The sequence below is a fragment of the Canis lupus genome, chromosome 3, assembly GCF_011100685.1.
Source record: "Canis lupus familiaris isolate Mischka breed German Shepherd chromosome 3, alternate assembly UU_Cfam_GSD_1.0, whole genome shotgun sequence".
In the NCBI taxonomy this organism is placed as follows: domain Eukaryota; kingdom Metazoa; phylum Chordata; class Mammalia; order Carnivora; family Canidae; genus Canis; species Canis lupus.
In genome coordinates, this window is record NC_049224.1 from 40,201,370 (window position 1) to 40,341,048 (window position 139,679).

At 45.1% G+C, this 139,679-nt stretch overlaps 1 protein-coding gene, 2 long non-coding RNA genes and 1 pseudogene across 3 annotated transcripts; 1 reads left to right on the plus strand and 3 right to left on the minus strand.

Annotated features, from left to right (window-relative positions):
* Window positions 1-3,569: 3,569 nt before the first annotated feature.
* On the minus strand, window positions 3,570-4,587 carry LOC111095191. Its single transcript, XR_005356919.1, has 2 exons — window positions 4,374-4,587; window positions 3,570-4,258 (listed from the first exon to the last, which is right to left on the minus strand). It is a non-coding gene; the product is annotated as an uncharacterized LOC111095191 (long non-coding RNA).
* A 1,094-nt stretch (window positions 4,588-5,681) lies between these two features.
* Window positions 5,682-78,237, plus strand: CHSY1 (chondroitin sulfate synthase 1). The gene is given in 4 exon segments (XM_038532637.1): window positions 5,682-5,975; window positions 5,977-6,005; window positions 21,679-22,174; window positions 75,277-78,237. Coding segments are annotated over 4 exon segments (2,409 nt in total). The 3' UTR covers window positions 76,867-78,237.
* LOC100684046 lies at window positions 38,022-38,571 on the minus strand (annotated as a pseudogene).
* A 4,258-nt stretch (window positions 78,238-82,495) lies between the features above and the next one.
* On the minus strand, window positions 82,496-85,552 carry LOC119871194. The gene is made up of 2 exons (XR_005356920.1): window positions 85,481-85,552; window positions 82,496-84,030 (listed from the first exon to the last, which is right to left on the minus strand). It is a non-coding gene; the product is annotated as an uncharacterized LOC119871194 (long non-coding RNA).
* Window positions 85,553-139,679: the final 54,127 nt, after the last annotated feature.

The window sequence follows — 139,679 nt, forward strand, 5'->3', positions numbered from 1 at the left end:
AGACAAAGTCTTCAAAGTGGCTTTGTTGGGTCAAAAGTCAATGCACTCATCACTTGCAATTTTGACCATATCGCCCTCTAAGTGGGTTGTATGACTGCCCCCAGACTGCTGGAAAGCCTCTTTCTCCAGACTTGCCAACAGAGTGCATCATTGTGCCATTTTTCATTTTGAACTCTCTTGGAGGCTTTAATACCAGGTCTGGATAAATATCCTTGTAACTCACCAGATGGGTGACATGAGTGTTTATGACCATGGCATGGGCATCCCAGCACAACAGGGCATGTGAAATATCAATAACATGGGGTCATTTGAGCAGGTTTTATGTCATGGATGTTCCCTATTCTGGCTTTACGATTTCTGTTCATGCATCTGAATTTCTGCTGCCTCAATTCATAGCTCAAACCTTCCCCTACAACTTGAATTTCCCCAAGCAATTTCATGCTTCATTAGGCCATGAGTAAAACAGTCTTAGTTGCACATTGATCTGGAGATTTCCACAAGGTACCCAGGTCTGCCCACGGGATGTAGCTCAGGTGGCAATGCTGCTGACCAGCTAATCAGTGCTTGGGTTCTGATGGTGGTGGTGGTGGGAAGGGGCACTCCCTCCCTCCTGTGGAATGGAAGCTTTGTCTTTGTGCAAACTTTTCAGCTGGGGGAAACTCTGGCACTGCTCTAAAGATTAATGGCATTTCTTGGCAATGGATGGGAAAGGCAAACTTCTCTGCTATTCAAGGATTAAGTCTTAGCCTACAAGCAAACTGTCCCCAGCCTCTGCAGTGAGGTTATCTCCCAGAGAACATTCAGGCTCTTTCTCAATACCGCCTATGCCGGCGTCAGCCAATGTTTTCTAGTTAGTAAGATTACGTCCCATCCTGCCAGCACCCAGAGCAGTGCTGAATTTCTTCTGTCTCTCAAACACATGCATAATGACTCAGTATCTGACGGAAAGAATGGACAAAGCTGATAAGCAGACCAAGGAAGTATGAAGAACATTCTAGCACAACCAGTGTCAGATCCACTCATGTCTGGAAGCCAGAACATAAGCTCTAGTGGCTTGTCCTTTCCTGCATCTGCCTGGAAATGCTGCAAACAGAAGGAAATATAGAGCAAAAGTAATTAGCTAATGAGGACCTTAAAGGCCAGTTTAATGGCAGCATTAATAATAAAGCAAAGTTTTATTGGGTTAATAGAGGTTAAGTGGCAATCTTAGCAAAATGGTCATTATAGATTTTCTTCTTTGCAGGCAATGAACAGAACCTTCTGAAAAGACAGATTATTACAACTCTCTCCTCTGCATTTGCTGTTTCTCAAAAGAGGTATTTCTAAAGGTCTTAAATGATTACCACTTTTTTGCAGTGCTCCTTGTCTGCGGCAGGAGTCCAGGAGCTGCCTCTTTAAAGAAGCCCTTACAGGGAACTCTGTCAGTTGCTCAAGGCTTGCTGCCAACCAACAATTGAGGTATTTACCAAAGGTTTCCAAGAAATTGCTGCAAATTATATGAAATGTTATACCTGTTACAGGCATTCAATGTATTAGCAAGAGAAAAAAATGTAATGCATGTGGGAACAGTGTTGGAATTTGTGAGAAGGTGTTCAGTAACGTTGGTGGAGATGAATTTTAATTACATGTCATAGAGAATCACACTGCATAAAACAGAAAGTTAGATAATGTGGTATTTTTTGAACACATTTCTAAATGCCAGTCTAGACTCACTGAGAAGGAACTTTTAACACGATCTGTGAAAAGACCCGTTTGAACCCCAGAAAACTGAAACCTTGTGGAGAGGGACACAGCTTGTCGTGGTGGGATTTCATCATGTAGAAGGAAGACCTGAACCCCCACTCTGTATTTGGTACCTGATCCAGCCTGGACCCCCACTCACGTGGGGCGTGTGCCCTTAGGTGCCTTTATCCTTTTTTTTTTTTTTTTCCTTTAAAGATTTTATTTATTCATGAGAGACAGAGAGGCAGGGACACAGGTAGAGGGAGAAGCAGGCTCCTCACAGAGCAGGGAGCCTGATGTGGGACTTGATCTGAGGACCCCAGGATCACAACCTGAGCCAAACACAGATGCTCAACCATTGAGCCACTCAGGTGCCCCAGGAGCCTTCATCCTTGGATAACTCTCTAGTTTAGGGTTTCCCTTACAAGTTTTTCTGATTGTGGTTAACAGCACACTTTTAAAAAATTATTTGAGAGAGCACCAGTGAGGGGAGGGGCAGAGGGAGAAGCAGACTCCTCGTTGTGTAAGGGAGCCTGATGACTTGGGACTTGATCCCAGAACCCTGGGATCATGACCTGAGTCCAAGGCAGACACTTAACCAACTGAGCCCCCAGGTGCCCCAACATGTCTTTTAAAAAGTTATTTAAGAAAAAATGGTCAATGAGTGGTCTCTCAACTTGAGAGGGTTCCTAGTGCCACAAACTTGAGAAATAGTTCTTTCCTCAGTGTACTAAGGTGAAATGCCTTTTAAATCTGATGAATCTGACTTCTCACCTTTAAAGACAAAATTAGGAGAGGGAGACATAGGGCTCGAGTTGCTGCCTGGCCCAGAGGTTGTTTTGAGAAGGGTGCATATGTGTGCATGGGGAGGCAGGCGTCTCAGATACATGCCATCCTCCCTAGATCTTTGCTGGTAATGGCTGTTCAGGGGCCGATGGGGCTAGTGTCTATAGACAGGCAGGCCTCCATTCTGGGCTTACCAACTCTATTTGGCCCTTTGGGCCTTGGGCTGTCACTGAGGTCCTTGGTTGTAGGCCTTACCCTCCAGCTATGAAATCCCCAACCGGGACAGCTCTGCCTCCTGATTGAGGCCTCTGCAGGGACCGTCGGTGGGTCGGACACCTTTGGATCCCTCCCCAGGAGAATGGTCTCAGCTTGACCATCCAGCTGCTGCTTGCAGCTGTGCTGGAGTGTCCCCTCCCTATCTCCAGGCTGCACTTGGGAAGTGGCCCCTTCCCCAGTATGGAGGGTCCTGGATCCCCTGGCTGACTTCTACAGGACCTTGGCTCCCCTCCTGTTTCACCAGCCCCTGGACAGGCATTCTCCTGTGTTTCCTGTGAGGACTTCACCTATGTCATATTCTCCTGGTCCTGCCACTCTAAACCTTCAGGTTCAGGTTTTATGGACAATAGGGAATCCTCTGCATCATGAAGGAGACCGTTCCACTGAGTCTCCAGATGAGGTAGGTGAGGATATCAGTCTAGGGACATCAGGAACCAAGCAATTAAGGACAAAACATTTAATATCCTCATGACATTAAGTCCCATCACGTCTGTCTACTTTTCATCGGATTTCAATCTAGTAGAGGAAATATAGAGACGTTTAAAGGTTAGAAAATACTGAACTCATTAAGTATGTCACCAAATTGAACATCTGTGTCTTGCCAGATTCATGCTTTATGGAACTCATTGTGAATTATGGGACTGTTGCTGAATTTGGGGCATCTGGTGACTACTTGGCATTTGTGGCTTATGGTCTTACTGGAAACCCCTTTGGATGGTTTTCGAGCCTGTAATTCATGGTTATATGTTCTGTATTTTTCCCAAGACTACTGCTGGAGTCCTGTGTTCACTGTATAATGAGTATTTTATTTTTAGATGTGGATCACCTCTTAGGGAGGGAGTCTGTGGGGAAGGCGGGTAATGGACTATTTTCGACATAAATAATAAGTGCCAAAGAAAGTGGTTAATACCCAAAGAATAAAACAACAGTGACCGCCACTCAATTGCAGAGAATGTGTCTGTATCTCCCACAACTTGTCGCTTTCCATCGTGTAATATTTCAAACATTTGGTGTGAACAACGAAGAAAGATCCAAAGGATTATCTCAAACATGCTTACTCTCTAATTCTTGGGTTCATTTGATGAAATGAAGCAAACCTGTTAGGCCCAGGAAAACACTTTGCCCTCCAGGAGTTTCATTAGAAAAATCCCAACATATTGGCGACTAAGTAACAAGACTAATATTCACTCTATACAAACATTTGTTGTATGGACACTTTTTGTTGGCTTTTGTCACCTTAGCTGAGTCTTTCTTTCGTTTTTTTCCCCCGTTCCTTTCTTTCCTTTGTTTCTTCTTTTTTTCTTTCCGTTTTTTCTCCCTTCCTTCCTTTCCTTTCTTTCCTTTTTTTTTTTTTTTTCTTTTTTGAAGTCTCCTTCTTTTTTTGAAGAGGAAATGTATAGCATTTAAAATCCATCCCGGAGAATCCGTTATTCAAAACCTGTCTTTAGAACTCCACGGCACTTTTATGGATGAGCTATGTGGAAATATCGACAAGGATTCAGGTAGGCTGGGCTCCCAGCCGACTATCTGCCCACAAAAAAATGTAAATAAAAGTAGTGTTTACCATGCAGAGTATTAACATCACGTACCATTTCTCCAACGTCCATGAAATGCTAGCGCTGTTAGGAGCGTGGACGTTAAATATGGATTTTTTTTTTTTTTTTTTTTTTTAGCGCAGAGACCAGGGACTGGGAACCAGGTCCGCGAATTCACGGCTCACCCTGCCCGCAGGCACGTCTCAAACGGCTCCCGAGCCGTCGGCTCCCCACGCGCCCGCTCCTGCCCGCAGAGCGGCGGGAACAAAGGTACAGTGTGCGGCGCGGGGCGCGGGGAGGCCGCTGCGGGCGGCCGGCTGGAGGCAGGGCGTGCGCTCCGGGTTATCCCAGGACAGACTCCGCGGAGGCAACGAGCGCTTCGCGCACGGCTCGGGGACCCCGAAGCCCCCTCTTCCGACGCAGGCCCGCGGTGCGCCGTGCAGGACGCGGCCGCCGGCGCGCACGGTCCGGGAGGGGACGCCGTCGGGGCGCGGCCGGCCAGGGGCGTGGCCGCCGGGCGGATAACGGGCGGCGGGGCGCCGCGGTCCGGGCCCCCGCCGGCGCCGAGCCCGGGCCCACGCCCCCTCCGCCCCGGCGGCCCAGCCGCAGACCGCGCGGGCGGGGCGGGGCGGGGCGGGCGCCGCGAGCGCCGGGAGGGCTTTTTTTTTTTTTTTTTTTTCTGCCAAACTTTGGCCACGTGAACCGCCCCCCATTCACTTTTGCGCCAATCGGGCGGCGCGGACGGATCCCGAGAGGGGCCAGGCTCCGCTGCCGCCGGGCCCCTTCATAACGCGCCGTGCGTGACGTGAGGGGCTCCTGTTGCAATGGCGAGCTGAGCCGGAGGATGTGCAGCTGCTGCGGCTGCGGCGCCGGCCACGAAGAGGACGGGGGCGGGCGCAGCGCGAGCCGAGCCGAGCCAGCCGAGAGCCGCGGGCGGGGCGGGACGCGGGTGCGGGCTCCGTGGCCTCAGCCGTCGCTGTCGCCGTCGCGCTGGCCCCGCGCCCCCGCGCGCGAGCGGGAAGAGCCGCCGCCGCCGCTGCCGCCGCCGCCGCCGCCGCGTCGCGCTCGAGCCGCTGCCGGCGCGCGCCGGGCATGGTCCCGTCTTAAAGGCGCAGGCCGCGGCGGTGGGGGCGGGCGTGCGGAACAAAGCGGCGGCGCGGGGCCTACGGGCGGCTCGGGGGCCGCGATGGGCGCGGCGGGCCCGCGGCGGCCGCGGCGCTGCCCGGGCCGAGCCTCGCGGCGCTAGGGCGGGCTGGCCTCCGCGGGCGGGGGCGGCTGGCTGAGGGCGCGCGGAGCCTGCGGCGGCGGCGGCGGCGGCGGCGGCGGCGGCGGCGGCGGCCCGGCGGGCGGAGCGGCACGGGCATGGCCGCGCGCGGCCGGCGCGCCTGGCTCAGCGTGCTGCTCGGGCTCGTGCTGGGCTTCGTGCTGGCCTCGCGGCTCGTCCTGCCCCGCGCCTCCGAGCTGAAGCGAGCGGGCCCGCGGCGCCGCGCCAGCCCCGAGGGCTGCCGGCCGGGGCAGGCTGCGGCGGCTTCGCAGGCCGGCGGGGCGCGCGGCGATGCGCGCGGGGCGCAGCTCTGGCCGCACGGCCCGGCCTCGGATGGGGGCCCGCGCGACAAGAACTTTCTCTTCGTGGGAGTCATGACCGCCCAGAAATACCTTGCAGACCCGCGCCGTGGCCGCCTACAGGTGAGCCCCTGCTGCCGGGGCGCCGACTCCCGTGTCCGGCATCCCAGCGGGCGGCCCTACCGGGACTCCCGTGGCTTGAGCCGTTGTCCCGTTTTCCAGACCTGAAGCTCCCGGGGCTCCTGGGGGATCGGGGTGCCCTTGGGCTACGGATGTCGGACCCTGGAAGCAAAGGTCAGAGACAGATGGTGAATGCAGTGCCCAAGACCGTGGGCTTTGGGGTCAGGTGGATCAGCTTGGCCTCCGTGGGTGTGGTCCTCAGCCTGACTTTGCGTAGGGCACTTGAGCTTTCCACGTCCAAGCCCTCTTCTTTGTTAAATGGGTCTGACCGAACATCTATGTCCCTCGTAAGGTGGATGGGGGAAATTCTTAGCTAAGATACCTGTGACAGTAGTGGCAGTGATGGTTATCGTTTGATCCTCTGAAATACGCCCCTTTGCTGTTGCAGAGCCGAGTTTAGTTGATCTGGTCAGAGCCCTTCCGTAGCGTACTTGTAGAGTTCACTGGTGGAAGAAGCCCTCTTGTGCATGAAAGAGGCTGCCCGCTGTTCACTCGACCCCACCGGTCTGGGGAGTTCATGGAAAGAGAACCTCGGGGCAAGTATTTCCAGTGCAGCCCATGGTACATTCAGGGTTAACCAGCTCAGCAGTTTAGGGATGTGAGTGTGTTATCCAGTATCTGGGTCCTAGTTGGCCATATGAGTCATAAAAGTGGTTTGAATCATGTTCAGGATTAACTAAGGGATTAAAGTAATCTTTAGAAGGGCGATGATTTTGGAATGGCAGATTTGTATTGGAGTGAATTTGAGGTAGAAGTGTGGATTCGATAAAGGGATTTAATGGAGCCATATACACATGGAGTCCAGAAACGCCTACCGTGTGGATAAGATTTGAGATTCATCCAGCAACAGAGCAAACCAATGCAGGGAGGTCCTCCGATAAGGAACTTTTAAGAGCAGTCCGTGATGAGCAAGGCCAAGCTGGTTGCTGTTGATTCTTAATTTATAACCAATACCTTTGAAACTTCGGCTTTTATGTTTAGTCTTGGTCTGAATGTTCAGGCATTAGATAGGAGGGAAAAACACGTATGAATCCTTGTTCCTCTAAGGGAAGAAGTACAGGATTGAGAAACAAGATGAAAGAGCCACAGAGAATGTGAGCGCTTTCAGTTCATTGATCCTGCATTCACACGTTTCCATGAGGATCTTTTTTTTTTTTTTTTAATTTTTATTTATGATAGTCACAGAGAGAGAGAGAGAGAGAGGCTGAGGGAGAAGCAGGCTCCATGCACTGGGAGCCCGACGTGGGATTCGATCCCGAGGTCTCCAGGATCATGCCCTGGGCCAAAGGCAGGCACCAAACCGCTGCGCCACCCAGGGATCCCCATGAGGATCTTTTTTATTAAGTCCACAGCCCAGGTTCTGCCAGGAAGGATCCTGAGTGCCTGAAAAGCTTAGAATGTAGCCACTTAGTATACTTTTAGGCTGTAGTAGTGATTCAGGAATCCCCAGCTGAAGATTTTCTCCCAGATCTCTCATGAATTACCTGGAATTTTATGCAGATTGTGCTTTTTCCAAGAGAAATGGCCACATATGAAATTGAGGATGAGCTGTGTAAATTGTTTTCAGAATGGTTTTGAAACTAAGTCCACATGACTGCCACTGGGTGACAAGACCCGTGAAATCACAACTTTGGAGACAATTACCAAAGTATTTTGTTCAAATACTAGATTGCCCACCAAACAGATGTATTTTCGTGGATTCAGTATCAGTCTATGCTAACCAGTAGGGGTCCTGGGACACCAGCTGCAATCAGAAAATGTAATGCAAACTGGACCTACTCTTTTACGCTTGGAGATGATCTTTTTCCTAAGCCCATCCTTGACACTCTTACTTTTGGTCTCTTTTTCCAAATCTCCTGCCTCATCTGTCTTGGATGTAGGGTTTTTATCTCATTGTTTATTTTCTTTTAGACACTTCATGGAAGGTAGAAACGCAGTTTGCCCTCTGGCCTCAGTTCTTCTCTGTGACAACTCTGCCTTTCTGATAAAGGGAAAACCCTTACGTGGAAACTGTGTATTCCATTCAGGGATTCTGTCAGCTTTCCTGGAGCTCTTTTCCTTTTATTTCTTTGACCTTTTAAAAAAAATACTTATTTTGTGCTAGAGAGAGAGAGAACACACATCAGCGAGCATGGCGGGTGGGGGGGTGGTAGGGCAGAGGAAGAAGCAGACTCCCCGCTGAGCAGGCAGCCCGATATGGACTTGATCCCAGGACCCTGGGATCATGGTCCGAGCAGAAGGTAGATGCCTAACCGACTGAGCCTTTTATCTCCTTGATCTTAAGAAGTCCCATTGCTTGAAGTTGGGGATGAACTTCCGTTTTCCATTAAGTGGACTTAGCTTGTTCCATGAGCCTCTGTTTAGACCAGTTGCAGGAGATGATACAGGACGGTTTTAGTCTTGAGGAACTTTAGGGGAAGGCCTGAACTGGGATGGAGGTTACAGTGTGTAACTTATGATTATGGCCCTGCTGTGCTTTGCAGTCCCAGCTGAAACTCCACACTCAGCTCTTAAAATGGAAATTGCATGCCGTTTGGCCTACGAGTCGACTTGAATCTTACAGTGCTAGGTAGAACTCTATCTAGTTGGGCACTGGGTGTGCTCAGTTTTACTTCTCCTCTAAAAGACAAATAATTCTTTACCTTAAGAAAAACTTTTTTGTTTTTTGTTTTTTTTTTTAGTTGTTGTTTAAATGAAATTACTATTTGGCTTATGGGCTTAAGGAGATGCTAGCATTCCCCCCCCCCTTTTTTTTTAAATTGGAGTTCAATTTGCCAACATATAGCATTACACCCAGTGCTCATCCCGTCAGTTGCCCCCCCTCAGTGCCTGTCACCCAGTCACCCCCACTCCCCACCCACCTTCCCTTCCACTACGCCTTGTTCATTTCCCAGAGTTAAGTGTCTCTCATGTTCTGTCACCCTCACTGATATTTCCTACTCATTTTCTCTCCTTTCCCTTATAATCACTTTCACTACTACTTAAATTCCTCGTATGAGTGAAACTGTATGATGATTGTCCTCTGACTGACTACTTTACTCGGCATAATATCCTCCAGTTCCATCCACGTCGAAGCAAATGGTGGGTATTCGTTGTGTCTAATGGCTGAGTAATATTCCATTGTATACAAATACCACATCTTCTTTATCCATTCATCTGTCAATGGACACCGAGGCTCCTTCCACAGTTTGGAGATGCCAGCATTTTTAATAAGATGGCAGTACGGTGTACTTTTTTTTTTTTTTTTTTTTTTCTTAATACGGTGTACTTTTATGCTAAGATACTGAAATGTCAGAATTTAGGTCTGGGGACCAGGAATTGTCTGAGGTCTAGAAAGGAGCTAAGCCTTTGGGAAATGCAGTGAGATATGCCTGTCTGCACTAAAGTTAGTGCACTTTAATGATGGAACAGCCCCATTACAGATTTTTACTTTCCAGCCTGCCAAATGCATGAAGTGGGGGGGAGAGGGGCCACCAAGGAATGTTAGCAGTGCAGCAACAGCTAATAGCATGCAGGAAACAGATTTTAAGAAGCAGGCAAAATAAATCTCCAAGTGTAGCTGATAAGAGACCGACCAGGGCTAACTTCTTCCATGGGCCCCAAGCGACACCATAGCTGTTAGGTTCATAGGAGTGATCTTGGTTCATAAAAATACTCAGTTAAGATTCATCCCTTTTTTCAGCCAGTACATACATGGCTCCTGTGGGTCCAGACTCTGAGTGTGGAGGACTCAGAGTGAAGATGCTTGTTCTCATGGCTCTTCTCTTCTAGTGAGAGGCAAGGCACTGAAAAGAGTTAATGATGGGTACTATGGAGAAAATAGGGTAAGGAAAGGGTGGGGTGGTATTCTAGAGAACTTGGTATTTAGGCTGCAATGGGTTGGTGAGGAATTGGTTGGGTGAATATCATTGATGAGCAAGGGAGCAGAGGGAAGAGCTGGTAAGTTACAAGCAGAAACCAACTTGGAAGGGAATAAAAGAAGGCCAGTAAAAGAAACTGGACGAGGCCCGATAACGTCTGGTCTTGTGGAATTTTATTCTAGGTGAATTAGAAAGCCTTTGGAGGGTTTAGACAGGAAAGGGAGGTGATGGCATTATGTCCTAAAAGTTGATTCTGCCCATCGTGTGGAGAATGGATGGTAGGGAAGCAAGATTTTAGGAGGTGGTCTGGGCAGCGGGGACTGGTGCGGTAGCAGTGGTCATGGAGAGAAGTGGAGAGTTCTGGGGTAGGTGCTGCAGCTGAGGTATGCAGGTGAGTGGTAAGGCAAAGGAAAGTCAATAGTGCCTTCTAGGATCTTGCCTGGAAAGACAAGTGTGAGTGGTTGTATTCTTTATTGAGATATGGGGAAGGATGTGAGTCAACAGGTCTGGTTTTGTACAGGGCAAGTTTGAAGGTGGTGTTTAGACACACAGGTGGCTGTATCATTTAGCTTCATAAATGTAATGAACATACAAAGAAATTGAGAAAAGATTTACATCTGAGGTGGTTACAGTGCTGGAGCTCTGATGCTGTCTTAAACTAAATTGCCTGAGGGTTCTGGGTACCTGGGGTTCTACAAATATATAAAGAAATTTGTTTTGACTCCTCTAGAGTATTTGTATTCTTGGTAATTTCACTTCAAAATGGTCCCTTGATTCCTCCAAAGGGATTTATTATGCCAGTTAGTAACAGGTCATCAGAACCCCTGTGTTCCTTGTGTCTTTTGTTACTAGCTACAATTTGTATTATTTCCTTATTTTTTTTCTTTGTTTTTAGTTTGATATATAGAAGTTCCTGTAGTTCAGGCTTTTCTGATTTTAGGGTTGCCCCTGCCTCCTTATCCCAAGCTCAGAAAGTTACTGCCCTGGAGAGATTTTGAAAAGCAACTTTTAAAAAATTTTTAATCTAATTCTAGAAGGGGTAGAAATCATCTCAATCTCATCCCCCCCCCCGCCCCCAAATAGTATATTGTCTTAGCACCATCTGTTGAATAAGCTCCCATTTCCCTACCAATGTGAAATGCCATCTTCATTATACTCAAAATTCCTGGGTATGTTTTTGGACTTCTTATTCTGTTCCACTGATCTTTTTCTCTGTTCTTGTGCCAGTACCACCCATTGAAATTATTGGAAGTTGAATAATTTTTTAATATCCGGTAGACAAATTCCTCTGTGTTCCTCTTCTGTTTCAAACATTTCTTGGCTACACTTACCTGTTCATGCTGGGAGCATTTTGATACCGTTTGGATTTTCTTTTTAATAAATAGTTTGACAAAAACAAAAAACAAAACAAAACAAAAAACCATACATACTTGGCTTTTTAATCCTTTCTTATGCCCAGGATGCTCAGCTAATCCAACACTTTCTTTTTGTCTTGTTTCTTACCTCCCCTGGGTTGAAGATGGGGAACCGTTTTTGTTCTTTCTTTACTTTCTCAGAAGAAAGAGCTGGATGGTTTCCCTTCTTTGCCCCAGGAGTGATAAAGGGCACCATTAAAGATTAGCATCAGTCTGTAGGGAACTGTGGGAAGAAAGTTTCAGAAACACTAGCTGTAGATAGAGGAATCTTGTTGCAAGATGTTGTTGTAGCAGCTAATGGCCTCTTCCGAAAGCTTTCAGTGAAGGCACACTGCTCTTTTACCAGCCTTAATGAGCAAATCTCAGGGTTCCTTTCCTTATTCTTGAACTCAGTAAACCATACTTATCTTGAAACTGTTTAGAGCAGTACTTTCTTTCTCAATAGAATTCAGTTTGGCAAAAACTTACTGACTGCCTTCTATAATCTGGATAATTGACCTGTAAATTAACTTTTTGGAGCACAACCCGTTTCATGTTCTGAATTCCCTGTATAAGATGACTGGTGGAGTATGCAGTCCTCAATATGAGTTTAGTTTTCTGTGTCATGGTTCCGGATATTGATGCCCTCAAATAGTTAGAATATTCCAAGGATAGCTGTGGTTGTCAGCAGAAGTTTATACACAGTTTTGTTTTTCATCACATGGCTAGTTTCACTTCCCTGGTCTATTCATTAGGCTGCTCTCTATTGAAAACGGATTAATCTATCCTTGCAGGATTTGTCATCTAGGGAGGAAAAGAAATGGTAATACTGGTGATGAGGGCTCACAGGGTGCCTAGACTAACTGCTCTGGGACACAGGAAAAGGAGGCCTGTACTCATTTATGAAGAGGATCGGGAAAGGCCTCACCCACACCCCTGCCCCCTTTCCCTCACTTAGTCTCAAAGAATGAATAGGAATTTTGAGGCAGAGACAACACATTCGTAGAAACATGGGAAGTAGTGAAGGAACAATGGGATTGTGCATTTTGAGTCTGAGATCTGAAATCTAGCATTTCCTCTGGAATTTTTCAAAGGGATTTAAAGATGTGCTCAAAGATGTAGGTACAAAGTGGAAATTCCAAGTAGGTTATCTTTCATGTCCTGCTTTAGGAACTGTGGACCATAATTGATTTCACTGATTCGTCCATACTGCAGTCTGCTTCTCTAGACACGAAAAAATGATGCAACTGAAATATGTTTACTGAAATGAAGAGAGATTCACAATATATTTAAGTTAAGTAAAATTGTATGCCCGGTATGAGGTCACTTTTGTTTAAAGTGAACAAAATAATCTCATGTGTTTGTGTAGCAGAGAAAAGAAAGTGTGAAAGAATATACACACGATGCTGAATGATTTTTCATATTCTTGGCCCTTTTCTATACTTTTGAATTATTTTGTAGCGAACAATTGTTTTGTAATAAAGCTACAGAGCTACAGTTTAAAAAAAAAGGAGGAGAGGACAGCGCTTGGAAGGAAATGGGAGTGCAGTTTTGAGCACTTAGGGTCTTGCAACACTGCTGGGCACGGATGGCACCCTGGGGCTTGGGTCCCAGGTCATTCTTGTTTCAGTAAGTAACAGTTAATCCTGTCCTGATAAAGTATTTGGTTACTGTAAATGTATTTTCCTTAGTTACCTTAACTTCACAATTCCAGGTAGTACTTGGGAGAATTAGGTGACAGCATTTTTAATGTGAAGGCCCTAGCTTCCACATGCTAATGTAAATATTCAGTGTCTCCATCTGTTGCGCCTGTGGATGGAATTAGGGGAACAAGAAACTTGGTTACGATTTAAAAGTAGCAAAGGGGCAGCCCCTAAAAGTAGCAAAGGGGCAGCGGTTTAGCGCCGGTGGCGCAGCGGTTTAGCGCCGCCTGCAGCCCAGGGCGTGATCCTGGAGACCCTGGATCGAGTACCACGTCAGGCTCTCTGTATGATGCCTGCTTCTCCCTCGGCCTGTGTCTCTGCCTCTCTCTGTCTCTATGAATAAATAAATAAAATCTTAAAAAAAAAAAAAAAAGTTGCAAAGCTGTTCATCTGCTCACCTTACTTCAGTGTCCTTTCTGAAACATGTATAGCTATGGTTTTGGCTCTATAACTGATGACCTTGGTTTGTGGATGATTACAAAGAAGAAAGTGTTCGGGTGCCTGGGTGGCTCAGTCAGTTAAGCATCTGCCTTCGGCTCAAGTCATTGATCCCAGCTCCTGAGACCTACCCCTCCACCTCCCTGTGAAGCCTGCTTCTCTTTCTCTCTTTGCCCTTTCCCCTGCTCATGATCTCTCTCTCTTTCTCTCTCTCTCTCTCTCCTTTCTCTCTCTCTCTCTCTCTCTCAGGTAAATAAAATCTTGAAACAAAAGGTGTATTCTGCTCTGATTTGATAGCCACCCTGGGCTTGCAAAACCTGAGGATTATTGAAAATATAGTTAATTAGTGCCATTAAAACAATTGCTTTGTAAGTTGAGCCCAGGTGTGAAGGCTGCTTTTTTGTTGGGATTTTCTTCTGTGTATTTCCTAGCCTATTGCTGGAAAATAATCAGGCAGGATTTATAGAAACCAAAGGACCCAAAGGGAATGAGCGTTTCAGAAGCTACCTTTTAAATAGTCTTCTGACCTTCAATTAAATCCGGCTTTGACTCTAAAGAGGTGTCCTCAACAGGCAGGTTTCTGCCAGGCGAGACAGTGGAAGTGGCTGAAGTGGGTTGGGTGTAAGGCTACTCTCCTTTTCTGGGATCTATTTTCTCAGCTTTTTTAGTGGAGGAAGGACTGCAAAGGAAATGTGGGTGATAACCTAGAAATAAGTGTGCGGGATGGAGAAGCCAGTTAGCTGGCCAGCAGAAGCTTTAGAAGTCAGACCTCGTTTGCATTCTGACTTCTACGTTTATTAGCTTTATGACCTTGGGAAATTATTTATCTGGCCCGTGCCTCAGTCTCCTCATCTGTAAAATGTGGGTAACTATAATGTGGGTAACTATACTTCACGCACTGCATAGGACTGTCACAGGCTGAGTTTCTAATGCCCTCAGCCTAGTACTCCATACCGGGTAACTGCTTTATTGAAGGGTGGCTGTGGAGAGCTGCTAAGCGGGTCTGTACCAGGAAGTACCTTGACACAGGAAGACTGACTTTGCAAAAGGGGTCGGCCAGCATAGGCTCAGGGTGGTTTTATTGTTTGCATTAAACAACACTTTTTTGTTGCTGTGTGTGTGTGTGTGCGCACATGTGTTTTGTTTTGCTTAAAATTAAATTTGAAAACAAATTTTGTTTATGCACAATTAAGAATTAGTTGAATGTTTACACTTTTAGGTGTACAGCAGCAAAATAGAAACCATATGAGGTAGCTCTCCAAGATCTGAAGCTTCGGAAATGTATCACGAGACCAGAAATTGCCTTCTGTTTTTAACAGTCCAAATTTTAATTCTTAGGTTTCAAAAAGGGCGTTTTTGTGGTCTGTACTGATGAGTATTTCCATTGTTTGCTGTGAACCTGGGCTCAAAGGGCAAGTTGCTATTAGCCCTTAATACCTTGGAACTGCCTCCTGGGCTAGTGCCCAGGCCATTGTTGAGGTGGGAAGCTGTAATCCATCCACCAACAGCTTTATTCAGGAGAAAAAAAGTCTTAATGCTTGCTTTCACCTTAAGTCTACTTTTTAGGATTAATGGTAAGGAATATAATTTGATTTCTCTTGAAAAATTTTTCCCCCATGATTTGTGATTTCTGTTCTATTCCCCCCACCTACTTCCAGAAAGAATTGAGATTGCTCACGTCATAAGGTTACCCAGTAAGACAGTTAGACTTTAGAAGAGGAAACTGGTATCCGGAAACCACGTAAGGGGAAGGGTAACCAGCTAAGTACACTTGTTCCTCATACCCACACAGGACAGAGATAATGGATTGAATAATGCTTATAGCATCCTGACAAAGGGCATTCCTTCAGCTCCAGGAGAGGCCTTGAGTCATCATCACTTGAGAGCCTTGGAAGACCTTGGAGTTTTCCCAAGGCCTGATGAAGTTCCAGTGCATGGCTGCTCTGACTGGGAGCAAAGAACTGTCCTCTGTACTTTTTTGGGAGCATGAGCTAAGATTGCTGCTCCATCAGATTCCTATAAGGAAACTCACTGTATTTGCCCTGCTTTCCGTCCCATGGGCCCCAGGGGCAGAAATTTCTGTCAGGTCTTAGTATCTAGAATCCTCCTTTCACTTCACCCCGAGCAGTGGGAAACACAGTCCTGCAGCATCTTGTGGTTGCCTGCTGATCGGGTCTCACCGCTAGCAGACAGACAGACCACGTGATGGCGGTTGGTCTCACCATGTGGCTCCCTTGGTCAGGGTGGCGTCTTTGCAGAGATCTCTGGTTGGTTCCATGTTTCCTGTGAGCACAGAGCTGAGCAGGCAGCTCCTACCAGGATTTCACCTGCCCTGGTACAGGTACCACTGTCCTGCCTTGCTCTGACTTCCTTACTTTTGTTTTACTTTGGCCTAATTTTCTTGCTCACATTTTCATTCTATATGCCTTTTGGTTACATTATCTTAAATATTTTCTATTATAGGGAAGAATACAAATATATGTGCGTGTGTGTATATGTATATATATATGTATACACACACACACACACATTCTTATTACCTGTCAGTTCTACAAGGGGAAAAAATGATAGTCTCCCTTCCTTCCATGACTCCAAATTCTGAGGATATTGGATCCTATGAGTCCTTTCAGACTTCTCACTATAACTGTCTGACAATATATTTAACTGTGATTTTGGGGGAAAATCACAGAAGATCTCTCTCTCTTACTTATAAAAATCACTGTATTAAAAATCAGAAAATGTGAAAGAAAGTACTCAATCTTACTCTATTTTTCTTTAGTTTTTGTCCATTGGATAGAATAAAAATTATTACAGAAGTAGAATTTTCTGATGTCAAATCTTTTCATTTCTTTGGATCCTTTTTAGCTTAAAGTTTTTACTAGATTAAGAAAAAAATTTTTTTTTCAATTCTAAATATACCTATCTGTTGCAGAAAATTCAGAAAATGTAGAAAATATGAAGAAAATTAAATGTTTTCTGGTCCTCCATCCAAAAATAATCATAGTAAACACTTTTGGGTTAAAGTTGTACAATATTTTTGTATGTGTACTTTTGTTCCTTTAATAGTACACGTCACAAGGATGTACTCTTGCCTGCTTATTAAATTTGTCCATGTATTATGAATGTGTCCTTCAGACAGGAGTCATGCTATAGATGCACTTTTGTACAGAAGTGTATTTTACATAGTTTTTCTGAAAACAATAACCAGACAGAAAGGGAGACTATGAGAAGTCCTGAGTCAGCAAAGGCATTCCTTAGCAAAGCTAATATTGTCCAGCTGCATCACTTAACTGTGATTTAACTTGGTGTAGGGATAGCATTTAGAGGCCAGGAGGAAAAGATGATAGCTTGCTTGGCTCTCTCCAATTTCAATTGTCTTATCTGTGCTTTAGCAAGAGTTGGTTATCAGTGCATTGAAAATTGAGCTTGCTGGCAAGGGCCTCTGCAAATGTTCTGTGGTTTCAATTAAGGGAGAACTCTTTGCTCCCGGTAACAAATGTGTCGACGGCAAAGTTGACATTTGCTTATGAAAATAAGGAGCTTGACCTGTTTCTGTCACGGAAAGAAGGCCGGTCTTGCTTCTTCTGCAGTGTCTCCTTTACTTCTTTCCCATTATTAAGGCACGCCCCCAAGTCCCCCAGGATGGTGAATCATGATTTCTGTTCCAGAATACTCTAACTTTCCAGAGCTCCTGAAGCCAAAGGTACCGTAAATGAAAAGATCATAATTTCTTAAGATTGGAGGATTTGCAGAAACTTCATTTTGAGAGATTTCCCTCAAACTACCAGTCATTTAGAACAGAAGAGGCCAGCTTGAGGTTTTTCCCTGGGTTACCTAAAAAGGAAAAGATAATAATTGGGTGGAGTTACCATAAAACTGCAGAGAGGCTTTTAAGGATGATTTGAGGTTAGATTGTCTGTTTTTAAAATTAATTGGTTTCTCTTCTTAGACAAATTACATGATTTCAAGTCACAGTTAAGGCATTAATCGCTTCAGTGATGGTTGTTCTGTTAGCACTTCCTTTGAGTGTCTGCTGGGGCATGTCGGAATCCAGACGAAAATGCATTTTGATGCTCAGGCTGAGATGAAGGATTCCAGTGTTTAGAAGTGAAAACGGTTTTAAAAGTTAAGGTCTTACTAGACTTCCACCCTAACGTTGTCTAAGATTGACAGTAAATCGGAATTCTTGCAGATAGCTTGAGTGTCAGGTTTTTAGCCAGAAATGTGAGAAGTGACGTTTTCTGTAATGCCTCCACAGTGGTGTGTGATCCTGTGACCGATTGCTTCAGGTTCAGCCCACACTTTCTCTTTCACTGTCTTATTTGCACATTCCTGTCTTCCCTAATAAGTTACACTGACATAATGCTTACTGCGTGCTGGGCTGATGTCTGAGCACAGTAGATTTTGAATCCATCTGACCCGCCCAGCAACCTTGTAAGGCAGGTAGCATGATTGTCCCCAGCTGACAGACAAGGAGGGGGAGGCACACAGAGGCTTACCCCGAATGAAGCCAGGACTCTTACCCCAAAAGCCTGATTCCAGAACCCATGCTCTTAACCATCGTACTGTGCCGTCTCTTGAATAGGTGGTTCCTTTGAAGGCAGACATTGGCTTACCCACCTCACATCTCAGGGAATGTCATGGTGTTTTAGGATCTTAACAGCTTCTGGGGTTTGGCTACTTCCATAGTTACTGTTTTGAACTTAGTCTTTTGTATTAATCACATTTTAGTTCAGAAGCAATTGGGTAGAAGCTAAAGTTTAGTTGATTTTATTCACTATCCATGTGTAATCAGTTATGAGATAACACAGACTATTTAGCTTTAAATTACATTTCAGAAGTACTGTGAATGGTAGTATATTTTAACTCCATCAGGCCTGTGAATTTTACCTCTTAGTAATTGTTTTCTGGTTGTGGTTTGATTAAATCAGGTTCTTTCTGCATGTAGGAATGGTAGGAAATGGTAGTGTGTCTTATGGAAAGTGATAAACTCACTTGGAAATGTCTCAGAAATGATTTCTGCAGGTTTCCGTGCACACACACACAACACTTTAAGTCACTTTTTTCATTTAAGTGAGCAGGATGTCTTGACTTCACTTATGTGCCAACTACTGAAATTATTTACTTTTTCAAATAATTGTTGTGACCGCCAAACAAAAATTTCTACTGAAGGAAGGAATCGGGCTCCTTGACCTGAATGGGGGTCCTCTTAGTATGTCTTCAACACCTTTGTTGTCACCAAGTTCCTGGGGGTGGGAGGTTGTCTCCCCTCTAGATTAGCATGCTAGAAGGGGGTCTTTAGGTTATATTATATATTCTGTGTAGGTTGTGGTTCATTCTCATCTTTAAAAAGACTTGTCTCTTAATGGAAAGGGTGGTTTCTCTTTAATTGCCCTGTTCCTGCCACATTTACTTTTCAACCTTTTTCTTCAGGAGCTTATGCTTTCTGAAAATGAAGTATATAGTACCTGGTACAGCATCTGGAGTCCCATCAGGTTCCATATATACCGAATTCTTGGTTAAAAAGTTTTGTACATGGCATAAGACTCCATAGGCCCATTTTAAATCCATAGGTATTAAGGGGAAAACATTACTGCTGCTGTCTTCCATCATTTGAAGATGCACATTTCCGCCCCCACATTTTAACATCTCAAATCAGGATACATTTTACAGTTGCTGGCATCTTGTGGTTATGATTGGCACTTTTTTTTTCTATCTTATTGGTACAAAAAACAATGGTGTATCTTACAGTTAACATTCTAGTTTTGATGAAAAATGATGTATATTTAGTCCTTGGTTTTTCAAGAAGAAGCATGTTTGACAAAAAGTTCACTGAATTCTTCCTCTGCTTAATTAGAGTTTTTTTTTTTTTTTTTTTAAGATTTTTATGTATTTATTAGAGAGAGAGAGAGAGAGAACATGGAATGGAGGGGCAGAGAGAAAGAGGGAGAAGCAGACTCCCTGGCTGAGTAGGCAGGGGATGGATCCCAGGACCCTGAGATCATGACCTGTGCCCAAGGCAGACAGGCACATGCTTAACCAACAGAGCCACCCAGGCGCCCCATTGAATGAGAGAAGTTTGAAGTCATTTTGTATTCCTAATATTTGGGCTAGGAAGAGAATTAAAAGCCAATAATTGCTTTTTAAGTGCTTCATTGTAGATTGTTTATGGAATTAAAAAATAATGCCTTGCAGTAGAAATTTAGTTTTGCAGATGTAAAGGTTCTGGAGATGGAGGAAGGTGTTGATGTTGAAGAACAATGTGAATGTGCCTAATTGCACTGAACATTATGCTTAAAAACATGGTTAAGGATCGGATCCCTGGGTGGCGCAGCGGTTTAGCGCCTGCCTTTGGCCCAGGGCGAGATCCTGGAGACCGGGGATCAAATCCCACGTCGGGCTCCCCGTGCGTGGAGCCTGCTTCTCCCTCTGCCTATGTCTCTGCCTCTCTCTCTCTCTGTGACTATCATAAATAAATAAAAATTAAAAAAAATGGTTAAAATGATAAGTTTCACGTTAAATTTTCTTTTCCAAAAAAGTAATATATTGTGTTTATAAAAATTTTCTCAATTTAGAGACACTTAGAATAAAGAGATCAAGTTCTCTTTATCCCCTCCCCTGCCATTCTCATTTCCCTACTTCTGTACCCCTTCACCAGAGGTTTGGTTGTATCTTTTTCTCTTCCTAAGACTTTACATTTAAGATGTGTGTGGTTTTCATTCACACTTCAAGGTCACTTTTCACCACAATATGTATAATTGTGATAGATAAGTAAAACAAAAATATATTGGGGGAGAATAGCACCTGGGAAGGGTTCTTTTTTATAATATTAGGGCTGAATTAACTGCTTCATTTTATATTCTGTGATCAATTTATCCTAGAAGTCACCTGTGTAAATGCGTTTTTTAGATGAACTACTATGAGTATGAAGAAAGCATAAGAAAAGATAACCCGATGGCCTTCAATCAGGTGTTTGGCAGCAGGATTGCTTACTGTTTCTTTCTCATTCATCACCAGTTTCTCCTCCAGCAGTGGGAGGAGCAGCACCCCCTGAAGACACTTGTCACCTGGGCTGTCAAAGCAGTTCTCACCTGTGGCCTCAGGCCTCTCCTCCACGGCACCCCGGAGGACTGCAGAAAGCACCCCTCTCATCTACTTCTACCCCATTCCTTCCATAGCTTGTATAGCGCGAAGGGTGTCTGCTCCCCTCATGCAGCCTGACAGTCACCTCTGTCTCGGCGAAGCATTCTCTGTGCTATGTGTCTAGTTTGCGTTCTTTCTGTTTGCTCTTTAAGTCAGTCTGGGTGCCTTTCTTTCAGAGTGCATGTTTTAGTTCTACCATTATGTACACTTGCGTGTGACATGTGACTGCTTTGATAAACCTCTGTCTCTCCCAATGACAGCTCCATGAATCGGTGTCTGTGTTTTGCATGCATCCCCCTGGCCTTGCACATACTTGGCACTTGATGTGAAGTCAGAGAAACTTCATTGAAGAATTTGATTTTTTTAAAATAATTTTATTTTTTATTTGAATTCAGTTAGTTAACATATAGTGTATTACTAGTTTTCGAGGTAGAGTGCAGTGATTCATCAGTTGTGTATCACACTCAATGCTCATGACATCAAGTATCCTCCTTAATGCCCATCCCAGTTACCTGCCCTCCAGCAACCCTCAGTTTGTTTCCTAGAGTTAAGAGTCTCTTATGGTTTGTGTCTCTCTCTAATTTTGTCTTGTTTTATTATGCTGAGTGAAATCAGTCAATCAGAAAGACAATTATATGATTTTACTCATATGTGGAATTTAAGAAACAAAGCAGGATCATAGGGGAAGGGAGGCCAAAATAAAAGAATTTGATTTTTTAATTGTCTTATTGAGTGGAGGAGTTTGTGGGTAGGGACTTGATAGTATCAGAAAATTGACCTGGAGATCCAGACCTTGGTACCCTGCCAATTTGGTTTTCAGCCACAGCTGAAACTTAGTTATCCTGGAAAAATTTTAACACTTCATCATTCTTTTTTGTTGGGGTTCTTTTGAAAGTGAATTTGGGCTTTGCAATACCTCGTAGCCTGGGCTGCCGTTAAAGGAAAGGAAGCAGGTCAAGTAGCTTTTTTATCATTCCTGTTGAACACACAGTGATTTAACATGAGTAGATACATGAATTTCTGGAAATGAGAAGCTTGAAATAAACTGTTCTCTCACTGGTACTTATTTTAATTCCAGAACATGGTCCAAGACAATTCCTGGGAAAGTCGAATTCTTCTCTAGTGAGGGTTCAGACACATCGATACCAATTCCAATAGTGCCACTACGGGGCGTGGACGACTCCTACCCACCCCAGAAGAAGTCTTTCATGATGCTCAAGTACATGCATGACCACTACTTGGACAAGTATGAATGGTTTATGAGAGCAGACGATGACGTGTATATCAAAGGAGACCGTCTGGAGAATTTTCTGAGGAGTTTGAATAGCAGTGAGCCCCTCTTTCTTGGGCAGACAGGACTGGGCACTACGGAAGAAATGGGGAAACTGGCCCTGGAACCCGGTGAGAACTTCTGCATGGGGGGACCCGGTGTGATCATGAGCCGGGAGGTTCTCCGGAGAATGGTACCACACATTGGAAAGTGTCTCCGAGAAATGTACACTACTCATGAGGACGTGGAGGTGGGAAGATGTGTCCGGAGGTTTGCGGGGGTGCAGTGTGTCTGGTCTTATGAGGTAAGAACAGAAAAAAAAAATTTTGTTAATTTCATCATTAGTTGCTAACCAATCATAGGAAACCACTGATAATATAAGCCTTCTTTAAGGCTTGAAGTTGGTAATGAAGTTATTGCACATTTTTACCTTAGTTTTTATAATTTGAATTCCTTTAGCACCTTTTATCCTTCATTTTTAGGACATACCTTCTGTACTTTTGTCCTGAAAGCTTAGTTAGTAATGGCATTTGGAGCCCAAAGAAACGCTATAGTTCACTGTAGGTAACGGTGATATTTTCATGATTATCCAGAAAATTCATCTAATCTGACTTTTGCTGATTCTGCAGATGTGATTTCAAGTGTGTCAACATTCCCTGTCCCTCTTCTCCCAAAGGCCTGACTTTTCTTATCTGGTCATGTTGACCCACACAGTTTTAAAACTTGACATGTTTAGAATTCATAAAATGAGTAATGATATTTTTAAAAAAGCATTTGACTTTGCATATATTTTAAACCTTGACTTTTTAGACAGTTAATTTGTAATTGGTAAGTTGCAATATGGTTGTTCTTTATTGAATAGTTGGTAGGCAATCTGAGTTACCTTGACAGATGAGTGCAGTTTTTTGTAGGAAGTTGACTTGTAGATGCTTTCTCTTTAAATGTTCTCCAGAACATGAGTTAGCTTTTGACTTTTCTCTGTTTTTATTGGCAGATGTGCCTGCAGTTACAGGATCTGATACTAGTCAGAGTAGAAAACATTATTTAGGTTGTGTTGTGTTTAGATCGATAAACTACTGATAGTTATAAGGAACAGAGGGAATTTCTAGACCTTTGCCCGAGAAAAAGAAACATACTTTCTGATGTAAACTGTTAGCTTTTGTTGGGATTTAATTTTCTAAAGGGCCTGAGTGAAGAAAGAGTATTCTTGCCAGTACTTGCCCTCACCGCCCCCCCCCCCCCCCCAACTTGCTTTTAAAGGTTTCCTAATAACTGTTTTTTCGTTGGAACTCTTAGGGAACTGAACATTTTCAAGAATACAGGAAGTAGTTTTCATGTTCCTTTCTAATTATAAAAGAAACATTTTTAAATCCCAAATGTAATTTGAGTGAAACCTCTGATCTCTGTGGGTCTCTTCCCCCTCCACATCCCCACCCCTGCCCCTGCAGGGAAGATTGGTCACTGGATTGGGGGAGGGGGCATCGGGAGGATCTCTGTCGTCATGGATTTTTGCAGGGAGGAAAGCTCTTTGGGGATGTCATTAGGTTTCAAGCAGAATACAAAAGGCAGTGTTTCTGCATTTTCCCCATTTTTAATTTAGCAGTTACAACCTTAGTATGTTTCATTATGGTTAAAACATGTAGTGCCTTGTGTATTTTGGAATGTTTTATGCTACCTTTGATCTCTGAAGCTAGCCCTCCTGCTGGAATTGTAACAGATAGGCCAACCTTCTGAGATAATTTTTTTAAAAATTTTATTTATTTATGATAGTCATACAGAGAGAGAGAGAGAGAGAGAGGCAGAGACATAGGCAGAGGGAGAAGCAGGCTCCATGCACCGGGAGCCCGACGTGGGATTCGATCCCTGGTCTCCAGGATCGCACCCTGGGACAAAGGCAGGCGCTAAACCCCTGCGCCACCCAGGGATCCCTGAGAGAATTTTTAAAAATACGTGCCTCGGTGTTGTATCTTAAATACTGCTAGGTAGATAGCAATAGAGCCAATTTCTTGTTTATCAAGAACTCTGACCTAGCAGTAGTGCCAAGATGTTGTTAGAAAGTATTGTCCTGGGGCTGCAGGGGTTGGGAGATAGTTTTAGGGCTGTTTTCCCCCTGTTATTTTGTAATAGCCGAAATTCTCTAAGGCTTGAAGTTGGGATGCTGGAAATCATCCTTTCTGGACACCAGGAGCCATTTCTTTGACTAGAGGCACCTTGTAAATGACCTTATTAAATAAGTAAAGGGATCTGGTGGATGAGGAAGCTCCCTGGGTGGTTCCCTGTCCCTGCCTAGGCTCTCCCAAGAAGTGTGGGCAGTGTGGGGGTGGTCAGCTTTGGGTGGTGTCCCCACTGCTTTTCATGTGTGTAAATGCCTCACGGTGACAGCTTTTCCTAGGTACTGCCCTTTTGGGAGCTCCTTTTGTGAGAGATTATTTTCTCCCCAAAGTGGCTTGTCTTTTCATTTTAAATGTGGTATTCACATGCAAATTGTGAATTTTAAGTGTAGTTTTAAATTTCTTTCTTTTCCTCTCTGGTTTGTGCTTGTGAATTTAAAGTGTAGTCTTAAATTTCTTTCTTTTCCTCTCTGGTTTGTGCTTTGTGTGTCTTGGATAAGAAATTCTCCCCTCTCTTGGGTGACAGGAATGATCTTCCAGATATTTTTCTGCATATTTAAAATTTTGTCTTTCATACACAGTTCTTCATCTTTCTCATTTTTAAGAATTACCTCTATGGGGACATGTGCCATTTTATTAGACCTTTGATTTCTTTTGCTTCTTTTGGTAGGGCTTTCAGTGCTCTTAACCTAAGTTGTTATTAGGATTTATCATTGTGTTCACCACTCAGGCAAGATGAATCCCTCCAGTGGATGAGAACTTCCTGTAAATCTAGTTTCCCCATTAAAGCTCACATTATGAGAAATGATTGAGGTGGAGTCTTATGTTAAAGACACTTATGTTAATAAGCTTTGGGTCTCAGAAGGTGCTTATTTAGCTCTTATAAATCTAGCTGGAAGGTGTAAATTTTTTTTTTCAAGTTAAAATAATGCCTTGAGATTACACTTACATAATTAAAATGGCTCAAAAGAAACAACTGTCATAATCAAAATCCAGATTCATTTTTAAGCTTGACTTATTATTGGTGGCTATTTACTAATATATGGCTTTTAAAAAAGATTTTATTTATTTATTCATGAGAGACATACAGGGAGAGAGGCAGAGACAGGCAGAGGGAGAAGCAGACTCCATGCAGGGAGCCCGATGTGGGACTCGATCCCGGACCCCGGGATCACGCCCTGGGCCTGAAGGCTGGCGCTCAACTGCTGAGCCACCCAGGCATCCCAATATGTGGCTTTTAAAAAAACTTTATTTGGAAATAATTTTAATTTCACAGAAAAAAAAATTGCACAAAGGATCCATATACCCTATACTCAAATTAACCTGTTAACATTTTATACCATTATCTTTTTCCACTCTTCCTGAGTGTCTTCCCCCATCCCTGCGTACAGGGACATAGACCTGCCCCTCATTTAAGACCATCTTACCATTGTAGCCCTTTACTTTAACATCAATGTGTTTTGACTAAGAATAGGGAAATTCTCTTATATAAACACAGTAGAGTTTAAATTCAACATGGAAACTTTAACCTACCATTTATATTCTGATTTTCCCTGTTGACGCAGTCCAGTCCCATGTAACAGTGTTCCCTTCTCCCTTCTCCATCACAGGACCCAGCCTAGAGATTGCATTTGGTTGTCATGCCTCCAAAGCCACCTGCAGGCTGGACTGTTTGCGCAAGCCTCTTTGTCTTTTGTGACCTTGGCATTTTGGCTTTAAATACTTTAAATACTTCATTTTCATACTAAGAAGTTGTGGTTGCAATATAGAAGACTAAACTATAAGATGATTTTAGTAATGCTCCTCAATGCTTACTGAGACCTCCCAGCCCAGAGCAAGAATATGGGCCTTGAGGCTGTTAATACTGTTGGAAAGGTGGAGCATGCAAACCCGGCTCCCCCTTTTCACATGAGTTTGGCGTTATAAGTCAAAGGCACACAAGATTTTTTTGAGAAACATTATTGAAAAGTTTGAAACAATTTATTTAGGCAAACAAATGAAATACTATACCACTCTTTTAATAAGGGAACATAAAGACAGTTGACCTAATCTTTTCATTTTATTTTTGACTTTTTACTGAAGTATATTATACCTATGGAAAAGTGCACAGATTAGTCAGTCAGTGTAGAGCTCGGTGGATTTTCACAAACAGAACACAGCTGGGTGACCAGCAACCAGATCTTGCTTTTCTTATTTTAACTGAACATTTGACTAGTAATGAAGGCATTTCGAGTAGAAAATGATCATTACCAATGAAAGCGGGAAAGGTTTCTTTTTTTTTTTTTTTTAAGATTTTATTTGTTTATTCATAGAGACACAGAAAGAGAGAGAGAGAGAGAGAGAGAGGCAGAGACACAGGCAGAGGGAGAAGTGGGCTCCATGCAGGGAGCCTGACATGGCACTCGATCCTGGGTCTCCAGGATGACACCCCGGACTGCAGGCGGCGCTAAACTGCTGCACTACTGGGGCTGCCCTCGTGATAGTAATCTTAAAGATAAAACCGTACAGGGAAGGGGTAAGATCAGTGATGTTCTTTGTGAGGAAGGTATATCATCAAGGGAATTTGGGAAGTTAGAGCAAAATATGAAAAAAGAGAAGATTTTTCCTTGTTCGTCTGACTGGCTTATAAAGGAATGTGGAACATTTTTCTGTGAGAAGCCTGGGAATTTTTTTCTTTAATAATGGAAGACATAATGTTTCTTAATGCTGGTTGTCATAGAGCTGACTTGTGTCTAGGGGTTTCTTCCTCATGCCTTTGAGCTGTTAACCTTACCTGGCCGAGAACCAGGCAGGCCCCTAGTTGGCCAGAATAAGGTGCTCCAAACACTGATCACTAACGCTGTTTCTCCAAGGTAGAGCCCTGCGTGGTTTTCTATGGAGCTTTTTGTTCTGCTTTGATGGCTCAGTCTCCAAGCTCCTAACAGATCATAAGGGCAATGATCATCCACAAAAGGGCACTACTATATAAAGACTGTATCAACAGTGAGTGGGAAGGACACAAAGAAGTGAAAAATAAGATAAAATGAGACTGTGAACAGACAGAAGTCTAAGACCCACCACTGTGTTATTGATTTTTAATTTCATTCCATATGGTTGGAGAACATATTTTGTTTTATTTCAGTTCTTTTAAATTTGTTGAGACTTTTTTTTTATGACCTAACATATGGTTACGCTGGAGAGTGTTGTTTATGCACTTGAGAGGAACTTGTGTTCTGCTGTGGAGTGTTCTGTGGATCCCTTAGGTCTAGTTGATTTGTATGTTGACCATGGTCTTTTTCCGTGTTTGTCTGTCTAGTTGTTCTACCCATTATTGAAAGTGGGATATTGAAGTCTCTGATATTGTTGGGTTGTCAGTTTCTCCCTTTATTTGTGTTGGTTATTGCTTCATGTATTTTTGGGCTCTGTTAGATGCATTTATGCTTATAACTGTTATATCTGCACTCATGGATGGATGAACCCTTTTATCATAAATTTCCTTCTTTGTTTTTAGTGACCATTTTTGTCTTGAAATCTATTTTGTCTGATAGTATAACCATTCCAGGACTCTTGTGGTTACTGTCGCATGGTATATCTTTTTCATACATTTGCTTTCAGCCTGTTTTTTTTTTTTTTTTTTTAAGAATTTATTTCACTGAGAGAGGGGTGTGTGCACTGAGGGAGGGGTGGAGGGAGAGGGAGAGGGAGAAAGAAAATCCCAGGCAGAATCCACACTGAGCGAGGAGCCCAACATGGGGCTCTACCTCACAACCCTGAGATCATGACCTGAGCTGAAATCAAGAGTCAGATGCTTAACCTACTGAGCCACCCAGACACCCCTGTTTGTGTCTTTGAATCTAAAATGTCTCTTATAGATAGCATGTAGTTGGATCAGTTTTTAATTGGGATGTTTAATCCATTTACATTTAACGTCATTACTGATACTGTGTCTGTCATTTTGCTGTTTGTTTCCTAGATCATGTCTGTTTTGTTTCTTTGTTCTTGCAGTGCTACCTTCTTTTGTGTTACATAGTTTTTTTTTATACATTTTTACTCTCTTGTCACTTTTATTTTTTTTTTTTTTGAGTTATTTTTGAAGAAGCTACCCTGAGTGTTACAGTTAACACCTTAACTGATAACAACATAGGTTGCATTAATACCAACTTAATAATTAGAGCATACAAAAATCTTTGCTTTGATAAAAGCTCTATTTTCTTCTTATTCCTTCCTATTATTGTCACACAAATTATATCTTTATACAGGATAGGCCCATCAACACAGATTTATAATTATTGTTTTGCATAGTCTTTTAAATCAGATTAGAGAAAAAGTGTTACAAACAGTATATTTATATTGCCCCCCTCCCTTTTTTTAAGATTTTATTCATTTATTCGTGACAGAGAGAGAGAGAGGCAGAGACACAGGCAGAAGGAGAAGCAGGCTCCGTGCAGGGAGCCTGACGTGGGACTCGATGCCGTGGGACTCGATGCCGGGTCTCCAGGATCATACCCTGGGCTGAAGGCGGTGCCAAACTGCTGGGCCATCAGGGCTGCCCTCCTTTTATATTTACCTATGCAGTTACCCATATTCCCTTTATTCATGTATATTTGAGTTAATGTCTAGTGTCCTTTCCCTTCAGGCTGAAAGGCCTCCTTTTCTATTTCTCATAGGATATATTTGCTAGCAACAGATTCTCTCAGCTTTTGTGTATCTGTGAATGCCTGAATTTCTCCTTCACTCTTGAAAGATGGTTTTGTTGGTAGAGAATTCTTGGTTGACAGTCTTTTTCTTTGAGCACTTTGATTGGAGGCTTTCTGGCATCCATGGTTTCTGGTGAGAAACCCGTTGTTAATCTTTCCATGGATCCCTTATAGGCAATGAGTCTATTTTCTTGCTGCTTTTGAGGCTCTGGCTTTCAGTAGTTGGATGATGACATGTCTAGGTGTGGTTCTCTGAGTTTATTGTACTTGGAGTTCGTTGAGCTTCTTGGGTGTGTGGATTGTTTTTCATCAAACCTGGTAAGTTTTCAGCTGTTATTTCTTCAAATATTTTTGTTCTTTTTCTTGTTCTCCTTTTTTGCCTTGTGCATATGCTTAGGTTTTTTCTATTTTTCTTTATTCTTTTTCCTTTCTATTCCTCAGACTGGGTAATCTCAGTTGACCTGTCTTCAGGTTTACTGATCTTTTTTTCTATCTGTTCAAATTTGTTGTGATTTTTTGTTGTTGTTGTTGTTCCAGTTATCATGACTTTCAACTCCAGAATTTTCACATAGCTCTTTTTTTTTTTTTTTTTAAATAATTTCTATCTCCTTATTGGCTGCTACTACCCGCCCGCCCCCCCCCCGCCCCCCCCCCCCCCCCCCCCCCCCGCATTGTCTGATAGTTTCTTCTTGGAAATGGGATACTTAAAATAATATATCAACTCTGGTAGTCAGATTCTGTCCCCTCCCCAGGGTTTGATGATGTTGCTGCTGTTTGTTTAGTGACTTTTTGTAAAGTCTGTATTTTTTTTGTGTGTATAGCTACTAAAATCTGCTTGGTTTGCTTAGGGGTCAGCTAATGATTGGAAAATATTTCCTTTGATGCTTGGAACTGTGAAGTCTCCCAGTCTTGGCTTAGGGGCTCTGTGTACTCAACGTTTGCCTTCAACACTTACCATGTAGTTTTCAGCTCTTCCTTAGCCTCACTTCCTGCTTGTACAGAGCCTCAAGGTCAACCAGAGATGAAAGCTTAGGGCCTTCTCTGGTCTTCCCTGGACATGAGCACACTTCCATGCATGTTCATGGCCTTATAGGTTCCCACAAATACATTAAAATTTTTCAAAGCCCCTTATGGACAAATCATACCTCAACTTTTCTTTTTAAGCTTTTTGGTTAGCCTGTGTGTTTGCCCATGCTGTTAGCCACCTCCTCAGGCAACATGATATTCAACAATTGCCTGTGATTGTTGTTGACAAATATTTTCTCCCTTCCCTGCCAAGAGGCTTTTTGTAATAGGAGGGCTCTGAGTCAGGTCAAATAAATACAGCCTTACAAGTAGGGTCTTCTAGGAAACCACTAGGCAGGTCATATAATGACAGTTCTCTGGGAATGGGGCTTTGAAGGAGCTCCAGTCCTGCTCCGTCCCCTTCCAGTGGCTGCCAGGCTGCTGGTTTTCACCATGATTGTGGACTGTTGGTTTTCAAGGTTACCACATTGCTGGGGAAAGGGAGTAGGAATCGGCAAGTTAAAATGACACAAAATTCACTATTGCTACTAAAATTTCACTGTTTTTCTTATATAAATATTTCCTGGGCTATTCTAGGCCTTTGGCTAATATCCAGAGTCCTGAAAGGGTTGCCGGAAGCTGTTTTGTTCATGTTCTCTTTGCTTTTATGAAGGAGAGAATTTTTGGACATCTTTATCATTTTCCTTGATGTCAGCTAAGACTCTCAGTAATGGAACCTTAGCTTCACAGCTTAAAATTTTGCCTTTTCTAGTGATATAGATCACTCTGAATATCCTCTTATCCTCTGCTTAAGGAGTCAGGGAGTTGTGCTCTAAAAATTAGAAAAACTTTCAACCAATCGGTCAACAGTATTCATAAAAAAAAGTTATTTTTCAAATAACTTCTGGACATCTGCTATGATCAGGACACTGTTCTAGTTGGGGACACAGCAGTGTAGAAAGTAGAGGCCCTGCTCTCTCCTATTCTATTGGGGCTGGGCTGGGGTGCAGAGAGATGGATAGTAAAGAGTAACACATGAGATGTGTAAGATGTGGCAAGGGGACAAATGTTGGAATGGGGTGAGAAAAAGGGAGGCATAAGATGAGGCCAAATGGCACAAATGTCAAGGGAAGCAGGGGAATGAGTATTGAGGACATGCTCTAGGACACACTACGCCTGGGCTTGAATCTCTATAGTTCATTCTCCACTCTTTACCAGCTGTGTGATCCTCCTGGGCAGCAAGTTGCCTAACTTCTCTGGACCTTTATGTCCTTAAAAAATGGCATAAGAAATTGGCTACCTTGTAGGATTGTTTCAAGGATAAATTGAGATGCTGCATATTATACCTAGCTAGTGCTTGGCACAGAGCTAGGGCTTATGAAATATTTCAAGTATCTGAATGAAAAGCTAAGCCATGCAGAACTCATTCCCTAAGGACTTTGCATGGGTTTTGACCTGTATAAACAAGTACTTGAATATGACTTGTAGGAACACTGGTGTTGGACTCCTTCGTTTTTGCTTTTAAATATTAGAGAAAACTATTCTGACAGAACAAATCAAAGTTGACCTAAAATGGAGAGAAGTTAGTTGCTTTGGACCTGTAATTATTTTACTGGCACAACAGAACCTTCTATAAGTACATAAACATCTCTGAAATGATTTCACCACTTTGGTATATTGGAATCTTGTGCTTGTGAGGGAGGCAGTATGGATCTAAAAGCAAAGGGCTTTTGTCTTCACCATGTTCAAGTGTGGTTTGAATGTGTTAAAGATAGTTCTAGGCCTTCTTATTAATCACTTTTCTTATTATAAGGTCACTACTAGTCATACTTAACTTTGGTTGAGTTTACAGGAAAGGGCTCCTTAGCCACATAATCAGGAGGTGGAATCAGTATATCATTTTCTTTATCTTAAGCTATTAGCTGAATAGTATTTTCTTTGTAGTTGAAAAGATTGAGATCACACATGTCATCAACTCATTTCCTGTAATAAACTGACAGTCTACCTTTTAGATTACATTAGTATTCAAAGTGCTGTATGAGCCATTTTGAGGTAATAAGAGTAAAATGGGCTCTAAGGACTTACTATTAATATGTGAAAATGGGCAGATGTATATGAAGAATACCTCACTACCTAATAATAGTAAACCAGCAATAAACCAGGGCAAAATAGTGTGAGCAACACAGGAAAGTGTGTAGGGCTGTGGAACCACTACAATGGAGTGGGATAGATTGAGAGGACAGTACGGAAGAGGCTTGAATTATCTGGGTCACCCCTTCTCTAAAAGTGACTAGATTTTCGGACTGTTCTGCACAATAAGGATGGTATCCTTTCACATTTGTAAGAGGTCTAGGGATGGCAACAGCAAAGCTTTGTAAAGTTTGTAATTCCAATATTTAATGGTCTTTGTTGAACTGAACTGTTAAGACTGTGAAGGAACAGAGGCAAGAATGGACCTGATGGTAACGTAATGTTTGGGTCAGAAGAGACAGTCAGAGAGAGGTAAAGCTCTGTAAGGCAGAAGAAGACATGTTGTACATCAGTTTTCCAAACTCCGTGACATGGGGACCTTTTTCAGTGGGAATATTTGTGTGTGTGTGTGTGTGTGTGTGTGTGTGTACACATCATGTATTAGCATTGTCCATAGGTCTTTTTTTAAAATTTTTTTGTAAATTTTTATTTATTTATGATAGTCACACACACACACACAGAGAGAGAGAGAGAGAGGCAGAGACATAGGCAGAGGGAGAAGCAGGCTCCATGCAACCGGAGCCCGACGTGGGATTCGATCCCGGGTCTCCAGGATCGCACCCTGGGCCAAAGGCAGGCGCTAAACCGCTGCGCCACCCAGGGATCCCCTGTCCATAGGTCTTACACTAGATTGCTTTCTCAAAGAGAACCTGTTTATGAGAGAATCACTTGAGGTGTTTGTTTTAGAGCAAATTTCCAAGCCCAAACCCAGAACCAGACTCTTGGCAGGTGGAGTCCAGTGATCTGCAGTTTCTAGGCTTCTCTGATAGTTCTTCTTGCTTATGTGGTAAGAACCATCGATGCCATGAATACTTGGCCACATTTCTTATGATCCAGTGATATTTTGGAACTATATAGAGACCAAAGTTATGTTTTGGTTAATTGGCATTTCATTTGATTCCTGTTCTATGCAAAGCATTGTCCTGGTAGTAGAGAAGACAAAAGGGAGTTTGAACTTTGGTCTTTCCAGTAAGAGACTTAACAGTTCAGTTGTCAGGGAAGCGAACTTGGCATACAGGTGTCCGCTCGTCATATATGTTTGACAGACTAATGCTTTATAATCTTTTTTCCTTTCTTCTCTCCCCTAAGCCATGTTAATTGCAGTGAGTTGTGTAGCCGGATGAAAGTCAGTGAGGATGAGTGCTGGTCAGCAATAAATCTTGAGTAATGACAAGGAAAGAAGTCCTATTTGATGTGATGATGAAAAGAAAGAACTTTTGGCCAGAGATTAAACTGACAAACAGTTTAAAGCTAAAACCAAATGATATTTTTAAAGATCTATTTGTCTCTGCAATTGATGATTTTACAAATGTCTGTTTTTGTGTTCTGGTTATAAATCTGAGCCTTAGCTTGCCTTTTTTTCTTTTCCTTGCCTCAGCTTTTGTTGCCATGAATCATAACTTGAGATTTGTTTAATCAAACAAATTTCAGTTCAAAAAAAAAAAAAAAAGGAAAGAGGGAGTTATAAAGTCTTTATTAATTACTATGGTAATTCACAGATTTTTTTGAATAATTTTCTCTCCTGGTGATGGAGCTTAATTTCCCTCCCCTTAACTGTGGGCTACCATCATTTTTTGAATGGGGTAGGGAATAGGAAAAATAGTTATTTCACAGTGGAAAACTTGGCAGACACCCCCTTAACATTAGAAGTATTAAGCCGATATTTATATCATGTACTCAGATGTGATGGGATTAGATGGCTTTTCACCTGTGCCTTAGTCCTCCCAAAGCTGTAACTCCAGTCTGGTCCTGAGAAAACATATCCAAGTTGAAGGACATACAAAATATCTGACTATTGTCCTTCTAAGTTGCAAAATCATAAAAAGTGAGGAAAGCCTAAGGGACTTTCACAGATTGGCAGAGACTGAGGAGACATGACAGGCAAATGCATTAGGGTCCTGGATTGGAAGAGAAGAGATATTAGTGGAAAAACCAATGAAATTTGAATAAAGCCTATGGTTTCATTAATAGTGTTATGTGAATGTCAAGTTTTTAGTTTTATTATGTGTAGTGTAGAGTGGAATTACATAAGTTGTCGACATTAGAGGAAGCGGGGTCAGGAGATGGGATCTCTTTCTATTGTCTTTACAGCTCTGCTATAAACCTGAAATTATTTCAAAATAAAAAGTAGTTAAACCCCAGAGATGATCAAATTGGACACACAGAAGTGGAGTGTATGGTGCTGACCGCTCAGTGCCCTGGGGAACTGGGGTGAAGCCACAGAAGACTGGATCTTCTGTGAGTTTAAGTGGATATTGTGCAGGATGTGATTTTTAGCTTATTGACTTCTAGGAAATTGAACACAGAAAGGTCTTTGTTTGAGAGGGCTGCAGATTTCTAGCCCTCATAAAGAGCTTATCATTTGAGCAGGCTTATAATGCACCGTGTTATTACTGTAAGAAATTTGTAATGGTACCATTACAGCAAAACTTTTCCCTGGCTAAAAAGAATCTTTCAGCATTCACTTAGCAATTTAACGCTAGTGCTCTAACATCATCATGGTTAACCCTATAATGTTTTGTTCCTGGGTTTTCTCTCAGTAAGCCCTTGTGAGGATAAAGAAATTGGTCCAAAGTTATTTTCTTTCCTGTCTGGCACTAATTTTCAAGGATTTTTCTATTGAAAAATACTGTAGGTACTACTTTTCCTTTTGTATACGTTAATACCTGTGCATTCCCCTTCAACAGGAATATTCAATTTTAAGAAAGAAGACTTGTTTTTATTTATAATTATGTGGTTTACTTAAGGCAGAAAGAGGAGTTCATTCTTTTTTTTTTTTTTTTTAAACCACCTGAGGAATGCCTGTTGGCTTTTTATATTGTTATGAGTTGATTCTGCAATAATTTGGAATTCTAGTTGTTTCATTAGGAGAAGATGGGTATGGAAATTGAAATATCCCAGATGATATAAATACACTTATATTTTTTAAATGGTTAGCTCCTTAAATAAGTTATCCTGTATGCCTGCTCTCTGACAGGCCCTGTTCTAGACACTGTGGCTGCAGCAGTGAGCAGAGCAATGCTTGCTCTCATGATGCATTTACTTCTTTATGGAGACATCAGAGGAGACAAACATATACTGGCAGATGGTGCTAAACTCTCTGAGGAAATACAGCATGGTGAGGAGATAGAGTGATAGAGGGGTCAGGGAGTGCCAGCCCACCTGAGAAAGTGAACCTTGTTTATATCCAGAGAGGACCATCTCTAGGAGAGGGAATGGGGCATGCAAAGGCCTGGAGGCAGGAAGTGTATACATGATTAGGACAGCAAGGAATGTGGGTGGCTGGGGCACATGAGTAGAAGGGGCCAGATCCTATAAAGCCTGTCCCTGATAAAGACTGTGGACTCTATGCTAAGTGAGCTGGGCAGGCCACTGGGGGCTTGGGACAGAGGAGTATAGGGAGCTGTTTCAAAGCAACTCTGGTTGGTCTGTGGAGAAGAAACTGCTGGGAAGCAAGAAGGGGAACAGGGAGATTGGAGAGCAAGCACTTCTGGTAACTCAGAGGGAAACGTAGCTTAGTGCAGGTGGCAGCAGTGGGAGTGGTGAGAAGTGGGTAGCTTGTTGATGAATTTTGAAGGTAGAACTGATAGGACTTGCTGAGGTATGAGATGTGGGAGAGAGAAAAGTTGCCTGAGCAGTTGGAAGAAGAGGAAGACGAGGAAGTTCAGGCTATAGATACACGAGTGTGAGTCATCAACATTTCCAGTGTTTAAAGTCAGAGAACCAGTGACATCTATGAAGGAGTTAGTAGAGATAAAGTCTATGGCTGAGCTCAGGGGCTTCCAGGGGCTAGAAATCAGAGATGAGAAGGATCCAGCAAAGGAGACTGAGCTGGGAAGACCTCATCTTTGATTTGCATTTGCTCAGTGTGAACTTGAAGGATCTGAACACTCACTGTTTGGACTTTTAAATCTACTGATGACTGATGCACAGGATTACTTCTTAAAACTGATAAACCTCAGGAGGCAGCTGACGACTGGTGGACCAAGATGGCTGATAGTCAACCACCATCACCTTCTGGGCAGAAGCTAGAATATTGTTTGCTTGGTGTAAGAAGCGATGGGGCTTGTGTCCCTGTGATACAGAGATCTTATTTATCATGGAATTTGATATTCAGGTACATTTGTTTTTGCTTATTTTAAAAAAGATTGGCCACTCCATAGAGTTGCATGCACCATTATCAAGTTGCTTCACATCTTTAATTAATTGATACAGAAATGTACCAAGGGCGTAGCCTGTTATCATCTTTGGGCCTATAAAACTCCTAATGGACAAAGAGCTTGCTGATCACCAAGTGATCTACTTCACTTTGTAATGGTTGCAGTAAGTAGATCAATAAGGTTTCCAAGTGGGCACTTGCCATGGAAGGCAGAAATCACTATTAATTCCTGGAGAAAGTTATAATTGAGTATTGATTCAGTTAAGCCTTTATAGTAAATAATTTGTTTTTGAGAGGATGAGTTTTAAAGACATCCTACACTTTTGCTATGGTGAGAAAATGTGTTTAAACTATGCTCTCCCAAGCCTTGCTACCCTATTCTCTGAAATGGGGTTTTTGAACACATCCTGGATGTACAGATGGTAAAGTGCCCAATTCAGAATTTGAATCCAGGCATTCTAGCTGCAGAGCCTACAGTCTAACCTTAATGAAGTGGCATTTTCTGTATCATACTGTGCTGCACTCTACCTTTTTATTTTAACTGTTGCCAGTAGTCATTTGAAAAGAACCAGTAAAGTTCAGTTGTTGACAATTTTAGACAAAGGGAAAATTTTCATGCTTCATACATTTCTTTAGTGGGATATTTTCAGTATACTTATGTGTTTAAGGTGATATTCAGCTGGTAGCAGTTGGATCTCATAGTACTCTGTAAGTTTTGTTAGACGCTCATCAAGCTAGTGTAAATGTCTAGCTGAAAAAGTGGCTTAAAATGGGTTTAAAGTGGTGGACCTCAACCCAAGAACCAACAAGAAGTGTGTGATCAAATCCCTAAGTTTTTAATGCAAAAGAGAGCAGCAGAACAAATATTCCCGGATCAGTTTCTCAAGAAATCTTTAAGCTAGTCTTAAAATTTCTCAAAAGTCAATTGAAAGATGCTAGTTAGTCACCATCTTCTAAAAAAAGAGTCCTCTGAATTCTTGAATCTTGATGAAGGTATTTATTTACTGTATGATTGAATTTTAGGTAGTTTAGAAGATGATAATATTCTACACTCAGAGTTGATTTTCTGTGGTAGTCTATGGTCAACCCTGTAGGAAGAAAAAAACTTGCCAGATCCTTGTTCAGAAGTCTTCATTCTCTGCTATAATTTTATAGGAGAACTCCATTGATGTCATCTTGACTTATAGTATGTGTAATAAGTTGTTGTAATGACCACCCAAAGATATCAAGTCCTAATCCCTTAAATTGGTAAACATCATCTTATTTGGAAAAGAGGTCTTTGTGATGTATTTAAGAATTTTAAGATGAGATGACCCTGCATTATCCATTTGGGTCCTGAATGCCATGGCAAGAGTCCTTATGAGAGAGAAGCAAAGAGAAATAATACTGACACCAAGGAGAAGACAGGCAGAGACTAGAGCGATGTGGCCGCAAGCCCAGAATGCCAGCAGTCAGCCATCAGAAGCCAGAAGATGGGAGAGCAGAATCTTCTCTGGTGGGCCACTGGCCTGTTGGATTTCAGACTTCTGAGAGAGTAAATCCCTGTTGTTCTAAGCCACCCAGTTCGTGGTAGTTTGTTACACCTGCCTCAGGAGATGAATAGGGTCTGTTACCCAGAAATGCAGCCCCTCAAGAGAACAGGACACAGGCTCCACAGTCCCATCATGTGGCTGCGGCCTGAGAAAAACCACTCTCTTTTCTCTAACGTGGGAGTGTTTCTTATGGTCACGTTGTGGTAAGTACCTCACAGATGGTAAGCATTAGCTAATGGCTATTGTTAATGCTTGCTTGGTCTGAAGCAGTGATTCTCAAAAAGTGGTGCACAGACCAGCAGCTTGAGCATCACCTGGTTCCACAGTCCCACCCATGTCCCATATGAGGAATCAGGTCCTCTGTGCGTGTAAACGTTACCATGTGTCAGAGTCATCTGAGGGGCTTTTTATTTTTTCTCATGTGTCAGTGCTTTTAATGTTGTATACATCAAATTATAGTAAAAAGATGACTATAAACAACATGCAGCCCCTCTATTTTCATGAACAGCACAACAGATTACAGTAAACCGAGTTTATATTCCACCATCAAGTGTGGTTCTCTCATTAGTTCACTTTGTGACGGGTCATTAAGAATATCTTCAAATCCAATAGTCTCATCATTACCCCTTAAAATATCCAATGAAAGGTTTGAGCTTGGAAGAAATGGAAGACGCTGAACCTGCTGCACTGCCTTGAATTCCATTTGTAATTTTAGTGGAGCAAACAGACTCTGGATGTTTCTTAGTGTAGAAAAATTCATTTTATCTTGGTTGAACTGGAAATTTTTTTCTGATAATTCAGGAGGATGACTGGGCAAAAGTTCGTTTTTCACACAAGGCAGACCTTTTCGAAGAAGATCATGCTGTTCAAAAGGTCCACTTATTGAAAGTTCAGTAACTGGAATACTGTCCTTCAGCTGAGATCCAAGTCCTCTGGCATTCATCTTCACTTGCTCTGTGAACAGCCGCTTGACCCTCCTGAGGGGCTTTTTAAAACAGACTGCTGAACCCCATCCCTGGACCTGAAAATTGACATTTATAACAAGTTGCCAGGTGCTTCTGATGCTGCTGGTCTGGGGACCACACTTTAAGGATCACTGGTCTAAGGTTTGGTGGTTTACAGAACAGTGAGTAGAAACAGATTTTGATTTGCTTGTTTTTTTTTTTTTAAATAAACTTTTGGCTTTACAAGAGTTTTGGGTTTACAGAAAAATTACGAAGATAAAGGCCATATTCTACTCAGATGTTCTTAGTTTTTACCTACTGTCTTTTTTTTTTTATCATCATGTCTCTGTAGGCCCCTCTGGTCTGTGACAGTTTCTTTAGCTTTCCTTGTTTTTGATGGCCTTGATCGTTTTGAGAAATCCTGGTTAGGTATTTTGTAAAATGTCCCTCTTCAGGATTTTTCTGATGTTTTTCTCATGCTTAGACTGGGGTTATGGGATTTGAGAGGAAGACCACAGAAGTGAAGTGCTGTTCTTCATGTCATAATACTGTCAACATGATTTAGCACCATTGATGTTGGGACACCTAGTTGAGGGAGTGTTAGGTGTCTCCTCTGTGAAAACTCTTTCCTCTCCTTTCCAGAATATGCTTTTTGGAAGGTAGGCACAGTCCACACTTAAGGAGTGAGGAGTTATGCTCCCACAGCCTGACGTCAGACTGTCTATGTATATTATATAGAATTCCAAAGAGGAGATTTGTCTGTTCTCTCCCATTCATTTACTCAATTGTTAATTTATATCAGTATGGACTCGTAGGTATTTATTTTATATTTCAGTTCGTATGCTACTTTATTTGGTTGCTACAATTGTTCCAGCTCTGACCATTGGGAATTCATTCAGTTGGATTCCCCCCCTCCTTCCCCTTCTCTTCCCCCTCCCCTTCCTTTCTCTTGAGCACTTCCCTTACTTTTTGGCATCAGAAGATACTGCAGGCTTATCTTGTGAATTTTCTGCCAAAGTCCTATAATCAGCTGTATTTTCAAGGAGCCCACACTCCTATTGGAAAAGGGCATTTGGAGACCAAGATCTGGGTGCTAGGTGTGCTGGTTGCTATTGGGGTGTCCATTGCTTCTAGGTCCACTCAGATGACATAGAGCAAGGAAATCTATGTGTGTATGCTAGCTCACGTGTATACAAGATCTCTTAACTATTTGCGTATAACCACCTATATCTATAGGAGACTAGACATGCATTGGTAATGATGTCTCCAGGTCAGATCATCAGCACATGGGTCATTCGAGCCTCTTCCTTTTGTTGGATTGTACCTCCCACTTGAGCAGTGAGAAACCTGTTGCCATCCATCATCCCTTTAGTTAATTGTTCAGTTCCAGTGTCTGTGTGTAGCGGTTTCTGAATCTTGAGCATGTGAGTACAGTGCTCTTGTACAGTTTCATTTGGGTTTAATCTTAATTTTTCTTCATTTCCATACTTGGGTCAGCAACCTTCTCCCGCATTCTCCTTGGTGTGATTGTTTCATATATTTGTAAAACTGTTTGTTTTGTTATTGGCTACATTCCATCCTGGAGTCCCCTGAACTCTTAGGTGACTTAAAAAAAAATTGTATACGTTAAGGTTCACTCTTTGTGCTATAAAATTCCATGGGTTTTGATAAATATCTATCATTACAGTATCACACAACATCATTTTAATGCATACTGTATGTAGTATAATGTATCTATCACTGTATCCATACAATGTCATGTATCCATCATTTCAGTATCATACAGAATAGTTTCACTGCCCTAAAAAAATCCCTGTGTTCCACCTATTCAGTGCTCCTCCTGTACACCTCGCACCCTTTAAGTCCTTGGCAGCTGCTGATCTTTTTATTGTTTCTAGAGTTTTGCCTTTTCTAGAATGTCATAAAATTGAAATCAAACAGTATATAGTTTTTTCAGACTGGCTTCTTTAGTAAGGAACAGGCATTTAGGGTTTATCCTCATTTGTGGTTTGATAACTCATTTCTTTTCATTCCCAAATAATACTCCATTGTCTGGATGTCTATGGTCCATTCTTCTGTTGCAGGATGTTTTGATTGCTTCTAGTTTTTTTGTGATTATGAATAAAGCTGCTATAAAAACATTGGCATTCATGATTTTGTGTAGACATACGTTGTTAAGTCAGTTGGGTAAATATCTAGAAGGGTGATTGCTGGATGTATGGGAATAGTGTGTTTAGCTTTATAAGAAACCGCCAAGCTGTATTCCAGGGTGGTGGTAGCATGTTGTCTTCCCACCAGCAGTGAATGAGAGTTTCTATTGCTCTTATGCTCTTGAGCACTTGGTGTTGTCCACATTCGGCTGTTTTAATAGGTGTGTAGTGTATTTCTTTGTTGTTTGAAGGAGGAGGTTTTTCATATCCTATTTATGTTTTAGTCCAGGCTGATGTGCTTTTATTTGGTGCTGTTTTAACTGTTTATAATTTGGGCAAGTGGCTCTTTCAATTTTTGTATTTTAATATTAAGCTTGGACAGGTTTGTGCTTGACTATAATGAGGATGTGGAAAATTGTTGAATTGATCTCTGAGGTTAGGTTTGATTTTTTTTTCCCCCTCCCTCTTCTTTTTTTTTTGGTTGTTCATGTGCCTTAGGCATCTAGAATATTAATGCAGAGCACTTTAACGGTAATGGCAGAAGTTTTCTGAACAAGTCTGAACAACATACAGAAGATGATTACATTCAGTGTTTCATACTGAGGTAAATATTAACAAAAGCTGAGAGTGATTTTGAAGACAGGTACGTGAATTGTTCATTCACCGGTAGTTAATAAAATAAATTCCTTCCATGAGATGGTGATGTTGTATGGCAGGGGTATGAAGCTGAGTAAACTTGTACCCATCCTTGCCATTGTGGAACTTTTCTAAAGGGAGAGACATGACATATAAACTTCTGTGATTTATTCAATACTCAGCAAAATCAACACTCAGCAAAAAGTTGTGTGCTTGCTATGTGCTTGCTATGTGCCTGGCACTGAGGAGTCAGGGGTGAGCAATGGGGAAGCCCTGAGCTCTGGAGCATACATCTATGCAAAGGCACTATATCATTCTTTACAGCATGGGTTCTCCATCTTTCGAAGACAAAGTACAGAGAGCTGTTGGCATGTGGAGCAGGAATGCCTGACCTCAGCTGGTGAGCAGGACAGCCTCTGTGAGGGAGTGTGTAAAGGATGAGTTACGAATTCAGTAGGTTCAGGTGGGAAGGGGTGAGATGAGAAGGGTAAGGAGTAGATGGAGCCAAGTTGAGGGTAGTCAGATAGCAACACCTGGGAATATTTTAAAGTCAACTTTAAATATTTAAAGTCAACTTGCTTTCGTTCTGATGATTTCCCACAGCAAAGGCTGTTATAGTGCAAGCCATAACCCCTTCCCCTTTATAGGTAGATAAAGTGCCAGTGGTAGAATTCAAAATACTTCTTGCAAAGACTGGAATTTTTTTTTATAGGACCTTTTTACCATCTAACAGAAGTAGTACAGACTAATGTAAGAGTAAAAAGCATTCTTCTTCTTTCAGCCAGGCAGAAGATCAAAGATGGATAAGACAAGAACCTTACTTTCAAGGAGCTTGTAGTCCTACAGGCTATACACGTACAGAGATCATGTGTAATCACACATCTCAGAGAGAAATGGTACTAATAACAGAGCTAGGAATAGGATGTTCTAGGAAACCAGAAACAGACTGCTTGGGGTAGAGGAGTGGGTGGCAGGGAGAAGTCCACATGGACAGGACTCTTCCCAGAGCCTTGTTGACTGACCCAAGAAGATGTTCCCATTCTTACAAGGATGGGCATCCTGTCAAAGGGAACAGTAAGTATGAAGTCACAGGGATATGGTACAGTCCAACCTGCCGTGGAAACTACATGTGGCTTTAGTATAACTGGAGCAGTGAGAAATTAGACTGCAAAGATGGATGGACAAAAGTGGGTAGTTTTTACTTTAGGAGCTGAGGGCATCCACCATGCAGCCTGCTGTATGTGGACTTCCTTGATGTTTTAACAAAATTTTTTTCACCTAATTCCTCTAACACATAAACCAACAGGCCTTTGTATGGAAAAACTGTGGAAGAACTGAGCCTTCTGTAACCTGCAATAAGATCATTACAATGAAGACATTAAAGATTCCCACTGTTTATTTGTACAAGGGAGGTATATATACCCAGCTTACATTGCCTGATCCATCCAAGTGAACTTGTAATAAATATCATTCCTTGGTGTGATAGAAGAAATAGGGACTGTATATTTTCTTCAAGATCTCAAGTTACAAAACTAGGTGGAAAAAAGTGGATGCAGAATAAAGTATATTTTAGTGGAGTTGAAAAGCTATGTCAGTCATGCTCTTATGGAAGTTGCTACTTCTGCTGAAAGAGGACCCTAAAATCTACGTCTTATCTCCCTGAAATGCATGGTCACAGAATTATTGTTTCACCTGAACTCAAAATTTGAAAAAGCCATGGAAAGGAAGCAGACTTATGATTTGTTTAGCAAAGGACAAGAATTCAGATTTGGTCGGAGCAAATAAATCAAGCCTTTGGCACCTGAGAGTGGAACTTCGCCATATTTCATTGATGCCTTCCATCGTAGGACACACCACTGTTCTGTGGACCATTGGAAGGAAGACACTGCCACCTAATAACTGTGCCAGAGTGCTTTCTTACTAAGTCACACCCCAGCTTAAGAGGTGCCGAAATATGAGAAACTTGAGGTGGGGGAAGTTGTGGATTTCCTACTGCTTACCAACCTGTTGCATTGTGAGAGTGCTTGACTGTAGAATGAGAATAGTCTCTGAATACCAAGTTTTGTTCCCATGCTCTCAGTTCTTAGTACAGTCCCTGGCATGTAGCAGGCGTCCAATAACTGAGTAAATACAAATGGAGGGAAGGATAGATGGATGGACAGATAGATATACAAAGGTGAGGTAAGGGTTGAAGGTGGTTGTTAGCTAGGGAAGATATGTGAGGGAAGGGTTCCAGACAGTTTGAATTCTTAGAAAAATTAATAAAGTGGCAAATTTGACAGAGACTAGTGTTACTTATGTTATGGTATTAATAATCACAAGGATTTATTTAATACTTAAATGAGTGCTTGACCCCTATAACTTTACACATACAAATTCGTTTTGTCCTCATAATAATTCAAGGAGGTAGGTGCTGTTATCCCCATTTTACAGATAAGAAAACTGAGGTCCAAGGTCATAGAGCAGTGATTTAGAAGCATGTAGTAAGAATGCTGGCATGAGAATACTCTAAATCTGTTTACAGTTGGAGATTATTTTGATTTAAACAATTGTTTTGGAAGAATTTACTTATCTCTATATTTTAAAATTATGTGAGCGTCCATGCCCTTGCAGCTCCTTGAAGAGTTTACTCAGTAGCTTCTAAACATTGCATACTTTCCCCTCCATTTTTTAATGGCCTTTCAAACTGAAGTTTGCCCTGACATTGTAGGCTTATATTGATAGTATACTCCAGAAAACCTTAAATTACTGGCTCCATGAGTTATAGTCTTCTCCTAGGATTTTCAGCTCTTTGTACATCATCTAATGTACCAAAGTGTATAAAAATTTATTAAAATTACAGAGGATGTACCCGATTGCAAATCATTTTTTTTTTTTTTTTTTTTTTTTTTTTTTAAAGATTTTATTTATTTATTCATGATAGTCACAGAGAGAGAGAGAGGCAGAGACATAGGCAGAGGGAGAAGCAGGCTCCATGCAGGGAGCCCGATGTGGGATTCGATCCAGGGTCTCCAGGATCATGCCCTGGGCCAAAGGCAGGCACCAAACCGCTGCGCCACCCAGGGATCCCTCATTTTTTTTTTTAAAGATGTTGGAGGGAGACACAGTTTGTGGGGTGAGGCTGATGCAGACCTGGGCACGGTCTGTGTCTCCTGGAAAAGGGAAGGTAAAAACTATAGTGCTTATATGATGTGCACAGGCCCTGGTAAGTTTGTGTTGGATGCATGTGGGGATGGGAGAAATAGGAGGTGCTCAGTGACCTGAAGTCGCCACTCTCCACTACACCTCTGCGCTTGAGATGCAGTATTCGCTTGCCCCTCCCCTGCAGTCTTCTTAATTATTATATTATTACAACTTTGACCCCAGTTTCTCTTGACTGACAGAAACTATTTTTGATTTTAAAGATAACAGGACCTGAGATTCTAAGCAGTGCTTTTCCGACACCCATGTAGGTATCTTGGTATCAACTGCCGGATTGTTACTTACATCAGGGTGTATTTTTCTGTCAAATGCACTGTTGTTGTAGTGACAAGAGTATGGGCTGATATAAAGAGGCTGATGTTGAGATGTGCTAGAGCCTTCGGCCTTTTTTCCTTCTGAGTGGTTCTGCTGTGCGTGCTGTGCAAAATTACCGCTATAGTATGCCTGTAGCCACATGTTCAAAAGACCTGACCCATAAAAGGTACTGTCTAATCACAAACTGTTTAATGAGTAATTATAGTCAAATCTTATACCAACTTTAAAAACAGAGCTTGTATTTGAGCTTTTTTTTTCCCTCTCCTTTTTTTCCTTTCCATGCTTCTTACTAGAAGCCTTCAGAAAGTTTTACCAGGGCTAGTGGGTAGATGGGGGAAGAGAAATATTAGACTAGAAGTTAAAGGCAAGTACTTGGAGAAGCTTGATCAGTATTTTTAACAGCACTAACCTGTTAGGAATCTTAAAGAGTTGAAATTACAAAGCTGAAGGCACCTTTTATATTTTCTATCTTGGTCTTGCCATCTAAATTGTCTTTCAATGCAAATTAATCACATACCATTAGATTCATGTGTAACATAACCCTATATCTGCCCACACCTTCCAGTAAGCTGAAGTGTGCCACTGTGTACGTTCTAAACAAATCTGTCTGCATATTGGAGCCTTTTCTTATTTGTATATAGCTGATCCTGGAAATTTAGCCTAGAAAAGATTTCTTTTTCACTCCTTTTCTCCTTCTTTGTTGACTTCATGCAAACATATTTCATTATTGTTGCATAGCAACTGACTTTGTGTTTATGATTTTTGTTTAGCAGGTTTTTTTCCTATGGAACATTGAATTTGTATAACAATTTCCAGTCTTGAAACATCCGTGATGAAGATTCTTAACTTAACCCTTTTTCCTTATAAACAGAAAAAGCTACATGGCATTCCAGGTACATATCCCTTTGTCATTTTTCTAAAATCGTATGAATTGAAATTCTGTGAAAATGGATGGCATTTTCAATGCTCTGGGTGTTCTCTTTGATCACCTGCAATCTGAAATAGTTCCCCAGTCTTTCTTTCCTTGATTTTTAGACCTTGACACTTTGGGGGGATTACAGGCCTGTGGAGGGTTTAGCCATTTGGATTTGCTTATTGTTTCCCCATGATTAGATCCAAGTTGTGCATTTGGGGCAGGAATACTACCAAAGTGATGCTGTGTTCTTCTTTTATTCTAGCAATTTGTGATTTTGATTTGTTCTGTCATTGGTGCTGTTTTAACACTGACCTCTCGATTGAGGTGGTATCTGCTGGCTTTCTTCACTGTAAAGTAACTTTCTTTTTCTAATTAAGAAGCGTCATTGTGGAGAGATGCTTTAAGGCTGTGTAAAGATCCTGTTCCTCATCAAACTCACTGCTGCTAGTTTTAGCAACCATCAGTGTCTCTTGGCTGAATGCAGTATTACTGTAATGATTGCCAAATGGCGCTGTTCTAATTCCATTCTTTCTTTTATTAGTTGAAAGTAAGGAAAAGCTTATTTTTCCCATATATCTATTTGTGTGAGTGTATATTCTTGTGTTCCTATTTTACTCGATGGGTTATAATCCTTTTTTTTTTTTTTTTTTTCCTATTTTACCTCCCTTTTCACTCACCTCCCCTCTGGTAACCACCAATTTGATCTATTTAAGAATCTGATGTTTTATTTACCCCCTTTTTTTCTTTGTTTTCTTTTTCAGATGTCACATGAGTGAAATCATATGGTATTTGTCTTTCTCTGGCTAACTTATTTCTTTCAGTATAACTCTAGCTTCATCCATGTTGCAAATGGCAAGTTCTCATTCTTTTTTTATGGCTGAGTAATATTCCATTGGACATGTAAACCACATCTTTATCCATTCATCAAATCAGTGGACACTTGGGTTGCTTCCATATCTTGGCTATTGGGTTGTAATCTTTTACTCTTATTTTTCTATGTTTAAATCATCCCAAATTCATGAATGGCAGACTTTTTCATGCTGGTTTCTGTGGCTTTCTGACCTGTCTCTGTCATTCTTGGGACGATTTCTTGCTCTCTGGCACAACAGAATATTTCAGACTCTTATATTTTTCTCTGCCATAGATCTGCAGTCTGCCATTTCTCTAAGGCACCCTGGTTCCTCTTAAGGAAAAATATCTAGAAGCCAAGATCTAGGCTCTAGGTGTGTTCACTGCCGTTGGAGTATCACTGTTCCCAGCCCTGTTCAGTGAACTAGAGTGCCTGTGTGTGTGTCTATCTATATCAATGAGTTCACACTGATACCCCAAATCTCATTTCAACACTAAAAAAAATTATTCTTGTTACCTCCCTTTTCATATTTTCATCTCTTCTTTGACATTTGAGGCATCTAACTCTCATTATTCTCAGATATATTTACTCATTGGATAAATTTCCATTGTATGTAATCAGTCTGCTGTTTCTGTGACACCAGCGTACAGACAGGTGCCTTACCTTCAGGCTCCAACACCCTGTGTTGGGTGACTGCTCCTGGCAAGCCCCCCCCCCCCCCCCCCCCCGCCTTTTGGGCCCTGTCTTACTGGATCTTTTTACCTTTACTTCAAGGAAAAAGTGGAAGGAGGGCAGGATGCCTAATTCCATTTTGAAATAGGCTTGTATAACTGTACCTATAATTCTAGGTATCTGGCCATGTCACCTAGCAACATAGTCCCCTCTGTAAGAGGATTTCTACAATCAATTGGTAAATTCAGCAAAACGGTATTCTTGTTTTGATATATGTTCTCTGAAGATCGATTTTCTTTGAGTGTTTCTTTGCACCACATGTTTGACTTGGTTTTTTTCCTAGTTGATTGGGTCTTGCCTTAACCATTTCTGCCTTCCTCTTAGAGGCTTCTATATGACGCAGTTAATTGACAAATGAGCATAGACAGGGAAGATGATAGAAGTACTTTAAGGTTTAAGAAAAGTATTTTGTTAACATTCGAAATGAAATATTGTATAAAGTACTAATGGGTATAGCTGTTGACAGCCAGCCAGCATCATGAGTTGTACTCTCAAAATTGGAATGAATAATTTTTAAAATACTGTTGTTAGTTGGCAAAATTGAGAAGCACTTGGTACTAATTCTTCCCATTCTGAAGTTTTATGTGGGTGTAACTCTTTCCTCCTCTTTTAGCCAACGATTTTTTGTTTCCAAAAAATGAGGTATAGAAGAAAAACCTTTTATTCCCATTTTAGGTAGTGAGTGGTTTCTTTTTCTTTTTGACTGTAAATGCTATGTTAATATAAAAAACATTTGTCAGGAGTGGGCTGTTTCCAAGAAATGGACTAGATAAGATTTGTTTCAAATAGTCAATTAAGTCAATTAAGATTTCACCCCCCCCCCCCCCCCCGAATTTTGTCTCTTTGCTTTTGGTTTTGTTATGTCTGATCTTGTTGCTTTGTGCATAAGATTTTAATTTTCAAGCCAGGTTTCTCCAAAAGGGGATCTAGGTGTATGCTGATACGCTACAGTGGTAGTGAGTAGCCAGAGGATAAATGTGGCTTAAGTCCCCAGAACACTAATGGTACATCAAGTTTGGGAGATGGAGAGATGTTATAGTGACACAGACATGGATATCATAGAGTATAATGCAAACTTGTATGAATTTTTGTTTTAAAGATTTTATTTATTTATTAAAGAAAGAGAGAGGCAGAGGGAGAAGCAGGCTCCATGCAGGGAGCCCGATGTGGGACTCGATCTGGAGTCTCCAGGATCAGGCCCCGGGCTGAAGGTGACGCTAAACTGCTGAGCCACCGGGGCTGCCCTTGTATGAATTTTTAAGAGTAAAAATGAGAAATGTATTATTTATTGGAGGACTGCTTTAGGCTATGCTCCCGAACTGTGGTAATATTCATTCATTCTTCCTTGCTTTTAGGATCCTTCTGTGTGCAAAGAAAAATGAAAAAACTGTTTCTTTTCTCATAGGTTGTATAGTATATTTTAATCCTTGATGCTTTTCTGTAGCCAGTTTATTGATGTGGTCTAACATCACTCTCTTTCCTAGCTCCCATAGTACACTAACTTATATAGGGCACCATATTCTTTCAGTGAACAATGTGATCGCTATTGGTTTATTTTCTGAAGTGTTACTTGTATGTAGTTAGCGCACATAAATGCTTCTGTTCGAAACCATTTTCATAGGACACATCACAATTGTGACCACAGCACTTAATATCCCTCCATCATCAGGGCCCAGTGAATTAATAAACCAGCTGATGAAGAGCTGCTTACTCACTGTCCAGGATGTTGTGAGGTGCCCTCCACCCCACTCCCATCCGCCACTCTGTCTCCAAGGCTTAGTGGCTTCCTTTCATGGACCTTAAGACTTTTTAAAAACAAACACCCAGGAATTGGTGCTCTGCTGCTTTGAGATCTGTCAAGTGTTCCATGGTCTCGCTAATCTCATGCCCGGTACGTCAGCCTGACCATGCCTATGTGGCCCTAGTCTGTTTACTGGATTGTACCTCTTTCTTTGCTCAGAGACTGCCTGTAGACGAGAAAGGAGGGCACGTTGGATTTGAGTTTGAAATTAAACTTCTTGTTTAGTCATGCAAACACTACGTAACATCCATTAAGAATCAGTGCCCTTGAATACTGTTATTTTAAGAGTGGAACATATTAGCTGTTGGCACTTGAAATAGAAAACAGAACTGTACCAGGGGCATGGGAGATAGTGCAAATTATCATGGAACTATCTTCAAAATTAAACTTCGCCGCTTTGAGCAGAGTAAGTGTATGTGGATTTGTGTATCTGAGTATCAGAGTGGCGGATAACTAATAGTCTTCAGTAGAAATGCCAGATACTTAGCATTTTGTTATCACAGTTCCCTTTAAGTTTGAATATTTATCTTTCAGTGCGTAGCTAAAATAGTATTTGGTAGAGCTATATATAAATATATTTTTTAGTTATCAGGAAGCTCTGTAGAATCCATGTAGATTGATGGCTACTTTATATTAAGGGGAAATATAAGAACCAGTCTTTTTCTTGAACAGCTGCTGAGTATGCTGGTTCTAATAGTACATACTGAGTTTTTTCCCCTCCGAATCATCAGTATGTATGGTGGTAATTTGGTGACTAGGAGGCACTGTAAATTATTAGTTATAATAAATTGATGTCATGCTCACTACACAGCAGGCAAAAAAGGATGAATTAGAGACAGAGACAGAGATAGTAACAGGTTTTTGTCCAGGAAATCTCAAAGAATATAATGAAGTATTGCCATGTTGATTATTTAAAAAAAAAAAAAAAAAAAAAAAAGAAAGAAAGAAAAGACAAAGGGAAAAAAAATCCAAAAGATTAAATATTGAAACCTTAGGTTTAATAAAACAGATTATAGATCAAAAGCTTCTTGCTTTACACTGCTGAAAATTTCTTTGAACTGCTAAAGAATGTTTAAGATATCTCTTAACCATAGTGGATGATTTATTTGTAGGCGGATGGAGTATGTAGTATTGCAAAAAACCATCACTATCATTTTTGACCTCTCTTTTTGCTAATTATTTTAGATTTTGAAATAATTTTAGACTTAGATCAATTACAAGAATAGTACAAAGAGGGGGATCCCTGGGTGGCTGAGCGGTTTGGCGCCTGCCTTCGGCCCAGGGCGTGATCCTGGAGTTTCCGGATGGAGTCCCACATCGGGCTCCCTGCATGGAGCCTGCTTCTCCCTCTGCCTGTGTCTCTGCCTCTCTCTCTCTGTGTCTCTCATGAGTGAATAAATAAAATCTTAAAAAAAAATGTTTAAAAAAAATTAGCAAACTGGAGCTACAAGAAAGCATTCTTAAAAAAATAAATAAATAAATAAAGAATAGTACAAAGAACTCCCATATGCCCTTCACCCAGATTCTCTGATGGTTAACATTTTCTACATCAGCCTTACCATTTTTCATTTTTCTCTATTTGTATATATTATTCTTTCTTGAACCATTTGAAAGTAATTTGTAGACATAATACTCTTTTTTGCCCCTAAATACTTCATTGTGTATTTCTTAAGAAGAACATTTAATTATGTAAACACGGTGTAATCATCAAAACTGGGAAATTAACATCAACATAATATTGTTATATCACCAGTGTCCTAATAACATCTTTGATAGCAAAAACAAACAAACTAAAACCAAACAAAAAAATACCATCCAAAGTGCAGTTCAGGGTCACATGCAGCACTTACTCTTAAATGTCTTTTAATTTTGACCTTGTCTTTGCCATTCATGACCTTGACATTGTCAAAAAGTACTGGTCAATTATCCTGCAGCGTCCCTCAGTTTGGGTTTATTTGCTGGGTCCCTGGCTAAGTGACATGTGTCCCCCTTGGTGCGTCATGTCAGGAGGCACACCATGTCATTGTGACTCCAGCTGGCAAAATTAACTGATCTCTTGCTAAGTGTCTGTTGTAAGACTACTGTTTTCCCCTTTTAATTCGTATTTTATAGGGAGATCTTTTGAGACCTATCCTATTTCTCCTCTAGCTGCCATCCACTAATTTTAGCGTGCATTACCTGAATTGATTACTCTCTTTTTCTAGTGATGATATTCTTTACTCCACCAGGTGGTAGTTTTTATGCCCAGCCTCTCTATAGTGGGGGTTTGGGGAATTGTTTACTTTCTCAGCAGTCATTTGAGTGACTAGAAATTTGGGAAGCCTTTGTATTGAGATTAAGTGGTGTCTCCCTTGTGCTCTGTTGTCCTATTCTCTTGGGTGTATATCCTCCACCTGTGGAATGGGTGGAGGTGGTGTGTGGCTTGGGGGGACTGTGCACAGGATCTACCAAGTGCCCCCTGGGTGCCTGCCCTTCTGTATTCTTCACCCTGCCACTTCTCTCTTTCGGGGGCTTATGGCTCTGTGGAACCCAGCACATTCCATTGTCAAGCTTGGTTTTAGGTGTACAGTCCTCAGTAGAGTTGATCTGTAGTTGTTTCCTTGTTTCCTTGATCTGAAAATAGCTGTTACTGAATCCTATTATCACATTTTTTATTTTCATACGGTAGGTGATACTATTAATGGTTTTCTTCTGGAAACAAGTTGCCTTTCTATGTAGTGCAAAAATAGAGTTGGAGGAAAAAAAAGAGAAAGGAATCTAGGTCTATGTAGAAGATAAACCCAGACCATGGCACTTCCCAACGAATTATAGCTCCTTTGTGCTGGTAGGGGAAAAAACCATCTAAGATGCAAAAACAACCTGTTGTCTCATCAATACTGTGTATTTTTTTTTTCCTTATTTGATTTCTACTAAATAGCTTCCTTTTAAGTTTTGGTCCTCCTCTTATAATTTTTATCCTTAAGCCTTAAACCTCTCCAAAATTCCTAAACATGCAAAATACTATTTATGAATCAGCCTTTTTAAAGTAAAAAAAAAAAAAAAAAAAAAAAAAAAAGCCAACACCCTAGATTGGTGTCACCTTGTTCCATCTATACCAAGGAGTGCTGCCAGTGGTCACTGATGCCCTGGTCCTTCACTGCAGATTGAACCCCTAAGCCTCAGGCCTCACTGCCCCCTTTTAGATCTCTGCCTTCTTCCTCCCTGGCAGGCTGGGTAGGAGGAGAACTTTTCAGAAGCAGTGTCTGAAGTTGCTAAAGCTCATGGAATGCAGCCCGACCCATTGTATTAGCTCAGATTGAAAGCTCCAGTGTAAGCAGGGGGCTGAGCATTGTCCTCCCCTGTGGTGATGGCCCTGGTTGGCTTGCTGCTAACTTGAGATCATGTCTAAGCCCTCCTGTACACTGCCAGGCAGGCATAAAGACAGCCTCCTGTTCTCTCTTGGGCTCAGCTCAGGAAAGGTGGAAGGTGACAATCTTCCTTTCCTTCCTTTCCATCTCGTTAGCCTGTTCTCCGAGAATATCTCCCTCAAATGAAAAGGGCAGTCCCTACCAGCTCAGGGCCACCAGCGCTGCCAGGGAACGCCTGTCTGCATTTCTTCCTTGCTGTTGGTACTCTTAACCTCTTGTAATCACTCCATCTCGTGACTCACAGCTGTAACCTTCAGCTGAGATTTGCTTCCTTTGACTCAGTGCCTTCCTGCCTGCCCTCCCCACTTGCCCTGTCATCTGCTGGAAAGGAGCCCCACTTCTCCACTCATTAATTAAATGGAGCAGGCTGGCCCCAGAAGGACATTAAGAATTGAGGCTGGGATTGCTAGCCAACCTTGTACCCATTCTTAAGCATCTTTCTTATGTAGTGCTTTCCAGTCTATCCATTTGTCCCCTACTTTGTTACATAGGATCTGAGAGGTGGTCCTTCCCGCCAGAGTGCCTCCATGTTGATGTTCATGGAAGAGGTGAGGGGAGGAGTAGGCAACTCTGCCTGAGGTCCATTTGTCCAAACACCAGCCTCGTTATATTCTTTATATGGTGGCTTTTGCCAGGGATGTGCATCAGAATCCCAGATGGTGGAGAATTGGTGCTCTGTAAGAAGAATAAAGGAGATTGATCTTCTGTCTCTCCTTCATAGTCTCTCCCAAGACACACACACACACATACACCCTCATGGGCACACCTGGGGTATTATGTGACAAAGTACACAGTCCCTTTGGGGACTGAGTCCAGGAGGCTGACCATGCCTGCACATCGACATGTATGGAGAGTGAGAACCCGCTGGCTCAGCCATAGAGCTGCCATGGAATTGGGCCTGGTGGTGGTGGCTGGAATGTGAAGGGAACCTAGGGACCACACAGAGCAGTTCTTTCAGTGGATTGAAGTATTCCCAGCAAGCCAGCAACATGACCGGGGTTCTGTATTTGAGAGCACCCCAGCAGGCTTGGAGGAAGGTAAGGCTGGAGGTGGGGAAGACAAGCAGGTTTGTGCTGCAGCCAGGTGAGGAAGGAGGAGGACCTGAACGAACTAAGAGCCTGCCTGGTAGCTGTGGGAGGGTGGTTGCTTCGGAAAGACGCAGGGCTGCCTTGCCCAGAGTCTGGTCACTGACTAGGGTGCCGGTGGGAGGCAGAGAGCAGCCAGTTGTCCTTATCCATGCCTATTTTTTGTACTGCAGAATCCTCTTCAAATGATCCTTCAAGTTTTATCCATATTGTTAGTGTACCCTAGTTTGGAACCCTGAAAGGGACTTTCGTGTTTAGCTCCTTTATCTGACAGTTAAATTGAGACTTGCCTAAGGTCAGACAGCCTGTGACAGAGTGAGAGCAGGCTCTGGTTTCCCAGTGCCTTCCACATCATACTTACCAGGTGCATTCCATATTATAGCACAGCAGACCCTAATAATCTTATTTATAGCCAGTCTTCCTTTTTTGTTCAAATGTCTTATTTTGTTTTACGTTGAAACTCATAAAAATCAAAAAAGAACTCGAAGTATGCTGGCTCGAAATGACTCCAAGTGGTGAAAATACTGTGTCTTACTCAATCTAGGTTGTCACCTGAGTTATAATGAATATTTGGAATTAAAAATATTTACTTCAGGGGCACCTGGGTGGCTCAGTGGATTAAGCGTCTGCCTTTGGCTCAGGTCATGATCTCAGGGTCCTGGGATCCAGCCCCATGTTGGGCTCCCTGCTCATTGGGGAGTCTGCTTTTCCTTCTCCCTCTGCCCCTCCCCCTGCTTGTGCTTGCTCACTCTCTCTCTCAAATAAATCTTAAAAAAAAAAAATAGAAGTATTTATTTCATGCTATGGAGAACTGGACAGCTGTGCCTGGTGTGTAGTGAAGTGAATTGTGTGTATGAAGTCACTTTTTCTCGTCCCTTATTCACAGTGGTGCTTCTGAGAGCTTCTGTGATTCATTCATATCTAGTTGCTGATGCAGCTAGAAAGCTGGTTAGAAACAGGGATAAAATGAATGTACCCTGCTGGTCCGTGGTCTTGGAGGGTTCTATTTTGAGGAGTGCTGCGTCTGTTTTTAGTTTCTTGAAACTGCCTCTTATGCCCAAAACCGAAGTAGAACGATTGTATACCACAAAGTATAAGTCATGTGGAATTCGATTCATTGTGTATTCTGCTTCTGGTGTTCATAGTTTCAGGTTTTTAATTTAGCTTGAATCAAATATGTTGGTTTTTGAACAACTTGCATAAAATTTTAACTTTGAAATTCCTTTTTTGGGGGAAGGAGTTTTGTTAGCACTGAAAAGGTAGGAAACTGGAAGTGTTGACTTCCATAGACATGATGTGGTGCATCAGGGAGACACAACCTGACACAGGTCAAGACTGGTGGTAGGTCTGGATGGAGTCAGGGAGCAGAAAGCAAGGACATATCATCAGCTGTACATGGGAAGGTGAACTTCGTGGGGAGAACACCACATTGAGAAATGCGTTTTGTGTAGACAAGAGTCTGCACGTGCATGGCCTTCATCCATTGGTGGAGGCACCTGTGATGGTGAATGTCCCCAGTTCAGGGGTCAGTGAGCTCTTTCTGTCAAGGGCCAGACAGGAAATATTTTAGGCTTTGGTAGGACATAGGGTCCCTGACTTAAGGAAAGCAGCCAGAGACAACAGCAAGCAAAGGCGCACAGCTGTGTCCTGATAGAACTTTTAACAAATAGCAGGCCAAGTTCAGATTTTGGCCTGGGGACCCAACCTCCGCTCTAGATGCAGACGTGGGTGTTTGGGTTCCTGACTCTGCTATTACTCTCTGTTTCCGTGTCAGTTTAGCTAGTTCCTCAAAGCTCTTTTTCATGTCTGTAAAATGGGGATAATACATTTGACCCTTGAACATTGTAGGGGTTGGGGGCGCCCTGACAGTCCATTGCATGTAGTCGAAAACCCACGAATAACTTTTAATTCCCCCAGAACTTACCTGTCAACACCCTACTCTTGGTCATAAACCTTACCAATAACAAATAGTTGATTAACACTTATTTTGTGTGTTCTGTGTGTTATTTACTGTATTTTTACAATAAAGGAAGCTAGAGGGCAGAAAACATTAAAATTCTCAGGAAGAGAAAATGCATTTACTGGACTATTCAGTATTTATTGAAAAAAATCTGTGTGTAAGTGGCCCCTCACAGTTCGAAGCTGTGTTCGTGGGTCACTTGTACCTAGGGCCAGCATGAGTTACTTGAAATAATATGTAAAATACTACTCAGAGGGTAGTAGTAGTAGTTGCCTTGTGTTTTTTGTGAGATGTCATCCTGTAAAGTTGCATCTAAATCATAGTTTGTTCATTGGCTCATGCATTGAATACAGAGGCACATTTACATCTTGTGTGACTCACTAAAGGGCTAACCATTATATCAGACACCTGGGGAATGCAGCTGAGAGAGACATGAACTTCTTTTTTGGGTAACAGTGGGGCGTAGGTATTCCAGGATCATAGGGACTCTGTTCCTTACAGTTAGGCACCGACATTTCCTGCTTCTCTGGTCGCCTGTGGCATCATCCTCAACTGCCTAGTTAGAGGGCTCCGATTTCCTCCGGTTTCTGGTTTCCAACGGCTGGTTTCCAACAGCGGACAGCCACAGGAGGAGGGGACAAGAGCCTGGGGAGATAGAGCCAGGCCTTGGAGGAGGGCACTGGCTGAAAGGGGGAGCACATCGCTTCCATTCACATTGTGGAAGAGAACCTGGGTCATACCTAACTATGTGGGGCCAGCGGCTGGAGCCAGGCCATACAGCCTGTCACCAGGTGGAAGGGAGCCTATATCCTGGCAGGCAGGTCACAGTTGGTTGCCACAAGATTGAAAGCAGCCTTTACATCCTGTCATGAACCTGTGCATCCAGAGTTGCCTTTCCTCCCTCTTGTGGAGTAGTGGATTGAGTTTCTTTCACTCAGCTTGTAAGTGCAAAGTGTTACAGTATCACTGGTGGAAATCATGGCAAGCAGACCGAGGTCAGACATTGAAGAGATAAAATTGTGCAGTGCAGTTTAATTTTTTACCTTTTATGTTAAAAAGCTCCTAGTATGAGATCCAAATACAAAATAGGCTTTCTCTCCAGCATTTCCATTGGCAAGAATCACTGCCTGTCAGGAACCGGCCATCAGGTGTATTTCATTTGTAGTTCTGGTTTTATGTTTGTTGTGCTGTGTGATGCTCTTATAATTTAACTTTGTATAAATGCCATCATTTGGGCTGTCTGTAGATATTTTACCTAAGTTTTGCTCTCCTGGAAAAGTATTCTGGCTCTAATGGTTAAGGGTGTAAGGACCTGGGGGAATATTCTCAAAATACAGTATGAAACTAGCAAATCCATCTGAATGGGAAGGTTTCCTTTAGGGTGTCTCCTTTTAAATTTCTGTTATGTCGCTTTTAGCTTTGCCCCTACCATAGCATGGAGACTGGGAAAGTGTTTGCGATTAAATTTGCATTTGGAGAATTGGAAATAAATGCCTTACTGGTAGCTATCAAAGTTGAACCTGATATTTAAAGAAGGAATATAATTAATGGGCTTGCAGTCAAATTTATCAATAAATAAGGAAAATCTTTAATTGGATTAACACAACCCTTTGTGGGAAGAAATAGAGCAAAGTTTGTGATTCTTCAGTTATTTGCTTAGTTACAAACTTGTGAGTAAGGTAAAACAGAGAGTAAAATGATTAAAACTAAACATGCACTGCTCCTTTGTATTCTAGAAATAGGCCTGTTGTTCATTGTGAATTGCTAGGCTTACACCCAGTGCAACATTTTAGCATGTTAGACTAATGCATTTGAAAAGAAACCAGAGCATTCACATTTAAATTATTTTTGACATCAGTTGGACCCTAAGATAGTAACAGTGGTTATAGCTGGGTATTAAGAATAGAATTCTTGTTTCATTTTACCTTGCAGAGTTTTCCTGGTTTTGACCAGTGAACATGGACTGTGTAATAAACCTCACCCCTCTCCTTTTTTTTTTTTGCAATGGCACAGTATACTGTATACTGTTTGACACCTGCACTTAACGTCAATATGGGGACTCCAGAAATACCTGACCGAGAGGCTGGGAAAGAAAGAGGTTTTTATTTCTTGCAGTGCAGTTACATATTTATGGGGTTTGAGGAGGGATACATTGTTTAACTAGAGTATGCTTATGTCACATACACATCTACTTTGTATATTTATAGATAATTTGTTGACTAACTTGGGTCAAGATAATATGCAACTTGAATTTGATTCTATGTGCAATTGTCTTGTTACCCACTCTGCCTTTTAAAAAAAATTATACTTCTACCCTTTGGTCAACATATAATTTATTCCTTTAAGTTTTCTCACTTTTGTGAAATGTTTGCTTTTCTTGTAGCTTATAATTTTAGTGTCCTTTTTTCTTCGGTTAAAAAGTTCTGATTGACAAATAGTAGGATAGCTTTATTTTATTTTATTTTTTAAATATTTTATTTATTTCAGAGAGAGAGAAAGTGAGCGTAGTGGGAGGGAGAGGGAGAGAATCTCCAGCAGACTCCCCACTGAGCACAGAGCCTTGACACAAGGCTCCATCTCATGACCTTGAGATCATGACCTGAGCTGAAATAAGAGTCTGACACTCAACCCACTGAGCAATGCAAGCGCCCCAGTGAAGCTTGATTTTAGTTAGCAGTTAATGTTGTTAACTATTTCAGAAAAATAAGATAGAAGTAGAATTATTAGTCAGATGAGATATAATTATATACATACTACATAGCTTAAAGAGTACATTTGGTTTTGTTACCTTCTATAAATGTGCATTGGAACAAATATTTTTCACATGTCCCCAGAGTAGGTTTATAAGTGATTCTCCCTCTTTTCAGTATTTTATAATGAATGCATACTGCTTTATAATACTTAAAAAAGATGTAAAAATCGAAATCATGGGTGATTTAAGTATTTCTACAAAATGGCATTTTAAGAATCACAGGGCTTATGGTGCCAACAAGAAATCCTGTATGTAAGACTACACTTCATCTGTGAAATCCCCCTTTATGTCCTTGTACTTGATCTTTATTATAAGGTATATATTGTGGAATCTGATAGAAACTTTGGACAAAGAGGTAGATGATATCTTTTTGGCATCCTTTTCAAAAGTGTACTTTTGAAAATAGAATTTTGACTTTCAGAGCCCCCAGTGGTTATCCCTTTACCTCCACCCATCACAGCTCTCACTGCTTCTCCTTTTCCCAACCAAACACAGGTACACACAGGGGCAGGGGTTGCAATTCTATTTAGAAATAGAGGCAAGATTTGAAAGTGAGGAGTGCAAGGACTTGGAGACTGGGCATGTGCTGTGGCTCTAGCAGGAGTAGAAAGTTCTGGGTGTGACTGATTAAATACTGTTGCCTTTGGTGTATAGAATTGAATCTCTCCTCTTTCTAGAATTGGATTATTAATTATTTAGTGGTGCAGGATATTAAATAGGAAGCGAGGACTCAGAGGACAAGAATGACGGCTAGATGTGTTGGCCACAGAATTCAAAGCAAAGTTAACTTAGATATTATAATTTAAAATGCAGTAGTGAGGGGCATCTGGGTGGCTCAGTCCGTTAAGTGGCTGCCTTTGGCTCAAGTCATGATCCCGGAGTCCTGGGATTGAACCCCACATCGGGCTCCCTGCTTAGCTGGCAGTCTGCTGCTCCCTCTGCCCCTCATCCCTGCTCGTTCTTTCTCTCAAATAAGTAAATAAAAAAATAAATAAAATGCAGTACTGAGAATATATTGTTTTAAAATACTTTGAAAAAAAAAAAATGAAAAAAAAAATGAAAAAAAAAGAAAAAAAAAAAAATGAAAAAAAAAAAAAAAAATAAAAATAAAATACTTTGAAGTGTTACCTGCCCTGCTTGACTGGTGTTAAGGTACCCCAGTAAAATGTGTCCATTCATATGAATGGGGCAAGAAAGAAGCAGAGGAGTAAAGCATTTGAATTAGTTGAGGTAGGGTTACCTTGCATGAACTTTTTCATCATGTTCCCTTTCAGCTTAGAGTGCTGGAGGCCCATGTGTAAATAAATGTCAATAGTAAAATCAGTTAGCCATTCTTATTTTTAGGAATGGTTTTATTTTCATTTTTCTAAGTTAAGGATCAGTTAACGACTGTTACTAGTAATGGCTTACTGCTGGAGACTCAGTAGCTACGTCCAGAGGGGTGGAGGGTTGATGAGTGGTGAGGAGCTGCTTAGTCCGTTTGAGGCACTTCCACTTTAAAAGACAAGCTGGGCTGGCATTTGGATCACTTTGTTCTGGTGCGTGGCCAGGGCAGGGCTGCAAGTGGCTGCCCGGTAAGTAAGGGAGGAAGTGGGTGGAGAGAGAAATATGGAAATCTCTGCTGAATGCGAGTGACACTGTCCCTGGAATGGTTCTTCCTCCCCTGGCACCCCCTCCCCAATTGTTGAGACTCAGTATCTCCATCCACTCACAGAGTGAAAATGTTCCTCTCTACTTTCCTTTGCCAAGAGTAGGTTTCTTAGAAAGTGAAGGCTCACTTCATCTTGTTGTAGGAGATTGGCACTGTCACCAGATCTTCCTTAGCATCAGGAATGTTTGTGTTGTACGCACATTAAGTAGGGGATTTTCCACTCTTGTTTACTGCTTCAGCTGACCAAAATCTGGTTCCATGGAGTTTACATACTTGTTCAGAAAGTTTGGGGTACCTTTTCAGCCTTACTGATGACACTGTTAAAATGCCTCCCCTTCTCTCCAACACACACTCTCTAACTTAACCCCAGGCTTATAATGAGCCCACCGCACACATGAATGAGCCTTGCCATGGGCTGGTATGTAAAAGCTGGCATAGAATGCATAGTTTGGGAGAGGACCTGCCATTATGGCCGGAACGTTCTAGGGTGGACGTTCGATAGGTCGCGCGGCTCAGCCATGGTTCCTGCTGTTTGCTCCCGGATGTGGCCCTTGCACAGAGTAGGTAGGTGAGTCATATTTGCTGAAGAAATGAATGTTCTATTGTACATTATGAATGTATTTAATATACTGTACACCTAAAAATGGTTAAGATGGTAAAAAAAAAAAAAAAAAAAAAAAAAGAAATGAATGTTCTAGAGGGAGTGTCCTGTATTCCCTAGTTTTGGATGCACCGTGCCCTCAGAAGTGCTTCCCTCCCCCTCTGCTCTGATTTCCCCCTGCCAGATAGGGCCTCTCCTACCCAAGCCTAGGAAATCATCCCCGCCCCTTCCCCTGCCTCCCCCTCTCTCTGCCCTATAGGTTTCATCAGGGCTCTGGTCTCAGCGTCACAAGTTACCTGCCTGTCCTATCCCTGGCAGTGAGCTGCAGGAGAAGGGGACCCACTGCCCCCCAACCTCTGTGGGTGCCCTGTGCCCAGAGTGGGGCCTGCAGGAGGGCAGCTGTGCTTGCCAAGAACTAGCCCTCCAGGAGCTAGTGACAGTGGGGCACCGGGCAAGTTGAGTCTCCTGGCTTGAATGTTGGGACAGTAATAGCACCACTACGTAGGCTTTAGTGAGTGAATGCGTGTTAAGTGCTGGAGAACTTCCAAAAGATGTTGCTTGTCAATGCTATAAATCATAAACTGTTTAGCTTCTCTTAGGGATTGGGGATAATGAGGATTTAAAAACATTAAGTACCTCTGAAGGGTTAAAGGATGAGTTTTCAGTACAAACATGTTGCCTAACATTTAACTAACAGCAAGGTTATGCTGACAGTTGTGTAAGTCGGGTAGGTTATTTTGGAAGGATAGGATGATTATCTGTCCAGTACACTAAAATTCTCTGTTATTAACATTTTATCCTTTGAGTAAATGTTTATTGAGGGATTCTGTTGCGTGCCAGGCTGTGCAGCATGCTGGAGCTGCAGAAATATAGGTGAGGTCTTCTTTAAGGACCCTTGGTCTAGTGGAGTAACTAGGGATAGTAAGTGAAATTTTTGAGAATTCTAGATGATTCTCTTTGAAGGATGCTTTTCCTGTTTCCTGTCTCTGAGGATAGAATCTATATTTTAATGGCCTGTTTTCTGAGATCTGTTGGAAGTTGGGGAAATGAGGGTGGAGGTTGACAGGGGGTGTGTCTTTCTTTGGCTGGTCTGCCTGCCAGACCCCTGATAGTTTGCCTTGGAGTCTGAGGGGCAGGGTTGGGTGGGGACGAAGGTTAGCTTTGTTTGGCAGGCAGTCGTAGTACAGTGTGCTCTCTTTTCTAAAGTGTTAGCTCTTCTGGGGAGTATGGTGCTTCTCTTTCATTGTAATGTTTAAATATTGTCTGGAGCCACTTACAGTGTTAAGTGATTAATCTTTTTGTCCTCACTCGTAGAATGGGAGAAATAATATTCATTCATTTATTCAGCAAGTACTTATTGGGCAATTATTGACGTTGGGCACCTAGAACAAAAGTAGGTTTTATCCTAAGGGATTTAAAATTGTGAGGATTGAATGAATGTGTGTATTGGGGTACAGAAGGGAGAGGGAGGGAGGGAGGGAAATGGATGAGGATGGTCTCACAGTATATGCTCAAATACTAAAAAAAAAAAAAAAAAGCCTTCTCCTTTTTATATGTGGCTTTTTATTGTCTTAAAGACTAAAAAATCTTACTCAAAAAAAAAAAAAAATCTTACTCATTGTGAATTGTTAATCACTTGCACTTTGTTCCTACCCATCTCTTTCCACAAAGGATCTGAAGTTTACAGTGTTTTATATATTCCTCTAAAGGTTTTGTTTTGCTTACTGCGGGGAGTGGATAGATGATTGAAGGGAAGAACAAAAGAATTGATTGTAAATAACAAGTCAGAGAGAAAGGATTAATGGTTTTCCCCTAGAATTGACTTTAACATAAATAATTAGATTATTTTTTCCTAATAGATTGCCTATGGGTTTTTAAAAATTAATTGTTTTTTTGAGAGCAGTTTAGGTTTGAAGCAAGACTGAACAGAATGTACCATGTTTTCATATACACTCCCTCCCTTCCACGATCACCCCATCTTCGTCCCAACAGAGTGGTGCATTTGTTACAGTTGATGGCCCCACACTGACACATTAGTGTCACCCAGAGTCCCTAGTTTACAAATTTATAATGTCATGTATCCACCATTATAGTATATTGAGTTGTTTCACTGCTCTAAACATCCTCTGGGCTCCACTTGTTTATCCCCGTCTCTCCCCAAACCCTTGACAACCACTGATCTTTTTACTGGCTCCATAGTTTTGCGTTTTTCAGAGTATCATGTAGTTGGGAGTCATACAGTATATGTAGCCTTTTCAGAAAGATTGGCTTTTTTCACTTAGTAATAGACATGTAAGGTTCCTCTGTGTCTTTGCATGGCTTGATAGCTCATTTCATTTTATTGCTGAATAATTTTCTGTTGTCTGTATATACCACAGTTTATCCATTCACCTACCAAAAGGATATACTGGTTGGTTCCAAGTTTCGGAATTTATGAATAAAGCTCCTATAAACTATCTGTATGCAGGTTTTTGTGTAGACAGAGGTTTTCAGTTCAGTTGGGTAAATACCAAGGACTACAACTGCTAAATCTTACAGTAAAAGTATATTTAGTTCTGTAAAAAGTAAGAAACGGCTAAACTGTCTTTAGAGGCTGTGTCATTTTACATTCCCACCATCCATGAATGAGAGGTCCATATCCTTGCCAGCAGTTGGTGTTGTCAGTATTTTAGATTTTGACTATTTTTTACAGGTATATAGTGGTATCTCATTTAATTTGCATTTCCCTAATGTCCAGTGATGTTGAACATCCTTGCATGTGCTTATTGGCCATCTGTGTATCTTGTGATCTGTCTGTTAGTCTCTCAGGTCTTTTGCCCATGTTTTAAATCAAGTTGCTTATTTTCTTATTGCTGAGTGAGTTCTTTGTGTATTTTGGACAACAGTCCTTTATCAGCTATGTCTTCTGCAAACACGTTCTCCCAGTCTGTGGGTTTTCTTCTCATTCTCCTGACAGTGCCCTGCAGAGCAGAAGTTTTTTATTTTAACAAAGTTGGCTTCAGTGATTTCTTTCATGGATCGTTTCTTTGATGTTGTATCTCAAAAGTCCTCTTTCTACCCACGGTCATCTAGGTGTCTCCTGTTATCTTCCAAGGACTTTTCTAGTTTTGTTTTTTACATTTAGGTCTGTAATCCATCTTGAGTTAATTTGTGTGAAGGGTTTAAAGTCAAGGTCCGGGTTGATTTCTGTTTGTCTTTGCACTTGAAGGTTCAGTTGTTCAGCAGCATTTGCTGAAAAGGCTCTTTGCTTCATTGTCTTGCCTTTGCTCCTCTGTTGGTGGTCTGTGTTTAGAAAATGTTTATTTGTATCACTTCTCTAGAAATCTGATACTAGAGCGTTTAAAGCCTGAAAAGCCTACCCCTCCCTCAAAAACACTCCCTTTCCTTCCCGCTTTTCTTTTTCTTTTTTTTTTTTTTTTAATTTTATTATTTATGACAGTTACCAAGAGAGAGGGAGAGAGGCAGAGACACAGGCAGAGGGAGAAGCAGGCTCCATGCACCGGGAGCCCGACGTGGGATTCGATCCCAGGTCTCCAGGATCGCGCCCTGGGCCAAAGGCAGGCGCCAAACCGCTGCGCCACCCAGGGATCCCCCCTTCCCGCTTTTCTTAAAGGAAACTATAAGCACTCAAGCCTCTATGATGACTGTGGAGTGAAAGTCACTTCTCACTTACATGGGGCTGACTGAGGATTATTAAACCAGAGCGTCCAGAACATGCTCTTTTTTTTTTTTTTTAAAGATTGATTGAATGATTGATTGATTGATTGATTGATTCATGAGAGACACAGAGAGGGGGGGGGAGAGAGAGAGAGAGAGAGAGAGAGAGAGGGGCAGAGACATAGGCAGAGGGAGAAGCAGGCTCCATGCAGGAAACCTGATGCGGGATTTGATCCCAGGTCTCCAGGATCAGGCCCTGGGCTGAAAGTGACACTAAACCGCTGAGCCACCAAGGCTGCCCCCAGAACATGCTCTTTATCCTCCATCGCCACACAGACTCCCTCACCGCCATGCAAAGACAGAAACACTGACTCGAATGAGTGACACAAAGCTGTGATACCTGCCATTGGGCTCTGTACTTTCAGAGGCTTGAGTGGACAGGGATTGTCCCCCCTACCCACTGACCTTGCTGCCCACTGGTGACAGCAACTTCACTGGGTAGCCCTAACTCGTAGACCTTTGTCATTTAAAGCCTGAATCTTTAGGTGGTATGTGAGTGTAAAATATACTACTTGATAAATATGGTGAGTTAATGGTTTACAGTGTCTTTGTTTAGAAAGAGATTCCATAACAATTCAGGAATCTTGACTAAAGAAACCTAGAAGGAAATGAACTTATAGGCCATATTTGGCCCACAGATTTATTTTGGCTTACATTTCTGTCTCTCATTCTACAATTTGGATTAGTCACTAACAGTTAAAAATCAGGAGACTCTACACAAAAATAGCTGTATTTCTCACTTTTCTTTAAAAAATCAGACCTGACCCCACTGGTCTGTTACTCCTTTATATATATATATATGGGTTTTATTTATTCATGAGAGACACACAGAGAGAGGCAGAGACATAGGCAGAGGGAAAAGCAGACTTCCCGCTGGGAGCCCCATGTAGGACTGGATCCTAGGACCCCAGGATCACGCCTTGAGACGAAGGCAGTCGCTCAGCCTCTGAGCCAGTATTCCTATGTATCCCTCCCCAGCCTGGCACACTTCCCCCTACATTACCCCCCATAAATTTGTTTTTAGTTTTAGTTTTGGTTTTTTTCACAATCCATGAGACTGCAGCTTACCTCGGTTCTCCTGTGGGTTTTTGCTCCAGGGTGAGAGCGGTATATGGTGATGTTGACTAGCATTAGGAAGGAGCACCGTGAGGGGCCTTGTACGTGGTGGCCAGCAGCGACCACACCCGGGCACTTGCTGCTATCAGGTTTCAGGGGGACACCTTCAGAGAGAGCCCTTCCTACCCTTCCCTTGCAAGCAGGCCCAGGGCTGTGGTTGTAATGCTGCCCACTCGGTGCTTTCTCTTTGTGTGCAAGCTTATCTTTACTTTGTACTTGACCTTTTAGATTTTCTCTGCCTGGTAGAGTGCCTTTAATGTGCGTGTTTGGTGCCACGTTTGCATAAGACTTTGTTCATTTAAAGCTAGCTGTGCATATATTCATTCTTCCTAATGCCACATTTGCTTCTTTATCTGCAGGGGCAGAACGGATTCCTGGAAAGCTTAATTGACTCCCCCAAGGTCAACTGTTATTAGAGGGCAGAGATGGGAGTGCAGATAGTTTTCTGACTTCAGATAAGGGTGTTCTCTTTCCACGGTCACTGTTGCCCATTCAAACCACCAAGTGTCTACCTGCAGACTCTTGATTTCAGCTTAATCACTTTGCTTATTGTCTTACGTACAAGTGTTAAATTACTACCAACAGTTTTTGCCATGCTTTGCAAAGCTTAATTCTCAGTTCTTTTGAAATGAGTCCGACTTCTCAAAAAAGATATTTAGATTTCAGAATTTGACACTCAATGGTTCCAGACACAAACATATAGCTCTCATTTTTTTACTACTGGAGGCCCAGTGTAATTTCTGTGAAAAATCTGTTTTGAATGGACTCTTTAAAATACACAGCACCTAATCCTCAAATTTAATTGAATGAAAATTGGCAAAGCCTATACAAAACGAGTAGAGGAAAGTAGAGTGCCCGTATGTCCTGAGAGCCAGGGCCAGGCTAATTTATGCTGGTGATCTTGGCCTAATTATTAACAGGTTTCCCCTTTCTTCTCAAAAGGTCCTGCTTCAGACCATGAGTTCTCTGGAAACCCTACCTCTAGGTATATGAGACTGTTAATTTACATACTTAAAACTTGTGAATAACATCATTTTAAAACTATTGCCAGTTATGGTTTCTTGAAATTTAGGCAACCCATATTTTCTTTGAACCATTTTTCGGCACAAAAGAATAGGAAAAAATCCTCTGCAAGGAATTGAAACACTGTACAAATCAAAATTAAGAAATAGTTACTGATCTGGAGCAGTGACTGTCAGTGTGTCTGAAATGCATATTTAATGATGGACATTAATGTAAATGGTTACTGGGAAGAACCCTGACTTAAGAAGAATGTTGGCCTTCATTGCAGAGGACGCCAAGGACATTTGCTCATGACTGGAGACCGTATTCATTAATGAAGATTAGATGTGGGTAGTTGATGGTTATTCCCAGCTGGGCTGGAAGTTCCTGGGAATAGTGTGACCTTGATATTTATTAGCCCCTCTCAGATTTACCATAGAATGAGTCACAGTCCTGAAAGCCTGTCACAGTACAGGAGATGGCTTTTTTGGAGTCCAAGATTATGGGGGTACTTTTTAGAACAAAAGATTAGAGGCTGTTTTATGGACACTGGAAATTAAACAAAACCACCAGGGGTACTATAATGCATCTTAAAAAGGCTTCCTGGGTGTTTTTTAGGCAAGGAGTGACCTTGTGATTATGAAGTATGCACCAGTTCGTGTTTTTTTCTGCAGTACTTTTTAACTTTCCATTTTATAACTTTATTTGAAAGAATGTGCCAAATTAGAGACTATTGAAATACTTTATTATTTAGAGGACTTTATTATTTTTAAAGTCCTCTTAATATTTAAATTTGATAGTAAGAGAAAACCTGCTTATTTGCCACTCCATGAAATTACTTAAAATGAACTATTGTGAATGTCCTATCTTACTTTTATTTATAGCAGAATTGAAGGTTTGTTTTTATAAGATGGAAACAGTTAACTGGGTATGATGTGTTCTCTTTTAATGCTCCAATGCAGTTTGACTCAAGGTAGAAGCCTGTAACATGAATACTATACCTTCAACCATATCAGGGTGGATGGGTAGAAGAGCATCAGGGCATGATTTCAGAATTATATGTGACTGGTTATAAAACTAGCATGTAAGGTCACATAAGATCTTAGAAATCTTTATGTTGAAGGAACCTCTCATACAATATAGTCATTTGATAAACAAGAAAACTTAAAACCCAGCAAATTCAAGTGACTCCTCCAAGCTCTTAAAACTTACTAGTAGCATAAAGGTAATAAATGTCTATATAGTCTTATTTCTTTTAATTAAATTAAAATTTTAAATTTAAATTCAATTTACCAAAATACAGTGTGACACCCAGTGCTCATCCCATCAAGTGCCCTCCTTAGTGCCCGTCACCCAGTTGTCCCATCCCTTCACCCACCTCCCCTTTCGTAACCCTGTTTGTTTCCCAGAGTCAGGAGTCTCTCAGGGTTTGTCTTCCTCTCTGATTTTTACCCACTCAGTTTTCCCTCCTTCCTTTCTGGCCCCTTTTACTATTCTGTTCCACATATGAGTGAAACCATATGATAATCTCTTTCTCTGATTGTATAATCTTATTTCTTAATGTTTATTTTACACTGTTACATTCTGTACTTTCAGAGAAATAACTGTTTTATTTCTACTACCTTTAACTTGCTAACACTTTAGTCATGTAATTATACCTCTTAAGGGTAGGGGACTTCATTCCTAATCAATCCAGGAAATTTGCCTGGACTCCAGAAATTAAATCTTACCTGCATGTTACCTGCTTAATGGGGAACAGTGTAGTGAACAGAAAATTGGCCATAATATGGGGAAGAGAGCAATAATAGAAGAAATAGATGTTCAGCATAATGACCCAACTATTTCTCATTCAAGTACCCCAAGATTGGAAAGGTCCAATTTCATCTCACCTTAAAAAAAAAAAAAAAAAAAAAAGGAGGCAAAATCCAAATAACAGCATGGAAAGTAGGAACTAGTCAAGATAAAAAAGATAATTTGAGAAGAACTTTCCTTGGGATTCCAAAAACAAAAGCAAATGCCTAATATGCTACGAAGGCTGAAATGAGATCCAGAAGTACTAAGATCACTTGATGTGAACAGGTGGAAAGTGATTTGGGGTAAAAGTAGAGGGGGGTAGATGGAGTTTGGGGAAGGTGTTACGAGCTTATGCCTCGGGGGCCAGGCCTACTGGGTGGGGTGAGAAGAGGGCAATCTGATCACTGGGACCAGCACCCAGCCTTTCCTTCCAGCATCCCCTCCTCACCTCCGTTTCAGGAATCAAAGATGATTTCTGGTTCATCTGTCCGTCCCTAACTTGGCCTTAATGTCTGTCTCATTGAAATTTTTGCTTTGAATTATACTTTATATTCCGTCTTCTTAATTCTGAAGGTGCTTTGTAACCCATATTCATGTCAAAGTTTCTCTGAAATCTGCTTTTCCTCCTTCCTCTCCTCTCCCACTGCATTGAGGGCAAAAAGAGAAAGTTTCCTGACCCCTCCACCAAAGCCATTTGTAATGAGGCATTGTCTAGAAGTTGATAGGGATTGATCGGTAAGTGTGCTGAGTGACCTAAAGATGCCAGTAGAAGCCGATTTAGGCAGGGTCTTAATATCACCATTAATACCTTTATGTGAAGATGCACAGCCTCACCTGTAGACATTCTGGCTACTTGCCTGTAAAGTACTTATGTCCACATTTGCCCTTTTTGGAAAGGAGCTACTCACTGGCATTTATTTAGATTTTTCTTGGGATTGTAGCAGGTGTATAGTCCATCTAGTCTGTCAGGTGTGTGGCTTCTTTGTCTAAAATGTTTATTTTGTAGTAATATTAGTATACTAAGTAATTCCTTTGGAGTGATGCAGGAGGGGAGGGCACCTGCTAGTCTGGACATAGACTGGGCCTTATTTTTAACAAAATAAGTGCTGTCCGCCAAACACACACGTGCCTGCATACTCACTGCCCTCCTCACAGCTTGCAAAAGATTTCTTCATTAAAAAAGAAAAGAGATAACACAATATTGCTTTCATTCAGCCTTTTAGAGGTTAGCCAGAAGGTGCCTACAACAACTTTACCATAGTTTAAATTCTTGGTGTGTAATGGTTCCAGAGGATTTCAAGGCTTCCATAAAAGCCCATTAGTCAGTGTCCACAATTTTCTTTTCTTCATGTTAACACCTTTAGCACACACCCACTGTGTTTCAGGTAAAACTTGCCCAGACGTTTGTCACTATGAAAGTCATGGTCACAGAGAGCCTCTACAGGATGCTGAGAAATGCAGTCCTGAGAAAATGATTGGGAATGTGGTGTCCTGGTGAGCATGTAAGAAGCACCAGTCATGCATAAAGACCGTGCACTCCTCAAAAGGCTCCCTTTGGAGCTTACTTTCCATGTGTGGGGTGTTGATAGCCAACAGTAAAATGTACAGTTATGTATTAGCTTTTCTAGGGAGTAAAGGACCAAATAACTACATCCTTTGTCTGGAAGATATTTATTTTTCCTCAAAATACACTGCTGATTTTTACATTTTAGAGTCTGTTCTAGCCAGAGGATCCCAGCCCTGTCCTTGTATGTTAGTTAGTCCCACCTATATCATATCTGTCAGCCCTCATCGGCTGTGTTCTACATAAAAGTCATGCAGCAGGGGCACCTGGGTGGTTCAGTCAGTTAAGCATCTGCCTTTAGCTCAGGTCATGATCTCAGGGTCCTGGGATTGAGTCCTGCATCAGGCTCTCTGCTCAGCAGGGAGTCTGCTTCTCCCTCTCCCCCGTCCCCTCTCCATTGCTTGTGCTTTCACTTTTTCTCTCTCTTTCTCTCAAATAAATACAATCGTGCAGCAGTTTCTTGATATCTGTTGTGCATAAAGACTTTATCATAAATTCACCAAGTAATTGCTGAGTGTCTCGTGGCAGGCATGAGCTAGACTCTGAAGATAGAGGTAGTGAACGTCTGCACATTGGTTCCCTCTCACCCTGCTCCAGAGTTCTTTGTCTCATTCTGTGTGGGCTGCCAGAACAAAAATACTGTAGACTGTGTGGTTTAAGCAGCAGAAATGCATTTCTCAGTTCTGGGGGTTGGAAGTCCGAGATGAAGGTGTCCTCATCTCGGTCAGGTTCTAATACCTCTGCCTGGTATTTAGACCTGCTTTCTTGCTGTGTCCTGTCGTAGTGGGGAGAGAGGGCTTGGTCCTTTCATTGAAGCCCTTATAGAGGCCTCATCCCACCAGGAGAGCCCCACCTCACGACTTGATCTCAACTCAGCCACCTCCCAAAGGCCCTACCTCCAGCCACCATCACATTGAGGGGGCTTCTGCATGTCAGTTTGAGGGACACAGACATCAATGCACTGCATGCTTCTTGTGGGGCTTCCTTGCAGTGTTGCTCTGGGGCTCTCTTCTCTTCTCTGTACCCGTTTCCAAGATGCTGTGTGATCATCTTTCCAGATGTATTCCCTTGTTCTAGAAGGGCACATCTTTTCATAGCTGGAAGAGAATGGGTATGAGGTAAGGCAGTCCTCAACTGTCTGAAAATCTCTCTTCTGCCCTCCTACGTGATGGGTCATTTGGTTGCAAGGAGAACTGTGTGTTGAGAATAATTTTCACTCCCCCCTCTTTTGAAGGCATTGCTCTTTCACCTCCAGTTGGCTTGTCCATGTTCAATGCACTCCAGTTTCTGGTTATTTCCAGATGGTCCTTTTTTTTCCCCCTCATCTTTGGAAATTTTCAGATTGCTTTCTCTGTGGTATTCCAAATTTGTACTCTTTGTACCAGGTGGCTGGGGTTTAATTCAAGCAGCCAGTCCTTTCATTCTGAACCCATTTTCTGTATTGTTATTTTCTGGTATGTGTTCTCTTTCTGGAATGAATATTTTCCTGTTCTGTTTTCTGATTTTGTTTTCATTTCTGTTTTCTGGGATGTTCTTCAATTTTGATCCTCAAAGTCTACTCTCCTTTTTTGTGTTGCTCTTTGAGGTTTATTTTCAAGAGCTTTTTTGGTTTTCTGATTGTCTTTTTTTTTTGTAGTATTTAGTTTTTGTCGCAGGGGTATATTATCTTCTGTGTGGATGCCTTACAGGTTTGCCTTTTTTTCCCTCTTGTTGAGCTTTCCTTCTGTTCAGGACATTGTTTTTCTTCCCAGCAAGCTTTGGTTTCTTTGTTTTGTCTCCATCTCTCCCACTGGAACCATCTTTGAACTGCCTGAAGGTTCCTGGCTGTTGACAGGAGGACTGGGGCATTGAAAAACCTGACTAGTGGCTCCATAGGCAAGATTTTTTAAACTAGTGTCTTGGCTATGGTGATCCAGCTGTTTGGATGATGCTTTCTGTAGGGGGACTGTAGGGACCTATGGGGACTGTTCAGTTGATCCCGTCTCCTTCTCTCCCAGAAGTATTCTGGGACCTGGTTGGAGAAAGGGCTGGGAGCCCTCCTCTTTAGACTTTGATTTCCTTCTAGTTGTCGGCCTTGATCTCGTCCTTACCTAGCTGTTCAGATTTCATTCCTGGAGAAATTGAACCTCAGGTTTATGTGCTTGTCGGTGAACTCTAACCATAGAGAGTGAAGGGAAAGAACCTGTAGACTTGTATTCAGGAATAGCTATTGTAAATGATGGACCCTGTTAAGAAACTAGTTTTTGCTACCTGCCTGTCCTGTTTTTGTTAAAACAATTGGGAGGCAGTTCTCTGTGAATTTTGGCAACACCTCATCATCTGAATGTCAGAGTAACTCAGAGCATGTCTTTGAAGGTGCTGGACATCTGCCACCACCCACCTTCCCCCACTCCCGTGTTTGGGGGAGGGCACTGTCCCCTGGCCCTGTTGGGAGCGGACGAGGGGGTGTCACTGTACTACGTTCGTCACGTCTCACTTGGTACAGCCCTGGGCCTCACCCCTGTCTTTCGCGGCACCCTTCCTTTCCTGGGATGCTGAAGGGCGATTTGGCCTACTGTTCAGAGCAGGCCGTTAGACGTCCTCTTCCTTCGTGCAGGTTCATTTCCTCCCAGTTTGGGGGTGTCTCACCTGCTGTGCCTCCTCTCCCCTTCTCTTCTTGGTCCTTGTGAGTTTTTCTTTTCTTCTTTCTTCTCTATGAAGGACTATTGGGGAAGAGAGCATCACGTGGCCTCTACCACTTCATTTCTCACCATACGTCTCTGATTTGTATTTTAAGAAACTCCTTTTCATTTCTGTGTGGAAGGGCCCCCAAGGGGAGAAGAACAGACTTGTGCAGGGAGCCTGGGCGGGGAGCCCTGCTGAGAAGAGCAAGCCCCGAGACCCCCGGGAGCCCCTCCTGCTTCACGCCACACTGACCTAGTTCTGAAAAGCAGCCTATTAGGCTTGGCGTGGTCGCGTTCTTGGAAACAGAGGGACCTTTGAAACGAGTCCTGGCTCTTCACTGTTAGAAATTTGGAAATGATAAGTGGACAGAATGAGAAGAATATGTCATTATAACAAATATATATAAAATGACCATGTAGCCTGCTGTCGTCTTGCACATAGTAGTTTTACTCGTCCCAGTCACAGAGCCCTGGGCTGCTGCTGTGGTAGAAGGGGCACTGCTGTGGCCTATGCATCCCTGCATCCTCCCCCTACACCCAGGTGGCATCCTCAGGCGGAGTTGGGGATCAGATGGCACAGCAGCCGTGGGACGCATGGCATGAAGGCTGACCTTGCAAAAGCTGGAAGAGGGGCCTCTGGGCCCCTGTTGGGGGAGATGGTGGGACCAGCTGTACTTGTTTCACGTCCTTAGCACCTGCACACAGGTTTCATTTGTCCTGGCTTTGTGTCCTCCCAGGACGATACCCGCTTGTCACCTTGTGGCTGTGCACTTGGCACCCAGGACGCAGCCCAGCTAGAGGATGGCCGAGAACGTGCTGGGCAGGAAGTCAGCCTATATGAAAAGAAAGGCAAATGACCAGGGTCCTTGTCCAGTGTCTGCCACGTGGCGTTCCAGTTGATGGGAGTTTTCGTCTGGTCTCACCCTGTGGCCCTGCATCCAGGCCTTGGAGGAGATTGGGCATCCCTCGCTTCTCGCTTTCCCTGACAGGCAAACCCCAGACTGCTCCTCTGCTCCCAGCCTCCTTGCCGTTTACAGTAGATCCCAGGAGGGGTGCATAAAGGTGCACTGAGCAACCATGGCCTGTGCTGGGAGCAACACCATGAGCAGCCCCTGCACATGGGCTGCAGAACACCCCACATGCACCCCGTGCCTCCTGGTGCAGGAGAATGGTGGGGGTGCTTTCCAGGGCTAGATGTGCTCTGCTTCTGTTCTTGCTTTTAAACTTTGCCTTTTCTAATTAATCGCAAAACTGGGAAATTATTTCAGTAGCTAATTCTGTGTCCCCACGTCCTGTATTGATCACAGACCACATGGGAAGCAAAGTTGGAAACTATGATATGAGGTCCTTCCAAGAGTTTGTCATTCTCTGCTAAGTCCTGCTCTGTGAACAGACCTCACAGGTGTCCAGGAGAAGAGAGGGCTGAGTTTAGGGAGGTCAGCATTTGCCAGACTGGGGCTCCCTGGGAATTAAGTGAGCAAGTGAATGTGGGTGGGGGCCTGCATTCTTCACCCCCCCTTCCCTCCCTCACCATTATTTGGAAGTATTTCCCTTCTTTTTACTCTTACTGGATTTATTGGTAGCTTGTAGTATTGTACAGAAGAAGAAACTGGGATGTAAAAGTGCCAATCTGTGTCTCTGTTATGGTGATTACTTTGTGCTGGGAAAGAAGTAGAAATTCTGACTTTCCAAAGGCAAATAAAACTGCTTAGTTCAAATACATAGCGCCCTATCAAGAGATAATATTTAGCAATATGAACAAAACCCAAAAATGAACCACAAATGAAACAGGACTCCCTGATCACATACCAACTTCTAGTGTTACTAAATGTTTTTTATGGGTTTTTATTCTTGGTTCCAGGAGGCCTTGTAGACGCTCATCATCTCGTCACTTGGACATACGGGGGAATTAAGTCCATTCTCTCTCTAACTTGAGGGCCCCTGGCCCATCTGGGCTGGTGGACCTCCAGCCTCTGTCCTCCCTACCCCAAGCCTGTATGATAGGACAGGGGGTGAGTTGGTGGAAAAAAGATCCCCTTGGCATTACCTGCCTCTAAGCTTAACAGTCTGAGCCTGCCATGTGCTAGAGATCTGGTGCTGAGCAAGCTGACCCTCTCCTCGCACGGAAGCGTGGGGAGGCACACTTGACACAAGGAACAAGCAGACATTTAAAGGATTTTCAGTATGCTCACTCCTGGCAACCTTGCAGAATATCGGTCTCATCTATAGCTTGCCCTTCCAGATGGCCGGCCTCTTCCTCTTTCCTTCTCTTTTGCTCTCTGGAAGCAGCCATTGGGTCATACTCCTGGCATTCTCCTTTGACTCCATCGATGCAGTTTATTCCTAGGTAGCTGCACAGTCTGCTATTTCAGAAAGGCAGCAGCTTCCACTGGGTGCCAGTCTTCAATGGGGGGGGGACCTTGGTTGGCTCTTGGGTTCCTTAGTGGGCTTGGTGGGGACCCAGGGTGGCATTCTCTTCCAGGTATGCTGACTTGGTGCACCATGATCTCAAGATTACACTTTTTCTGTATGAAAACTTTCTCATAATTCTCTTTGCAGAATTATACTGGCCAACCCTGATTATCAAGGAGTCTTCTTTCTTGAAGCAGTTTATATTTCTTCTTCTAATCTCATTGGACTGCTGGAGATTGGGCTTTACCTAAGGCCTCTAGTATCCTGTGGCCCATTTGGAAGGATTTCTAATATTTAAGGGTTTTTTTTTTTTTTTTTAAAGACTATGCAAGTATGTAAGGAAAGGCAAGAAGAGAGGGATAGAGTCACGTAATGCTAAAATAGCCATCTTTTTTTTTTAACAGATGCAGCAACTTTTTTATGAGAATTATGAACAGAACAAGAAGGGGTACATTAGAGATCTCCATAACAGTAAAATTCATCGAGCCATCACCCTGCACCCCAACAAAAACCCGCCCTACCAGTACCGGCTGCATAGTTACATGCTCAGCCGTAGAATAGCCGAGCTTCGCCACCGCACCATCCAGCTGCACCGGGAGATAGTCCTGATGGGCAAGTACAGCAACACAGAGATTCACCCTGAAGACCTCCAGCTGGGAATCCCTCCTTCCTTCATGCGGTTTCAGCCCCGCCAGCGAGAGGAGATTCTGGAGTGGGAGTTCTTGACCGGGAAGTACTTGTATTCAGCGGCTGAGGGCCAGCCCCCTCGGAGAGGTATGGACTCGGCCCAGCGGGAGGCCCTGGATGACATTGTCATGCAGGTTATGGAGATGATCAATGCCAACGCCAAGACCCGAGGGCGCATCATTGACTTCAAGGAGATACAGTACGGTTACCGCCGGGTGAACCCCATGTATGGCGCCGAGTACATCCTGGACCTGCTGCTCCTGTACAAAAAGCACAAAGGGAAGAAAATGACTGTCCCTGTGCGGAGACATGCGTACTTACAGCAGACCTTCAGCAAGATCCAGTTTGTGGAGCATGAGGAACTGGACGCCAAGGAGTTGGCCAACAAGATCAATCAGGAATCCGGATCCCTATCCTTCCTCTCAAATTCCCTGAAGAAGCTCGTTCCCTTTCAGCTCCCTGGGTCAAAGAACGAGCACAAAGAACCCAAAGAGAAAAAGATAAATATATTGATTCCATTGTCTGGGCGTTTCGACATGTTTGTGAGGTTTATGGGAAACTTCGAGAAGACGTGTCTCATTCCCAGTCAGAATGTAAAGCTTGTGGTTCTGCTTTTCAATTCTGACTCCAACCCCGACAAGGCCAAACAAGTGGAGCTCATGAGAGATTATCGCATTAAGTACCCCAAGGCTGACATGCAGATTCTGCCTGTGTCTGGAGAGTTCTCAAGAGCCCTGGCCCTCGAGGTAGGATCTTCCCAGTTCAACAATGAATCTTTGCTCTTTTTCTGTGATGTTGACCTGGTGTTTACGACAGACTTCCTTCAGCGATGTCGAGCAAATACAGTTCTGGGCCAACAGATCTACTTTCCAATCATCTTTAGCCAGTACGATCCAAAGATTGTTTATAGTGGGAAAGTTCCCAGCGATAACCATTTTGCCTTCACTCAGAAAACTGGCTTCTGGAGAAACTATGGGTTTGGCATTACCTGCATCTACAAGGGAGATCTTGTGCGGGTAGGTGGCTTTGATGTTTCCATCCAGGGCTGGGGGCTCGAGGATGTGGACCTTTTCAACAAGGTTGTCCAGGCAGGTTTGAAGACATTCAGGAGCCAAGAAGTGGGGGTGGTGCACGTCCACCATCCTGTCTTCTGCGATCCCAATCTCGATCCCAAACAATACAAAATGTGCTTGGGATCCAAAGCATCCACATACGGGTCCACACAGCAGCTGGCTGAAATGTGGCTGGAAAAACACGACCCAAGCTACAGTAAAAGCAGCAATAATGGCTCAGTGAGGACAGCCTAACGTCCAGCTCTGCTGGAAGAGACATTTTTAATTATCTAATTTATTTTTCAAAAATTTTTGTATGATCGGTTTTTGAAGTCCATACAAGGATATATTTTACACATGATTTTCTTACAAAGGACTCCTTGGTGATTGAGCTTTTTGAACAAAAATGTGATCATGTTTGCCTTTGAACACACTTTCTTGCTGAACGTTGTGTAGCAGACCTGCTTAATGATGACTTGAAATGTACCGATGAACAAAACTCTGTTGTTTGGTTTTGTTTTTTTTTTTACACATTTCCTTTTCAGACCCCACCCCCCTTGCTACAGTCCTTTGGCAGAAAACACAAACGTTCCTGCAAAGTATTATTGTAAGAAAACACTGTAACTCTGGTAAATGTTTTGTAACTGTTAACATTGCACAGATTCTACCTTTTGTCTTTTTTTTTTTACGACGATTTTATTTCTTTTTAAGCCATTTCATGTTCCAGTTGTAAAATAAGGACATGTGACTGTAGCTGTATCATCCTCGTCGAGAGAGCTTTCCAGAGTTGATCCTTTCCCCCCAAAATGCTGCTTGCGGTCACATAGTTGTTTCAGAAGCAAGGGGAGAAGGAGAGGCAGAGTGAGATGCACGGCTGTTCTTGTTGTGACTCATGTGGCTTAATGGACCTGGCGTTAAATTCCAAGATGGATTTGGTACTTTTTTCTTCTCTCTTCTTGACCCTTCTCTTTAGAGGGTAAACTATTATTAATATTTAGAATGGCAAAGAAGAATTACTGTAATAAATCTAATGTACACAAGGCAAAACAAAAGCCCACCCTAATGACAGCATGGGGGGAAACGTATTTCGGTTTTGTTCACTTCATCCTGTCTGTGTGTTACGTTATCGGTGGAAGCGATTGTTTTCATTCTTTAATGACTGTTTTGTTTTTGTATCTGAAATACCTTTAATTTATTTAATATCCATGTTTAGAGCTCTGCCATTTCTCAAGTACCCACTAGTCGTTAGTATTTATATGTGTATCAAGAGTGTGTTTGGTGTCCTTTGATTTGCAGTAAACTGATCTCCAAAGATTTCCTTTTGAAAACGCTTTTCCCTCCTCAATTTCTACATTCCTTACTGTTTTACTAAATATTAAGTGTTCTTTGACAATTTTGGTGCTCATGTGTTTGGGGGACAAAAGTGAAATGAAGTGTGTCGTTCCACCGGAAAGTTTGTTTTCAACTCACAGATCAAATGTGCCTTAATAAATTTTTTTTTTCATTTAGATCTCAGTCAGTAACAGATTTGCCATTTTAATACGCATCGTTGGAGATCTGCTTGTTTGTAAATAGTCTGTTGCTCATTTGGGAAAATAAACCAGTGAACAGTATTTTTCTATTGTACTTTTCAGGACCATTTTGTCTCATTACTCCCATTTTAGCTAAAAAATTATATTATGTTTGGAGAGTAAAAAACTGAAACACTGTTTTCTAAAAGTTTTTAAAGTTATTCGAGGGGAATATTTGTGTAGACTGCCGCTTGGGAGCAAAATGAAACTTTCAAGTGCCTCCTCTTCTGCTTTCTCCCAGAATGAACTTGCCCTTTGTTCCTGGTTGGCTGGTCAAGTCTGTGTTCCCTAGAACAACGGTCTTCAAACCCATTTCAAACCCTCTCTGGCTTCTTGGCACAAATGCACCTTCCTGGCCCACAGTGGGTTCAGCTGGGCCCATTAGAACCTGTTGTAACAAGTGCCCACATGATGCTGCATGCACGAACACCCTTGGGGTTTTAGGACAGATCTACCTACAGGATAAATTGTGTACAGTTGCTATATAATCCAAGAATCAAAAAAAGTAAGACCTTTGATACCAAGGTAGTAAGCTTTGTGGAAGCCAGTCCTGCTCCCAGGACAGGTATTTACCGTGTAATGACAGTTAAGACCCAGCATAATAACATTGTGCTTTCAGGAGGAATTGCTGTCATTCAGCCTAATTGTCATTTACTTTGTGGGGATGTTTAGTTTTCCTTTGGAAAAAAAAGCCCAGACATTTTTATTTCTCAGTAAGGAAGAGTACAGTATCCACCTCGCTGACAAAGGAAATTCTCTAGCATAATAGTGAACGATGGGGATTTAGGACCAGGTATGAGCAGTGTCCTTCCAGAGCTTGAATATCTGTCCAGCATCGTGGTGACGTTTTGTCAAAGTTCACATTTCCTTCCTGCTCCCGCTCTTGCTGGGATCTGTTCCTCTTCCTGATGCCTGTGTGGATGTATGTGGAGGGGCTGGCCTCCCTTCCTGAAGATGCTGCCTTTAGCAAGGGCAGGTCCCCTGTCCTGGTCGGGCTAGACCTGGGCTCTGTGCCCACTGACCTCCTGCTTCACTCTCCTTCTGGCCTCTCCTCATCTGGCTAGGCCAGGGTTCCTCTCACTAAAGCACTCTTCCAGATCAATAGCTCAGGTACCCTCCTGCGTCAAGAGTGCGCTCTATAGGCCCCCTCCTCAGGAGCCTTCTCAGACCAAACTGGGGTCCAAGTTTCTGGGGACAAAAGCCTCTTTTCTGCTCGGACCTCTGTCTGGAACTTTCTCCGCACACCACTCTGCTGGCCAACCAGACCGATCCTCCCCCCCCGCCCCGCCCCGAGCCAACTGAAACTCCCATTGTCCACATGGGTATCCTCCTGGGCCCTTCCAGTGTAGATGTGACACTGCTGAATTTAATTTTGTGTTCCTGTGATAACGTCCTCATGGGACCCTGCCAGTGGTACCTAGGCACATTGAGCCCTCTTGTCTAGAATGACAGTGTCCTGCACTGTCCCCAGCCTTGCCATTAGCACACAGTTCCCCATCTTGTGCATTCCCGCCACTGCCTTTGCTATGGTTCCGTGGCCCACCCACACTCATGACCTGGAAATAATTGCTGCTTCTCTTAAAACTCTGAAGGCTTTCTGGTTATACTGTTTTACTTGTTACTTTACACTTCCTGTGTATCACTGTATTTAAAAATACAGAAAAGTACTGAAATGACCCATAGCCCCACAAACTGCCTGCAGTACTTAGAAATGGAAGCCTCGTAGTGAAGCTGGTTGGAAGGGGGAAGTCACAGTGCTGCACAGAGGCTGGAAATGGAGCCTTCCTCTCCACTCTGGCCATCCAGCCCTGGGGGCCCTCCCACAAAGAACCGCCAGGTCTGTGTGGCCTAGTGGGGAAGGGGCGGGTGTGAACCATGTATGAACTAGCTTGGTAGTGTTTTAAACAATTCATTTACACAAATGAGAACCACATGTTTGCTTGGGTGCGCAGGCCTGTGTGACCCTCCTCCGGTTGCCAAAGGACATAGGTGGGCCTGGTGCTCTGATGACTTAGCGGACCTATTTCTGGAGGGCAGGGCGGGGCCAATGGGCTTCCCCAGGGTTGTAGGTGCACGTGTGGGAGCCCTGCCCAAGTAGGTGTAGGGGAGCCTTGTCTCGTGGGGCAGACGATTGCATCTCGCCTCTGAGAAGGGGAGCTAACACGCATCTTCACTCCTAGCAGGCTAGGGACGCTTATCGTTTGTCCTGTGTGATTTAGCAGAATGACAGTCTGCCTCAATCCTGTGCCCTTGGAGGATCACCTAGAGGAGGACAACAGTTAAGGGGAATGGTGGGTTTTCAGAGGCATTCTGATGCCAGGTCTCTTGCCTTTTAATAAAAGATCTGTCCTGCAAGAAGGTGAACACCTGCGGGACTGCCTGCCTGCTGGGACTCTCTCAGCTGCTCAGGGGCTCTCCCCTGGCCCCAGATTTCAGGCTATTTACTTGTCCTTTCTTGTCATGGAGGGAAATAAGTGCCAGCCCTCCTGTACCTGCGCTGGCGCCTGCCCTGGGGGATTAGGCTGTGTTACTGAGTATAAATTGCTGTAATCTCTGCTGCAAAGGAGCTTACGTGCCACAGTGACTGGGGGCCAGCCAGGAGGGGATCTGTCTGCTGAAGTGGCTGCACAGGGCTGTACCTACCTCAGTGGGTCCCACTGTGCTCTTTCAAGCCCTCGAAGTATGGGTTTCTGTTCCACTTGAAGGAAAAGGCTGCTCATACCAAATCTGCTTAGTCAAACTTGTTATAAATGTTGCAATGCATCAGATCAGGTTACAGCAACTCATTTTGTATGACTTTCAGTAAAAAAAAAAAAAAAAAACAAAACCACCAAAAACCTCGTGTTAGTTTTTGCTATGCTTCACAATTTTTGGCTTTTTGCAGGGATGTAGGGGAATGGTAGAAGGAGGGGGAGGTGGGGATAGAAAAATCTTCAACCAGAAACCATAGGTCCAATCAGATTAGGAGCTGGTTTGTCATCAGGGCAGTTAAAACCACTTAGGTGCCTGTTGTCAGATACTTTCTCAGTGCATTTATTCGTCATTTATTATATTCCAGGTATCAGGGTTTTTTTGTCTCACTATAGACAGAACCAACATTTTGTCCTTTAAAGAACATTTTAGCTGCATCTTTTTTAAAATAATAAGCATTGTTATGCCCGACTGATTTCTAATGAAAAATATAACAAATTGGTCAAGTCATTTAATGATGCAAATTAGGCCAGCTCTGGAATCTGCTTACATGGAGCTGATGCACTGTAATGAATTTCTCTCCATCCAGCAGCTCGTCAAAATTAAGCCAGCAATGCAGTGCGTGTGGGTTGCCACTTTTTTCTCCTGCGGAAACTCAACCTTGCCGCAACTCAACACCTGGGTTGGGCCGCATCCTACCACATGCCTTGCTCAATGCTACCTACATGTTCCCAATGGACAAAGGAAAACACTTTCAGCCAAATCTCAAGGTGACCTTCAAATTGATCAATCCTGAGTAAAGTTCAGGTCTTTCTTTAGGCAAAGGCTCACTTCCTGTTACAAAACTAAAAGGGAAAAATCTCCGTCATAGGCTCGAAATGCCACCCCTCACCCCACTGCTGGAAAGCTAGAAATTTCCTAAAATTTTCCTAAAATGCACATTCAAGGAGCTGTGAAGGAAGCATTTTGGATTTTTAAGTCTGTTTCCCCTTGTGCATAACAATGTAATTCATCACGATATGGAAAATATGTGTACTAGGAAGTAGGAAAAGCCTGTTCCCACTTTGGCAAATTCCCACGGGGTTTTTGAAACATATAGTTTGATGCAAATGGTGTGTGTACAGTGCAGCAGTCAGCTCCTTGCGCCTCCACCACACACACACTTAAAACCCCTTTTTGTCCTTTGGAATTCTCATTCAAGGCTGCCTTTTCCGGTAGAGTTGAGAACATGCCCAGTGTTGGCCACCTCGAGCGCCCCGTATTGTATCTTGTATCCGGAATGACCCTGCAGTGAGCGCTGTTCCGCACACAACACGGTTTGTACTTGGACCATCAGATTTCCCGAAGCGAGGGGCCCATCTACATCTAGGGCTGAGGGACTTGGTGTTTGGCTATTTCTGACTTCACACTAAGTCATTTGGTATTTCACGTGGTCAACGTTGACATTTTGTACCTACTAGCAATTCTAGTAAAACCTTTGAAAAATAAACTTGAACTCAGCTAAATGACCTTTGAGAAAAATTATGGAAATTTTGCACATGGTACTTTGGTTACACCATCCCGTGAGAACAGCAACTCCACAGACCCAACTCTGTTACTGCACCACTGAGTCACTTACAAAGTGAGAAAAAAGGCAGACAGATTTATTGATGAGTCAGGGAGTGAAGAGAGGCCAGTTCCAGACAGATGGCCTGTTTGGAAACAAGGTACAGTTCTCCACTCCTGGGCCACAGGCATTTGTCCCAGGAGGCGCCAGGGCAGGGGTTGGTGTGGCTGGCTTGAGATAAGAATGACTCTTTCCAGACTTCACAATGCAATGGGGGTGCTAGGCGAGGTGTGGACGTGACCAGAGGCGCCAGGCCTCCCTCTGTGTGGCCAGAAGGGCGTCTGCATTTTTGGGGTGGGCAGCGTATACATTTGAACACCGATGGGAATAAATTTCAATACTCAAAGGTGAAACTATCGATCACTTCCCTATGTTCTCAGCAAGTTTTGAGGATTCAGAATTAGAATGTATCGTCATTTGGCATCTGTCCTGCTTGAAAGCCAAAGCGCATGGCGAGATTCACAGGTGGTATTGGCTGTGGGCTGGTGTAGGGCCTGGGCCTTGGAGACTGAATGAATGGTCATTGTAGGGGCAGGCATTGAAAGGACATGTGGGGCGTCTCATGGTAGCAGAGGACGGCTGGGGATCCCCGTTCGGCCCCAGTGACCTGGAGACCTCTGAGAGATGGTCTTGGGCTCAGGGAAGGCTAGTAATGATTCCACGTACCTTCACAGCTTTTCCAGGGGCTGGAGCAGGTGGACGGCTGAGCTGGCTTACCACACAGTCATTAGTAACAGGCCTTGTTTAGAATTAGATTTGGGGATGGGCCTTTCCTTCTCCCAAAAGGATGTACCTTCCAGCAAAAACTTGTCAGGCCCTGCCTCTCTGAGGCGGACTGTCAGGGCAGTCCTTGGCTGGGCCACATCCCCGAGAGGATGTGACATTTAACGTCCCGCCAGGTTGGAGGGGTAGAGAACCCCTGTCTGGCTCCAGATGGTAGCCCGTGGGCCTATGGGGAGTTGCTGGGCAGTGTTGGTCGCTGTGCCTGCCCAGGAGCTGGATCATGGCTGCCAGGTCTTCCCCGAGCTAAGAGGATGCTTGGCTTCCATTACCCACCCGACTGGGGGTCCTCCAGTTAGCTCATGCCCTACAAGGGCCTCCCTCACCCGGCTAAGGGCCTGACGCTGCCCTTTCCTCCACAGCCACTCTGCAGCAAATAGCTGCCCCTGTTTTGCTTTGGGAGGTGAGTGTATCACAGAATCACTCTATTTCACCCCAAAGCCTATCTACTTCCACCCATAGAAGCATATGGTAGGGAGGGTGGGGGTTGGAGGGTTCGGCTTGCGCTGTTTCTGGCCTCCCTGCCCCCTCTCCGTGATTGCCTTTTTCTGCCTCCACAAAGTCCCAAATGAGGAGGCAAATGTCCACACACTGCAAGACTGGGAAGAAAATGTGGCACGTATGGACTTTCATAGGCTTGGCACTCACCATGCCGCAGATCCATATCTTAAAATGGATTGTCTGAGAAGATGTGGAGTTGCCAATTTGGAAGACAGATGCTGTGCAAACTGAACCCATCTTCAGGCCAGGACGCCAGCATCACGACTCCTACTGTGGAGAGAAATCGCTGTGTCGGGGTTCTGAAGGGCGAGTAGCTCCCCATCCTGCTGATGTAGGGGTGCTGCCAAGTGCGGCTCCTTGGGCAATGTGAGAAGCAGATTCGAGTGGTGTGCTTCAGTACAGCCTGTGCCCTCTCAGCAGAAATGTCTCTCTGTGGGAGCTAGACTTGCTGCTTGGATACAGCTCCAGAAGAACCCTCGGACCTGGGCATCCTGAACTAGCAGGGCCTGTGGTGGGGACAGGTGGGGAACAGTAATCCTGTTCCTTACAACCCAGTTTGATGCACCAGCCTGTGGTTATTCAAACCCTGGAGAGTTTGGGATGAAGGGCAGGGAATAAACACACATAGAATTAGGTTCATTGTGGGGTGTTTAGTTCATCAAGGGGTGAGAGCAGCGGCCCAGGAACCAGGCAGACCTGGGTTTGCATCAGTGATGGGCTGGAGCGGGCTGGTTACTGGTTAACAATGGGGAATCGTGTGCGGGTCGCCCCAACCCCATGTTGGGTGGCCTCAGGCCGAGCCGGTGGCCCTCACCTGGCCGAGGTGGAAGTATTTATGCCACTGGAGGTGGTGAATGCTTCAAGCCAGGACTTCTTTTCCTTCCTGGTGTTTGGAGTTGGCCTTCCCAGCCCAAAAACTGGCTTGCACTGGTTGGGATCCAGCCTGCAGACAACGGGCCAGGCCCTGTGTGAGTCTGCCGGGCACTGGGTGACCTGCGACAGGTCACCTACCTGTGCCAGAGCTCAGCTTCATCCTCTAGAATGGGTGGTTATGATCACCTCATGAGCCTGCTGAGAATTCACAGATCCTGGTTCAGCTCCTGTCACTCTGTTTCAGTGACTGTGTCACCCTCACACCGTGTCCCCACCTCGAAATTGCAGTTGCTCAAAACTCCTTCCAGACCCATATCCGGTGACTCATCCAATCCCACAATCCCTCCGGGACATAAAGTCACCAGGGTGGCCCCTCCTCCCACCCCGGCGTCTCCCCACAAAGCTGCCTGTATCGGGCAGGTCCTGCCCATTTCCTGCTCCTCGGGTCCAGCTGCTTCTTGGCCATCAGACTCTTCCTAAAAAAGATAAACCTTATCTGTCCTCTCCTGATTAGACGTGACCTGGGTTCCAGTCCAGGCATCGAGGCCTGACTGCCCCGCGGCCACCCCACTCGGCTCACCTCCGCTCTGACTTTCCAGCCTCATCTGAGCCCAGAACCTCTGCTCCCAACACCACACCTCCCTACCCAGAAGGAGACAGGAAATCCCTCTTAAAACTGCAAGCTCTGGCCCAGATGGCATTCTCTGCTTGGAATGCCCGCCTCCTCTCTCCTGGGCAAATTTGCAGAATCCATCGCAATGTGACCCTCTCGCCCAGATCAGCCTGGGCACCTCAGATGGAGCTTCATCATGCAGCCTCACCCATCCTGGGCCCCCTTGCCGCTCACCTTCGGAGGCCCTAGCTCCTAGCTGGGGGCTTCTTGTCTCCAGCTGCTGCTTGTCTGGCTGCCACACCAGACTGGCCGAGACTGAGGCTCACTCACCTTTGTGACTCACCAGGGGCCTGGCAGGTTGTGCAGGCAGCATTCGTTTCCCTTTACTTCTATTCTAGGCTCTTGGCTGCGTTATTTGCCAAGGGGAAATAGCAACCAAGATGAAATATTTCTATACAGACAGCCTGGGACATTCAGTTTTTAGGTGAAAACAATCAACCCGCTTTCAGTAAGAGCTGTAAGAACAAGAACCTTACTTCAGAGACGTGGAATGCTTTCCCTCTTGAATCATGAAGCTAACATTTTGGGAACAGTTACTAAGTGCCAGGCACTTTATATGTTACTTCATTTGCTGTTTCCTAATCCCTGTGAGATCAGTATTCTGACCTCGGTTTATAAGAGAGGAATGGAAGCTCAGAGAGTTTAGGTGACATGCCCGGGGTCACAGAGCTCATAAACGGCAGATCCAAAATTCACACCAGATCTTTTTTTTCAAAATCCATGTCTCAGGCTGTGGGGGGAGGTGGTGGTGGTGGGGGCGGTGGGGGGGTGGTGGGTGGAGGAGGGAGTGCTGGGATGGGGTAGGGAAGGGAGGAAGTGGTGTATCTACTTGTCAGGGAATTTACGGTCCTCAATTTAGAGCACTCACAGAGTACCAGGATGTGGGAACCCACTGAATGGAGTGTTTTCAGAAACAGCCTTTTAAGAAAAGGGCAGAATGCATACACACTTTATCTTTTACTTTTTCTCTACCTTTCTGAATGCTTAATTTTTTTAAGATCCCCCAAACCTACAATTCAATATAGATACAGTAAAAACATTTTTTTTCTCCAAAATATACAGTATTTAGAAGAGTTAAAGTTCGGATGTTGGAATGCCTTGTATCAGACTCACTCTCCCATTGATAGTCATGATAAACTACGGACAAAGTAACACACACACACAGAAAAAAATATTTAAAGATTTGAAAGCACTAGAGAGTGACAAAATTCAGGCAGATACCAGAGAGATCTGATCCTTGAATGATGGCAACTGTGTATTGTGTTGGTTTTTTTTTTTTTTTTTTTAATTTATTTATGATAGTCACACACAGAGAGAGAGAGGCAGAGACACAGGCAAAGGGAGAAGCAGGCTCCATGTCAGGAGCCCGACACAGGACTCGATCCCGGGTCTCCAGAATCGCGCCCTGGGCCAAAGGCAGGCGCCAAACCGCTGCCCACCCAGGGATCCCCGCAACTGTGTATTGTTATAATCACACGTGTTATTTATCCTGCTCATCCCTGGAGGGCACCCTCCTGGCCACAGAGCACAGGAGGATAGGGGCTCAGAAAGTTCCACTATTATCGGCTCGAGGTGTCAGAGGATGGAGTGTAGAGTTGACAGCGCAGCTGGCAGTGGAGGAAGGACATCCCAGGAAGCAGGGACATGGAGGAGGGAAGCCCCAAATCTGCATATTGACTGTTCTCAGAGCCAGTTAATCCTACACTGTGCTTGCAAAGGGGAGACTCCAAGAATCACAGCAGTAAGCAATAGCTGTAAAGCAGGAAAAGCTAATTGAAAATTTCATCTGCTTCCCATTACAGTGGAGTCAGTCTTTGGAGTTAGAATCCCACGTAGTTGGAGGACCTTCACAAACACCGGGGGATTTCCAGTGAAACCCCAAAGGGGCTGCGTGTTAGGAACAAAGACTATGTCTCAGATTTGTCCTAAGACCAATGGCAAAATCAAAACAAACTTCTCCCAATAAAGACTTGTGTGAAAAACAAGTCTCCACAAAACTGAGATAATCTGTCAGGAATTTAACGGTCAGGTATTCACAAAAATCAACACTCTTCAGAGAAAGGTAACAGGATCCAGAGTTTGTACAACTTCATTTATGAGGTCTAGAATTTTCCTCTCAGTCAAATCTTTCTCTGCCTTGGGCAGAGTGTTAGTCATGGCTCCTCATTGCCATCATGGACCCCCTTTGTACCACACCCTGGTAGGTTCTTATACATTCCTGGGGGTTTCTTGTCAAGATCTGCTGAGTGTCTGGCTGCCACACCAGTCTGGTAACTTCTGATTAGTAGACATGTGTGAAAAAACAGAGAAATGTGACCTATGGTCAAGAGAAAATTCAGGCCATAGAAACAGACCTGAGATGAGCCAGGTTTTCATATTATCAGATAAATCTTTACTACAGCAAGTATAAAATATTCAAGGGGTGACTATATGGGGAATCTTAATTGAGAAAAGAATAGAAAAAGGGATTTCATGGATATTCTGAAAACTACAATATCTGAATGAATGAATGAAAAGTTCCCTAGATAGATTTAACAGCATATAAAAAATTACAGAAAGTTTTTTTAAGATTAAAGAAATTAGCAAACCACTGCAAAACTGATCAAGAAAATGAGAACAAAATGCAATTTACCAATATCAGAAATGGAACAGAGGATATTACTACAGATGCTGCAGCTATTAAAAGAGTAATGAGAATATTACATCCAATAACAAAGATGAAATGGACACATCTTTAAAAACACAAGTTGCCCAAGTTGACATGAGATGAAGTAGATAATCTGAATAGTCTTTCATATGAGAAGAAATTTAATTTGTAATTAAAAACCTGGCAAAAGGGACGCCTGAGTGGCTCAGCAGTTGAGCATCTGCCTTTGGCTCAGGGCATGATCCCGGGGTCCTGGGATCGAGTCCCACATTGGGCTTCCTGCAGGGAGTCTGCTTCTCCCCCCTGCCTGTGTCTCTGCCTCTCTCTCTGTGTCTCTCATGAGTAAATAAATAAAATCTTTAAAAAACAACAGCACCTGGCAAGAGAAAAAACTCCAGGCCAGATGGCATCACTGGTGAATTATATCAATATTTTATAAAGAAATGATAACCAATCTTACAAAAATTGGTAGAAGGTAGAAGAGGAAAGAACGTGTCCCAGTTTCATTTTTAAGGCTGGTGTAGCCTCAATACCAAAATCTGACAAAGATACTGGAGGCTTTGTAGAGTGGAGTATCTGCCGAGGTGTCCTGGCCACTGGGCCCCACTATCATGTCCTTTACAGTGAGGTCTTTCTTCATGGGACACCCTTTCTTCTTCTTTTTAAAAAGATTTTATTTATTTATTTATTTATTTGAGAGAGAAGAGTAGAAAGGAAGAGTAAGAGGGAGAATCAGACTCCTTGCTGAGCAGAGGCTTCGATGCAGTGCTCTATCCCAGGATCCTGAGATCATGCCTTGAGCTGAAGGCAGATGCTTAACCAACTGAGCCGCCCAGGATCCCCCATTGGACATCTTTTCTCCATTTCAGTAATTCCACTTGCCATATTCAGGAAACATTTGTCACTTTTTGGGTCTCTTCTGCTTCACTGTCCCAACATTGCCAGACACCAGGATAAATGTGGGGGTCTTGCTAATATCCCCAGTCCTACTCAGGATGGGGGCACCAGTTCCCTCTGCTGTTAGATTCCCAAGAAACTAGAGTTCAAGAGAGATGGACCAGAGACAGGGAGCCCACCCCAAGCTCTGCTCTGCCCCTTGCCTCTCCTTCTCCTCATCTAAGGGATCTTTATATCATCTCATAAGCATGAGACACTGGCTCTGACTTATCCGTATCCTTTTGAAATTCAGAAGTCAAGAACCTTGACAATTTATCATCTATGTTCTACTGCAACAACCATCCGTTGAGGAAGCGGATGTCTCATAGGCCTGCATGTTTGAATGAGGGAATGACGTGGGGTAACAGGAAATAGCAGTGTGGAGGAAACACTTGTCTTCAGAACATGATTCAGCCACATTTTTCTGTAATAGGGACTGTTTAAATAAATCCTGGGTAGACAGATAGATTGATGGGACAGACCAGAGAGCTCAGAAGCAGGTCTGCACACACATAGACATGAAATGTTATAGGGTGACCTGCAGATCTGCAGAAGACTGACTTCTCAACAAATAGTGCTGGGACATTTGAGTAGAATGAGACCCCAACCTTATGCTATAGGCAGGATGGATTAAAATCCTGAATGTGAAAAGCAAGACCATGAAACTTTTAGAAAATAATACAGGAGAAGATCTTCTTGATCTTGGGATTTGGAAGGGTTTCTTAAACAAGATCCCAAAAATGTGCTGACCATAAAGGCAAAGATTAATACATTCATTCACATCAAAAGGCATCATAAAAGGAACAAAGGGTAAGCCATGGATCAGGAAAGGATATTTGCAGCACATATAAATGACAAAATATTTATATTTGGAAAACATAAAGCACTCCTATAAGCCAATAAGAGCAAGACAGACAACCCAGAGAGAACAGGCAAAAGATCTCAACAAGAATTCCATGATGAAGGAAATTCAAAGGGCCAATAAACATGAATAGTATTCAGTATTAGCAATCAGGAGCATGCAAACTAAAGCCAGAATGAGATACTCTCCTACACCATTAGAAGAATAAAACATTTTCAAGTCTAATGAGTGATCCTGGTGTTGGTGAACACAGAGAGCTCATCCAAGAGAGATGAAGGTATGTTGGGATAGACACATTAGAAACACATTTGGTGTTATCTAGTCAAATTGATGATACACATAATTGTCTGAGGAGCAATTCTCCTTGTAGCTCGTACCCAGCAGAAATGCATGTGCACTAGGATTCATGTACAAGAATGTTCATAATGACATTCATTGCTCGTGGTAGTCAAGTATTGGAAACAACTCAAAGGTTTCCAAACAATAAAAGTGGATGAAGAGAGTAAGTATATATTGAGATAAGGAATACAATATAGCAGTGAAAACTAATAAACTATTGCTACATGCACACTAGATGAATCCACAAATGAATGAAAAAAGTCAGCAGAAGGACATTACTGTATGTTTCCATTCACATAAAAATTTTAAAACAGCCAAATTAAACAATGTTTCCTAGAGATGAATCCAAAAATGGTAAAACTACTAAGAACAGAAGGGTAAGAATTATCAGAGATAGGCTGGTTGTAGAATCTGTCAAGAAAAGGGTTTCTGGGGGCGCTTGGGTGGTTTAGTCGGTTAAGCATCTGTCTTTGGCCCAGGTCATGATCTTAGGGTCCTGGGATCGAGCCTCACATCCAGCTCCCTGCTCAGTGGGGAGTCTGCTGCTCTCTCCCTCTGCCATTTCCCTTGCTTATACCCTCTCCTTCTCTCTCAAATAAATAAATAAAATCTTTAAAAAAAAAAAAAAAGAAAAGAGCTTTTGAGGTACAGTAAAAATTCTGTTTCTTTACCCAAGTAAAGATATTTTAATATCATAATTATTATTTAATTATAATTATTTTTATTTTAATTTTATTTATAATATTATAGTTACTATTTAAACTGCCCATATGCGAATGTCCTCTTTTTTATTTATTAGCCATTTCACAAAAGAAATAAATTAAAAGAGGAAATTAACTATATATGCTGTATTCACTAAAACTCATCTTCCTGAAGACACTTCTACAATATAGGACATTGTTCATGATTCATAAGAATAGAAAGCAAGTTAAAAAACCATATGCACAACATGAATGCAGCTTAGAGGGGAACGTATACATTTGCAGAGAAAAGATCTAATGAGAAAACCTCAAAAAATGTGTTTTTTTTTTAAATTTTTATTTATTTATGATAGTCACAGAGAGAGAGAGAGAGAGGCAGAGACATAGGCAGAGGGAGAAGCAGGCTCCATGCACCGGGAGCCCAACGTGGGATTCGATCCCGGGTCTCCAGGATCGCGCCCTGGGCCAAAGGCAGGCGCCAAACTGCTGCGCCACCCAGGGATCCCAACCTCAAAAAATGTTAACAGGGATTCTTTTCCTTTGTATACTCTTAAATGATACCCAAATTTTCACACTGAACAGGTGTTAATTTCTAGGTTTAAAAAATTATTTATTTATTCATGAGAGACACAGAGAGAGGCAGAGACATAGGCAGAGGGAGAAGCAGGCTCCCTGCAGGGAGTCCAATGTGGGACTTGATCCCAAGACTCCGGGATCACAACCTGAGCTGAAGGCAGAGGCTCAACCGCTGAGCCACCCAGGTATCCCAGCACTGTGGCTTTGATTCAAAAATCATTACTGCCCAGGCCACTGGGGCCACACGCAAGTCTCACACCCATGGACCATCTCAAGATGCTGTAGTAAGGTTGCAGTAGGCCACAGACAGCTACAGCCTTGTGGCTGCCAGCCGCAGGAGCAGCCACAAGCTGGCCCCCACCGCAGTGCCACCTTGTAGAGCGCATGAGTGTCTCTCACCCATGAACCTAACACATACACGGAACCCAGGTGTAGGAGTCTGGTGCATGGAGGTTAGAGCATCATGGCCCCTGCACAGCATCCCTGGGGGTTCCGCATGAGGGGAATTGGAAAGGAGGTGGCCTAGAGGGCCAGCTTTCCCTTCGTACGTTGTACCCTTGTGGATGTAAGGCTAGGGCTACTGTAAGAGACCACTATAGCCTGGGGGGCTTACCCAACAGCCTCACGGGTGAAGACTGGACATCCAAGATCAAGGCGTCTTGGCAGTATTGATCCTTTCTGAGGGCTGTAGGGAGAATCTGCTCCAGGCCTCTCTCATCGGATGATAGATAGGCCTGTGTCTTCACCTGGTCTCCCCACTGTGTGTGTCTCTGTGTCCAAACTTTCTGGTTTATAAGGACATTGGTCATATTGGATCAGGTGCCACCCACTCGAGTGGGACTTCATCTTAGCTGATGGCACCTACGATGATCCTGTTTCCAAATCGGGTTGCATTTTGACAGACTGGGGATTTGGGCATATGAATCTGGGAGGGGGACGCAGTTCGGCCCATAACAATACGTTCAAACTTCTTACAAAAGCATGTATAATGAAGGGAAAAAGGAAACCCTAGATTCTCTGCAGATAAATCATGGAGACTTTGACAATGGGTTGTGCTGGGAAGGGTTTTGTGGAGGTTGGGAGCTGGAGAAACACACAAGGCCAAAGGTCCCCAGCAAGAGCACAGAAGTCAACCTTCTGAGAATATTCCTGCAGGTGATCACTTTGTTGGCAGCAGAACCCAAGAATGCACGTAGAAACCCATCTGCCTTCTGCACTGTGAGGGGTTTTATTTTGTGGGGGAGCACCCCCTGCCCTGCCTGTCCCATCTCTTTTTACCTTCTCTGGTAGAATCCAGCTGCCATCTGGCTTTGACCCACCTTGAGGGGGAGAGGGGGACCAGTCCCTGGGGCCCTTTATTATCCTGGCTCTGGCTTTGAGCCTAGGAAAGCTTTGGGAGGACAGGCGGAGGCCCTGCAAGAAGCCCCTGCCTTGATCTGATCTGGCAAAGCCCCGGCTTCAGGGTGGGGACACCTGTCGGCCTTCCACACGAGACTGCCACGGGATCTCTGGACACAAATGGTCTCTGGCTCCAGTGGCTGCGGGAACAGCCCCCAAGAGGCCAGCGTCAGGAGGGCCAGGGCTCCCTGCCCCCTGCGGATGCTCCCCCGGAAGGATAAGCGGTCATCGGAGGGTCGGAGCAGAGCCTGGGGGCTCCCAGCGAGAGTTCCGTGTGTCCCTTCCAGCGGGTGTTGGCTGGGACTTGCATAGATGCCTTTGTCCCTGCTGGTGCCTCTGAAGCTTGGATTCCATCCCTGGCCAGGCCCCAGAGACGCCGGCTGCTTTTCTCCAGCGGAAGAAGCTGTTCTTTTTGTGTCTGCAGATGGTCCTGTTGCGAGTAGCTCGGTCAGGGTGGTTCTGGAAGAACAAGCTAAGACAAGCAGACGTTCCCCTTGCCTTTGAGGGGGTGCTGCCGGCTGTGGTGGAGATGGCCTTGGAGTTAGTGGGGATCATCTACCCTGTTGTGGAGGTTGTTCACCCTGGCCCCTCCATGCTTGCTGTTCTCTCTTCCTCCCCTTCCTGCTCTTGGCCATATGGATAGGAAGGCTCCACGGCCTCTTTCTGCACACTGCCACACAGCCCTCCATTTGCCTCCTGCACAACCTGGCTCCAAAACCTTTTATGGCTCCCTAGTGCCTAAAGTGGTATTTCCCAAACTGTGTGCTTCAGGCTCATTTGTACCTCATGAAAGACCAGGCCCTCCCAGCTCCCATCCCAGACCCAGCAATCAGATATCTCCAGTGCGGGAGCCCAGGGACTTTAATTCACTTCTTAGTCAACTTTTTTATTTATTTAAAAACTTGTATATGTGGGGCTCCTGGGTGGCTCAGCGGTTGAGCATCTGCCTTCGGCTTAGGTGGTGATCCTGGGGTCCTGGGATCGAGTCACGCATCAGGCTCCCTGCAGGGAGCCTGCTTCTCCCTCTGCCTATGTCTCTGCCTCTCTCTGTGTCTCTCATGAATAAATAAATAACTTATTTAAAAATAAACAAACTTGTATATGTATATTTTTTAAATATTGTGGTAAAATACACATAAAATTTACCATGTTAGCCATTTCTTTTTTTTTTTTTTATGTTAGTCATTTCTAAGTGCAGAGTTCAGTGGATTTAAGTACTATTATGGATTGAATGTGTGTGTCCTCCTCAAATCGATATGTTGAAGACCCATCTGCTGTAGCGATGATATTTGGAGGTGGGATCCTTGGGAGGTTCTTAGGTTTAGATGAGGTCAGGAGGGTAGGGATCTCATGATGAGATTAGTGTCCTTCTAAGAAAAGAAGAGAGGATCTCTCTTTCTCTGTGAGCACCCATCAAAGAAAGGCCTTGTGAATGCACAGCATTCAAAGACAACTCTCACAAGATCCTGACCGCACTGGCACCTGCTCTCGGACTTCCATCCTCCTGAGCTGAGAAACCAGGTGTGTGACGTTTACATCACCCAGTCTGGAATGGCAGCCTGAGCGGCCTGGGGCAAGTACATTCACACTGTTGCGCAGCCATCATGACGAGCCATCCCCTGAATTTTCCATCTTCCCCATCTGAAACTCTGCCAAGTAAACACTAACTCCCCTGTTCCTCCTTCTGCCCCTTCCACTTTGTCTCTAGGAATTTGACAACTTGAGGGACCTCATATAAGTAGAACCATCTAATATTTGTCCTCTGTGACTGGCTGATTTCACTGATCATAATGTTCTCCTGGTTCATCCATGTTGTAGCCTGCATCTGAATTATCTTTCTTTTTAAAGCTGAAGATCATTCCCTTGTTTGTAGAGACTACATTTTGTTTATCCAGTCATCAGACGATGACACTTGGGTTGCTGACACATTTTGGCTACTGTGAATAATGCTGCTGTAAACACGAGGATACAAACAGTTCCTCCAGACCCTGCCTTCAGTTCTTTTGGGTATATATCCGGAGGTGGAATTGCTGACTCTTATGGTAATTCTTAGTATTGCCAATGAGCTGCCATACCACAGTGGCTGTGCCACTTTGCATTCCTACCCACCGTGCATGAGGGTTCCAATGTCCCCACATCCTCACTGATATTGTTATTTCCTGATTCATTTGTTTGTTTGGTTAGTTGACTAATTTTGGGGGGGTTGGTAGTAGCCATCCTAATGGATATAAGGTGATATCTCGTCGTAGTTTTGGTTTACATTTCCCTGCTGATGGGTGATGCTGAGAACCTTTTCATGGGCTTACTATTCATTTGTGTATTTTCTTTGGAGAAATGTCTATGCAAGTTTCTTGCCCATTTTTAAAAACTGGATTTTGTTGTTATTGAGCTATACCTATAGCTGATATTTGATATACACATATATATTTATTTATATATATAAAATATAGAGAGAGTGCATGAGCAGGGGCAGAGGTGGGGGCAGGGGGGAGAGAGAGAGAGAAAGAAAATCCCAAACAGGCTTCACACTGAGTGTGTGGAACCCAACGCGGGGTTTGATCTCATGACCTTGAGATATGACCTGAGCCAAAATCAAGAGTTGGACACTCAACTGACTGAGCCACCCAGACACCCCAAGTTATATCTATAGATAATTTTGATGGAGAGTGAAGTGAGAGACCACTGGTGAGCAAATGAGCTCTTTGTAGGGCATTCAGAGCCCTCTGCAGTGGGGGCCTGCCCCGCCTTCCATCTCATTTCCTGCTGGCCCTCATTTATACCATTCCAACGACATGGACCTCTGTAGCAGACAGACCTTTTTCGTCTACACAAGAACCACTCTTTTCCATCTCCTATTGAGATAGTTCTCATGAGATCATGGGTCGTACTGTCCTTTTGCCCCCTGGCCACATCAATGGCACATGACCCAGGTTTGGCTGATCCTAGGGCTCCCAACACCTTAGTTTAAGGGGGCTGGCCCAAGGGGTGGACATTCAATCCAAGCCAGTCAGGCTTCTACGGAGCTATTAGAGAACTGTCTTCTTCTGCTTGGCTTGCCACACCAGGATGATATAAGCCTGGGTACCCTTGTGGCTTCTCTGCAGGAAGAAAGTAAAGGTCAACACACAATGTAGGATGAGTCAAAACAAGGAAAACAAAGAGAATGTGAGTAAGAGGGAGAGTGATATTATTTGAGTCCCTGGATCCAGCCATACCTGAAACTAGCATTCACTGATATTTTAAATACATAAGCCAATGGATTCCCTTTTTGCCTAAGCTGGTCTGAATGCAATTTTTGTCACTAGCAATAAAAAGTTCTGAAGAATGCGGAGTCCCCCTCCCCAGATCTTCCATCTGTTCCATAATGTGGCCACCTTCCCACATCCCCACCCAGCTTAGATCCACACTCTTCTCTTTTATGTCTAGGTGAAGGGCTGCTCCCCTAGGGATCTCCAGCAGTCAAGGGGTAAGGAGATGGCTTTGCAGGTGTTCCGATTTTCAATTCTCTGCCTGCCCTGTCCCTTAGAGATCTTCTGTATTGTATACTTGCCGTCTGTACTTTGTGTAATAGGGTGAGTCTTTACGATAAAAAATGATCCTTGTGGTGGCTGGTGTGAACTTGGGAGGGAGACATCCAGCATCTCCACATTCCCCACCCACACCTTGGGGCAGTCTTGGGCCAAGGTCCAGCCACAGGCAAGGAACATGTCCTCTGCGGGGACTTATGGAAAGAGGGTGTGAAAAGGTGAGTAATTGTGGAAAACATGAGCTGGTGTCTCCTTGTTGTGGGTTTCAAGTATGTGGCTTTTTCTTCTCGCAGCTGTGCTCTCCCTAGAGGGTTTCCCACCCCCAGCCCAGGAAGGGGAAGCCACCCCCGGGTGTCAGAAAGGGCTGGGCGGTTCCCATGGGGAACCACTGGTCTCTATGGTTCAGTGTCTTGGAGGGCGGTTGCAGCATCCCTGGAACAGGATGGAGGGTGGTATCTTGGGTCAGAGGTTTTGGGGAATGTCCTGGCCACCCTGAGAGAGAGGAAGGAGATAGATGTTGGAGTCTTGCTCAGTGGTGAGTCCAGCACCCTGACTTTCCTCTGGGGGGTGAGGGTGCAGGGAGACCTACCCCTCACACTTTCATAGTTTGGGGCTTCTACCATGTGAATGGCTCTACCATATAACTTGCTCAAAGACAATTTTTTTTCTTAAGGGTACAACTTTTCGTTTGAAAACCAAAGAAATGTTTCTTGCACCCAGGTATCATGGAGGAGTTCCTTAGGGGCCATACGTTAGTATGTCAGTGGATCACATGGCATCGTTCACTCTTTTCGCTAGTGCTGTTGTAACCACTTGCTACATACTTGGGCCATTCATTTGGGGATGTTCCCATCCCATTTCCCCAGTCATGCTTTTTGAGTCCTGCTTCTGCTGCTCTGAATTGCCCCTGGCATTGAGGGAGTCCAGCCTGGGTAGAAGTGCTCAAAAGGAGTGAGATTAGTAATAATAGTAATAGCTAATAACATTTATGGCAGGCTTTGTGTGAGTCAGGGACTGGTTTAAGCACTTTGTGTGTATTATTTCATCAACAGTTGATACTCAGAGGATCCCGATTTTTTTTGTGATCTACGCAGATGTAGCCAGGCTACAACTGGACCCCCTCCTGCTCACCCTATGAGCCAGGGGCTCACGCGTCCCTCTGGAAAGCACACTGAGCCACCTTGAGAGTCTGTGGGTTTCTTTCCAATGTTGTTCATGCCATTTGCACGTGTTATAACAAGGAAGTAATCTAATTACACACGGTGCAAACTAATGAGATATAAGGCAGTAAGAATGGATCGTTGTTTTTATGATATGTAGGTTGAAACATTGGATAAAGGTGAGTCACCTTCCAAAAAATTCTCGTCCAACTAGATGTGGGCAAGACAGCTATGAAAGATCAGGAAAACCCATTCACAAAAAAATCGGGATCCTCTGAGTATCAACTGTTGATGAAATAATGGCTCTACTTTAAGAGAAACCAAGTTGAAAATTGTAGTACCAAGTTATGATTTATGCAAAGAACTAAAAGCTGACATGGAATTCTGAGTGGCTTGTTGTCAAAAGGAAGGACTAGTACCTATATCAAAGTGCAGCTACTAAATGTGTTTTAAGTTAGAAGCTTTATGTTGTAAAGAGTGGTTTTATGATTCCCCATTTTAACCATCTTTTGAAATTAGCCCACCGACGGCTGGTCAGAGGATTTGGCTACAAGTATGTGTGATCAAGCTGTGCCAGGGCAGCAGGGACAAACTAGAATGGGGACAAAAAGTTGTTTGATTTTTTTCAGAGCAAGAGCAGGCAAAGACAAGCAAATGAAAATATGTTTTCTTCTTTTCCATATTTTCTATGAAAAAGAGGAAGTCATGGCACATGGCCTTTTCTACGCCTTAGTTTTATTTATCCTATTTTGCAATATATCCCAGAGATCTTTCACGCAGAGATCCTGCTTTGGGGGATTGCTAGAAAGCCCAGTGACACATGGGAATCGATCTATTGAACCAGTCCCGGCCAGTGGACACGAGCTGTTTCAGTCTTGTGCTATTACAAACAATAGCGCAGTGAGTCATACTGTGTAAACCTCATTTTAGGTACTATAGTAAAATAAACACCGAGGCTGTTAGTGCCCTGGTCTATGTGCATCTCAAATTAATGCATTGGATAGTTTTCTTTGGTTTTGTGCTTTATAGAAATAAGATCCAATTAAATATGTTATTTTTAAATACTGTGACTTTCTCCCCATTTCTACCCAAAATGTTTTTGAGATTTAGCCATGTAATGAGTGTTGGAGGCCATTGAGTGAATGTGCTACATTTAAAAAATAATTCAGTCTGCATTTGGGTTTGATCTGCATCGTTGTCAGTGTTCTGAGCTTTGGACGATGGGGCGTGAACATTCCCTGGTCTCTAGTGTGCTGTGCGTGTGCTTTCTGTACCGCTTGCACCCTCACAGGGCAGGTTTGTATTCCCTCATCAGATGCTGCCAGACTGTCCTCCAGAACCCTTGTGCTGAATCACACTCCCATGTAACAGATTCCCGTCACCCTACCTTCTTACCTTGGCTTTCTTTTCCATTTGAGGTTAAACCACTTTTCCTTTCTTTGTGATTTGAGTGCCTGCTTTGGCAAATGCCTCTTTGTGGCTTTTGCTCATTTTTCCATTGGACTAATATCTTTTCCATGTTGGATCAAAGGAGTTCTTTCTACACTTTGCATAGGACCTCTCCGTTGGTTACAATCGCTGCAGACACCGTCAGTTTGTGACTTGCGTTTACCCTCTCCATTATGTCTTTTGATAACAGATGTTTCATTGCCATGTGCTCAAATAAATCTTTCCTTTGTGGTTGGTGTTCCTTTGTTTCCTGCTTGAGAAGCCTTCCCAGGCTGCAGTCTCAATCCTCACATTGCGTGGGAGCTGACAGCGGCTCAGATGTTTGGGTGTTGGGTTGCAGGCCAGGAATTGGTGCCCAGGTTCTGACCTACTTGCTCCTCCTGAGGAGTTGCCAACCCAAGCCTGGCCACCCAAGGCCAGAGTGCCTGGGACGTCCCTGCCCCTTCCCAAACCCGCCAGGGACATGTTGGGCTCTGATGGTGCACTGGAACCCTGTGGCCCACTCTGTAGACCACCCCAGGCGGGTCTCTCATCCTCACACACCTTCATCAGCTCCTCCTTTGGGCTTGGAATTTTATTTTTCTCACAGGCTTTGCCATAGTGGGACTGGCCTGTATTTCTTGGGATACAATCCAGGACCCATCTATGTGACTTCCATGTGGTGTGTTCCAGGAGTCATCTCCCTGGGGCTGGAGTCTCTGAAAATATGGATTTATTAGGACAAATGTGGTTTAGCGTGGTTCTGGCTTTGATGACAACAGCAGCAGTGATGAGGATGCTATTTTGTTGTTTGGACTGCACACGCGCTGAGAGGCACAGCAAGAATTTCCCCCTCTCTTTACCGGCTGGGAGGTACCCATCCTGCGAGCTCTGGTCTCTGCCTCTTGAGGACAGGTGGAAAACCCAATGGCCTCCTTTAAAGGCAGAATGAGGGAGTGGAAGAAAAAAAAGGAAGGAAGGATCTCCTGCAATCCCAACATCCCAACACAAACCTCCTTCTAGGCTACGTGTGGCGGGCACACATCATGTCTGTTACGCCCTGTGCAATTTTGTGTTCCTGTTTGTCCTTGTGAAAGGGACGTAATTTTTTTTTTAATTTTTATTTGTTTATGGTAGTCACAGAGAGAGGGAGAGAGAGGCAGAGACACAGGCAGAGAGAGAAGCAGGCGCCATGCAGGGAGCCCAACGTGGGATTTGATCCCAGATCCTGGGATCAGGACCTGAGCCGAAGGCAGATGCTCAATCGCTGAGCCATCCAGGCGTCCTGAAATGGATGTAATTTTTAATAGCTATACAGAATGCCATTGAGTTGAGAGACACACACTAATACAGCCATCCTCATGGTGTTGGACAGGGCCATCTCCAAGGTCACCTTAGATGTGTTAGTCAAAGCCACCTGCAGCGGGTGGCTTTGTCTATTACTTTTTTCTTCCTCTTAATTATTCCCTTAAGCTACATTCTCAGAAAATGAGATTTCTGGGTAAAAGGGGATGGATTTTTTTTTATGGCCTTTTAAAGATAGTAGCAAATTTCTTCTCAAAGATGCTGTGCTAATTTGCAAAACCCCAAATAAGTTTCTTATACTTTTTTAAAGATAGAGTAAGGCAGGAAAAGCTCACTTGGATGTCTCTCTGGCACCCCGGAGGGCTCTGGCCTTACTGCTTGTGGAAGGTCCTAATCAGTGGCACTATTTTTGTGTAGCCAGGCTGCAGCAGACAGGAAGGCTTTGTGGCTATCTGGACTGATAAGATTATTTAAGGACTGTTTCTGGCCAGTGTAAATGCCTGCTGTGCAGGCCTCCAGTCTGGGGACCTGGTAAGGGGCTCTGTCTTCCCAGAGCCTGCATTTTAAATGAGAGGTGAAGCCACCAGGAGGGTTGCCAGCCAGGATCAGGGAGCCTTTTTGTTTTGTTTTTTAAATTGTATTTATTTATTCATGAAAGACACAGAGAGAGAGAGAGGCAGAGACACAGGCAGAGGGAGGAGCAGACTCCCTGCTGGGAATCCCATGTGAGACTTGATCCCAGGACCCGGGATCACAACCTGAGCCGTAGGCAGACACTCAATCACTGAGCCACCCAGTGCCCCTGGGTCAGGGAGCTTTGCTTACTCGGTGCTCTCGTGTGGGCCTTTCAGGAGGCCTGGGTGGTGATGGCCAGGGCCAAGGGGACCCTGAGAGGGTCTCAGCTCTCTCCCCGTGGCCCAGCTGTGGGGGGTTAGAGACGTGGTGGGTCCAGCTCAGGAGAAGCAGGGCCCTCAGGGAAAACAGCAAGGTCCAGGACTAAACACTCCAAACAAACACTCCAAGCACTAAAGCCCAGAAGGCAGACAAGTGGTGCAGGGGTGGTTCAGGGGTGGCAAAGGTCCAGAACCTTTGCCTTTGGTGACTGAGCCTTCCCAGGACAGACAGGGACCCATGGCTTGAGGATGAAGGGCAGGTGTCCCCACACTGGCTGCGTCACAGACCCCCATGCATCCTCCATCAGAAGCCGCTGATCTTTTTGCAGCTGCCTGGTGTGAACCCAAGTCCACTCTTCTGGCCACCCCAGAGGGAGGCCAGAGCATCTGTGGGGGCCTGCCCAGGACATAACTAAGGCCACAATTCACTTCCCCCTGGGGAGCAGGGTGGGAGGCTCTGCGAGAATGGGAACCCGAGAGGTCTGAACCCTCAGAACAAACGTCATGCAAAACCAAACCACTTCCTGGGTGAGGGTGAGAGGCTGTGTAGCGCCTGGAGTGTCAGGGCCCAGCTCACCACACTCTGCACTTGCCACTGCCTAAGGGGGCTTCTGGGGCTTCTAGGGTTGGCCAATTTCAGGACGCCTTCCCCTGTTACCACCCCAGCCACACGGTTTTCTGAGCTTCTCCACCCTCTTTGGCATTATCAGCAACAATACAAATAATAAAACAGTAAAAGCAGATACTTGCCCCACCTGCCAGCCACAGCTCTGAGCGCTTTACGTGGTCTAGGTGTGTGTGAGATGCTACTCTCATTACCCCCATCCTACAGTTGGGGGTATTGAAACACAGAGAGGTTAAGAAACTTGCCCTGGGTCACTCAGCCGGTGAGTATCAGAACTGGGAACCGCACTGAGGCTGTCTCCAGGGTCTGTGAGTTTACTCACCTTTGGTATTGTAAGATGACAAGCAACTCACAGGTGCCCGCAGCTGGATGCAGGGGCACGGTGTGGCTCCCCGCCCTGAGCTGGGACCGCATCCCAGCCCCGCTGCACACCAGCCAGGCAACGTCGCCTAATGACTCTCTTTCTCTTAGCCAGCTACTTTATCTGCAAAATGGGTATAACCTCCACATCACGGGGGCTGGAAGGATTGAATGAGATCACTACTGTGAACGTGAGCAGCACTGTAGCCCCCCTGGCTGTGGCAGACATCTAGAAAGCATGGGTTCCCGGCCCCAGTCCTCTTCCTTCTCGTATGTCCTTGGAGGGTCCCCTACTGTCCTGGGTGCGGGGGCAGCATCCACACAATGGTGACAATTCTATGTCTGCTGCCACACGAGGCTGTTGGAAGAGGCAAATGCACTCAGCACCAAAAGACTCCACTGTGCAAGGCTGGTGCCTTCTGGGGTTCTCTAAGGAGCTGGCGAGGGGGAAGGATAAAGCTTTTCTGGCCCTTCTCTGCTGGCCAGAGGGACCTACCGTCTAGCTGCCTGATGTCCTGCTCTCTGTCATCCTTTCACCAGATGGCCCCTGGGGACTAGCCAGCTTGTAAGCGTGGGGCACATGGCCCCATGCGGTAACCAGTTTCTCCTTCCAGATTCACCTCTGAATTCCCAAAAGGGCCACTGGGGAATTTACACGTTTTGCTGACCTCCCTGTTCCACAGGAAAGTCAGCCTGCCTGGCCAAAGCAAGAGTGAAATATTTATGAATGCCATAAAAATTTAATGCTGATTTAGATTTCAGTTTGATTTTCCAGTTCCACTTAAACAGATGGGGAGGATTGCAAGGGTGTAGCTTAGCGCACTGTGAATGCAGTGGCGGACGGCAGTGCTCCTGTTTCAGGTAATGGCTCGTGTTAGAAAATGCTTGGCAAGGCCATTTACTCCCCTGGGCTGCACTGTCCCTTGCCTCCTTGGCCTTGTCCTGTTCCCACAGCGCCGCATGCTGCTCTCCTAGCACTTCCTGCCTTGGTTCCTCGAGGGTGGGGTCGTATCTGGGCCTCTTGGCCGCGTGCTCTCCCACTCGCCACCATGTCGCTCCGCTCTCCCCTAACCTCCCACATCTCTCTGGCTCCCTCACACTGGTCGACGACCTCCCTTCACGCCACGTCATCACAAGGTGGCTGCTGCATCACCGGCGTCACATCTCCTTTCTATGTGGGAAGAGGAGGGAGGAGGGCGAGGCGAAGGAACAGAGGTAGTCCTTCCAGCAAGCTTTGACTTTCAGTGACCGACCTGCAGCAGGGGCCACCTCTCACTGAGAAGATGAGTAGCTCACACGAGCACATTCGTGCTTCCTTCTGAGCCAGCACTGGTGGCAGGAAGAAAGTGGGGATGGGCACTGGCTGGACAGCCAGCAGGAACCGCCACCCAGCGGCCCCTCTGCAGCCAACACCTGTCGTACTCCTTCCTCCGACGCGGCAAACACACCGCGTCCTGGGGCAGCCGGACAGGGTGTCGTCCTGCTTCACCGGGCAGGCTCCTCCACAAAGCCAGCCGTGGGCCTGTGACTTAAACCACAAGACAAGTAGTCTGCTCCAACCACCTCGGCATTAGCCGTTGGCTACGCTTGGGAAGGCGGCGGAAACAGCTTCCATTCAGAAAAAGGGAGAACGGGAAGCAGGTGAAGTCCTGTTCCCCACGGCCACGCTGCTCCTTGGGTGGCCACACGGCACCTGCTCTGCCCCTGGGTGGCTCTGCCATCGCCATGGTCCCCTGTGGACTTGGCTCTGCCCTCCAGAGGGGTCCTTCTTGCCCATTATTCTCCATGGCCACAGGAGAGACAGGACTTACGGGACATGCCATCTCTGGGGGCCACACGGCTTCCGGGTGGTATGAGTTTGGGGTCCTGGCATTGCTTCAGGGATTGGCTGTTACCATCAGCCTTGGGTTGATTATTTTAGGTAATTCATTTTACTCAAAAACTTGGTTGGCTTCTGGTCTTTTGGAAGGAGGTCAGTCCCACTGGAGAGTGACCACAGCCGGAGAGCTGCTCTAGCCTAAGCCTTACACATGACAACTCCAGTTATTTACCCACTGGGCTCTGCTGTGTCCTCAACCTAGTGGAATGGTCACTGTAATTACATGACTCAAAACCGTGACCTTGGTGGGAGACATCCCCAAGGACTCACATGCTTTTTTCCAGGGGCCCCTCTGTTAGATGGAATTCTTAAAAGAAAGTTCTGGAAAAAGACCTTGTGTCTTAATTTTATCTCCTGCTATGGCTGTTATTTGCAGGCAAGAACTTGATTTACTCTGTGGTAAAGAAACTCTGCGTGCGTGTGTGTGTGTGTGTGTGTGTGTGTGTGTGTGTGTGATCCTGCAAGACTCTGGGACTTTCCATCCATTCTGATGGCAGGCCGCTGGTACAGGTACCTCTCTCAGAGCTGCCACTTTCCCTTCTGTCACTGTTACTGTCACTGTTACTGCTACTGTTCCACCTCTGTCACTGATCTCAGTCCCTCCTCTCTGTTGTAGAACATTACCCGACGTAGTGAATAACAGCATTCTGGATGTTTCCTTATGTTTCCCCAATTCTGGATGTTTCCTTACGTTTCCCCAATTCTATAGCCTCGGTTGGCATTTGGTCTCTGTCTCACCATGGAGCAGGTGACGCTGTGGCCAAATGTCATGCTGCTGCAAAGCAGATGTCCCCAAGATTCCATCCTGCATGTTGGGGTTCTGCATGTCCACCCCTTCCCGCTCTCTCAGCCCATTCCCACTCCTCTGCCGGCTACCAGACTTGACTTAGGAGTGCATTTGCCTTTAAGAAAACCTGAACAGCAGGGAAGGATTTCTTGGCCTCACACAACAGGAAGTCTGGGGCAGCCCTGGGCTGGCCTGGCATGGAGCAGGGGTGGAGGTGGGGTGCTCAGGCTCCTCCTTGCTTTCTGTTCTGCTCCTTCTAGTCTTCTCAATCAGGCATGATTCTTAGTTTGTGCAACAGAAGCTGAGTTAAGATGATTCAACCAAACAGGGGTTTATTTTTATTTTTAAAAAGATTTTATTTATTTTAGAGAGAGAGAGAGAGAGATCGTGAGCTGGGGCAGGAACAGAGGAAGAGGGACCAGCAGACTCCGTTCTCAGTGCAGAGCCTGATTCAGGGCTCCATCTCACAACCCCGAGAGCATGACCTGAGTTGAAATCAAGAGTTGGATGCTTAACCGACTGAGCCACTCAGACACCCCAAAATAGTTTATTAAGAGAAATTTTGAAGAAGGCTGGAGTAGCAGGCTGGAAACTAAGCCCCAAGGATCAACTCCCTACACTTGAACACCAGCAGAGCTAGAGAGGAAACTACTCCCACTGCTCCATGCAGCGCCAGATGCCACAGTGGGTCCACTGCCTGGAGCGCGACCTTACCACAACTGGCCCTGCTGCCACCACTAGCATCTCTTTGATGCTTGGAGCTCAACCCCTGCTGTCCTCTGGACCTTCCTCCTGAACTGATGTCAATAAACGTGAATCCGATTGGTGGAGCTGGGTCACATGCCTGTGCCCCGGCTGCAGAGGAGGTTGGGAAGAGAGCTTGACAGACTCACGAAGTTGAGTCTGGCCGGTGGAGCCAGGTCCTGTTATTGCGCCCTGGGTGCACAGGAGACCGGGAAGAGAATTTTCTCCACTCTACCTCAGGGACACAGGACCTTCAAGGTGAGAAAGTCCTCCAAGCAGAGCCTGAGTGTTCTCAAAGTGCGGGGCAGGTGTCACCCCAGGCGCCATGCTCACGTCCTCACCTCTCCACCACTCTTCTCTCCACCCCCATCTGCCTCCTGTCCCACAGCCACCATGGAGCTGCTGTGGCCAGTCACCGGCGGCGCCCTGTGACATGCCCAGACGCGTCTCTGAGCTCCTCTAACTTCTCAGCCCAAGGTGACATGCTAACAACGCCTCCCCCCCCCCCCCCCAGGAATGCTTATCTCAGGTGCCTTCCACAGCACCCAGCTCCTGGTTTCCTCTTTCTCCTCTGGCCACTGTTTTGCCTCTTCTTCCTCCTCACAATTATATCTGAGGGGTCCCGCTCCACCGGTGGGTGGATAGCCCCGCATCCCTATCTCTAGGCCAGACCCTCCCCTGAGTTCCTAAAGCCCTTACATCCCTTGTGTTTGCTGGTTCTGCAGGCATCTCTAAACTTCCTGTGTGCACCACAGAGCTCCCGATTCCCCTTTATAACCTGTCTCTCCACCCTCGGTGGATGGACCTACCCTGTCTCAGCCACCGGTGCCACCGTGTTAAAGCCGGCAGGTCATGAGGTCCTTGATTCTCCTTTCCTTCCAACCTCAGATCTACCTCAGCAGATAGAGCCTGGGGCTCTGTGTTCAAAACTATCCTGCTTCTCCCCACTTCCCTCTGTCCTGCTACCATCGCCGTCATCCAGGTAAGCCTCAGTTTTCACCTGGAAGGCTCCAAAGTCCTCCAAATGGGTCTCTCTGCTCCACTTGTGTTTCTTCCAGTCCATTCTTCACACAGCAGCAGAGGAGTGGCATTCCTCAAGCCGCGTGGGAGCACATGGGTCCTCTGCCTCAAACCTTCCAACAGCTTCCTGTAACCAAGAATAAAATCTACACTCCTTATGGCTTATGTGGCCTCAGCTGCCTGTTCCTGCTTCTCTTTTCCTTCTCTGGCTGCCTCAGTCTTTCAGGGGTTTGAGCATGGCAACCTCTTCCTGACTCAGGGCCTTTGCCCATGCTAGTTGCTGTCTGTCATGTTTTCCCCTGCATTCTTCCCATGACTGACTGGTTCACTCTGCATCCTTCCTTTCTCAGTTTATTTTAATTTAAAAAAATATTTAAAAGATTTTATTTATTCATGAGAGACACACAGAGAGAGGCAGAGACACAGAGGGAGAAGCAGGCTTCCTGCAGGGAGCCCAATACAGGATTTGATCCCAGGACCCTGGGGTCATGACCTGAACTGAAGGCAGATGCTTAACCGCTGAGCCACCCAGGTGCCCTTCCTATCTCAAGTTAAATGGCATGCTGTCAAAGAGGACAGCGATCACCTGTTATTATCATCTCAGTCTGTTTATTTTCTTTGCAATACTCGAACACGTACTGGTTCATAAGCATCTTATTTATTTGATTGTCTCCTTATCTGATCCTCAAATTGAATACCAAATTGAATACCACGAGGGTGAGATCATCCCTGTCTTATTCACTGACCGGCAGAGTCCCTGGAAGAGTAGGCACTCCGTAAATTAATATTGTTTGGATATTATCTGTCTGTCCGTCAAACGTAGCCCGGCACCCAGTGCTCCAGAAATCTTTATCGACTCATCCGGCCTGAACAGTTGGGCAAATGTTGCCTATAGGATATGCTCTTGTGGGAGAGAAGAGGTTTGGCAAACCCTGTGGCCCACTCAGCTCTCAAACTGCATTTACAATGAACGCATCCGATCTTGAACCTTTTAAAAAGCAGCAGCGAAGTGCAGCCAATCAGCTCACCGTCAGGTGTGCACAGGCCCTGTCTGGCGCCCACCGTGAATCGAGGCTCCGTGGCTGTTCACACGCTTGTAAAAGGCGGTGGCTCCCTGGAGGCCTCAGACCTCCTGGTTGCCTGGCACGTTGACATATGTGATGAAAATTCTCCAAAGACTCAGGTGAAGTGTGTGGGAGAGCAGATCTCCCAGGCAAGTCAAAGGTGTTTTGATTTATGACGTGTTGCCCTTTCCTGTTGAGTACGGGCTGGAGACCACGTACAGGACGGTTTTGTTCAGGCTTGTGAAGTTATAGGAGTGATCCCTTGGGCCTCAAATCTCTAGTTTATAGCATTGGAATATGTGAGAGTGGAAAGGGCCCGCTTGTCGAGTGGTAACCTCGTGTAGCATTTGTTAGATACCAGCTGATGCTGGTCCCCAAATAGGCCTTTGTCCACATCATGTGCCACCTTGACACGGTCTGCAAGGCACGTGGATTCGCTTCTTATAGCTGGAGCCTCTGAAGCTCTGAGCAGCCCTCTGGCTCAAGAGTGGAAGAGCTGGGACTGTGGCCAGGCCCACCTTTTCCAAATCCTCTCAAGGGAAGCTGAAGCCAAAAGGCAGCCTTGCCAGGCTCGTCTGCAGGTGAGGTCACCCCTTGGGGGTTCCTGGGTTTGTTCCTCTTGTGGGGGTGGAGGCTTGGCAGCCTGGGAGTGGGAGCCACAGGGCAGGTGGGTGGGGGGCTAGCCTGAGCCCCTACTTTGGCTGAGTGGCCTGGCCAGAACGGGTCCTGGGAGGTCACTCAGCCTCCCACAACCCTCCCTTAGGGCATGGAGGCCAGTCCCAGCATATGGATCGACTGCCTCAGCCCACCTTGGGGAGTACAGTCTCCTAAGGGAGGAGGGGCCTGGGCGGGCTCCTTGGCACTCATCAGTATTTACCCTGTCTCCCTGTGGCATTCATTCCATACTTATCAGAGCACTTATTCCACCACTATGACAACTGCTATGCCAGTTGTCATAAAATAATAAAATAATAACATAAAATAATAACAACCATTTTGCTAGTTGTCTTTGTATTGAGGTGGAAGTCTGGCTCATTTGTTTTTGTACCCACAATGCTTAGAAGGTGGGAATATGGAACAGATGGATAGATGGATACATGGATGGATGAATGGACAGGTGGATGGGTAGGTGGATGGATAGGTGAATGAGTGGGTGGGTGAGTGGGTGGGTGAATGGGTTAATAGATGGGTGCATGGGTGGATGGGTGGCAGGTGGATGGATAAGTGTATGGGTGAGTAGATGAATGGATGGTTGGATAGATCCGTGGTTGGAAGGGTGGATAGAGTGGAAGGGTAGGTGGGTGGATGAGTGGGGGGTGGGTGGATGAGTGGATGGGCAGATGAGTGGGTGAGTGGATGGGTTAGTAGATGGTTATGTGGGTGGGTGGGTGAGGAAGTTGAGAGCAGAGAGGGGATTTACTTCCATTTGCCCAGTCAGCCATCACAGAGGCCAGCAGTGCCTTGATCCTCCTCAACTGTCTTCCTTTTGTCCCTGTTGGTCTCTCCCTCTTTGCACCCCAGCATCAGACAGACTATCCATCTCATTGGTTGGTGTGATGGGGCCAGGGTGTGGCTCTGGTCACCAGAAGCAGGGATTGTGGTGAGGGAAGAACATGAGCCCTGAAGGGGCCCACTGCTGTAGTTCCCCAAGCGGAAACTTGAGGAGTCTGGACCATCATCCCTTTGGGGCAGTGCTGCAGATAGAACTTTCTTTAGTGATGGACTCTTCTATGTCTGTGCTTTTGGTATGGTAGCTACCAGCCCCGTGAGGCTACTGAACACTTAAAATGTTGAAATATTAGTGTGATAGAGTTGCTGACTTTTTAAGTTTTTCTGAGTTATAATTACATAACATGATATTAGTTTCAAGTGTATAACATAATGATTCAATATTGGTATAAATTGTGAAATGATCACCACAGTGCATCTAATTAATATCCATCACCATGTGTACTTACAAATATTGTTTTCTCATGATGAAAAGTTCTAAGATTGGCTGTCATAGCAACTTTCAATATGCAATGCAGCATTATTAATTATAGCCACCATGCTGTGCATGACATCCCCAGGACTTCGTTTATAACTGTAAATTTGCCTCTTCTGACCACATTCCCCCATTTCACTCCCATCCCCCACCCCAGCAACCACCTATTTATTCTCCATATCTATGGATTTGGTTTGATTGTTCTTTTTTTAGATTTCACATATAAATGAGAGCGTATGGTATTTGTCTTTCTCTAGTGGACTCCTCTCACTTAGCAGAATGCCCTCAAGGTCTACCCACATTGTCAAAAATGGCAAGATTTCCTTCTTTTTATGGCTGAATAATATTCCAAGGTGTGTGTGTGTGTGTGTGTGTGTGTGTGTGTATGTGCCACATTTTATTTATCCATTCATCTCTTGATGGACACTTAGGTCACTTCCATGTCTTGGCTTTTGTAAATAATGTTGCAATAAACATGGGGCTGCAGATATTTTTTTGAGTTAATGTTTTCTCTTCCTTCAGGTAAATATCCAGAAGTGGAATTGCTGGATCATGTGGTAATTCTCTCTTTAATTGTTCAAGGAGCCTCTGCATTGCCTTCCATAGTGGTGGCGCCAATTTGCATTCCCACCAAGAGTGCACAAGGATTTCTTTTCCTTCACCGCCTCATCAACACTGGTTATCTCCTGTTATTTTCATGATAGTCATTTCTCACATATGAGAGCTGACATCTCCTTGTGGTTTGGGTTTGCATCTTCCTGATGACTAGTGATTTTGAGCACCAAAATTTATTTGATTTCAATTAATTTAAATTTCAATTTCAACAGCTACAGATGAGTAGAGGCTAACCATTTGAGGAAGCACAGCTCTGGTGCTCAGGGTCAGCTCTTATTTGTAAAAGGCCTCATTCAAGGAAGAGTCCCAGGATGGAGGGGCCCCTGACTCCTAAGCCTGAGAATTCAGGATGGAGCAGGGGGAAAGATGTCACTACAGCAGAGAGGTTGGCAGGCACAGCCTTGGGGGCTCACATGCCCTTCACTCTGTTGCAGTGGCTGGGACCTTGCAGGACCAGCTCAGAGCATCTTCTACTGGTTCCTGGCCTCGTGAAATAAGACCACATGTTTTGTTCAGCCTCCCTGACACTTGGGACACCTGAGTGATGTCAGGCAGTGGTCGAGGAATCTCTCAAAGACCTGTCTGTGGGATGGCCTTGGCTCACCTTCCCCTTTTCTTCATCTGCTATTTGGAGCATGGATGTGATGGCTGGACCTCCATCTCTTGTGATGAGGACCAGGGTCCTCCCTTTCCCCCAGGGATGATGGAGGAGAAAGCAGAGGTGGCCTGGGCCCTATGTTTAAGCATACTAACTAGTTCACCTGCTATGGTGGGAAATCCTGGTGGGAGGAGGCTCACCAGGCTTCACTTTCTTCCATCCTCTCTGGACTCCATGAAGCTCCAGCCATTTGTCTCCATCACATGCACCATCTGGACCTGGGCTGTGGGGTCAGAGTGGCTACCCCTTCTGCTTATCTCTCCCCTCCTCCTGCCCTCCTGGACAGGCTTCTTCTAGGGGCAGCACTGGTCTTGCATGCATTCTTCCTTTTGTCTGGTCTAACCCTTGTCCTCTGGGCCTTTTAGGACCAAAGCCAAAACACAAAACCAAAACTTTCTCTCTCAAAAGAGCTGGGCTCTTCCACCATGAAGCTCTCTCTCCTACTGTTCCTCTTCCTGGAGTCTCAGCAGCTTACAGTGGACGTTGAGACCTACCCGTTGGGACTCCTGGGTGGCTCAGCGGTTGAGCATCTGCCTTCGGCTCAGGATGTGATCCTACGGTTTCAGGATTGAGTCCCACATTGGGGTCCCTGTAGGGAGCCTGCTTCTCCCTCTCTCTGTGTCTCTCATGAATAAATACATGAAATCTTTAAAAAACAAAAAAAATCAACAAAAAGCCTGCTTGTGCATGCCCTGCTGTGTGGCCCCCACCCTGAGGAACTCCAGTTGAAAATAACCTGCTGCCTGAATGGGCTAAATGATTGGGTAGGATGATGTACCAAAAAACCCAAAAACAAACAAAAAACAAAGCAAAACAAAACAAAAACCCAAACAGAAAATAAAGCCCTTTGATTAATATGTCAAACTAGTATCCTGTCACAAACAGAAACAGCTCTGTGTGCATTGAAAACAACTGTTTTTCATTCTGTTAATGAGGAAGAACCTTCATGGCCTGAAATGTATTTGGACCCCACAGGGAACAGGTGGGAAGGGCAGCGTGGACAGGTGGGGTGAGCCCATCTTAAAGATCATAGACCCTTTAAGACCTCTGGGGCCTACTCCTCAAAGCAGATGCAGCCTGAGTCAGGCCCCCCCCAACACTCCCCCTACACACATGCACATGGACATACACGTATGTGCACGTTTGCACGCATGCATACACACACACACACGCATTCACACTCCACCTACACCACTCTTGGCTGGCTTGGTGTTTTCACTCCCTGCCTCTCAACTCTGTCAAAGATTTATATTTCCAGGTTGTGGTACTTTGGTAGGCCCCGGAGACTAAGGGGTTAACAGGGAAAAGGAAACACATGGATTTCTTCATTGACCATCATGAGCTCAATGTCCTGCAGCCATAAAGGGCGTCTGTGCCCCAGCAGAAGCCGGGGTTCTGCATCTAGCCCCACGAGCCCTGTGGGGGTCTTACAGGTTGTCGAGGGTGAGGTAGTTTTTTCCTAGAGCGGTGGGTGGGCAGGGGCTGGGGCTGCCAGGTTGTGACACATGTCTATGAAGTGGTGCCCAGACCCAGACAATCCCCAAAGTCTGTCTCTCCAGGCTCCTCCCCAAGGCAGACTGGCCCCTCTTTCCAACCTTGGGGCTCAGGCACCCCAGGATTGTCTGCCTCATCGGTAACGTCTGCTCTTGGGAACACCACAGGGAGGTGGTACTTTAACAGGGATCTGCTCCACAGTTAGGAGTGAATGGGGGGGAATTTCAGGCATCAGCTCATGGGCGGGCAGCTCTATCTGGTGTCTGGCCTTTTCTGGTGCCCTTGAAATTACTCATCGTCTGGGTTTAAAGCCCTGACTAAAGGGCTGAGACTGAGTTTATGAGAAGGACCCTCCCGAGGCCTCCCTTGGGAGGACTAGGAGCTGCAGGGAACTGTGTGCCTGGAAGTGATCGACCCAGCAACCTCTCCCCACCCTAGAGCATCTGTGGAGGGTCGGGAGGCTGGCAGCTTAGTCCTCACTCTGCCCCAGCTGCTGGGGGAATTGGTGGTCCCCAGCCCTACTAGGGCAGGAGCAGCATAAGGCAGGCCTGGGACATCTCGTGCCAGAAAGCAAGCAAGCAAGTGCTCAAAGATTTCTAGGGTAATTGGGACATCGAAAAGCATAATGGCCATAATTGAGCACAAAGAACGATACATATAAATCATAGGCCCATTGTGATCATCAAAGAGAAAAAAGAAAAAGACAAGGAAGGCAGGAGAAAAGGGAAGGGGTGAGGGAAGCAAGGAAGGGAGGCCTACTTCTCACTGTTGGAGGGGAGCATGATACCATTTTCGGAGAATCACCTGTTCATCCCCAGGGGTTAGGGATGCTCTTCTTCACAGAAGAATGTTGGATAATGCAGAAGGAAGGAGAGAATCAGAAAGTCACTGACCTGCAACCCTCAGTGAGCAACTGATTCGGGCCAGGACCATCAGTAGAGGCCGAAACCATTTAGTGAGAGATTACTGGGGACTGGGCTAGTCACCTGCCGATACCCTGGCAATCATGAAAGTACGAAAGCCCTTTGGGAAAGGGATTGAGGCCTCTTTAAGCTGACAAAGAGCTTCCCTGGGTGAGGGTCCCTGGCCCAGCTTCCCAGACCCCTCTGTTGGTCCTCGGGAATGGAGGGCAGTGAGCCTGGTCGTGTGTGTGACCCAGGGGCCTTGGGGGCCAATCCAGTGTCGGGGACTGCATTTCTGAGAGAGGCCTTCCTCTGAGCAGAGATGCTTCCTTTGAGGGTGGTGGGCAGGACCCTGGGAGTCTGCCTCTGCCTCTGAGGGGGTAGCCTTGGTGTGGCCTCGGACCTCTTGTTCTCCTAACCTGGAAAAACATTCCTGCCAGCTCTGGGCAGTTTATGAAGTAAAGATACTACAGAAATCCGTCATTGTTTCTTGGTCTTTCTTTGTCCTGAGTGAGGTCTGAGGTAACCCAAACACTGCTCAGTGGCTGCACGGCTCTGTGAAAACTGGCACCTTCCTACAGAGGATGTTCTGATGGCCTGTCAGAGCAAGGTCCCAAGTCGTGATGTTAAGTGACAAAAGCGATTTGGAGCAACACACATGCTAAGAACCAATCTCACACACACACACTCCTTACTTGGGGGTCCTAAGCATATGGGTACTGAGTATAGAAGAACAGGCCCCAGCCCACTCTGCTACTGATGGGGGCAAGGAAGCAAGGGTTTGGGGGGTGTGTGTGTGTGTGTGTACATGCACACGTGCACGTGCAAGTGCCTGGATTCGTCCTTATATGTTACTTGTGGAATCAGAAACATAAAACGGGAGGTCTGGCAATCTGGAATGTATGTGGAGTAGGGAATCCTATGAAGGAAGTACTGCATGTGCCAGGGGGTTCGGTGTCTCTGTTCACGTGAGTCCCCATCACATCCCTACTCAGGGAGCCCTGCAGCCACCTTGGTGCTACCACATTCCCTAGTGAAGCCGGGGGGACTTTCTGCGTCCTACTCCCTCCCGGCTCACACAGCAAGTAGCTGTGGGCCACTTCACTCCCAGCTCTCCCCAGAGGCAGGCTGACTCGTGAGTCCCACTTCACAGAGGAGAAAAGCATGGCTTAGAGAGCCTGCGGAATTTGTTCAAGTCCCACCGCTGGGAGCAGCTTCTCCTGAACCCATTTTCTTTCCACCCCCCACCCCAGGCCCCACAGCACCCCTCCACCCCACTCCTGCACTGCTGCCCAGCTCTCTGCTCACATCACCTCTTGTTCTGGCCCAGAGTGAGACCCCAGTCCTCTGCTTAGAGGTACAGCCGTGCCCTGAGTACCCTCTCTCCCGAGCGTGTTGCTATCCACACTGCCTGGTGCCAGCTAAGTCGGCTGCCCCCTACTTCCTGAGTGCCCAGGTCTCTGCCCTGCATTCACTATCCACAGACACCACTGCTTGGGAGATACTGGGCCTAGGAGTTCAGAGGAACGACAATATCCTCTTCCTGGAAGATGCATCTGGTGCATCTGGGATGAGGGGTTCCTCCTGGAGGGACAGACGTGTGAGGCCAGTCTGTGTGTGTGCGAAAGGAGGACTTCCTGAGGCCAGAAGAGGATTAATGGCAGCAAGTAACCCCAAAAGAAACCCTCAGAGTCCTGCTGCAGGGGTGGGGTCACATCCAGCAGGTAGGACGTGGTTAGCTGAGCCCAGCTTTGCAGAGACAGGCAGGTCTAGGGGGGGCCTATGACACCTGGAGGACCCCCTCCCAGCCTTGGTCTCTAACCTGGGCACCTGGACTTCAGGTTCAATCCTGAATCACTAGATAATAATAATAGTGATAAAAGTTGACACTTAATGAGCACTTGCAGTTTGCTCGGTGCTGACTAAATGCTTTATGTGTATGCCCTAATACATTTTTTTTTTTTAAGATTATTTGAGAGAGAGACAGAGAGAGTGAGCAGAGGGAGAGGCAGAGGGAGAGGGAGAGAGAGGCTCAAGCAGATTCTCTGCTGAGCACAGAGCCTGTTGTGGGTCCTGATCCCCAAGATCTCGACCTGAGCCAAAACCAAGAGTCAGACGCCTAACCGACTGAGCCACCTGGGTGCCCCCTGTTCTAACTCATCTTTATGATACTATTATTTTACTTTTTCGGGAAATTCTGCATTTCTCCCCCTTTGGGCCCCTGTGGGCATTGCCCACCAGAAGGGTAGGGCCAGGGCCAGGGCACGACCTGTAGCAGGCTCTCACTTTATTGCGGCCTGTGAGGTGAGTCTGGGGGTCAGGAGAGAATGTGACACTTTCCCCAAATGCTAGGGAGCTCTTTTGACAGTTTTATAAGCCTTTTAAAGAGTGGGGTACAGGGGTGGGGGGAAAGATTTGAACAGATACTTCATCAAGGAAGATATATAGAGAGTCAATCAGCACATGGAAAGGTGGAATGTCATTGTCAGGGAAACGCAAAATAAACCCATGATGAAATGTCACCATACACCTGTTGGAACAGCTAAAATGAAAACACACCCCTCAGTGCTGGTGGGAACGTAAAGCAGTAAAACCACTCTAGAAAACGGTCCTGCTGTTTCCTACAAAGGTAAACATATACCTTTGACCATATGACCAGGAATCCTCCTCCCAGGTAGTCACCCAGGAGTTGAAAACACACGTCCTCACACAAACCGTATACGTGATTGTTCACAGCAGCATTATTCGCCACGGCCAAGAAGCAGCAAAACACAAATGTCCTCAGCTGGTGGATGGATGAACAAAACATAGTGTGTCCACACGGGCGAACTACCCAGCATTAAGAGAAGGGAGTTCCAAAGCATGCAGGGATATGGATAAAACTCAAAAACATTAAGTGAAAGAAACTAGATGTTTTATGATTTAGGATTCCAATTCCATGACGATGTTTTATGATTCTAGTGATATGACGCTCCAGAAAGCGTCATAGGGATGGATGCTAGGGATGGAAAGAGATCAGCAGTTGCCAGGTTTGCGGGTGGGGGAAGGATATTGACCGCAAAGGGACACAGGAAACCTTTTGAGCAGATGGAGATATTCCTTCTTAGACTGTGGTGGTGCTTACAGGACTGTGCACTTGTCAAAAAGAATCAAATGGGGGCACCTGGGTGGCTCAGTGGTTGAGCCTCTGCCCTTGGCTCAGGTTGTGATCCCGGGGTCCTGGGATCGAGTCCTGCATCAAGTTCCCCGCAGGGAGCCTGCTTCTTCCTCTGCCTGTGTCTCTGCCTCTCTCTCTGTGTTTCTCATGAATAAATAAAATCTTTTTTTTTAAAAAAAAGCATCAAGTTGTATACCTAAAAATGCTGAATTCTACTGTGTATAAAGTACACCTCAAGAAATTTGATTTAAAAATAGTTCAATCTGGGGGCCACCTGGGTGGCTCAGTTGGTTGAGTGTCGACTCCTGAAAAGCTCAGGTCATGATCTCAGGGTTGTTGGGCTCTGGGCTCAGCGGGGAGTCTGCCTGGGGTTCTCTCTTTCCCTCTCCCTCAGCCCCCAGCCCTGCTTACGTACACATGTGCACACACACTCTCTCTCAAATAAATAAAATCGTAAAAAGAAAAGTTCAACCTGAAGGGCTGCATCTCACCATGTGGTCAGTGAGTAACCACGTCCCCTGCAGATGTCCAGGATTGAGGAGGCCACAGGGAGAGCTGAGAAGAAGCATCACATTCACAAAGACGCCCCGGCTCTACCTCCCAGGCTCTGAGGAAATGGCCTGGTCGTCTTGCTTCTCTTAAAGGAACACTGGGCAGGCCCACCTCTGGGGAGGGATTCTGTTGGGACCGTTCAAGGCTAGATTCTAGAAACATCTGGCCTGGGAAAGGCCCATTTCGGCCCCCGCCCTGCCGGGGCCACTCCTTGCTCTGACTCCTTGTTCCCCTGGTAGCTCTGGGCACCCTGGCAGGGGCTCCCTGGGGGCAGGCCAGGCCTGAGGGGGCCTCCCCTCCCCGTTCCTACCCCCTTTTCCCCCCCAGGTGGCTTGGGAGCCCGCAGGTGCCAGGCATGAGCTGCCCCCTCCCACCTCATGGCCCGGGCTTGGAAATTAGAAACATGTGTCTGAGAGGCCCCGCGAGAAGGGGGAGGTGTCAGAGGCACCCAGCAGCTGCGGCCTGGCAGGACCCAGACCCTGGGACCTGGGGGCCTGTCAAGCAGCAGCACGAGGTGGGGTGGGAGGGGTCAGAGGGGTAAGGTCAGTGAGCACAGGGACTTGTGAAAGAGCAAATGGAGAATATTTCATAAATCAAGGAAGAGCTGCTGCTGGTCGAGCCAGGCCTTTGTGGTGCTGGGTGGGGTTGGGCCGGGCTGGCCAGCCTGGCTGCTTTCTGCTGGGGCTGGCCAGAGCCTTCTTCTAGGACATAGTGACCAAGTTGGGGTGTAGAGAGGCACCTAGGTGTGGGGTCTGTGGCCTCCCCCCAAGTCACTTGGACCGATGGCCCTTATCTTTAGGGTTCCTATCCTTGACCTCAGGGCTGCCGTGAGGACTGAGCCAGGCAAGGCGGTGGGAGGTGAGGGACAGTGAGGGTGGGGGTCTGAGATCAGCCGAGACCTGGAAGCTGTGACTAACTTTGCTCCTATCTCAGCCGGCGTGCTTAGGTGAGAGGCTGTGGGAGGCCTGGGCTCCATCCCCCTTATGCGTGGCCTTGGCTGAGTCTCACAGGCGTTTCCCTGATGGACAAGGCACGGTCTTAACACCCACCCTCGGAGAGGAGCTGTCGTGGAATGACGTGGCTCGATGAGGGGGAAAGGATCAGAGCCCACAAGCCTCCTGGAACGGGCCTGGCGAGGACCTGCATCTGTCCCCTGCCTGCCTGCTCCCAGGACTCACTTCCCTTCACCCTCCAGGCAGCTACAGGAGCTCCAGAGCAGGGGGAGCTCCTGGCTGGGCGTGGAGTGAGGACCCCAAGGGAAGGAGGACAGGCTCCATGTGGGGAAGGACGGGAGGAGGGGAAGGGAGGCCGTGGCCGCGGCTGCAGCCAGGTCGGCCTCCCTAACCTGGCCCAGCAAGGCCAGCCAAGGGCATCTCCCTACAGGCTTCAGAGAGACCTGCGCACTCTCGAGGCTGAACAAGCCTTTACGTTTTTATGATGTTTCAGTCACAGGCGCGCCGCCAAGCAGCTGCGGTGGAAGGTGAGGAATAGCAGTGGTCAGTATTAATGAGCTGCTCTGTGCAGCCCCGATCCATCCCTTCCATGGGCTGTGTCCCTCCAGTCCCCATAGCACTGTTTGGTAGGGACCAGGCTTGTTCCTCGGGCCAAGGTTGGGTCAGGCACAGGTAGTGAGGGATGGGCCGAGACGCAAGCCTTGCAGGGGCTCCATAGCCCACATTTGCTCCACACTCTTACTGACCAGGAGGCCCACTGGCCTGAGTGTCCTCCCCCATGTGGAGGTCAGAAGCGGTCTTCCTGCAAGATGCCTGCGGAGGGCATTTTATAAAGGAGTCTGGTTTGGGGTCCAATCTGGGCTCCCCTGCAATGAGCATCTGAACCCCTGCCTCGCTTAGGAAGAGAGCCCATGTCACACCTGTGTTTGTGCAGACATGCATAGGTTATGTGTGTCCCCCAGGCTGGGCGGTCACACATGGAGACATGATGCCACGGGGAGGAGTGACTCTCTCAAGGTCAGAGCAGGCCACAGGCCCCCGAGTGCCACCAAGTCCAGCGTTAATTCCCATAGAAAAGCAGGCATGTAGGGGAGTGCTCTGATTCTTTCAGCCCAACCTCTGCTCTCCCCTGGCCAAACACCACATTCTCATGGCCAGTGCATTATATTTCTACAACCATTTTTTAAAATAAAAAAACAATATTTCTGAATTGGCAATAGTTGTTCACTGGTAGGAAATTCAAAATGCATCAGATGGCATATGGTAAAAAATCTCCTTTCCCATCCCTCCTTCCAGCTCCTCTCCCCCGGAGGCAATCCTTGTCTTGGACTCATTTTCTTGGGTATCTTTCTAGAGATAATTTTACTTAGTTAAGTAAATACATTTATAGATTCCTTTGACCACTTTTATTTAACCTAAGTGGCAGCGTGCTATATGCGTAAAGATTTATACCTTCCATTTTTCCATTTAACATACTATGGAGATTCTTCTTTATGCTTATAGAACTGCCTCTTTCATTTTAATGGTTGCATAGTATTTCAATGTAGGAGTCAGTATTGCTGTTTGCACAACTCCAGGGAGGTTCTTTTCCCATGGTATTCAATGTGGCCCTGGATAGATCCACTATGATATATTTGACCAATTCCCTATTTTTTAAGATTTTATTTATTTATTCATGAGAGACACAGAGAGGCAGAGACATAGGCAGAGGGAGAAGCAGGCTTCCTGTGGGGAGCATGATGTGGGACTCGATCCCAGGACCCTGGGATCACAACCTGAGCCAAAGGTAGATGCTCAACCACTGAGCCACCCAGGTGTCCCTCAATTGCCTCTTTAAAGGTCTCATCTCCAAATATAGTCATATTGGGGATTAAGACTTTATGAGTTTGGAGGAGGAATGCAATTTGGTACATATAGCTTGTTTCTGTACTTAGCTACGAGCAAATAAAAAACAAAGCCAAGGATTAGGCAACCTGCACGTTCAATGTCTTGGAACTGGAAGGTTGTGCTGGCCAAGGAGACAAAGCAGGACCTGATTACTTGGTTGTCCGGTCTGACCTCTGCTTGACGTGCTTGCTGCCTCCTCCGGGCTGACTGGCCCTCATCCAGCTCCCCTGGGCCATGCAACTGTGTAACTTTGTGTGTCTAATTAACAGCCACAGATGTCTGGTGTCTTGGATTTGTGTCTTGTTTCTGACAAACAGCTGGTCTCTCCAGAAATGGCCTCTGAGATGATTGTGCCTGGAATCTCATTGGTTGCAGCTGATACAGAAGTACCGAATGAACAGTCGTGGTAAGTGAAACCATAATCTTGCCCTCATTAGCTGCTGCTTTTCCTTATAAGCTGCTTATGCAAGCCTTCTTTCCCTGCTGTAGATACAGGCCAACGATTTCCAAACCCTACCTGAACCAACACACTATTTTCTCTCCTTGCCAGTTCCCTTGCTGGGGGTGGGGGGTGGGGGGTGGGGGGGGGTGGGAGGCTAATATGCTTTGACCTGTGCTCAAGAGCCGTTTGTGCTAAGAAGTTTTGCTTCAACACAATTGAAGCAAATATCAGGAGTCCTATGTCATTCTGCATGTGGGCAAGTTTATTAAAAGGATGCATTCCTGGAAGCGTGGGTGATGGGGGGTGGCTGGGCAGTGAGCATCCTTTCCCCCTTCCCTTCAGTGTTTTTTCAAAGCCTAAGAAAGTGAACAGCTGCATTTCCTGCTTCCCTTGCAGCTAGAGTGATGTGCTGATAAATACTTAACAATCGGCTCTCAAAAAATAAAAAAGATAAAAATTACACTCTGGCTTGTTGCAGTGCTTGCTGATTTTCGTGGTGTAAACACTCCATGGCCAATTTCGATTCAGCTATTCATGCAGTGCTGCTGAATGTGAAGTGGGATTGCTGTGTACCACTGACTCTTGCTGGGGTGAGCTGGCTCCAGCACATGCCCAGTTCTGCCACTTAGCTTCAAGCTACTACAGTTCAAGGCCAAGAGCATCCCCCTGCTGCTTTTGGCTGCTCCTGCTGGCAAGCAGAGTTGTGGTGGTTGTTTCTGCTGCAGCGGCATTCCGGTGCCCCTTTAGTCCTTTCGTGGGGTCAAGAGGCAGGTGTAGGGGCAGCAGCACTGGGGCCAGCTGGTCCCCAGGCATTGTTCCAGGCATCTCTCCAATAGGCCTGGCCCACACCCGCTCCTCCAGCCCTTTCAATAAAATCGTAAGCCCATAATTTCCTGTCTAAACCCCTTTTTGCTCAAAATTGTTGGAGTGGTTTCTATTTCCTGTAAGTAAACCCTGGATGATATAAAGTGGAATCTGAAACCTTTTTTTTTTTTTTTTTTTAAACAGATATACATTTCTCTCAAACCTGTTCCCTAATCTGTCTGGGTGGAAGGATTTGAATGAGCTGTGAGGTCTTAGAGGACGATAATAAAGAAAATGGCACTTTACTAAGTTTGGCAAATCTGGCAATGCTGCAGGGAAGCCTCTGAGGGTGCTGAGAAGGACAGGACCCACTTCCAGAGTGAGTCTCCAGGACCTGCTGAGGCTGTCTGTGCTCGGGAGGCAGACACTAAGCTGTTTGGGGAGAGGCTAGATTTTCCTGGCTCCACACAGCCAGACACATGAGAATGTGTCACATAATCGTTACTCTAAGTGCACTTTGAGTCTGAGTTGATTTTGGGGTCCCTCTTTCGATTTATCCTTAGGCAGAATTCATGTTTGGGAAGCAAAACCACTCCTGATACTAAGGTGGGGAAGAGAGATGCCTATATAGATGGTTCTGGCAGCCCACGGGAGGCATTCTTTTGGCTACTTAGGAAGTACTCCCTTTCTTAAAGGCAAGTAGTTCCTGAGAATGGGGCCTGTGATCAGCTCTGGGCACCCTACAGTGAAGGAATTTCCGGGTTCCATCCAGACCGATAGCAGACACTGAGCTGAGCCATTTCCTGGGAACATGGCCCAGCCTGGAAGAGTGTGACTGGCAGAACTGTGGTAGCAACGAGAGAGGCCAGTCTGGGTGGGGGTGCCACAGGTAGGGGGCTAGGCCCCAGACAAAAGTGGCTGAGAGCTAGGGTCCAGCAGACCTGGCTTTAGGCTCTGATCCTGGCCCCTGCACAACCACTCACCTCTTTGGGCCTGTAAAATGGGGATTGTAATATCTAACTCATAAATTTCTCCTGAGGGTTGGCTAAAATGAAAACTATAAGGCATTGGGGAACAGAGAATATAGGTGATAAGCCAAGGGCAGAGTGATGGGAACTGCTCGAGTGTGGTTGTATTTAGTCAATAAAGCGGGGGAGGTCATCTGTAGAAAACTGGACAATAATGAAATCCACCAAGTCGGACTGTTTTTTTTTTTTTTAGTAACCCAGTATGATAAAATACTCCTCCCAGGGAAAATATTTTATTGATTGAATTCTAAATAATTGCTGGTTCCCGTGAGTATATATATGCTACATGTTAGCATGATTTTATTTCTTATCTTTTCATGAATTTTGTGTTCTACATGAAAGTTCATTTGGAAGGGGCACCTGGGAGGCTCAGTTGGCTAAAGATCTGCCTTCAACTCAGGTCATGATCTCAGGGTCCTGGGATTGAGCCCTGCATCAGGCTAGTTGCTCAGCAGGAAGTCTGCTTCACCCTCTCTCTCTGCCTACCGCTCCCCCTGCTTGTGCTCTCATTCTTTCTGTCAAATAAATAAATCTTTAAAAAATATAAAGTTCTTGGGATCCCTGGGTGGCTCAGTGGTTGAGCGCCTCCCTTCAGCCCAGGGCATGATCCTGGAGTTCCAGGATTGTGTCCCACATAGGGCTCCCTGCGTGGAGCCTGCTTCTCTCTCTGCCTATGTCTCTGCCTCTTTCTCTGTGGGTCTCATGAATAAATAAATAACATCTTTAAAAAATATATAAATTTCATTTGGAAAATTCTTACATATACAGTTGGCCCAGAAATGTGCTTTATAAAGTAAGCTGTGAGAGGGAAAAGGCCATTGTGTGCATGTCTCTAACCCTGGGATAGCATGAATTCCTTCATTAATAGCAGATTTGACAAAATCATGATAGTACGGTGATTGGAAAGATGAAGATACAGAATTTGAGTTACTTTCATTCTGCCATTCCGTGTGACCACTAAAGTTTTTATTTATATTTAAAATTCAAAATAGTATAACAGTATAACATCTTGCAAACTGCAAGATGAGTGCAAGTTTTGGTTCATATATGAACTGTTTTTGCTACATTGGAATAATATCTTTAAAATTAAAATATCTTTTAAAATTACTGATTTAAAACCAACGAGCAGGGTTCCAAATGTAAGGAGTTTGTAAATTGCCACTCTGTCCTCACAAGTAAAAAGTTGAACAAAGAGAAAAATCAACAACTTTTCTTGGATCCCCAGGAGAGGGGAGGGCATAAGGCCAATTGCTGCCCCCCAAAATTGGAGAGACAGAGGTGAGTACATGGAGTGACAGCTTCCTGGGGCAGAGGCTTGTTACTGGGAACACAGTTGGAACCTGGGCTGGGGCAGGAAAATGTGAACCATAATTGATGAACTGCTGGAGGCCCAGTGTGGACAAGTCTGAGAATTAAAAGCTCCAAGGGATCCAGTCAGAGAGGGACCCCCACAGTTTTGACCTGAGATTGACCTCCAGGAGCTTGACCAGGTTCCCACAATAAGTATCAGAGTAAAAATCTCCTTGTAACACTGGCAGGTGGAGGGGAAAAAGGAATCATTTTGAACTATGCCAGAGCACTCTATTCTTAGCAAGGCCTGCTTCTGGAAAAACTAGTTAGCAGAGCCTGTGCTGTTGGGGCATTATCAGAGCCTAACTGATCTGGGGGGAATGGAAATAATCAACTCCAGGAAACTATAGCCATCATGTCTCAACCTAAGGGGGAGAAAAAAACCTGAGACACTCTGTGAAGTTCACAGTCTAGAGAAACTGGCTCACTAAAAGATTGAGACCCAATCCTAGGACTGCAGAATACTTCCCCTCCTCACACATCTCACCATATTACTAAGGTTTATTTATGGCAGGTTCTTTTACCTGGTGCATCATATCCAACTACTAAGGAAAATTACAAGGCATGCTAAAAGGCAAAAAATACAATTTGACGAGACCTAGCAAACAGTAGAGCCAGACATCACAAGGATGTTAGAATCATCCGTCTGGAAATTTAAAACACCTATGATTAATATGCTAGGAGCTCTAACAGACAAAGTAGACAGTCAAAGTAGATTGTCAGAGTGGATCAAAAAACAAGACCCAACTATATGTCATCTACAATTGATTTCTTTTTAAAGATTTTATTTATTTATTTATTTGACAGAAAGAGAGAGAGAGAGATTGAGAACATAGGTAGGTGGAGCAGCAGGCAGAGGGAGAGGGAGAAGCAGGCTTCCTGCTGAGCAGAGAGCCTGACTCAGGGCTTGATCCCAAGACCTGAGATCATGACCTGAGCCTAAGGCAGATGCTTACTTGACTGAGCCATCCAGGCTCCTCTGTCACCTACAATTTACATATAATTTAGATGATGTCATAAATTGCATCTCAATTTAAATATAAAAAACACATTTAATATAAATATAAAAACACATTTTAAATATAAAAACACCTTTAGATTAAAAGTAAATGAGGGGCGCGTAGGTGGCTTGGTTGGTTGGGCATCTGACTCTTGATTTTGCCTCAGGTCATGATTTCAGGGTCATGAGATCGAGCCCCACATCAGGTTCCATGCTCAGCGGGGAGTCTCCTTCTCTCTCTCTCTCCCTCTCCCTTTGCCCCTTTTCCCACTCATACTCTCCCTCTCTCTCTAAAATAAATAAATAAATCTTGAAAATAATAAATAAGAGTAAATGAATCAAGAAACACGTACCACACTAACACTAAATCAAAAGATAGAAGTAACTATATTAATTGCATACAGAGCAGATTTCAAAGCAAGAACAGTTATCAAGGGTAGAGAAGGGCATTACGTAATGATAAAGGGGATCAATACTTCAAAAAGACATCACAATCCTTAATGTGTATGCTCCTAACAACAATGCATCAAGTCATGTGAAGCAAAGACAATAGAAATGCAAGGAAAGTAGATGAATCCACTATCATCATCGCAGATTTTAACATCCTGCTATGAGATACGGACAGATCCACCAGACAAAAAATCAGGAAGGACATAGTGGAATTCAGCAATACCATTAATCAACCGGATATAATTGACATCCATAGGCTATTTCATCTGACAATAACAGAGTACACCTTCTTCTCAAACTCATATGGAATATTTAAAAAGATGTACCTCATTCTGGGAAATAAAACACATCTTAACAAATTTAAAAGATTAGAAACCACCATTGAATTAAATTAGAAATCAATAACAGAAAGATAACTGCAAACTCATGTCTCATGAACACAGATGCAAAGTCCTTAATAAACTATTAGCAAATTAAATCCAACAATATATAAAGAGGTGGGATTTATCCCAGGTAAGCAAGTTTGGTTCAACACTTGAAAATTAATTAATGTAATCCATCACACCAACAGGCTAAAAAAGGAAAATCACTTGATCATATGAAGAAAAAGCATTTGACAAAATCCAACATCTATTCATGATAAAACTTAAACTATAAGAGAAAGGAACTTCTTCAACTTGATAAAAATACTTACAAAAAACCTACAGCTAACATCATACTTAATGGTGGGAAACTAGAAGCTGTCCCACTAAGATCAGGAAAAAGACAAAAATGTCCCTTCTCACTACTCCTTTTCAGTATCATATTGGAAGTAATAGCTAATGCAATGAGACAGGAAAAAGAAATAAAGGGTGTATAGATTGGGAAGGAAGAAGTAAAACTAAAGAACAAATCAAGAAAATTAAATATCACAGAAAATGTAGTACTTGCCTAAGTTTTATTTTGTTCAGATGTTTTATTTTTTTTCTGCTGAAGTATAATTTACATACCATAAATCTCACCATATTGAAGTGTACAATTCAGTGGTTTTTAGTATTATTCACGAGGTTGTGTAATCATTACCATTATCTAGTTCTAGAATATTTTTAAAAGGTTTAATTTATTTATTTTGAGAGACAGAGTGCATAAGCAGGGGGAGGGACAGAGGAAGAGAATCTCAAGCAGACTCCATGCTGAGAGTAAAGCCCAAAGTGGGGCTTAATCTCAGGACCCTGAGATCATGACTTGAGCCGAAATCAAGAGTTGGACACTTAACTGATTGAGCCATACAGGTGCCCCTAGAGCATTTTTATTACCTGAAAAGTAAACCCTATTAGCAGTCACTCCTCATTCCTCTCCTCCCAAATCCCTGACAACTACTAATCTTTGTCTCTAAGGATTTGTGTATTCTGAGCATTTATTATAAATGGAATAATATAATATGTGACTTTTTGCATCTGACTTCTTTCACTTTGCATCATATTTTCAAGATTTATCTATGTTGTAGCATGTAATAATACTTCCTTCCTTTTTATGGTAAAATAGTTTTCCATTTATGGATATACCATATTTTGTTTATCCATTCATTAGTTGATGGACATTTGAATTGTTCCTATTTTTTGGCTGTGATGAGTAAAGCTGCTATGAGGATCCATGTACAAGGTTTTGTGGGGACATGTTTTCATTTCTTTTGGGCATACACCCAGGAGTAGAATTGCTAGATTATATGATAACTGTATATTTAACTTTTTGAGGAACCACTAAATTGTTTCCCAAAGTGGCTGCAACATTTCCCATTCCCATTAGAAATGTAAGTGTTCCACTTTCTCTATATCCTTGGAACCACTTATTATCTGCCTCTTAAAATTTATTTATTTATTTAAAAAATATTTTACTTTGGGCAGCCCCAGTGGCGCAGCAGTTTAGCACCTGCCTTTGGCCCAGGGAGCCATCCTGGAGACTCGGGATCGAGTCCTGCGTCGGGCTCCCTGCACGGTGCCTGCTTCTCCCTCTGCCTGTGTCTCTGCCTCTCTCTCTCTAGCTGTGTCTCTATGAATAAATAAATAAAATCTTTTAAAAAATTTTTTACTTTTATAGGATTTCTTTTTTTTAATATTTTATTTATTTATTCATGATAGACACAGAAAGAGAGAGGCAGAGACACAGGCAGAGGGAGAAGCAGGCCCCACACAGGGAGCCCAACGTGGGACTTGATCCCCAGTCTCCAGGATCGCGCCCTGGGCCAAAGGCAGGCGCTAAACCGCTGCGCCACCCAGGGATCCCAGAATATTTTATTTTTAAATAATCTCTATACCCAACATAGGGCTTGAACCTATGATCCCAAGATTGAGAGTTGCATGCTCCACTGACTGAGCCAGCCAGGCACCCCTGCCTTTTTAAAATTATAGTAGTTCTAATGTGTTTGGAGTGGAATCTCATTGTGGTTTTAATTTGTATGTCTCTAATAACTAATTATGTTGAGTATCTTTTTGTGCATGTTTTTGTACAAATACTCATTAGCCAGTTGCATATCTTCTTTGGAGAAATGGCTACTCAAATTCTTTGCCATTTTGAAATCAAATTATTTGTCTTATTACTGAGTTTTTAGAATTACATATTCCAGAAACAAGCCCCTTATCAGACATATAATTTGGAAATATTTTTTTCCCATTCTTTGGGTTGTCTTTTCACTTTCTTGATGGTGTGATTTAAAATATAAGTGTTTAATTCTGATGATGTCCAGTTGATTTATCTTTTTCTTTTATTGCTTATGGTATCATTGCTAAGAAACTCTTGCCTAATACAGGATTAAGATTTATGTTTCTGTTTGCTTCCAAGAGTATTTCAGTTTTAACTCTCACATTTGGGTTTTTGATTCATTTTGAGCTATTTTTTTTTATGTGGTGGGAGTTGGAGGGGTCTAATTTCATTTCTTTAGCTGGTGCATATACAGTTGTCCCAAAATTGTTTTTTGAAAAGACTTTTCCTTCCCCTATCAATTTGTCTGGGCATCCTTAGTGAAAAATCCACTGACCATAGATGTAGCTATTTGATGCCTTATTTCTCTTGGTCTCTCTCTTTTTATTTTGAAAAATGTAAGTTGCAGACCTTGACTCTTCCCTCTTGTTTCAGTTAGAAATTCTTCCCAAATGGGTCAACAGTTGGCCCCACTCACAACCCTGGTAGTTGGTTGGGCTGTTGGCTTGGTGCCTTGGTTCTCCTCCACATGCTGTCTGCAGTGGTCTGGCTGAGCCTTCCTCACAGGGGGTTCCAAACGAATGACAGTGGAAGCTGCAAGGTCCCTTGAGTTCTTGCTTGGAGTCACATGGCATCACTTGTGCCACACTCTACTGCTCAAAGCAAGTTTACTAGTTGGCATCTATCAGAATGGTGTGGAAATAGACTGTGCATTTTGATAGAAGCTGCAAAGAGCCTTCGAAGAATCCATGGCCATTTTTAATTCACAGCAATCTCTAACCACACCAGTGTGTATCTTCTAAGAACAAGGAAATCCTGGATTACATATGGATTACACATGGTTGCTGAGTAAGCTTTTCATGGGAGGGAACATTTGATAGAGGCCCAAATGAAGGGAATATGGCATGAGGAAGAGTATTTAAAACAAGAGGAAAATCATATATGTGCAAAGGTCCTGGGGCAGGAAAGCATTTGGTGTATTTAAAGAACAGCACAGAGACCAGTGTGACAGAAGAGAGGTGGGGCTGTTGTGAACATCAAATGGAATAATATATGTAGGCACGTTCTATTATGGGATGAAAGAGGTATACTATTTCCTATCACTGATTCTCTCAAGATCTTTTCAGAGAGTGAGAGAAGACAGAAGAGAAATGCCTTCAGTAATAACATCCAGCTAGATCAGGGCCAGGGGCAAGCACCAGGAATGCCATGTTCCCCTTAGCGTCCAATTCCTGCTACACAAACCAGGTTCTACGTTGGGAACCTGAGCCAGCCCATTCAGGTGGGCTGAGCACCTTCTTTGGCTCCTCTTTCTCCCCAGCTGGGGTGGACCTCTCATGTGCCATATAGCCAGCCGGCTCCCCGGGCTCCCCTGCCTTTCAGAGTCCCTGATTCCAGTGACTTCTAAGGGGCAAGAGGGTTCAAAGGCCTTAGCATTGAGGGGTATAGGGCTTTCCCCAGGGCTGCCCTAGATCCTGGGGCCTGTGATGGGGTCCACAGGAAGCCTGCCATGCTCCCAGCTGGGGCACTTACAGAGCCGCATGAGCCTTCCAGGTGACCTAAGGTGGAGGCAAATCCTGGCCACTCTTGCTTTTGGAGGCTTTCAATATATTAAAAAAAGAGAAAAGAAAAAAAAAAAGAAAAGAAAAGAAGGAAAGAGGGAGAGGGAGGGACGAAGGGAGGGATGGAGAGAGGGAGGGAGAAAGAAGCAATAGGATTCAGACAAAATAAGATTGCAAGCTTGTTCATACTCTCAGTGTGTAAACAAACTGATAGTTGTTTTAATTCACACAAATACAGTGGAAATCTTTTGTGCTACTCACAGCACAGTCATAGACTTACTGAAAACCTAATTTCATAGCACAGCCCAAGGTCATAGATACCTGGTGGGCAGCAGCCTCCTTCCATCCCCTGTGTGACTCTAGATCCAACTTCATTTGGAGGAAAGGTCGCCCTGGAGGCCCTCCAGAGCGTGGTAAGCCGAGGGGAGTCGGGCCTCTGGAGTGGGGAGCTCTGCTCACACACAGGTGGGGGAGCCAGCCCAGAAGTTCTCCTGACTGAGAGTTAGGAGGTCTCCCTGTCTCTGTCTCTCATCTTTCTATCTCTGTCTCTCTCTTCCTTGTGTGTCTTTCTTTTCTCTTGTCTCTGTTTCTCTCATTTCAGCTGCTGACGCGGGGCCTTCCCACCCCCACCACCAGGCCTCCTGACAACAAAGCTGCATTTGGACATCCCAGCTCTGGAAAACAGCAGAAGGTTGCTGGCAGGGTCGAGACTTCCTTGTCTCTGGGTTGGCTTCCTCCCAGCTGGAGGGCCCAGCCGCCCTGCCCCTGGGAACCCCTGCCGTGTGTGGTTTCTGGCCAGGGCTGGGAACAGGGCCTCGGTGTCTGGTGTGTCGGGGGGCCTGCTCGGCTGCAGCGAACCAGGGATGTGGTGGATGGTGAGGGGGTTTCTTGCAGGGCCACCCACACTCCAGTGTGGGGACAAGGCGTTTCCTCTTTTGGTCTTCTTCTTGACCTTCTTTCCTAACTAGTCACTGTTTTCCCCAGATGCTGGGAAATGTGAATGCATGGATATCACAGGGGTTGTCCTCTTTCTAGGCTGGCCCTGCCCCTCCGGAGCTGGAGCCACGAGGGTGTCATCGTCCCAGCCGGCTGAGGGTGACGGCCATGCCTCTGAGGTGCGGGTGGCCTGGCCCAGCCACACAGATGTGGTGTTTAAATATTTATTTTTAGTGGCCACTGGTTAAATACAGCCTTCGCTTTGATGGGGGCAATCATGAAGTAAAAATAAATGAGATCTTTGCCTCGTCAGGAAGTCCTACTAGCCCAGGCCCCAGATGTCCAGGGCAACCATCAACATCAAGGCTCGTGATTTGAGGGCCCCTCAGGGAGCCAGGCTGGTGGTGCCCACGGCCCCTCACCGGGAAGACCGCGGCCCTTCTTTCCCCAGCCTCCTGGCCTGCGCCCAGCTCCACCTGCCTCATGCTGGGCCCTTCAGAGGCCGGGGGCTGTAGACCAGGACTGGGGGCTTGGGTCTCCTGAGGGTACTCGCTGACCTCTCTGACCTCAGCTCGGGTCAGAAGGTCCTACCTGCTTTGAGGGACACAGAAGAGTCTGTTGGCTTGAAGGTTCTGGATGTTCATCTCTGTGCCCTGACAGCACGGGCTCTCAGGGTTACCCTGCTGGAGCTCTTCTGCTTGTTCCAACCTAAGCTGGCTTTGGAGGTCAGGGGCAATAGCTTTTCTTGTGCTAAAGCACTGGAAGGTGTGGGTGAGGCTGAGTTTACTCTCTGGTTTGGATTTGAGAGTGTTGGGTGGTGGGTTCCTTGCCCCACAGCAGAAAGGGCAGCTGACCCTGGTAGGTCTTGGGGAACACTGCCTTAGAGTCCCCAGCCAAGGCTTCTCCTATCCTGCTTGTCAGGGCCCTGGCATCCCCACTGGGACAGGGCTTTTCTTGGCTCAACGTGTTTCTTCAAGGGAGTCTGGGTGCAGCTGGTCTGCCCTGGGAAGGGTGACACCCAGAGGTCAGGGCCCACCTAATCTTTACCAGTGTTCTGGTTTTCAGCTGTGACAACTGTCTCAGAGGCACCAAGTCCCTTTTCCCAGGTCAGAGGTCATAAAGGAATGTGGGTTCAAACCCAAAGTTGTCTCTGAGGTTTTGACCCTTCTCTGGGCCACCTTCCCATTGGCTTATTGTCCCTTGTCCTTTATGGGCTACTGACACCTCAGACGGGATTGATTATTCTATCACAGCGTTTCTTAAACCCAAATAACGTAGGACCTGCACCTCCCCCGACTTTTTAGAGGAAAAAATTATCTTGGTTCCTAGTATTGATCTAAATTATTTTCATTATAATGCTCCTTAAATACCTAAAAAAAACAAAACCAGGCATAACTCTCTTATGTTTGCAGCTGTTATGATTCATGCCCCCAAGACCATTCAAAAACTACAAACAGGGGCACATGGGCTGCTCAGTGGTTGAGGATCTGCCTTCAGCTCAGGTCATGATCCCGGGGTCCTGGGATTGAGTCCTGCATTGGAATCCTCACAGGGAGCCTGCTTCTCCCTCTGCCTGTGTCTCTGCCTCTCTCTCAGATAGATAGATAGATAGATAGATAGATAGATAGATAGATTGTATAAAAAAAAAAACCCACCAAAAACAAAAATTACAAACAAAACGAGAAGGAGAAAGAGATTCCAGTGAATGCTATCCATCATCCTCATGAGGTAGGGCAGACACCATTTTGCAGAAGACAGTTCCCACTTGCTTTGAAGCCCACCAGGCCTGCAGCATCTCCCCCCAATGCCTGTGCTTAAGCTATGAAGCCCATTGGTGCACATGGTGCTGCACATGGTGGTGTCGTTTGGTCCTCTGCATGTTAATGACAGGAGCTTACTGACCCACTCTGACCTGGTCAGCGGGATGGAACACTGTGAGGTGAAGTTGAGGTCTGCGTCCTGGTCACTGAGCAAAGCCCCAAAGACATGTAACACTGGCCAGGGAAGTGGAGTAGGATTGGAACAAGGGACCTCGGTGCCAGTGTGGGCTGGGGAAGTCCTGCAGAGGAGAGACGGGGACATCTTTCAGCTAGAGTGAAGGTGGCAGGAAAATCTTGAGGCTTCCAACCTGCAGGTACATGTGAATGGGTGGAATCAGAATGAGCTTCCTGTCCTTTGTCGCAGGGAAGAGCAATTCTAGAGCACTCCTCTGCAGGTTGCCTTGGGGCTGCTGCCTGGCTTGGGCTCCCAGGAATGGGACAATTGGGCCACTGGCCACTACCAGTCCTGGAGGTCCTGCTGGGCCCTCATTGCCCCTGATCAGCGTGTCTCTGTGTCTGTGAGGATGAAGGGTTAGGGCAGTGTAGAGCCAGACCCCAGGAGAGGGTTGCCAGACAGGTAGGGATTCCCGTCCCCGACCTGAGAATGACTGGAAGGTCAGGAGAGGCTGACTGGCAGAGCTGAACCCCACACCGAAGGATGGAGCTTGTTCTATTTCGGCTCTTTGTTACTCTCCTCAGCCCCCAGTCAGACTGAATGAGGCTGACAAGAAGTGTGAGACCTTTCGTCTCTTGGGCCTTCTGTTTAAAGCCTCTCCACTTCCTAGCTGATTGCCCTTGGGTTTGTCAATTGATCTTTCTGGGCAGCAGTGTCCTAATCTGTGAAATGGGTCCGTGTGTGAATGCCACGGGGTAATGTGGATCTTGTGCATTGGACTCCAGCTCACCTACATACACCTGTAATATATTTGTGTCTGTGCATATGTGTACAGATACAGATATTATTTTATAAGCAAGCTAAAAGCAACAAAAATAACCCCGAGCTTCTCTCCAGATGCCTGGGGCACCAGGATTTGCTTCACTGGAAGACCTGAAGCTGCGCAACCCTGGGAGGAAGGAGCTGGAGCAAAATGGTAGGGCAGAGAGCCTCAGCAGCAACACAGCAACACAGTCACAAACTGATGGTGTTTGTTCCTGGTTTCATCTGGGAGCATGGGAAGAAAAGCAACTGAACTTTAGTTGAACTTGGTCAGGTCATGGTGTGTGTCAGGGAGGAGGCCTTGCTACCTGGTGGCCCTTGGCCAGTCGTTCTACTTTTCTTGGCTTCGATTCCTCACTGTGGGCACCCAGGGGAAGCCCTTTGCAAGGATTACAAGCGAGCCAAAGCTACACGCTGGCCTTGGATCTCTTTTGGAAGGAGATGGTGCATAAATTATCACTAAAGGAGACGCAAAATATTATAGTAGGAGTTTTCGTGCCCAGAAACATCCCGGGGAGCACAGTGAGCTATATAGTCTTCCACACCTCCTGAACCTGATCCTTTAGATCTCTGCTTTACCAGACTTGCCATAGCTCTTACTTTCCCAGGAAAGAGCCTGCTTTCAAAGCCCCTGGACTGGATGGGGACAGAGCATTGACTTTGCCCAACCAGGGGGACAGAGAGGCTGTCGTTCTATGGGGGTGCTAAGCTGGCAGGATGTACATTTCTAGCTCCCTTCATAGTGGAGAGGCCTGCTTGTGATAAGGCCGAGATGGAGAGATAAAGAGGGAGATCCTGGGTCAAGCCATGCCTGAAGTCGTTGCTCAGATATCTGTTATGTGAACCTCCCTTCCCACCAGCACCCCGTCCCCCCCAGTCTTTTCTTATAGAAGGTGGTTTTGAGCCAAAAGCATCTTGACCACCACAAGTACCATTGTGGAGTAAGAAGTATGTGGACCGGCTCATCCACCCACTCACAGGCTACCCTCACCCCAGGACCTGAGATAAGTACCAGGGTCACAAGGACAGGTTACCTCCGCCGCTAGCACCTTGGTCGGCTGAGGGGGCAAATGTGAGACAAATCCACGCTGTCCTGTGCTGAGTATGAGAGGAGGGAAGTGGCGCTGTGTGGAGGAACTGAATCCAAGAGGGCTTCCCGGAGGAGGTGACACGGGCCTCAAACTTGAGGGAAAAATAGGGTTTTGCTAGAGAGAGAAGAGGACATGTGGGCACAGACCAAGCAGCTGACAGAGTCCAGAGTGTGTGCAGAAACCACAGGCCAGGAGCTGGCAGCCAGCGGTCCCAGAGCCGGGAAAGGAGGGGTGGGGGACACAGCTGCAGCCTCCGCCCGGCTCCTGCAGGGGCCCCCGGGCCAGCGCTCCGGCTCTGTCCCCGCCTGCAGTGTTGGCAGGAAGAGGCCGGGGGAAGCTGGGAAGACACGCATGGTTGAGAACAGCAGAGAAGGGGAGGGATGGAGCCGCTTTCTTTCCCGCTCCTTTTTTTAAAAATTTTATTTAAATTCAATTTGCCAACATACAGTATCACATCTTTCCAGCTCCTACTGGTAATGAAATGACTTTCCTCCTGCACAAATTGGACTTCCTGCAGCTGGAGAAAAGGTATTAATGCCGTGTTGGAGGACGCGCTGCTGGCGGGGCAGGGCTGGAGCAGCCTGGACCTGCTGCCCCTGCTGGCACGGCGACCGTCCCAGGCCAGGGGAACTTGGCTCCGTGGTGACTCTCCGAAGACACGGTTTAGATTTCATGTGCACCAGGGAGGTTACAAAATAGAATTGGGGTTGCTGCTCCACATATTCCTTATGGCCCGCTCCCCCCGGCTCCCTTCCCCGGAGCTGCTCACAAAAGGGTCTTTGTTCTCTGTCCGCTCAAAGTCAGCTTCTCCAATGGGAAACGGATCGGGGATTACAAGGAGGAGACTGAGTTTTACTGGCTGTCCGACCAGAAATATGGGACGCATCAGGGTTCTGGCAGCAGCCAGGGCGAGTGTGGTCTGCCGGCCACAGAAGCCAGTGTGAATGGCCTTCCAGTGTGAGCCCCAGGCAGGCGGTGGGGGGCAGCCCACATGTGCCTCCCATTCCTTGCTTTCCCCACCCATATCGTGGGGGCCTTGTACCCTGGGCCAGAAGAAAATCAGAGGCTTGCATTCAGCTCCTTGGCTCTCCAGGGCTCTCGTGAGGGTCTCATGACAGGGTGGGCAGGGCTCGGGGCACCCATGGCCCCTACCACCCTTCTGATGTTTTGACTGAATGAATGAACGTCCAGGTCCAGCTTTAAGGAAGAAGCTTTTGCAAAGACAGTTTGCCAAGGGCTGACCCGGGTGACCTTGAAGGCCTGGGAGATGCTGGGCTCCCAGAGATGTTGGGGGTAGGAGGCTCAGGGCCTGGGGATCCTGTGCAGCCTCGAACGGGGTGGTTGGTCTTTCTGGGCCTCATGTGTCCCTCTGGAAAGTGGAGTCATGCACCCTGATGGGAGTGGAGCACAGAGCCGTGGGGACTGCAGGCTCAGAGGTGCAGAGGCTTCAGACTACGCCCACCTGAGCACCCACTGCTTGGTCAGAGCCAGCCTTTCTGAAGACTGGAGAGCCTGCCTGTGGTACCTGCACCTTATCCAGCACAGGCTCGTTACCAAGGTGTGCCCCTCATCTGAGAGTTGGAGTAGGGGCTCAGTGCTGTGGGTACTGGGCTGAGATGCTGGCTCTCACCCAAAGGGGACACTTTCTACGCAGGGCATCCTGCAGCAGGGGGCTTGTCCCCAGCATCCTCGAGGAAACTGAGCAGAAGCATCTCCAGAACCTCAGCTAAGCTGGGCCTCCCCTCACCACGGTGGTTCCAAGGGGGAGGCTAACCCACAGGGCCCTTGATTGCCAGCATCATGGGGGGCTTAGGACACAGTGGGCCCCCAGGAGCCCTTGGGGAGGATGCCGGTTTCCTTGGCCACAAAGCCAGCCCAGAACCCATGCGGGATTGGGAGTCTTCAAGGCAGTAGCCGTGGCCTAGATCACCCCCCTCTGACCCACTTTCTGGTGCCTGCCCCCCTTGTGGAATCTCATCTCCCTGCCATCCCCTCCTAACCCAGCCAGCAGACCTGGGGCTCATAGCTTTTACTCCAACGACAATAGCCTAGGAGTTTGGGGGTGGGGTAGGGGAAGTGGTATGTCCATACTGGCCACGGGGCTCTTCTCCATCCTGGGGTGGGGGCTGCTGGAGTGACAGTTCCATCAATGCTGGAGTCTTCCCTCTCCGAGGAGCCAGAGCTTCCCTTGGGAGGTCACCAGTGTGTTTCTGCAGCTCCAGGGCCTTGCTGGGACACAGCAGGGAACTGAGGGTGGGAGTGGGAGTGGCTTTAGGAAAAATGAAACCTCCCTCTCGCCCCTCAGGGAGATGCTGAACTCCCTGTGTGCACTTTATAGAACTTAGCAGGAGATGGAGGATCTCTCAGAGGTCCTCCCCCTACCCCCCACCTGGCTCCAGGATGCCAGACCTCAGGGTATTTCAGAGCAGAAGCCACATCCAGATGGAGGCTGATACAGAGGCCCCTCCCAAGGCTGGGGGCTTTGCAGAAATGCCACCTGTGGCTCCCAATCTGCCTCCCTGGGCGGCCCCACTCCCCTGCCACTGCCAGCCGTTGAGTTCTCTGATAAACACTGGCTCTAGCAGTTGAGCCATCAGGGCCCTGGGGAACTTCTGGGCAGGCTAGAGGCACTCTGCTAAAACCACACCTCAGGGGTGGCCTCTCGGCTTACACCGGCATGCAAAGAAGCAGGGTTTCACAGTAAAGGCCTCCTCATCAATGGAGAGGCCACCAGCAGGGGATGCGGGCAACCGTGGGACCCTGGCCACCCCAGACACACTCACTGTGGGAGGCAGGATGCTTGGGCAGGCTCGCCCTGGGAGGTGTGCCCATAGAGGACAGATTGTGATTCTCCCCATTTTATAGCCAGGGAAACCAAGGTTCACAAAGTCAGAAGGGCTTAGGATTGGGGTCTGCTTGCTCCAACCTTGGGGTGCTCTAGGGTGGAGGCTCTATGCTCCGTGTTTCCTCATCAATACTCACACCACACCTGAACTGTGGGTATTGACCCATTTTATAGATCAGAAACTGAGGGTCTGAGTGGTTAAGTAACTTGTGCTAAGTGAGCTAGGACTGAAACTCAGGCCTACTTGACCCTCAAAGGTCTCACCCATGCCACCCCTGCAGGGCTTTGCTATCATCAGGTGCTGCCTCCCCTAAAGCTCTCCTGAGCTATCCCCTGAGGAGCTCACAACAAGGACCATGTCTGGACTCCAGCCCCAGAGATTCTAATCTACTGGCTGGGGTGTGGCCTGGGTGTCAGGGGTTCTTAGAGATGCCAGGACCTTCTGCTGGGCTCAGGTCCCTGACTCGCACACCCTTAAGGACATTGGGTCTAGCCCACCTTAGTCTTGGCCTGCTTGGGTGTTCCCCCTTGGGTTGAGGGTGATTGCTCTGAGAGAGAAATCTCAACCTTCTTGGTAAACACCCTGAGTTTATTCCACCTCCTCTGGCCTCCTGACCATCCAGCCCGACAGTGAATACTCACTCCAGGAACCTGCGTTCCGGTCGGCCCGGTGCTCTTCCCACCACAAAGCATGATCTGCAGGGACTTTCTTGTTTACTTGTGCGCTGATTAATGTCAGTCTGTTATTGGAATAGATTCCCCTCGGCAGAAGGGACCTTGGCTGTCTCATCCATCACAGTGTCCTTGGGTCTAGTGCTCGGCCTCTGAAAGGTACACAACCGGAGCGAGTGGAACACGTGAATGAATGAGAAGAGATATACTCATCAGGGTTCAGACGTCCAGTGGTGCATCCTGGGAGAACCCCCAGAGGAGGTGGGATACATTAGGGAGCTGGGATTTTGGTTTGTGGGTTAAAGAGAACAGGAGCATCTACGCTCCCCACCCCTTCCCATGGTTAAGACCCAGCGAATGACCTGGGTGCCACTCAAATGTTAGAAAAAGTTGTTTTTTGTGAAGGAGTCATCTCCTTCAGCATCCTGTGGGGTAAGCTGCACCCACGTCCCCTGTTACCACCAATACTGTTTTCTTGGACTACAGCAAATAGTACCTCGACTCCTGACTTCCCTGGGCTGGATGCGATGCAGCAATGTTTTATTCCTGTTGCTGTTGTTCGCGGATTGCCGGCTCGATAAATAAACAACCCAAACGTGAATTGTGAATTCATGTGAATCGGCTCATGTGAATTGGCTTGGTTCCCTGGAACCCATAGAGACGGGACATCCACGTTCCTCTAGGTGTAGCTGGTGCCTCCTCACCGATCTCCTGCTCTGGGGGAAATAAAGAAGTTTCTTTCAGGTCCTAGTAGGGGAAAATCGTGCCCGGGTGCAGGCATACAGACCCTCCACCTACAAAGGTGGGAAGAAGGACAGTGCTGGGGCCAGGGCATCGGGGTGGGCTGGCAGGAGGAATCAAGGGAGGACGGGAGCCTAGGACAGATCTTCCTCCATCCTGGAAGTACCCAGGGCCCCCAGAATCCCAGGATCTCTGCTCCCTTGTCCTCTATGGTTAGATCTGAGGGGCTTCCTCTGTGTTCTGAGCTTCCCATGATGACTAAGGTGGTCAGGGCCTCCAGGATGGGGGTGACCCTGTCTGAAGGAGGAGGGAGGGGCATGGGGTTCATCCGTGTTATAGCAGGTGCCAGAATGTCCTCCCTTTTTAAGACTGAGTAATGTTCCATTGGATGGAGAGGCCACATTTTGTTGATGCTTTCATCCATCAGTGAACACTTGAGTTTTTGCCACTTCTTGGCTAATATTGTGAATAACACTGCTGTGAACATGGATGTACTGCTTTTTTCTTTTTGGCATCAGGAATCAGGGATATGCCTTGAGAAGGCCAGGGAGGGATTGTGTGCTCGCCTTGGCAGGGATGCAGCATTTCCAGAGGGGGACAGGGTCAGGAAAGATGGTTCGACAAACTCGTGGCTCCAGGTTATGGTCCTGGCACGAGTGTGAGGTGTGTCGAGGGGAAGGGAGTTCTGATGTCGAGATGTTAGACCGAGTGTCTGCAAATGATAATGACAATACCACTTGGCTAATATTGGTAGTAAGCAAATTAGCCAGTTGGCAATTGACATGAAACAATGAGACTGATTTTGAAAAACAGCCACTTGTGAGAATGTAGTCAGCCAAACAGAGAACGAGAGGTTTTGGTCCATGTTGAAGTGATGAACGGGTAAGAGTTGAAGGGATGGGGGTGTAAGATCAGCCACCTTTGAGCAAGCACTCACTGGGTGCCAGGAAATGTGAGGATTGCTTCTCAGACATACGGTGACAAAGGGGAGAAAGGGTGAATAGTGACTCCCCATTGGTGGTTGAATAGTGACTCCCCAAAGCATGTGTCCATGTCCAGATTCCTAGAAACCTGTGAAGGTTACCTTATTTAGAAAAAGGGTGTTTGCAAATGTAATTCAGTTACAGAGCTTAAGATGAGTGGGCCCTCACCCAGAGACAAGTGTCCTCAGAAGAGACAGAGGAGGAGATGCAGGCACACAGAGGAGAAGCTCGTGTGGTCATGGAGGCTGAGACTAGGGTGACTGAGTCACCAGATCATCCCTAGAGCCTCTGGAGGTAAGCAGGACCCTGTGACATACAGAATATGTGGTGATTTTTTTTAAAAGAATTTTTATTTATTGAGAGAGAGAGAGAGAGAGAGAGAGAGAGAGAGAGGAAGAGAGAACAAGGGGAGGGGAAGAGGGAGAAATAGATTCCCCAATCAGCAGGGAGCCCCATGTGTGGCTTGATCCCAGGACCCCAAGATCATGCATGACCTGAGCCGAAGTCAGATGTGTAACCAACTGAGCCACCCAGGTGTCCCCAGAATATGTGTTAATCTATCGTTTATATTATTGGTAAGACT